Here is a 144,179-nt window from a genome sequence, read left to right as displayed (position 1 = left end):
CACCACCTCCACCTCCTTCCTTGGGTTCATGGCCAGCCAACCAGTGAAGTCTATGTCATCGTTTCCTTCTTCGATCAACGTCTTAGTGGTGATCATCTGATGCTCCAGGTCGCCTCTGACTGGTCGACTTCAGTTGTGACATCATTCTCCAACCAGCGTCGTGGCTCCTCTGCATGGGAGGGACTCGCCTCACTGAAGTTGCTCCTCCAGCCGAGCTACTGTAACTTCGCTTCATTCTCCAACGCTTCAGTATTCAGTACATGTACATAGATAGTTTAATTTCATCTGCCCATACCTTGACTGTTATAGATTATTCTATGGATTATCTCTACAGATTGTGACTTAAATTACCATTCATCTGCTTTAATTCACTGTACCGGTATCGCATCTCCCATAATAATCAAACCTCTCATCCACTTCATTCATTACGCTTCTCTCTCACTTCATTCATTCTTCATCCAAGCCATTTTCTTTCATATTCGCTTTCATTGTGCATATTCCCCATCATTATCATTGTAAATATTTCATATCCCCTGATCCTCTCATCGTATATTATACATTTTCATTCTCAACTATTAACATAAATTTTCTTACTTCACTACATGCCATGCTTCAAAATAATTTCTCTCTCTCCTATTTGCCAACAACTTGAGACTGAAAGTGAGGAGGTTGATCTTAGTAATGTACGAGTAAATACCTTGACTCGTCTCCGTAATGGAAGGTCGTACATATAAACCTATTCATCTACTCATACAACACCGACCATCGAACTCTTTCACTCCACTCTCACTACCACTACTACTATAACTACTACACCTGTTCTAGAAAACCCAGATAATTTTCTTCCAGATAAAATAAATTTAGATACACCACCCTCTCTAAATGACTCTCTAGAAATTCCTTCTGCCCATTCTCCAACCACGTCCTCTAATTTCTCTACTACATCATCACAGCTGCCAACTCTGCCACACCCAACTACCACTACTTTCTGTGCATCTCAACACAGTACTTCAGTTACTCCCACAATTTCCCAGCCTCACGCTCTTCCAACGATGACGAACCCGGCTCCCTTTCCACAGTCCATGTATTTGGACGACGGTAACTGCCCAAAATACACCGTGGAAGATACCTCTGTGTCTATCTATGACTTCCTGAGGAGAAGTCGAAACAGATATTCACAATCAACAAATCATGACTGAACCCCTTAAAGTCTCTTATCTTAATGGGCGGTTACATCAAGGCAAATCACAGATAGGAGTCACAAATCAAGCAGGTTATTTCAACTGCTGTAACACATTTGATGAATTCCGTCAAATTAATTCAGGTCTATTGTACTCATTCCAAAGCCAGGTCTCTCATTGGTACCTCTAATCTCCTTAAACAGAAGCAGGAGGATATGGAAATTCCAATTAACCTGCCACGTGCCAATGCCATTTTAAAACGGTCTGACATTATTCCACGGCCAGTGCCAGTGCCATTTTAAAACAGTTTAAAATGTAAAAATTCACTGTGACTGCATTTTTCAAGATTCGTGGGTAAAAATTGGCAGGCATGTTTGGTTACTGTTCCTCTACCATCCCCCAGGCTGTCAAGGCCATACACTCACTCGCTCCCCCCCTCACGTTCGCTCTGCCTCACAGTGCCTGTGTGCCTCACCCAGTGCTGTAAATAGTGAAACCATTATGTAATTATTTTCACGTAAGTGTAAGTTGTAAATATTTTCTTGTAAGTTTAAGGATTATATAGTGAAGTCAAGTTGTAAATACCTTCTTGTAAGTGCCAGGACTGTGTGTAATGAAGTCAGGTTGTACCTATCATCAAGTAAGTGTAAGATAATGCATTCACAATGAGAAAGACATGCAAATTGTGATAGATGTTGAAGTAATAAGTAATCAGAAAAGTGTACTGAACATTGTTATACCTGCCCAGCATAAATACCTGAGTATACCTTACATAGAAAAAGACTTTCTCTCACCCACGTGGTGAGCATGAGAGAGTGGCCATACCTGTATACGCGTATGCAGGACTCAATAAAACCCATTTCCGAGCTTCGGTAAGCATTTTAATCGTGAAATTCATTGTTTCCACATCAAAATCTATCATTTTAGCCAATAAAAAAAGGTCGAAAAATGGCCAGCATGGAGGTGACCCATAGGGCTAAAAATAGCTGGGACGTGGGGGGTTAAAGATGCAACACTGTTTGAGGCAGCAGCTGCAGCAATAGGTACAAGCTCTGAGGTGCGCCAGTTGTTGCGAGATACTCCATGAGTAACTCGTAGTGATGGAAAGTATATTCTTACACTGGATGATTTTGGAGAGTTACTGGGTTACTTTAGATTTAAGAGCTGTCTGGACAGCAAACAACAAGAAGTAACCCTATGGATAGGTTTTAATTAAGGAGACGAAATCCTGGATATCTCAAAGGCAACAACAGAAAGACTGGGATCAAGAATCACTCATCAGGCAAGTACCCGCAGCTCAATCTCTCACACCATGGACGGAAGTGCGAAAGTCTTTCATACCTCTACCACTTCACTGGATTCCTCACATTCCTGGCCAACTACCAGAGGCAAACCAAACACTATCTGTTCCCACTTGCAGTGCCGATCACCAGCAAGTGGTCATGACCAGTCCAATGTATGATGGGACAAACAATCCTTGATTGTGTGCTGGCACTAAGGTTATGCCAGTCATCAAGAACCAAGCTGTTATCGCAAACAAGGACGGAACCACTCACAAGTGCGACAGTGCACATCTTTGTGATCGTGTCGTCCTATTTGCAAATATCACAAGAACAGTACTACTCATATCACTGATGAGTGTCGTTACCTTGCAAGCTGCCGGTCGGTGGAAGAAGAGCGCCCTTATCAGAAGAATGTAACAACAACAGAATATCAACTCCCAATTCGCCAGGTAGGGCCTATAACTTCTTTAGACACAATTATTATGGGATGGAGCAAAGGGGTCACAACATCATTTTTCATGGACACAGGATCAATGGTAAATTTAATCTCAGAAACTTCTCTAAACAGCATTAGGTAAACAATTAGAAAGGTCGGGATCCTTGAACCACCTGATATTCGCCAGTGTGGCATGGAGAGCTCAGAGTTTAATGTCAAAGGAGGAGTCACTTTAGAGACACAACTTGAAGCCTTAAAACCTTTCACAGCAGAGTTTCATGTAACAAATGATCTCAAATATCCAACAGATATTCTTATTGGTTTACTCACCATGGCTCAACAATCCATTGCCCTATTACCTGCTAATGGTAGTATAGACATCAAAGGTTTTCCATTATCTAGCATGGAGTACCAATGTCCTGTACATTCCCAAATAAACTCAATCATTCAGTCTAACGTGACTCCAACACTACATGAGAGTAAAGAGGTAAATTCACTAACATCTAACAACACACCCTCTAAGCATTCAATAGTGGATCATGACAACCTCTCCAATAGTGACACAATAGCTGACTCAGACACGTCTGATTTAACTATCTCAAATAGTCTGAATGACACTGTACGATGCACAGAGACGAGGTGTGCTGTAACAGAACAGTGCACAGGTTTAGTTTACCAAAGTCTCTGATCGTGTTGTGGGCGTGAAAGAAGGAGTGGCTGTACTAACATCACCAGAGACGTATTGTGTGAATGGTTTAACTTATGAGTCGGCTTTGTGCACCGTCTTGGAGGATAATTTGTGTTATCTCTGCTTGCTGCATGTCACTAATGCTCCACTAAAGCTTTAAAGTGGTATAAAGACTAGGGATTTCCTGGTTTTCCCATCGTCCGTAAAAGTATGCCAGGATATACCATTCTCCATACCTACTAAGGATGATGATGATAGTGAACCATTTGGTGTGCATGCCATCAACTTTAAAAGATCTTCTACGACTCTTTCATCAGACCTAGTCTCACATGTATCTTCTGGGGACTTCCCACAGCATAAGGATCAACTAGTCAATCTTTTGCAGGCTTATTGAGATGTAGTAGCCTTACCTGGAGAACCTATGGGTTGGACAGATCTAGTGCAACATCACATAAAACTAGTGCCAGGAACTCAACCAATTTATATACCAACATATAGATTACCCCACAGTTTGAGAGAAGAAATGGACGAGATAGTACAAAACATGTTAGATCAGAACATTATTGAGCACTCTGTCAGTTCATGGAATAGCCCACATTTCCTAGTTTGTGATGAGCAAATCTATCCCTGAACATTTTGCTAAACTACGACAAGTTTTTGACCACCTTCAGATGGCTGGTCTAAATTTTAAACTCAGTGAATGTGACTTCCTAAGAAAATTTCTTGTAGTTGATGTTGTGGGTATTCGTACTACTGAAGATAACATTACAGCGGTCATCAACTTCCTAGAACCTACCAGTACAGGTGACGGAAGGAGTTTTCTTGGACTGAGTGGTTACTACCAACGATTTATTAAAGGGTATGCACAGATTGCTGCTCCTCTGACTCAGTTACTAAAGAAAAATGCATCTCTCGTGTAGACTAAAGATCAGTCACAATCCTTTGAAGCACTGAAAGTAGCCCTCGTAAATGCCCCAGTCTTGGCCTTTCCTGATTATACAAAACCCTTTCTTCTATGCACAGATGCGTCGGGCACAGGAATTGGTGCAGTATTGATGCAACTAGATTAGGCATCAAGGAAGCATGTAATAGTATATGCTAGTTGCTCCCTCAACCCTGCAGAACATAATTACAGTGTTATGGATTTGGAACCCCTAGCAGTGGTCTAGTCTCTGAAACATTTCAGAGATATAATATATGGTTACCCAGTGCATATCCGGACAGATTATGATGACATTAATCCGTCCATTCGGTACATGCCAGGGAAATTGCTGTGTAAATGTAGTTGCAGACACATTGTAACGCCATATAGGAGCAGCAGTCACATATCAGCGTAACGAAACTACTAGCACCACATGAACCTCCAAGTTCGTTCAAAATTGTCAGCACAAAGATCCTGTATGGTTCAAGGCAATTTATTTCCTAGAATAGGGAAATAATTCGACCTTACCTACTCTGCCAGTGCTAATAGATGAGTTCATGTTAAGTGATGGCATCTTGTACAGGAAAACATAACTTACAGGAAAGGACATACCCAACAGGGAAGTACACAAACTCGTTGTCCCTACTGACCTAATACCTGCAGTACTTCAAATCGTTCATAACACTCCTCGTGCATCTCATCCGGGTAAAGATCGATTTTTGAAACAAACATGTCTCGGATACTATTGGCCAACTATGCATCGAGATATTAACCCCCCCCCCATCCCGACGTTTTGTGGGCCGTGGTACGCCCCAGTCCCGACATTTTTGGACCTTTTTTTTTTTTTGGCTCAAAGATCCGCTTTTGGTGATAAACATCGAAAATTCATAGAGAAATCGCTCTCCTGAGGTTTAAAATACTCGATCCAGGTAGGAGTACCTACTTACCTTACAGGGTTTTCTATCAGGCTGGCTGCAAAGAAAACGAGTTCTATGGGAAGATAACTATTCCACACCACTCATAAACGGTATTTATTTATTTGGTACGAATTTTTATGTAGTACGAGAGTATATTGGTTTTCATTATAAGCATTGTTTCACTCACTAACTTATCATCATTCCTGACCTTTTTTTGCCACATTACCTGATCATCATTTCTGACTGTTTCTTCCTCTAATGTTTGTCCTCCACATTGTCATCAATTGGGGAATCACTCTTGCCCTGAATTTCGTACCATGGCATGACATGGCTTTACTGGCCAGGTCACTGATAACAGGTGAATTGCTGAGAAAAGGGCATGCAGGGGGGGGAGGAGGTCATGCTGGGTAAGGGATTGTCTCTTCCTGGCATCTTGTAGAGGAAGGTGTCCCGTGTATACATGCCAAAAATCACTGGCGAAAATTGAAAATTGTGCAAATTAAATTGAAAATTGTGCAAATTAGGGACCTTGCAATGTTGCCGCGTTAATTTACGTCTCTGGGATATGAGTGCACATTATGTGAGGACGTGGATTCACGTCTCCGGGACGGGGCGGGTTAACGTGCACTGTGACTCTTGTATTTCTTGTAACTGCTACAAAAGATCAAGTGAATCACCAGCACCACTCTTGCAACACCCAGTTCCATCACACCCGTCGGAAACTATCTCTATCGACTTCCCTAAATTACCTCTTACAGAATATGCTACAGAGTAATTATTTGTGGTAGTTGATTACTTCTCATGCTGCTGTGTCCTCGTGGCTCTCTCAGACAAGACCGCGAAGAGTGTTGCACATGCTTTCATAGACAACATCATTTGTCCATTCACTACTCCATCTACAATTATTGCAGATAATGTCACAGAGTTTAACAACAGTCTCGTGGTCAAAATTTGTAAGCAGTACATAATCAACAAATGCAATGTTGTTCCCAACCATCCAGCTTCAAATGGCCTTGTAGAGCACCATAACCGGAAGGTTTGGGAGTGTTTAAGACATCTAGGATCACTGGGATGCACGGATACCCCAAGTTGCAGCCTCTATAAATAGATCTATCAATGCCTCCATTGGCGAATCTCCTTTCTTTGTCTTATATGGATTCGATAAAGACCTCTCCTATTCTATGTTATCCTCAAGGCCTGGTCCCTTCTATAATATGGATGACTACAGTATGGAAAGATAAAATGTCAAATTTCCAGAAAATTCATCTTTACGTACAAGCAAATCTTGCTTCATTTCAGGAGAGCATGTTGCAATCCCAGCATAATTCTACCTCACCTATCAGTATCGAAAGTGGAGATCTAGTATTTGCTCGTTCATTTACGTGCGCCTCTAAATTAGATGACAGATTTACAGGCCCACACCACGTGATACCTCGACAGGGTAACAAGTTTGAAATACAGGAATTGTCAACTAGAGATACCATGTGGGTGCATGCGGACGATCTTAAGTGTGCACCTCGAGGCCTGGTGTTGGAAGAGTCACTTGCACAAACTACTGGTACATCTCCTTCTTCTCCAATTTCTCCATCTGAACCCTCTTCACACACAGGTTCCCCTCCCTCTGCCAATGAATATCGATCAAGTTGTGTTCCACACACCTGCTCATAAACATTCCTATTAATTCGAACTTATTTTATATCGACGGTGGAGTATGTCCCCAGGCGTTGGTTGGCTCAGGAGGCAAGGTAATGGTCATAGAAGATGTAGTCTCTCTGCACTACGATCTTGAGCCCCTGGCCGACGTAGCCATCGCCCTGCCTCACTATGCACGCCAGTTGGACGAGATACTGACTCTGCAATGGACCATTGTGGGGAAACACAACCCAGATAAGTTTTGGTACCCTCTTTATCTACCAATTTCTTGGAAACTGGAATATATCAAAATTAGGTTCTCTCAATTGACACATTTTCCAGCCAGGCACCCGTAGGTCGTTCACGTGTGAAACGTGGTCTCTTTGACCTTGGGGGAAAAATTCTAAGTGCCTTATTTGGAGTTGCAACAACTTGTGACCTCTCTGATTTCAAATCCAACCATGCTCAGTTAGCCGGTTCCCTTGAGTCTCAAAATCAAGTAAAAAGGTTCAACACACTATGCTTCAGAAGAACACAGCACACTTAAATGATGTTATATACACTCAGAAACAACGTCACAGGAATTCTATAAATGCAAATTTCAAAAATTAACATTGTTTCAGAGCTCCATTATGTCAAACTACACATGGACAACCTTCCACTCTCCCTAGACTCTCTTCTCTCACAAGTCACTATCTTAGTTCGTATTCTAGTTGATGCTGTCGGTGGTCGTGTCACTGCAGACAGACTTTGTGCCTATCTCTGATCTTCGTTCTGTATTAGAATGGGATCGCTCTACTTTCGACTTGTCTCCAGTGCTTTCATTCTCCTCTCTAGAATTCTTCTATCTAGTACTTGAGGCCATCTTCCTCGCTAAGGACATTGTCGTTCATATTCCTCTTCGTTCTACTGCAGGATCACACTCGACCTCTTTCAAATTATTCCTTTTCCCTTCTTGTTCAATAACTCCTTATTGAAGGCCTCTGTTCCCTCGGAGTATTTCCTCCTATCCCATGACCGTCTATCCATTGCTTTCACATCTTCCAGTGATCTTGACAAACGCTCTTTCCTTACACCTGCTTCTTGTCTTTGTGTTGCCTACCTTCTGGTTATTTTTTCTAATAGCGCTGCATCTTGCAAGTCTGCCTTGGTTCGGAACCATTCTGTACACTCTGGCTGTTCCTTTATTCCGGTGTATCACACCCATGTGAGCCACATCCAGTACTTCTTCACTTTCCCATTCTCTGTTAGAGTCATGTGTCCAGGAACTTCTGTTCGTTCAGTGCTTGATAATGGTCTCTATAAGGCACCTGACTATTGTGCAGTTAAATTAAAATCTGCCATCTGCTGTGCCGCTCGTTATCATCAGGCAATCACACATATGAAATCTTTCAACCCTTCAACATGTTGGACTTTCTCAACGAGAGTAATTTTTGTAATTGATAAATTTTCCTTGGCCTTCAGCTGTTCATGGGTACATCCAGTCATTGTGTTTCCCCCAGTCGGTATCTCCTTTTATTGGATTCATTCTGACCATTTGTGCAGTGTTAGGAAAATGGAATGCAGACAACATGAAATCTGCATCTCAAAAAAGATAATATAGCCACCACAAGGCGTTGAAGCTGGCCGTACTAAGTATCCTCTCATTTGACTGTTAAAAGTGCTAAAAGAATCATATGACGACTGTGGAAAGTAAAACGACAAATGTGGAAAGTAAAACGACAAGTTGAAAGGTACACTGACTACAGTGAAAAGTTAATGAATTACGGTGATATAATGGAAAAGGATGATAAAAAAAAAAAAAACAGAGAACAAAAGCACAGAACATTATCAAAACAGTAACACAGAAAACAAATAGAAAGCACAATGAACAGTAAATAACGTGAGAATAACACAAGGAACTTTACTCAAAAGTGACTCAATGAAAAAGGAAAAGAAAAGAAAAGTGAGAACATAACTGTATACAATGGACTTCATCCAGACAATCTTTGTGTGCTCCACTGTTAAAATATCACTATTCCATGAATTAATATATTATTACCATATATATATATATATATATATATATATATATATATATATATATATATATATATATATATATATATATATATATATATATATATATTATTCTTCTATTTATATATTACTGGATTATCCACTTGACTGACATGGCCATGTATCGTAAATAATGTCATTCTTTTAATCCTACTACTTACTTGGACCATTGTGCATTATAGTTATTATCATTCCAAGTACTTAGAAACCTAGTTAAACTCACTCCCCTCAAATATTCTTAATAAATAAACACACTGTATAGTAATGACTCATTGTGTCAGGAGACACCACTTTAAATAAACGGGAGAGTATTGTAACCATACTATGTAACCATACCTTGTATCCCTATACTATGTAACCATACATTGATAGTATCTTAAACTGGCAAACTAGAACTAACATTACATAAGTATATAAGTTAACAGTATGTGTATCTATTAGTGAGTGCCTAAGTGACGAAATGTGCATTGCATCAGCTGATTTCATAAACTACACAGCAAGCTTGCCGGCTTTCCCAGCATTGCCCTCGCTGGGGCAATTGTGTGGCTGCTATAGAACTGGTTGGACCTCTGTTTGTCTTTCCTAAATAAATTCCCGTTAATAATACATCAAGACCTCTGGATTACCCCTGACTGGGCATACGAGAGGGGGTGGAACAATTCTTTTTGGCTTTAATGTTGAAGGAGTAGTGGTCAGAGACAAATCTTACTCTTACTGTGCTTTTCATGCTTTCTGACACTCTTAACGAAGTTACCAGGCAAACAGTCTTGTTGCAAATTAACAGACCTCCTGTTATCAGCACTTTCCTTGTACTACTTCTCCTAAATCTCTCTCTCTCTCTCTCTCTCTCTCTCTCTCTCTCTCTCTGCTTGAGTAAGCATCCTCCCTTTGTGTTTTCCCCTCCATGGCTATTACCGTTCCCTTACCCTTGTAATTAGCCACCACTGGCTTCCTTCATTACTCTCAGCCTATAATACCTGCATCCGTAATGAACAGGTGTGACATAAGAGGTTAGGGGACTGGGAACAGGAATTAGAGCACGGGAGAGGTAGGAATGGTACCTGGAGTAAGGTTGTGAAAATGATAACATAATTTACATTGATATATTGTAAGGTGTATAAGTAAAAAGCCAACTATAGAAACTCTATACTCACCCGTTCTCTGTGAACCAGACCCCTAGAAATCTCGGGTAATATTACTGTTTTACTAATTATCCTTTTATTTTTGTTTGCAAGACCTGATCTTTTATGACTCTGAATATGGTCAGTTTATAACCAAACAAAACTGAACAAACCCCCCTCAGTCATTTAGCAGTATATTGTTCGAAATCATCCGTGTGATTCCTGGTATCCCACCTGACATTGTGTATACATAATTTAGTGATAATTAATTCACGCGGTAAGCGCAAACATAAGGTTAAAAATACATCAGAAACAAGAGAAAAAGGAACATATAAATATGATAAATTTAAAGAGTTACGGTATATACGGAGAATGTGTCAATTGACAGAGAATGAGAAAAGACTTTATGACAAAGGAGAAAATCAAAATGAGTGAGGAGTAAAGAAAATGTTAGAGTAAGTTTGAGAGAGAGAGTGTGTGTGTGTGTGTGTGTGTGTGTGTGTGTGTGTGTGTGTGTGTGTGTGTGTGTGTGTGTGTGTGTGTAATCGATATATATCGGTGCAAACATAAGGAAGCATAACTAAAGACAGTGCCGAGCTTAGACATTCCAGTGAGACTAGATAGAAGCTGGGTACGATATTGGAGAGAAAGTTTTTAAAAAAGAAATGCTTAATAAAATGCGAATAATTTACGAGAAGAGCAAATAAACTATAAATCTTTTGCCCACACTGCCCCAAAAAAAAAAAAAAAAAAAAAAAAGAGTGCCGCCGAAATCACACAGTTTCAGCGATATGGAGGCTCTGACACATGCTGTTAATTGAATGCCGTGCAAAATTCCTCACAGCCTCCATTTTGACTGACTGACTAAGCTACAGAAATATAAATAGTGAAAAATAAAAGGGTTAGTTTTAGCAGAGGGAAATAGAGGAAAGCGAGTTTGAGAGAAAATTTGAATTTCCACATCAAAAAGCTTTATGGCTTTGACACATGGAATATTTCTGTGGATGGCAGACGAGACACCTGTTGTAATTTTTTTGTTATATGTGGACAGTGACTGGAATCCATATGTACGAAAAGATGGGAAAGTAAATCGACACACGTAAGCTCTATTAGTTTTTAAAAAAACTGTGACTCATGATTATGAGGCTAAATTGTAAATAATATAATGATTCGGTTATGAAACCAGTTGCTAAAGTTGTTAAAATCTCATTGATTCTTTGTACTTATGAACAGTTTCATATTGTGCAGCTCCAATGCTAATCGTGTTATCTTACTTTATCTTAGAGTTTTCTAGCTATTATACACACACACACACACACACACACACACACACACACACACACACACACACACACTATACTCTAATCTTAATTCTTTCTGCTGAAGGCAGCAGGAATATGAAAAGTTGACACTGACATCTCAAGCAACTGTCCTCACCGTCCTGATAGCCATCAGTACAAACTCACTGTCGATACAGTACACGTCACCTAGCGGGGACATCACTCCTCCATGGATAAACACAACCAGTAGTGATGAAAGTGAAAATGTAACTGCATTTCTCGTTGTCGTAATCACCTTACCAATAACTGGATAGGTATAATCCTTAAATAAAAAGAGAAAACGATTAAAGTAGGAAAAGTAAGCTTCAGATGCAACGGCCATAATGCCATACAGTCATTAAAACCTAAAATTTTCACCCCACCATGAAATATCTTATATACGAACATAAGAATTGGGGATAAGTGCAGTAGGCCAATTGGCCCATATATGGAAATATTATCTAACTGACCATACAACAGTGTGATCAAAAGTTATGAAATACCAACAGGGAGACTCAATACCAGCCAACAAGCCCATATTAGAACGGAAGTTGATAAACAGAAACTGGAAAAAGAGTCTGTACTTTTAGAAGAATATGGTCAATATCGGACCTCAAGAAAAGCCTATCTATTGCCAGACGCCTCAATCCCGTAAGGGGTGGCCACAAACAAATCGCCTCCAAGTCGCCTGGTCCCCCCCCCCATTTCATTATGCCCAATTCCCAGCACACACCCTCCTCTCTCATATACTACTCCACTCCATCCCTACATCTCATCCCTGGCCTCCCCATCCCTCTTCCCCCCAATACCGCACTCAGATACACTATCCACATTAGTCTCTCACCCTCCATCCTCTCAACATAGCCAAACCGCCTCATTGTATTAATTTTCACCTAACTCTTTCTGTTCCATTCGCATCCACACCACAGCTCTCATTCAGTCCTTATTTGTCAGTCTGTCTTTCCATGTAACTCCACATACTCCTCTCAAATAACTCATTTCCACTGCAGTCACTCTTGACTTGTGTCCTTCCAAATAGGTCCAAATTTCACATTCATACATTAAAGCTGGCATCACAGTACTGTCATGCAGCGACTTTTTTACTTCCATACTTACTTCCCTGTTTCTTATCACTGCTCTCAAAGAACTAGCAACCTTTCATCCTTGTACTATCCTTTCAAGCACTTCACCCTGCAAACTTCCATCCTTACTCATCACACTACTCAAGTACTGAAATGCACTCACATTTTCCGTTTCCTCATCATCGACAGTCACTGTACATACAATGACTTCATTTCTCTGAAAGAGCATAATTTACTCTTCCTGCATTCACCTTTAGATTCCTCTTCTTACACAATCTTCCAAACTCGTTCACCAAGCTTGGCAGTTCCCCTTCTTCTTCACTTAACAATACAATATCATCTGCAAACAACAGTACAAGGAGTTTCCAAACACTGCCCTCTCTCATTAGGGCCACTTCAGCATCCACTGCCCAACCTTTTTTCTCTTTTATAACTTTATCGATATATACACTGAACAACCATGGAGACATGACACACCCATGTTTCAATCCAACACTCACATAGAAATATTCACTCAGTTCACTATCCACGCACTTTGCAGTCTTGGCACCCTCATACATACTCTTCAGGGCATTCAACAACTCCCCATTCACTTCACATATTCATAATATTTTTCACATTCCCTATCTATTCACTCTGTCAAATGTTTTCTCTAAATCCATGAAGGCCGCATACAACTTCTTTCCCTCCCCTAGAAACTTCTTCACTAAAGACGTAAAGATGAATATCTTCTTCTTTTTTTATTTATAATAACAGAACAGAGGAAGGAAAAACAAATTAATAAAAAAATAATAATCCATACACCAGATCACTGGTGTCCTCTGCTCGTAAAATATCTGTAACAGTTAGATTTGAACAGCTGTAGGTTGAAGTTTGGAGGGAAATAACTCTGGATGTGAGTTCCAAAGAGAGGCAGTACGGGGAATGAAAGAATTCTGATAGGCAGAAGTTCTGCAATATGGCTGAGTGGCATTCCAGTCATGAGCGCTACCAGATGCCCGTGTAGCACGAGGGAAGGCATGGAGGGGTGGCACCACGGACGCAACTTCATCTGAGCATTTTGCAATAAAAATATCTGTTAAATAATGCGAGGGAGGCAACGTTCCTTCTTGTAGGGGAGGTAGTTTATTTGTAATAGCAGGGTTGTTAATAATTCTAATAGTCTTGTTCTTAATTTTGTCTAGTTGTTTTAATGCAACCTCTCCACATCCTTTCCACAAAGGTGAGCAATATTCAAGCTGAGAGCGCACATGACTTATAAAATACAGCTAACTGCTCGTCAGTGAAGAAGTTACGGACTCTGTACATTAATCCAAGTTTCTTTGAGGCGGTTTTTAGCAAGTAATCTAACATGACAGGTCCAGCTGAGGGCATTGTTATGTGAGACGCTGAGAATTTCAATACTTTTGGAGATGGTAATATTACCAGTACTGAAGGTAATATACGAATCTGGCAATATCTGTCTACTAGTAAATCGTATATATTTAGTTTTACTAGCACTAAATGAGACAAGCTTGTTTTGTCTTCATTTACTGATCGTAGATAGGTCTTGATTTATGGAGATGGCTGTACTGACTTGAGAGGTAGAGATATTAGACTTTGTAACTGGGTGTCTGAGTGTGAATGAACTATGTAGTGTTGCGTCATCTGCATATGAGTGGATGGGATTGTGCGTGACAGATAAGAGATCATTAATATGAACCAGGAACAGGGTGGGGGCCAGAACTGTTCCCTGTGGCACACAGGCGTTAACTGAGTGGAAATTGGAATATATACCATCTACTTTTATTTTCCTGTCACTGAGATATGGGGAGATCAAAGGAACAAAAGACGTTAGTCCAAAACAAGGGAGTTTGGACAGCAGGGAACGATGCCATACTCTATCGAAAGCTTTATAAATATCAAGGGCTACTGCATGAGATTCTCCATGTAGGTCAATTGATTGATGGATGGTATGAGTTAGGAGATTGTGTATGTCAATGGTGGATCTTTCATGGCGAAAACAATATTGTCTATCACTAATTATGTTGTTTGATTCAAAATGTTTAACAATGTGCTTATTAATTAAAGTTTCAAATACCTTACCAAGAGAAGATGTGACTGCTATTGGTCTGTAACCAGAGGCGTCAGAGGAACTTCCTGTCTTCGGAACTGGGTGGATTTAGGCTTCTTTCCATGAAGTTAGGAATGAAGAAGAACGTATGCATAGTCTGAATAATTTAGCTAGGACAGAGCCAGGTTCAGGGGAATACTTTTTCAAAACAATTGGCGGAATTCCATCTGGGCCTGGAGCTTTGTTTTTGGGTAAATTGTCTAGGATAGATTTTTCGTATCTTGTCTGTATTTTAAATGGAACAATTTCGAGAGAGTCAAGTTCTAGTACTGAGACGTTCTGGCCGGCATCCTCTATGGTAGAGTTTCTGGCAAATATACTGGCAAAAATATCTGCTTTCCCACGTGGGTCATTTGTTTTGTTGTCAACTAAAGATTTTAGTGGAGGAATGGATAATGATTTGTTAAAGTTATTATTGAAAGAATTAAGAGTTGACCAGAATATTCTATTGTCATTAGGGTTGTTAAGCAGTTTTGATGCTTGCTTTTGAAGAAAGTTTGATTTAGCTAGATTTATTACAGCTTTTGCATAATTTCTAGCGATTTTAATCAAATACACTGGGTTCTGAAGAAGCATTGGGGGAGCGATAAACTACACAAATATATTTGGTAATATTTTGACAATTTAGTTTATACAATGAGTAATCAAAACTGGATAAAATGAAGTTTATAATTGTGTCAACTGCATATTGGGATTTGATATAACAACAGGTGCCACCCTTGTTACGGAAGTTTGTGAGGAGATGGTAACCTGGAAAACAAAATGGGGATATATCAGTAAAGGGTGAGATTTGTGGTTCTGTGAGGAAAAGGGTCAGAGAGGATATGGATTAAAGGAAAAAATTAACTGAGTTTAAATTTGTGCTAAAGCCGCGTATGTTGGTGGAGAATAAGGCCGCACTTTCACTTCTTCGCTGACGAGCATCATTGGAAATTGCAAGAGTCGCTGCCGGCGCAGTCGCTTGATGGCGACCAGGAGGACCCTGTGCCACCAGCCCTATCCTGCTGGTGGTGGTAATCCGAGGTACCACCTCATCTGATAGTAACATTGCAGCGGCCATTGCTTAAGAGAGTGAATATAAGGTGTGATGTGTTATACGCGTGTAGTGTGGTGTAGACAATTGAAGGTAGAGGTATTATGAGAGCATGCTGACCTACTCTCTGTGTAAATGAATGCACTGAAAATGTTCAGCAAAGGGAGATGGTCAGGATCAAGTCCTGAGGGCTGGTGAAACGGAAGCTCCAGCTCTCCCTATCACCAGCTTGCCATCCACCTTGGGTGTACTGCCCTGTTCAACTGGTGCTACAGTCTACTCACATTGCTGCGGCCATTGCTTGAGAGAGTGAATAGAAGGTGTGATATGTTATCCGTGTGTAGTGTGGTGTAGCTACTCAACCTCTTCCCTCCCTAAAACTCCCCTGTTTCATCCAGCTAGTTCCTCTGTTATTTTCCTAACTCTGTCAGCAAGTATCCAACCACATACTTTTCCTACTACACTCAGAAGAAAAATGCCCCTATGATTACCTCATACTTCTTTTCCCCTTTTTCCTTTGTACAGTGGACTAACTATACCCAACTTCCAGTTCTCCGGGGTTCTACCTTTCTCCCAGGCCAATCTTCACATCTTCCATGTCCATTCTACTACTATCTCTCCCTCATGCTTCATCATTTCGTCACACACTGCATCAGTTCCTGGAACTTTCCCCATTTTGATTTTCTGCATTGCTTCCACTACTTCTGTCCTACTGATCTCTCCCTCTCTTTTCACTTTCCTCCTTCTCCCAGGCATTCCCGAGCCACTTATACTCGGATTATTTTCATTCTCTATGTTTAACAGTTCCATCTGCTCACTTTTTCCCCCTTCTCCACTAGCAATCTACCATTTTATCTCTCATTCCATTTATACATATATATATATATATATATATATATATATATATATATATATATATTCATCATCATCAGCCATTTGAGTATCCACTGCAGGACCAGCCTATTCCAAAAGAAGAGGGGACGATGTATCTCTACCAAGTGGCTTTGGGTGTCTGGTAGAAACTGTATGTAGGGTGTGAAGTGCTTGAAAGTGTAATTGTTGTGTTGGAGTGGCTTTGGATGTGTATGTGTAGTCTGTGAACCAAGTGTAATCAGCCCGCGCAAGCCGACTGGGTGCACGCATACTTTTTTAGTAAGCGACACTGGTTCAACCACAGCACCCCTGATATCCGCCAAGTAGTACGTAGCCAGGAGAACGCTCCCAAAGATTTTTACCCAGGCGGGGCACGAACCCTCGCTCTGTAGAGAGAGAGAGAGAGAAAGAATGTCATGCAGACAAGAATAAAGAGCTGTATATAGAAAAATGAAACACAAAAGTGAAGAACATGCTAGTATAAAACACTCTGCCTAACTATACTCACTTGGAAAAAAGAAAATAATATCCTTCATCGTGCAACTGTATGAATTATGCAGCTATAACAACTTCTGTCCAACTTGAACCATCCTTAACCCTGGAGAACTGAACATTTTTTTTTTTTTTTTTTAACACAGTCACTAAGCATGAGATGAGAGGAGGGAGGAAGAGTTCAGTACGGAGGAAGTACAGTAGTGTAAGCAATGAAGAAGATCAAGATGGGAAAGGCCCCAGGAATTGATGGAGTATGTGGTGAAATGCTGAAGTATGGGGGTGAGATTGTAGTGGAGCGGATATGGTAGTTGCGTAGATTGGCTTGGGCAGAGGAAAGGATTCCGGAGGACTGGAAATCAGGTGTAATTGTTCCTTTATAAAAAGGAAAAGGGGAGAGAGAAGTATGTGGTAACTATAAGGGTACTTGCCTTCCAAGTGTGACTGAAAAAATATATGGTAGAATACTCATTGGTAGGGTTAGGCATATAACAGAGGAGCTAGTTGGAGAAGAACAAGGGGGATTTAGGAAGGGAAAAGGGTGTGTAAATCAGATATTTGTTCTAAGATGTTTAGTGGAGAAGTATCTAGAGAAGGGAAAGAAAATGTATGCTGCCTTCATGGACTTGGAGAAAGCTTATGACAGAATAGATAGGCAAGGTATGTTGAAGGTATTAAGAATATATGGAGTGGAGGGGAAATTGTTCAATCCTGTGAAGAATATGTACGAAGGAGCTAGGGCTACGGTGCGAGTGGATGGTGAGCTGAGCGAGTTCTTTGATCTCAATGTGGGACTGAAACAGGGTTGTGTGATGTCTCCATGGCTGTTTAATATATACATGGATGGAGTTGTAAAGGAGGTGGAAGGCAGGGAAGTGGATGTGGGGGTGGCTCTAATGAATGAGGGTGAGATGTGGAAGATTCCGGTGTTGCTGTTTGCTGATGATACAATATTGTTGAGTGAAGATGAATGGGACTTGCAAGGTTTGGTGAATGAGTTTGGGACAGTGTGTAGGAAGAGGAATCTGAAAGTTAATGTAAACGTGAGAAAGTTTATGGTGTTCAAGAGGAATGGAGTCACAGAGTGCACAGTGAGGTTGGATGGTGAGGATATGGAGAGTGTGAGTGCATTCAAGTACTTGGGTAGTGTGATGAGTAAGGATGGAAGTTTTGGGGATGAAGTGCTTGAAAGGTTACAGCAGGGAAGGAAGGTTGTTGGTTCACTGAAAGCAGTGATGAGAAATAGGGAGGTGAGTATGGAAGTTAAGAAGTCACCGAATGATAATATTGTGATCCCTACCCTGACGTATGGAAGTGAAGCATGGACCTTGCTAGAGGGGAACAAGTCAAGAGTGAGAGCCGTGGAAATGAGTTACTTGAGAGGAGCATGTGGAGTGACATGGAGGGACAGGTTGACGAATGAGGAAGTGAAGGAGCATTGTGGGGTGGATGTGGATGTGGTTGAGAAGATTTAGAAATACACTGAGGTGGTTTGGACATGTGGAGAGAATGGAGAATGAAAGACTGACCAAGAGGGTGTATGTAGTTGAGGTGGAGGGAGGGAGAGGAAGGGGAAGACCGAGGATGAGATGAAGGGCTGGAGTTGAGAGGTGTATGAGGGAGGGGGAAGTGAGCTGGGGGGAGGGTACGCAAATGGTGAGCGACAGAGCGACTTGGAGGCGTTTTGTTTGCGGCCACCCTTTGCGGGATTAGGGAGTCGGGCTATAGATAGATAGATAGATAGATAGACTAAACATGGGTATATTATACCCGAGTTTGGAAAATTTAAAAAAATAGTAAATATGCAAATTTATTAAAGGTATCACTTACACACTAAGTTAAAGGCATTATAATATTACCTAAACCGTTAGTAACTCTGAATTACTAAAAATGAGGTATTTTAGGGAAATTTAGAAAAAACATCCAACACTGTAAAATTGTCACCAATTTTTTGGAAAAGATTCACCACAAAAAATTGCTCCACCAAATTACCTCAAACTTGCCCAAAACCCCTCCAAGCACTTCTGGCATTGCTCCAAGGGGGTTATTAGCACCCAACTCACGGATCTCACTAGTCGGTTATCACTAAACTCAGGTACACTATATCCTAACCCATCACCATGGACAATTCCCGGCCAAGCAGCAGCACGATGTGACCTACCTCCTTGAGCACTCTGGGAACCCTAAGGGTACTGAGAGTCTCAGCACACTGGCTTGGCGGGATCACTGTGTAATGCGAATGACGTTGTAGGCTTCGAGTATATTATGCCCAAGTTTAGTACTCCAGGATTAAATTCGTATTGAAGGGACTCCAGATCCGACTGAAACTGTTGTACCATCACCTAAATATTGGTCTATGTAACGTAGATAAAATACAATATTTCGATTTAATTTTATCATCGAGATTTAAAAAAGAGAGGCCCGAGTTTCCATCGTTAGCAAGAAAAAGATGAAGACATACTTGTGACAAACAGGGTCCAAGCAAATGAAAGAAAATAATGCGTAAACAACAGAAGCCATAGAAAGCAAGGGAAGAATTATGAAGGTGTTGGTGGGGAATATGATATCCTATTAGCTTGAGTGGCGGGGAAGGAGTTGTGAGGAGTGAATTATGAGAGGAAAGAGGATTACAGGCAAGGAGGGAGTGGTTGGGGAGAAGGAATGGGAGGAATGAGAGGAAAAAGTGGGAGATGAGATAGGTAAGAAGAAAGTGAATAGTGAAAAAGGATGAAGGAACAGGGTGAGCTGCAGGGGATAAAACAAGTCATTGGAAAGGAAGAGGAATGAGGGACGAACTAATGGTTTTGTTACGTATAGGAGAGATAGACTAAAAGGCAGATGGGTTGAAAGGAAAAACAAATGGAAAGGCTGAATAGTATAAGTATTAGCGGTAGCAGTAGCAGTATTAGTCGTACTTTAGCAGTAGTAGCATTAATGGTAGTAGTAGCAGTAGTTATCGTTGTTGTTTTCAAACTCAAATTCATTGTGAACCCAGTAGACTGCAGGCTAACGTTGCCCCCTCCTGCCGTTCAGCGTCGTCTCTTAAGGGATACAGAGGGAGCTGATGGGCATTTGCACAACCAGGCAATGGAGTCACCTGCTGTTTCGGTGCCACCACGGGAGGACACCCCTCTGTAGCATCAAGAAAAGCTGAACCATCGAGAGGAAACGTGGGTCCATAAGTGGCCATGCGTTGATGCGCAAAGCCACCTTTTTTTTTTTGTGTTGCTGTGCACCCCTCTTATTATTGATAGGTAAAACAGTAAGAGACTGATTATCATTCAATTTTCATTAACTCATTTGAGCCCAGTGTCCTCAATATAGGACGGAACCGGGTATTCTCAAAAAGTTAATAAAGTAGGGATTCCCCGGGTAGGGACCAATGAGCTTTGCAACTCTGAGCCGATAGGCGGAGGGTGGTACGCTTAGTACCCTCCCAGCACAGTCCCCCGCCCAGGAACTCTGGGAACTAATGGGTTAACATTGTACATAGTAGTAAGGAATCTCTGAACAAATTTTAGAAGAGTATAAACTTAAAATCTGTCCAATAGTTTATGAGTAATTCATTTTTAAAGTTGCAGTACCATACTTAGAGCCATCTCCAATATGATGTCGAGAATTTGAACGTTACCTATCCAGGCTAAGTGGGAAGCATAAATGCGAAAGGAAGAAGCGGAAGCCCAGGAACCAGACAAGTAGGCAAACCTAGGAAATGAGACAGGAGACAGATTAGATGCTCACTGGTAGGAGTGACAGGAGGGACTTCCTGTGAGGAAGGGAAAGAATAGAGATAGGAGTACATACCAGTAGGAAGTAAAGAGAGCAGAAGGCTTATGGCCCATTCAAAGCATATCCGGTAATAATAATAATAATAATAATAATAATAATAATAATAACCAGAACATCGTAAAAGTGTCGGTATAGCCAGTCACTGGATAAGTTACTGATCCTGACCCTGCTGAAGTGAACACATGTGGAGAAAGAATTTTTAAAACGGTTAATCATAGTAGGCCCCCCCCTCCACCCCTTAGCCCGCTTGACACACCCATTAATCTCGACTTTGGATCAGCTGGCGACAACGAAGCAAAAAAAAAATATATATATATATCGAAGTGAAGAAAAAGAAGAAAACAACTGCCATACATCGAGAGTGTTGCAAGTTACTGAAAGTGGCATATAAATCTGTTGAATGCAGGCTTCATGAGATTAAAACAAAAGCACAGGAACCATGAATAGTTGCGATGAAGTCTTATAGATGGTGGGCAACAAGAGAATCTGCAGAAAAGGGAAGGTGAAGGAGTAAAAATATGAGAGGATAGTGGATTATGCAAAGGGTCCTGAGACCTTTTTATCATTGGCATAACTTTTCTGGAGTACCAAGGATCCTTTGTTGGGCGTGGAGTGAAGAAGCTGGGGCTATGAAAGCGTACTGCTCAAGTGAATCATTAATTTTAGTAAGAGCTCAAGTGAAAGATACCCCAAACAGCATCATTAGGTTTAGTAAGAGGTCACGAGAGGGTCCCCCTAAAAGCATCGTTAATATTATAAGTGATTCAAATATGGAGCTAGAATATCTGAGTGTAGGGCAAGACAATCCTCAAGGAACTAGATATAAGCAGAGGCATAAGGGTGAACAGAAGAGAACAGACATAGGTAGCTGGCAGACGGGACACAATTGGGAGTGTCTTGGGACACATTACTGCTGAGAGAAGACAATCACACGACCAAGGACAGCAAAATTCATCTGGTGAGTGTAGCTATGATGGGGAGATTGTGAATGTACATGACATGGGAATTTCATGTGTCTAAGAATCGGCTGAATACGCCTGTTAACTTCTATTTGATATCCAATAATAATTAACGCTAGTCCCCTGATCGTGGGTAAAATTATAGTGGTTATTCTATAGTAAGTAACCATTCAACTAAACATACGATGCTCATAAGTGAATCATTATGGAACAGTAAAACTGTTTGTAATTATATATAACTGAGTTAAACCTCCATGTATTGCGTGACTTGTTTCCATGTGTTGCACCATAAATGTAACTGTCTTATACTAAGTAATAGTAAAGTAGAAAACGTTTATGTATTCTGGAACCTCAGTGTGTGGAACAGCTTGCCTTGTTGACTGGGAAGGAACTGGGACAAAAAGAGATGCACAGTGTCACACAGTCCTAACTTTAATGTTACAGATTCTCTCAGGACTTGTCACCACACTCCCTACTGCTATAGTTCTGACGCTATGGTCGCCCAAAGATGTGATTATTTGATTCTCAGTACCTTTCCCTCACAAAGTGGCATCTGGCAACTGCCATGGGCTAGTTATATTTCCTCTATTGCCCACCAGGAAGAACAGCATTTAGGGTAATCAGCACAAAATAATAATAATAATAATAATAATAATAATAATAATAATAATAATACATAGACGTTGTTAATGTGTATATCTCGCTTTAAGTGAGAGGAAACCACAATATACTAAATTTGAGGCTCTAGTCATACGAAAAAAATATGAAGCACACAGCTTGCCGCTCAGTGTTTCAGGGTTAAAATGCAGAGAAACTCTCATAATGCTTGCTTTACATCCTAAATCAACAATACTGGAGGAGGACGAAATGTCGCACAAAATATAATCCATTGTTGAAAGTAATGTCCAAATCACGAATAAAATCAACTCACGAAAATAAACATCTCAAATTATACTCTTATCCACATTAAAATCGCAATGCGGGATAAAATGAAGGTGGCAAAACAAATCCAGCAGTGCAAAACCATGAACGCTGGGGAAACATTTGAGTATTAAAAGGCAACAAAGAAGACTATCTCCTTTAATTTAGTGAAAAACTGAAATTATTGGGGAACAACTATACTCTTCCCTGAATCTGTCCCTAATTTTCGCCATTTCGCGGCGTACTTTACTTAGTCTAATGGAGGAAAACGACAATACTATGACTCCGCAGTATTTCCATGGTGCTTCCTTCTGACTACCACCATAAATTAATATCCATGTATTTTTACAACTTGGCATTCAAGATGGATATATGACAATTTTAGACCAAGTTAGTGTACTAAGGGCAGTCATTTTAACTGACGATGAAATTTCAACGTCATAGAATCTATAGGTCAGTCTCATGAATGAAGATCGAAAGGATGGTGGCCAAAAGTGAGTGACAATAAATGAGCTAAAGACGTGTATGTTTGTGGGGAAAAAAAAGTGTGGGGGGGAGGAGGAAAGCTTGACAAAGAAGGACGGAGAGATATGCCGAACCTCATTGCCTGATCAGGACTGACAGTTCCTTAGGCAGCGATCCAGCGTCAGCGGGTCGCTTGGGCCTGGGCGCGACTGAAAACGTGCCAGATATCACTGACACTTTTTAATTCTTGTTATTAATCTAAGACACTGACGACAAGCATTTATTATATTTTAACAAGATCAGCTTTCTTTTATTTCTCCAACACTATGAACTAAGTTGGGGGGGCGGGCAAGACATTGGAAACATAAAATAGGAAAGGGGGCGAGTCATCACATCATTAAGTAATTGTACCTATTATGGTAAACTGCAGTCATATATCGTGGTCATTAAAGATGAGTGTGAAACATGTAAATGATTACTAAGGGAGTGTAGGGCACGGCAATGGCGGCAGCTTCACTGGATATTCTAGGCTTTAATCAGTTTTTATATCATTGGACATTTCCACTCCTGAAAGTCTAAACAGCGATTGTATTGAATCAAGCAGTGAATCTAGCTTAGATAAAGAGACTGTCCCCTTCGGATTAGAATATATACCACCAGTTTAGATTCTGAACTATCAGCAGAAATGCCAGAAGCTGAACCAGACCAAACTGCAGTGGACATAGCGACTCTCTGATCAGTTGTTACACGCATTTGCTGGCAGTCAGAAAGATGCTGTACACCAGATGAAAGGCTTAGCTTACTTCACAGTTAGTAAGCACACAGCAGTAGCTGAGTACCCAGGTTAAATTGTCGATCCCCATGCTAGCACATGGATTAGGGAGATAGAGAACAAGACAAATGGACCTACGTGGACTACATTTGTCAGGACTGATATAGCTAAGAAATACTCACTAGATGGTGCTCATGACAGAACTGAAGAATTTATACATGAGGCAGAAGCTGGGAGGATTTTAGGTTTGCTCTCCTAGAACTTTACTCTCTTGAGAAAGTTTTCGAACTTGCTCACTAGGACGTAATCAGGGCGAAAGTATCGTTGATTAGTGATCGTCCACCAGCCAGTATACGGTCACTATTCATCGTGATGAGTACAACGGTCCCGATAAACTCGTAAATGAGGCCATCAGTTGGGCAGAAAAGTGCAATTTCACACTTGTCGAGGATAACGTATCAAAGAAAATAAAACGTGCCGTGATCGCATATGTGAGTGAAGGTAAAGTCTTTGCAATAAAAGGAAAGATAAATAATGGGAAGTTAACCTCTATGGGCATAGGACAGTGAAACAGACATCGTGTTGCAGGTCACAGAGCCCGCACATGCCGTGGCACAAGGCTGATCTCGTGAAGCCAGTATAAAAACTTGTCAGATAAAGAAAGGATAAAAATCAGATGTTTCCATTGTGGTGGATCGGGCCACATTGCAGCTCACTGTTTCTCTAAAGTACACAACCCAGGTCAGGCAACACGATGTGATCACTGTAAGAATACAACTCACCCAACTGAGCAGTGCTTGCCACGAGTGGACACGCACACACACACACAAAGCCTGATGATTAATTGTTGCGACTTTGGGAAATGCAATGGCTCTAGTGGTGGTCATGGGTGCGTGTGCCGAAACTAGGGATGGCCCTATGCTGGGGGTGCATTGGTCACTCAATAATCAGAGAACCTATGAGAATTTGAGTGAGACGAGACCTGAGCTCTGGATGCATGTAGGCAAAATCCTGGTGCCTGCAAGAAGCAATAAACTTGAAGATGCAGGAGTAATTGAACTACCAACAGGTTGGCAGGCCGCAAATATGAAAGTAAGTTAAAAGTAGTCAGAAATTTACCCTGTACAAGATCGGTTGGCAATAGCCAACACCTTCTTTCGGCATAAGATGACCATAGGTATACATGGAGAGTTATGAGGAGGATGGACGGTGAACTTGTTGAACGAAAGACACTGATAGATTACGTGTGTGTGGATGAGCGAATGAGAAGACAAATGTTGGATGCAAGAGTGTGGAGAGGATGGGGGAATGGAATCTCGGACCATCACTTAGTGATGGCCAAGGTAAGGCTGCAAGGAAAATAGGAGAAGAGACGAAGGGGAACACAGGAGGAAACAGCTCCTGTGAAAAGGGTGGAGAAGTTGCAAGATAGTGAGAAAATGGCAGAGTATAGGAGCATAGTGGAAGAAAGATTGGAAAGGTATGAGTTATAGCAGATGGAAGGGGTGGAAGACGTATGCAAGATATTCACGGAAGAAATAGGCGCAGTGTGCAAGGTGGTTTGTGGAGTGAGGAGGAGATGCAGGGGTGTGCAAGGGACAGCATGGTGGAATGATGTGAAACGAGCTGTGGAATAAAAGAAGAAGGCACATAGTGAATGGTTAGCGAGTAGAGGTAGGAGAGAAGATGAGAGAGAGAAGAGAGAGGTATATGTTGGCAGAAGAAGGGAGGTGAAGAGAATGGTGAAGTAGAGTAAAAAGAAAGTGGATGAAGAGTTTGGAAGGAATCTGAGTGTAAAATGGAGGGAGAGTAAGAAATTGTTTTGGAAGGAGGTAAAGAAAGTAAGACAGTGTGAGTGGGGGTAATAGTAGGGGAGTGATAGATGGGAATAACTGATTGTTGGTGGAGAAGAGAGAGAAATTGAGGAGATGGAGGGAGCACTTTGATGATTTGCTTAATGTAGAGAGTGAAAGCAGTGCGAGTATAAGTGGTTAGGGAATGGCTGGGAGAAGTAGAGATGAGAGGAGGGAGAAAGAGATCAGTAGGGAGGAAGTAGTGAAAACAATGAAGAAAATCAAGATGGGAAAAGCCCCAGGAATTAATGAAGTATGTGGTGAAATGCTGAAGTATTGGGGTGAGATTGTTGTGGGTGGATATGGAAGTTGTGTAGATTGAACTGGGAAGGGGAAAGGGTTCCAGAGGACTGGGAATCAGGTATAACTGTTCCTTTATACAAAGGAAAAGGGGGGAGAAGCATGTGGTAACCATAGGGGTATTTGCCTTCTTAGTGTGACAGGAAAAATATATGGTAGAATACTCATTGATAGGGTTAGGCATATAACGAAGGATCTAGTTGGAGAAGAACAAGGGGGATTTAGGAAGGGAAAAAGGTGTGTAGATCAGATATTTGTTCTAAGATGTTTAGTGGAGAAGTATCTAGAGAAGGAAAAGAAAGTGTATGCTGCTTTCATGGACTTGGAGAAAGCATATGACAGAGTAGATAGGCAAGGTATGTGGAAGGTTTTAAGAATACATGGAGTGGAGGGGAAATTGTTGAATGCTATGAAGAGTATGTACGAAGGAGCTAGGGCTGCGGTGCGAGTGGATGGTGAGATGAGTGAGTTATTTGATCTAAATGTGGAACTGAAGGGATGTGTGATGTCTCCATGGCTGTTTAATATATATATATATATATATATATATATATATATATATATATATATATATATATATATATATATATATATATATATAAATATATATATATATATATATATATATATATATATATATATATATATATATATATATATATATATATATATATATATATATATATATATATATATTGTTACGGAACAGAGAAAGATAATGTACACTTTAAGTGAGAATACTAAAAAATCACTGCTGTCCCGTAAAGTTCCAGGTTCAAAACAAAAGAGTTAGGTAAAATTACAAGTTAAAGTTTAATGCTCAAACTAACAACAAAACATTCAGGACTCATAAGGATAATGTAATGGCAAAAACAGGTTAAATATATGGTTAACTGCAATAGCCTCTATTAACACGAAATTACCATGAGTAAATTTATCTAAGTCAGCCCTGATGAAATGAAAAACACTGGGTAATCCTCAGTTAATGCAAGATAAATAATTACAGATACAAACTATTATTACCACTGGCTGACAAAATGAATTCTACACAATTTACAAAAACTTTACAGGCCTAAGAATTAACCTTATGCTATACAGTACAAGAACAAACTGCAATAACACTTATACTCAAATCACACAGCTGCTAGATGGTTGGAGACTTCCTGAGAAATTCACAATAATAATAACTGTACAGGGGAGGACAGAGATGTGAACAAAATGAGGAGCAGATCTAAGTGGCAATGATGCAGAGACTGAGCTCATTATATAGGGGCCAGCAGAGCTTGATACAACTTGTAAGAAGGACGCGCAAATGAAGCCATGGGGACAAAGAGATGAAAATCCCGCACTGAACAACAGAAAGGACGACTTACTCTATTATAACGGTAGAAGGGGGGGACTGAGGCAGAACACGCTCGTGATCAAACATGTAGCATACTGTGCGTTAAAATTACACAAAGGATGATGAAATCATAGGCTATGTAACACCTCCCCACAAAGAAAAAAGAAATTTACAAAGGAAATTTCTTATTACTCTAAAACAATCTGTATATGGCATTACAGAACATGCAAAAGTCTTTCCTAATGTTACAAAACATGAGCTCTCCCTAGCACGTTCAGTCATAGGTACTTGCCAGTATCCCTTTAACAAATCAAACTTACTTATGTACCTAGCCTTTCCGATCTTGTCTATGCAATCTTCCACGCGAGGGAGAGGGTAAGTGTCTGTTTTGGTGATCTGATTAACACGTCTGTAGTCGATGCAAAGCCGCTGTGACCCACCTGGCTTAGGGACTAGAGTGACAGGAGAACTCCACTCGCTCTGACAGGGCTCAATCATCATGTGGTCCAACAGGTAGCCAAGCTCCTTCTCAATGAGAGGAACTTTCACTGGGTTCACACGGTAAGGAGGCATTTTAATTGGCTTTGCGTCTCCAACATCGACATCGTGCATCAACACAGTAGTTCTTCCTGGAGTGGCACGGAACACTTGCGGGTACTCCTGCAGTAATGCCGAAAACTCCTGCCTTTCCTCGGGAGGTAGATGAGAAAGCTTAGTCTGGAGATCATTCATGATATCAGGATTCTTCCCCAAACTATCACTCAGGCTCATGCTGCATGGGAGAGCTTCACTTGCAGACTCGGGTGGAACAGCTACAGTGCAGACTGGATTATTTTCGTCCCGCCTGTGATATAACTTTAGCATGTTGATGTGACATAGTTGCTTGTTCTTTCTACGATCTGGTGTGGCGATGACATAGTTGACATCACTGAGTTTCTTCTCCACGAAATAAGGACCACTAAACTTGGCTTGAAGAGGTTGCCCATGAACTGGTAGCAGAATCAAAACCTGATCTCCTGGCTGAAAGTGGCGTAACCTGGACTTCTTATCATACCAAGTCTTCATCTTCTCCTGAGCAGCTCCTAAATTCTCTCTCGCCAGCTGTAAAGCAGTGGACAGCCGTTCTTTGAACTTCATCACATACTCCAGCAGGTTGACGTCATCTTCCTCCGACAGCCAGCATTCCTTGAGTAACTTAAGGGGTCCTCTTACTTCATGGCCAAACAGTAGTTCAAAAGGTGAGAAGCCCAGTGATTCATTTGGAGATTCTCTTGCAGCAAATACAACGAATGGAAGACCTTTATCCCAGTCTTTCTGATGTTCCAAACAGTATTTCTTGAGCATCGATTTGAGTGTTTGATGATATCTCTCCAACGCTCCTTGGGTCTGGGGATGGGAAGCTGAAGACGTGATCTGGGTGATGCCCAACTCTTTCAGAGACTGCTTGAAAACATTCAACATGAAATTACTTCCCCGGTGTGACTGTACCTCCTTGGGCAGACCAAACTTTGTGAAGAACCCTAGCATTTCCTTAACCACGTTCTTTGCTGAGATATTTCTAAGTGGAATGGCTTCAGGATAACGAGTAGTCATATCAATCAGGGTCAACACATAAGAAAATCCTGAAGAAGTCTTAGGAAGAGGGCCCACAATATCCACCAACACACGGGTGAATGGCGCCTCAAAAGGAGGAATGGGAACTAGAGGTGCAACCTTTTCGGTCTGATTACACTTCCCCACAACTTGACAGGTGTGACAAGACTTACAATACCAGGAAACATCCCTGAAGATACCTGGCCAGTAAAAGTGTTTCAAAATGCGTGCCACAGTCTTCCTCACTCCAAGGTGTCCTGCCAAACTGAAATCATGAGCCACTCTAATGACATCTTGCCTACAAACACGAGGGATGACAACTTGATGTACAACCTCCCATTCACAGTTGGCTGATGCTGTTGGGGGTCTCCACTTCCTCATAAGTACTCCTGACTTTACATAATAACAAGTAGAAGCACCGGCTGACTCTTCCTCACTGCAAGCAGAGTTAGCTAGACCTTTCAACTCAGGGTCAGCAACCTGCAACTCAACCAACTCTTGACGAGACAAATTATCAACACTACGGGGTACTGGCTCATCTGGTGAGTGGTCCAAATTAGCAAGAAAAGTGTCAGCTAGGATAACATCATCATCATCATTATCCTCTAAATCACCAGTAACTTTAGACTTAGCCCTAGTTACAGCACATGCAGGGAACACATCAGGGACATCACAATCCTGGGCCGCAGCCACTGGCTCACTAGACAACTGAGGAGCTGGACACACTTGACTTCCACCAATATCATTTCCAAGTAAGAAAGTTACACCTGACATTGGGAGTGTCTCAACCAACCCAACCATAACGGAACCATTAACAAAACCAGACTCTAAATTCACTCTGCACAGAGGGACAGAGAAGTAATTATTCCCTACACCTTGTAAGATTACAGTTTCATCAGAGGAATTAACATTAGAGCCTAGAACACTGGTCAGCATAAGGGATTGGCAAGCACCTGTGTCACGATATATTTTAACTGATTTCCTGTCATTACTGTCCAGAGGACTGACAAAACCATCAGACAGGAAATTAGCACATGAACTCTTGAGAGTGTCACCCACGTTACTGCTCAAAAGAGGAGCTCCGTCATGAGAATTTAAGTTACCCCTCAAAGCAGGTTCAGTTAACTCAGTTAAAGAATTCTGGGAACTCTCAAGGGTGGACACTAGACCAATTGACTGAATATTTAAAGACTCCTTTTTGTTCACATCACGCTGTCTCCTGAAACATCTCTCCGTAGTATGACCAAGCTTACTACAATAAGTACATTTACTTTTCTGAAATCTAGAGGTGAAGCTGGTATTTACTTCCTGAGAAACATCTCCTTTATTCTCTTTCCTGTTACCTGTACTCTGAGTAGAGGCAACGTACTTACTCTCAGCTTTCCCTTTTTCTTTAGAATATCTCTTGTGAGTGAGAGCATATTCATCAGCTAAAACTGCAGCATCAGACAAATTATCTATTCTTTTCTCATCAAGATATAGGCTTACATCTTTATAAATACACCTCTTGAAGTCCTCCAGCAAAATCATCTGCTTAAATTTACCAAAATCAGAATCCACATTCTTAGAATTTAACCACTGCTCTAACAGATCTTCTTTGATTTTTGCATACTCAACATGGGATTGCTTATCTTGCATGTAAGTTGTCCTAAATTTTACTCTATAGGCTTCAGGAACAAGCTCATAGGCCTTAAGAATCAAGCTCTTAACTACATCATAATTATCAGATTGATCCTGAGGCAAAGATGCATAAGTTACTTGAGCTTTACCGGTGAGAACAGTTTGAAGGAGTACTGGCCAATACTCCTTGGGCCAATTAAAACCTGTAGCTACCCTCTCAAACAACTGAAAATACTTAGTTAAATCAGATTCATTAAAAGGAGGGACAAGTTTAACATTTTTAGCCACATCAAAATCATCAGAGCTAGATGATCCAGTTCCACCTTGTTTCATGCGATACTCATGGTCTGCCTGAATCCTAGCAAGTTCAATTTGTGCCCGAGCCTGTACCTGTGCCTCTTGAATACGAGCATTTGCCTCCTTAACATCAGCCTCCTTAGCACGTGCTTGAAATTCAGCTTCCTTCACACGAGCCTCCTGCAGGGCTAGTTGTAACTTAGCTAATTCAATCTGCGTTTGCTCATTTGGAGGAGTTACATTAAACAAGCTTTCATTAATCATGTCAACAATCTGATCTTTAGAATGATGAGAGCGAACAACAATTCCCAATTGTTGAGCAACGAGCTTAAGTTCATTCTTTGTTCTGTTTTCTATATCACACACTGTTTGCACATTTGACCAAAAATCTTTGGCTTCATCAAGTGTAGTAATAGTAGACATCATGAATAAGTAACAGTCACAAAATATCAAGCAATATCCTTATGATAATATCCTGAATATCCTGATATGAGGTCGCCAAATTTATGTTACGGAACAGAGAAAGATAATGTACACTTTAAGTGAGAATACTAAAAAATCACTGCTGTCCCGTAAAGTTCCAGGTTCAAAACAAAAGAGTTAGGTAAAATTACAAGTTAAAGTTTAATGCTCAAACAAACAACAAAACATTCAAGACTCATAAGGATAATGTAATGGCAAAAACAGGTTAAATATATGGTTAACTGCAATAGCCTCTATTAACACGAAATTAGCATGAGTAAATTTATCTAAGTCAGCCCTGATGAAATGAAAAACACTGGGTAATGCTCAGTTAATGCAAGATAAATAATTACAGATACAAACTATTATTACCACTGGCTGACAAAATGAATTCTACACAATTTACAAAAACTTTCCAGGCCTAAGAATTAACCTTATGCCATACAGTACAAGAACAAAATGCAATAACACTTATACTCAAATCACACAGCTGCTAGATGGTTGGAGAGATCCTGAGAAATTCACAATAATAATAACTGTACAGGGGAGGACAGAGATGTGAACAAAATGAGGAGCAGATCTAAGTGGCAATGATGCAGAGACTGAGCTCATTATATAGGGGCCAGCAGAGCTTGATACAACTTGTAAGAAGGACGCGCAAATGAAGCCATGGGGACAAAGAGATGAAAATCCCGCACTGAACAACAGAAAGGACGACTTACTCTACTATAACGGTAGAAGGGGGGGACTGAGGCAGAACACGCTCGTGATCAAACATGTAGCATACTGTGCGTTAAAATTACACAAAGGATGATGAAATCATAGGCTATGTAACAATATATATATATATATATATATATATATATATATATATATATATATATATATATATATATATATATTGTTACATAGCCTATGATTTCATCATCCTTTGTGTAATTTTAACGCACAGTATGCTATGTAACAATATATATATATATATATATATATATATATATATATTGTTACATAGCCTATGATTTCATCATCCTTTGTGTAATTTTAATGCACAGTATGCTACATGTTTGATCACGAGCGTGTTCTGCCTCAGTCCCCCTTCTACCGTTATAGTAGAGTAAGTCGTCCTTTCTGTTGTTCAGTGCGGGATTTTCATCTCTTTGTCCCCATGGCTTCATTTGCGTCCTTCTTACAAGTTGTATCAAGCTCTGCTGGCCCCTATATAATGAGCTCAGTCTCTGCATCATTGCCACTTAGATCTGCTCCTCATTTTGTTCACATCTCTGTCCTCCCCTGTACAGTTATTATTATTGTGAATTTCTCAGGAAGTCTCCAACCATCTAGCAGCTGTGTGATTTGAGTATAAGTGTTATTGCATTTTGTTCTTGTACTGTATGGCATAAGGTTAATTCTTAGGCCTGGAAAGTTTTTGTAAATTGTGGAGAATTCATTTTGTCAGCCAGTGGTAATAATAGTTTGTATCTGTAATTATTTATCTTGCATTAACTGAGCATTACCCAGTGTTTTTCATTTCATCAGGGCTGACTTAGATAAATTTACTCATGCTAATTTCGTGTTAATAGAGGCTATTGCAGTTTACCATATATTTAACCTGTTTTTGCCATTACATTATCCTTATGAGTCCTGAATGTTTTGTTGTTAGTTTGAGGATATATATATAAATATAAATATATATATATATATATATATATATATATATATATATATATATATATATATATATATATATATATATATATATATATGGATGGGGTTATAAAGGAGGTGCAAGGTAGGGCAGTGGATGTGGGGGTAGCTCTAATGAATGAGGGTGAGATGTGGAAGATTCCGGTGTTGCTGTTTGCTGATGATACAGTATTGTTGAATGAAGATGAAAAGGAGTTGCAAGGTTTGGTGAATGAATTTGGGACTGTGTGTAGGAAGAGGAATCTAAAAGTTAATGTAAACAAGAGTAAAGGTATGGTGTTTGAGAGCAATGAACTCACAGACTGCACTGTGAGGTTGGATGGTGAGGATATGGAGAATGTGAGTGCATTCAAGTACTTGAGTAGTGTGATGAGTAAGGATGGAAGTTTGGGGGATGAAGTGCTTGAACGGGTACAGCAAGGAAGGAAGGTTGTTGGTTCACTAAAAGAGGTGATGAGAAATAGGGAGGTGAGTATGGAAGTTAAGAAGTCACTACATGATAGTAATGTGGCCATTCCCTGACGTATGGAAGCGAAGCATGGACCTTGCTAGAGGGAAACAAGTTAAGAGTGAGAGCAGTGGAAACGAGTCAGCTGAGAGGAGCATGTGGAGTGACCTGGAGGGACAGGTTGACGAATGAAGTGAAGGAACGTTGTGAGGTGGATGTGGAGGTGGTTGAGAAAATTAGGAGAAATACGCTGAGGTTGCTTGGGCATGTGGAGAGAATGGAGAATGGAATACTGACTAAGAGGGTGTATGTAGGTGAAGTGTAGGGAGGGAGAGGGAGGGGGAGACAGAGGATGAGGTGAAAGAATAGAGTTGAGAGGTATATGAGGGAGGGGAGAGTGAGCTGGGGTGAGGGTAGTCAAATGGTGGGTGACAGAGCAACTTGGAGGCGTTTTGTCTGTCGCCACCCTTTGCGGGATTAGGGTGTCGGGTTATAGATAGATAGATAGATAGGTAGGTAGATAGACAATATCAGTGATTCTAGGTTCCATTTTCATTCTTGCCTGGAATGTAAGCATCACGGTCCAGCAAATACAAGGTCTCTCCATGACCCCACTAAAATTTTCCCTGTCTGTGCATGACGTCACGAGAATTTAGAGGGCTGTCTTCGTGTTACATCTGGCCTAGAGTGTTCTCTGTTATCTCTCAACCAGGCGGGACCTCCGATGTTATAATACCCTCACGTTGTGCAGTGAATGGTTGTGGGACAAACAAAGTTGAAGGGAGTGACATTTTATATTACAGATTAAAAAAAAAAAAAGTGTGCACTTTTAAGTAATACAGTATAGTTCATAATGTACACCATTTTACACAACTGCGTTTTCGTTTTCTCACCTGTTTTCTTTTTCTCGCTCCCTTTCTTCATAGCCTCACCCCTCCTCTCACTGCCGGTGACTTCACATAATCTGCACACGGAAAGACCTTGTATTTTCGCTGGACCTTGATACACATTATCCCTGACACGTTGCACATAGAGAATGATTGGGAGAAGACAGAATTACAGGTCGGGGAGGAAGATCTTCCCATCGATAATGCTTCCTCCCTGACCGTAACAGAAACAAGCCTATCAGATAAATCAGAGCACATGATGGGTGAGAGAGTTGTGATAAATCTATTTACGTATGACATCATCCCATTAGAGACTGATATTTTTGGGTGGACACTTCGTTTATTTTCCCCAAATCCTAATAGTACTCTCGCCGCTATGCTATGGCCAGCGATATTGAGCATGGTCCTGAGTGGGACGAGAGGGAAGTCCAGGGTTTATACTGCCTAAAGTAATGCTACTCCAGACTGAATCAGTATATCTGGCAAGCTAGGGTAGACACAGTGGAACCATTTGAGGAGGTAAGGTGGGACGAAAATCAGGACAGTGAGCAAGGCCTAGATAACAGTGTGACACAAGGGGAGGATAGGTTGAGGAGATTAGATGTTATTATAGTTGAGTTGTTTTTATTGTAAAGTCAGGAGAGTGATGCCCTCAAATGCCTTGCACGAAAACATCTTCATGTGTTCTCTTCGTCTGACGAACCACTGACTACTACACCCTATTTCCTTCGTGATGTCTGTGCCACGGACGTGGTCGTGAATCGTCGTCCCAAAAAAATGCCATTTAATTATCATGAAACTCTTAGCCAATAGTTAAATTATTTAAGAGAGCAAAATATCATACATCACTCGAGATCACCATCTGCTTACTCCTATCCCAGTGACCCAGAAGGATGGTGGATTACGGATCTGTCTCGAATTTCGGCACTTGGATAAGCAGATAGTATCAGACCTCTTCCCATTGCCAAATATCACACATATCCTATCCCAGTTAAGACGATATTCAGTAATTTAGATGTAAGGCAGGGATACCATCAGATACCATTAAATGGAGACTCACGACCGTTGACCACATTTTCGCAACCAGGTGGCCATTGGGAGTATAATATCCTCCCTAATGACATGATAGATACCCCTACTGTTTTCCAAAGCATAATCAACGAGATCCTAGTCGGTTTGACCGTATGAATCAGCCATACTTATCTGGATGAAATAATTGTCTTTGGTAAAGATATTGATTCACATGGACAAAATTTCGATGAAGTTTTGTCTAGAATGAGAGGAGCTCGACTTACTCTTAAACAGCAGAAATGTAGTTTTTTCACGGCGGAAGTATTTTACCTTGGATATATAATTTCGGCTCAAGGAATGTGACCCCAGCCGGATCAAGCCATAAGGTAAATAGCGGCCCCCCAGATACTAGAGGAGTTCCAATCTGTTTTATCTATCTATCTACTGCCAGCCGCCTTAATCCCATAAGGGGTGACCACAAACAAATCGCCTCCATGTCTCCATGTCCCCTGCCATTTCACTGTCCTGCTACCAGCTCACACCCCGCTATCTCTTATACCTCTGCACTCCATCCCTCCATCTCATCCTTGGCCTCCCCCCCCTCCACCTCACTCAAATACGCTCTCCTCGTCAGTCTCTCGCTCTCCATCCTTTCCACATGGCCAAACCACCTCATTGTATTTCTCCTAATGCTTCCTATCACGTCCACATCCACACCACAATGCTCCTTCTCTTCCTTATTTGTCACTCTGTCTTTCCATGTGACTCCACATGTTCCTCTCAAATAACTCATTTCCACTGCTCTCACTCTTGACTTGTGTCCCTCCAACAAGGTCCACGCTTCACTTCCATACCTTAGTGTTGGTATCATAATACTGTCATGCTGTAACTATTTCACTTCCATGCTCACTTCTTTGTTTCTTATCGCTGCTTTCAAGGAACCAGCAACCTTTCTTCCCTGTTGTACACTTTCAAGCACTTCACCCTCTAAACTTCCATCCTTACTCATGACACTATCCAGGTACTTAAACGCGCTCACATTTTCCATTTCCTCCTCACCCAACCTCACTGTCCATTCACTGACTTCACTTCTCTTGAAAACCATAACTTCACTCTTTCCTACATTCACCTTTAGATTCTGTTTCTTACACACTCTTCCAAATTCATCCACCAAGCCTTGCAGCTCCCCTTCGTCTTCGCTTAACAACACAGTATAATCTGCAAACAACAGTACAGGGAGTTTTCAAACACTGCCTTCTCTCATTAGGGCCGCTCAAACATCCACTGCTCTACCTTGTATCTCTTTTGTAACCCCATCCATGTGCAGATTGAACAACCATGGAGACATGACATATCCCTGTTTTAAGCCAACCTTCAAATAGAAAAAATAACTCAGTTTACTATCCACACGCACTGCAGCCTTAGCATCCTCATACATACTCTACACGGCATTCAGCAACTTCCCATTTACTCCATATATTCTTAATACTTTCCACAATCCTTGTCTACTCACCCTATCATATGCTTTCTCCAAAACCATGAAGGCCACATGCAACTTCTTTCCCTTCTCCAGAAACTTTTCCACTAAATACCTAAGAATTGATATCTGATCTCCACAACCTCTTCCCTTCCCAAATCCTACCTCTTGTTCAACTAATTCCTCTGTTATTTCCCTAACTGTCAGTATGTATCCTACCATATACTCTTCCTATTACACTAAGAAGACAAATGCCCCTATGATTACCACACACTTATTTTTCCCCTTTTCGTTTGTACAAGGGAATAATTGTACTTGACTTCCAATCATCCGAGACTCTACCTTCCTCCCAGGACAATCTCCACATCTTCCACATTCATTCTACTAATATCTCTCCCCCATGCTTCAGTATTTCACCACACACTCTATTCTAGGATATATTAATTATTACCGAAGGTTCATACATGGCTTCTTTAATACTGCTTTGCTTCCCATAAGACTGACTCTTCGGGGGAAAAAAAAAGATAGAAATCTACACAGAAAAAAAACAAGAATGGATTGAAGAAGCAGTCCAGGCCTTCAGAGTTCTGAAGGCCAGTTAACAGATAATGTACTTCTTACGTTTTCTTCTTTTGATAAGCCGTTCTACTTGACAACAGATACAAGCGGTACAGCAATTGATGGAGCACTGCAGTAAAAAGATGATGACAATGGATTTCTCAGAACCCTAACATATTTTATTTGAGTTTTGAATAAGGCTGAGATGAATTATGCCACTATTGAGCAAGAAGCATTGTGTCTAGTGTACTGTATGCGCTACTAGTCAATCGACCCCTTCTCCTAGGATACAAAGTGATTGTGCAGACGGATCACCGACCCCTCGCATGGTTGCTTTATGTTAGGGAACTGTTTGGAAGAATTGCTAGATGCCAAATCCAGGTTGCAGAATATGATATAGATGTGTCTTATCAATCCAGAGATCAGAATCAAGTAGTTGATGCTTTGTCACGCCTTCCTTGCGAGTCACAGGATGATGATGCAGAGGTTTTATTGGCCTTTGCAAGAATCGTGACCAACCTTGACGTTGTCAGCTGGAACCTTAATGAATTGCAGAAGTAGCAAGATGCGCATCCAAGATGGGGATTGCTGAAATGGTACACTTTCACGGAGAAGTGCCTAAGGCCCCTTAGATGAAAAGTTTTGTCTCCGCCAGAGTGGATTGCTTTCCTGAAAGAAGCAAGAGCTTATGAGGATAATGACTTACTACAGGTGGTTGTGCCTGAACAGTGTGTGCCAGCAGCATTACATTTGGCCCATCACCTGTCACTGTTAAGACATGGTGGGACCAAGGCCACTTTTTTGTGCGCACTAAGAGATTTGGCCATTGGCCAACTGTGGTCAAGGGTATTACCACTCACTGTCCGCACAGCACACAGGAGGAGCTGACAGTCAAACGACCATTCCTTCCAAATTCCTCGTCCACTCTATTCATACTCTCTCTTACTAATCTTTTCACCTCTGTCTTCCTCTCTACATATAAATCTTTCTTCCATCTCTCAACCTCCGTCAGTGTCTCTGCATCCTATCCACTCACTATATGCTTTCTTCTTTTGCACCACAGCTTGTCCCACCGCTTCGTTCCACCATGCTGTTCCTTGCACTTCGTTTTGTTTTCCTTTCACCCCACACACCACCTCACTTGCAGCACAATTTTCTTCTGTGAATATCTTGCACATGCCTTCCACCTCCTCCATCTGCTCCAAATCACATTTACCCAGTCGCTCCTCCACTTCTCTCCTATATTCTGTCTTTTTCCATCCTCTTGCAACCTTTCTACCCTCATTTGTGGACTGATTCGTCCTGTTTTTCTCTCCATCTGTACATCGCATTTTGTACCTTGACTTTCACCAGTACGAAGTGGGTGTCAGAGAGTCCAGCCCCCCAACCACGGTACGCTCATGCATTCATTACATACCTTTACATTCTGTCATCCACACACACATAATCAATCATTGCCTTCCATTTATTCAGATCATCACAAACCCTCCTAATGACTTGCCACGTACTACAGTGGATAATTTTATGCCTAGAGAGGGTATGGACTATCACCAACCCCCTCCCCACACAAATGTCCGCTAGAGCATTGCCATTTTCATCAGCTTCTGTTGGTACACCCAACTCACCAACTACTCCATTCACCTTCATATTCCCTACCTTTTCATTCATATCTCCAATCGAACACACTCTCATTCCTCTCAAACTTTTCCATGCATGCTTCCACATTTGCTGAGAACTCTTCTTTCACTCTGCTCGCACGGTCTTCCATTGGTCCATATGCACACACAGTCACCCACAGTTGCATTCCTACTTTCAATCTTACCCACACAGTCCTTGAACCAAATGATCCATATGATACCACATGTAGGAGAATTTAGTACGTTTCACATGAGTGGTATTCGTATGCACTTGTTGTCTTATATACCCTTTATGGCGTAGGATTAATGTCTCTTATTCCACCTCTCTATCTCTCAATATACCTAGGCTGCTTTCCCCCCAAAAGAGGGGTAACAGAGATGGAAGATACTTTCCCAATTAACTCATCCACACACACACACACACACACACACACACACACACACACATTTTCTCGTACTTAGCCCCAAGGGGTGAGGGGAAAAGGGACCCCCTCCTCTGTATTTGCAGTTCCTACAATGAGGCAGGGATTCCAGTTTTCCATGCAACATTTCACAGAATGCATGCTTGCTGAGATGTGTAGTCGTGAAAGTGTGTGCATGTGTACGTACGTTTCATAGAATCTCTTACAGAACCTGGCAAAAGATGTTTACAGTGTGTGTGTGTGTGTGTGTGTGTGTGTGTGTGTGTGTGTGTGTGTGTGTGTGTGTGTGTGTGTGTGTGTGTGTGTGTGTGTGTGTGTGTGTGTGTGTGTGTGTGTGTGTGTGTGTGTGTGGTAATTATGCTTGTATACTATCTTCTTTGATCTCACCTTACTCTCATACCACAACTGGACCATTTATCCTCATTTGACACAGATAAACAGTATATCAGCTTAACCCTGGAGTACTAAACTTGGATATAATATACCCGACGCCTATGACGTCATTCGCATTACACAGTGATCCCGCCAAGCCAGTGTGCTGGGACCCTCAGTACCCTCAGGGTTCCCCGAGTGCTCAGGGAGGTAGGTCACATCGTGCTGCTGCTTGGCTGGGAATTGTCCATGGTGATGGGTTAGGATATAGTGTGCCGAGTTTAGTGATAACCGACCAGTGACATACTTGGGTATATTATACATGGGTTTGGTGCTAATAACCCCTTTGGAGCAGAGCCAGAAGTGCTTGGAGGGGTTTGGGGAAATTTGGGGTAATTTGGTGGAGCAGTTTTTTTTGTGTGTGTGTGAATTTTTTCCAAAAATTTGGTGACAATTTTACAGTGTTGGATGTTTTTTTCTAAATTTCCCTAAAATACCTCATTATTAGTAATGAAGAGTTACTAACAGTTTAGGTAGTATTATGATGCCTTTAACTTAGTGTGCAAGTGATAAATTTAATAAATCTGCATATTTACTATTTTTTTTTTACTGGGGTATAAATAAACCCTTAGTGTTTTTGTTACAAAAAACAATGCTTATACTCCAAGGTTAATCTAAAAATACTGAGGCAACCTGTGTTTAGAATAACAATGCGGAATGTGTACAGTTACTGTGTCTCAGGAGCTGTTCAGGTTTTCTGTGCTGTTTTTGGGTAGGGCAATGTAAGACATGAATGGAGTTTGATTTGGAAGAATCAGCATGAATACTTGACTGATGATGATGATGATGATGATGATGATGAAGAGAAGGAGGAGGAGGATTTACAATTGGAGGTTATGATGGACGTATCGAAAGACCAAAAAAGATACTAGTCATATTTATCCATTCCTTCTCCTCTTTTTCCCTCCTTGTGGTGCTTCATTTCTGCTGTTTACATGATATCCTTTGCCTTCATTTTCTTTGAATTTCTATTTCACTCACATATTTAGGTATGCAGGCTCTCAGTTCTCCTTCTTAAATCCCAATTAACCTTTTACCGATAGCATATTTCCCAACTCTTCCTCCCCTTTCTGTTTAATATATTTTCTCTTGCTTTTCTTTTCTGTCTAACCCGTCTCTAATGGCATTCTATAGATTTTCCTTTTCACTTCTCTCTCTCTCTCTCTCTATCTATCTATCTATCTCCCCGGTTTCCCTCCTGGTCTCGTGCCTTCCCCCCACCCAGTCCACACCATCTTTCCTCCATTTCCTTCTCCGTGCTTTTCCTCCAAACCTCCAAGTTTCCCCTCATTCACCCTTCACCATTATTCCTTGGTTTCTTCTCCCTATTTTTTAGCTGTCAATCTCTTTCCCAGATCCACCTCCACCGCTACTCCCCCTCGCCCACCACAAAACAGATAGGAACCCTGTGCCAGGCGTTCTCAGTTTATGAATGTGAGTTCTTCGAATTCCGCAAGAAATACTGGCCTAATAATATTCAGTGTGGACATTTAATCCTAAGAAGGAAGACACTGACTTTCATTCCACGGGAATGGTATGAATCACTACAGAAACATCGCACATCATCCCGAAGATAAACCTTTGAGTATAATTGTGATATAAATTTTTCCTGCATAAGGAATAATTCAAAACTGAATTTTTTGCGAAAGTGGATGAATGTGGAATAACTGAAACAAAATGGAGAGGAGAAAGTGTGAGAGAATGGGAGTATGGATGGGGTGTATGTGCAGGAGTAGGTGAGAATGAGAGGGCAAAGGAAGGAGTGTATATAGTTGTGAGTAAAAGATGGAAGAAGAGCATAAGACAGTATGGATCACTTGGGTCAAGGATTGTGTGGGTAAGGCTGAAAGTTGGAATACAAATGTGGGCGATTGTGTGTGTGTATGCGCCAACGCAAGATCGTGCTAGCAGAGTGAGAGAAGAGTTCTGGACAAATGTGGAAGTGTGCATGGAAAAGTTTGGAAGGAATGAGAGTGTTTTTCATCGGTGATATGAATGGTAAAGTAGGGAATGTGAAGGTGGATGGAATAGTTGGTGAGTGGGGTGTGCCTGCTGAGATAGATGAGAATGGCAGTGAGTTAGTGGACATTTGTGCTGGGAGGGGTTGGTGATAGCCAATACCCTCTTCAGGCATAAAATGATCCACAGGTATACATGGCGAGTGATGAGAAGGGTGGGTGGTGAACTGAATGAAAGGAAGGCAATGATTGATTATGTGTGTGTGGATGAAAGGATGCAAAGATGTGTAATGGATGCAAGAGCTTATAGAGGTTGGGGGAAGTGGACTTTCTGACCACTACTTGGTGGTGGCCAGAATTAGGATCCAAGTAAGATGGAGAAATAGAAGAAGGGAAAGGCGAGAGGAAAGAGTAGTTGCAAGGAGAGTGGAAAGGTTACAAGAGGATGAGAAAAAGGCAGAGTATAAGAGAGAAATGGAGGAACGATTGGGCAAATATGAATTTACAGAAGAAATATGTGCAGCATGTGATGTGGTGTGTGGGAGGAAGAGAAGACGGAGGGGGGGTGTAAGGAACAGCGTGATGGACTGAAGAGGTGAGACAGGCTGTGGCACAAAAGAAGAAAGCATACAATGAATGGATGAGAAATAGGGTCGTCGAGAGGCGGAAGAGAGAGTTATATGTAGAAAGAAAGAGAGATGTGAAAAGATTAGTAAGAGAGAGTAAGAAGAGAGTGGATGAGGAATTTGGAAGGAATTTGAATGTAAAGTGGAGGGACTGTAAGAAAATGTTCTGGAAAGAGGTGAAGAGAGTAAGACAGGGTGGAAGTGAGGTTAGCAGGGGAGTGAAAGATAAAAATGGTAGATTACTAGTGGAGAAGGAGAAAAAGTGAGCAGATGGAGAGAATACTTTAAGGAATTGTTGAACATACAGGATGGAAGTAATGCGAGTAAGTGGCTGGGGAATGGCTGGGAGAAGGAGGGAGGTGAGAAGACAGGAAGAAATCAGTAGGATAGAAGTTGTGGTAGCAATGAAGAAAGTTAAATTGGGGAAAGCCCCAGGAATTGATGGAGTGTGTGGTGAAATGCTGAAACATGGGGGAGAGATTGTAGTAGAATGGATGTGGAAGATGTATAGATTGGCCTGGGAGGAAGGTAGAGTCCCGGAGGATTGGAAGTCAGGTATAATTATTCCCTTGTAGAGAGGGAAAGGGGAAAAAGAAGTGTGTGGTAATCATAGGGGCATCTGTCTTCTTAGTATAATAGGAAAAGTGTATGGTAGGATACTTATTGACAGAGTTAGAGAAAGAACAGAGGAATTAGTTGGAGAAGAACAGGGAGGCTTTAGGAAGGGAAGAGGTTGTGTAGATCAGATATTCATTCTCAGATCTTTAGTGGAAAAGTTTCTAGAGAAGGGAAAGAAGTTGTATGCGGCTTTCATGGATTTCGAGAAAGTACATGACAGGGTGGATAGACAAGGATTGTGGAAAGTATTAAAAATATATGGAGTAGATGGGAAGTTGTTGAATGCTGTGAAGAGTATGTATGATAGTGCTAAGGTTGCAGTGCGTGTGGATGATGAACTAACTGAATTTTTCTCTTTGAAGGTTGGGTTGAAACAGGGATGTGTCATGTCTACATGGTTGTTCAATCTGTACATGAATGGGGTAATAAAAGAGGTACAAGGTAGGGTAGTGGATGTTGGAGTGGCCCTGATGAGAGAAGATAGTGTTTGGAAACTCCCTGTACGGTTGTTTGCAGATGATACTGTGTTGTTGAGTGAAGACGAAGGGGAGCTGGAAGGCTTGGTGGATGAGTTTGGAAGAGTGTGTAAGAAACGGAATCTAAAGGTGAATGTAGGGAAGTGTAAAGTGATGGTCTTTGAGAGAGGTGAAGTCAGTGAATGTACAGTGAGGTTGAATGGTGAGGAATTGGAAAATGTGAGTACGTTTAAGTACTTGGGTAGTGTAATGAGTAAGGATGGAGGTTTGGAAGGTAAAGTGCTTGAAAGGGTACAGCAGGGAAGAAAGGTTGCTGATTCTTTGAAAGCAGTGATAAGAAACAGGGAAATGAGCATGGAAGTGAAAAAGTTACTACATGACAGTATTGTGATATCAACTCTAACGTATGGAAGTGAAGCTTGGACGTTGTTGGAAAGACACAAGTCAAGAGTGAGAGCAGTGGAAATGAGTTAAGAGGAGCCTGTGGAGTCACATGGAGAGATAGGCTGACGAATGAGGATATAAAGGAGCGTTGTGGTGTTGATGTGGATATGATAGGAAGCTTTATGAGGAACACACTGAGGTGGTTTGGCCATGTGGAGAGGTTGGAGGGTGAAAGACTGACGATCAGAGTGTATGTGAGTGAGGTGGAGGGGGGAAGAGGGAGGGGGAGGCCGAGGATGAGATGGAGGGTTGAGGTGGAAAGGTATATGAGAAAGGGGTGTGTGAGTTTGGAGCAGGGCTTTGAAATGGCAGGGGACAGGGCTACGTGGAGGCGTTTTGTTTGTGGCCACCCCAAACGGGATTGAGGCGTCTGGCAATAGATAGATAGATATTGACGGAACTTATACTCAAATGCAAAATGTGTTATACAGTTGCGGTTGCAAGAACAACATAATCAGATGGAACAAAATGTGGGGGAAGTTTATTCCTATGGGGTGTTCTTCTGTTCCTGTTTCACAAGATGAAATGTGTTCTTTAAACTCCACCCACCTTTTTCTCGAAGCTTAGTCCTAGCATTCATCCACTGGTCGTCATTTAAACCTATCCAGGTTGCGACATGATTCTGTCCTCGTCCTGCTTCCCTCCCGCATGTAGCCTAATCATTCTCTCCTTTCTTATTCTCATGTCATCTTAGATTTTGTTTACTCTCTCCGTCTACTTATTTTCGATTTCTCATTAATTTGGCTTCTGTACGCTTGTTTTTAATTAGCCACCATTTCCCAAGATTTCCTGATGCTCAAGTCACCTGGGACATTGTCCCAAAACAGCAACTTTGACCAACTTCCCCACCAATTCCTGGTTAATACTGCCACGCCATTGGCCACGATAGGAGGGAGGGATTAGCTAGCGTGGGTAACGAGGGGCGGGTGGTTTAGTTCTTTGTTTATGGGTCCGGGAATCACTTAGGAAATGGCAGGAAGGTGAAGTGGGAAGGCAATAGAGGGTTAGTGGAATGGGTGTGGCAGAAAAAGTAAATTTAGGAAGGAAAATAGACGAAACAGAATGCGAGCAGATAATGTGGGTTAATGATAAAGAAAACAGATGAAAACATGATAAAAGTATCACAAATCTGCATAGTAATGCAAAAAAGGACTAATGAGGAATGGGAGAAAGAGTAAACAGGAGACGGGCAATAGACAGAGGGAAAGTATGAATGGGTTTAAAGATAGGATGGAATACGGCATGAAACTTGAGGACAAATAGTATGGAAAAGAAGGAACAAATACAAAATAGAAATATAGAATAGAAAGAAAATCAGAAAAAAGAAGAGGCAGAGGAGAAAGAATTATGAGAAGAGCAGAAGGGTGCAGCCATTGTAGAGGGAAACTAAAAGATGGGCACTGGGAGGAGGGAGAAAAAAAGAATTATTGATGATGAGAGAGAAGAGGAAAAAGAGAATGAGGGGGAAGGGAGGGAGAGAGAGAGAGAGAGAGAGAGAGAGAGAGAGAGAGAGAGAGAGAGAGAGAGAGAGAGAGAGAGAGAGAGACAGAGACAGACAGACAGACAGACAGAGAAAGAGAGAGTCCATGACGGGAAGACCAAATGAATGATAAGATGGAGGATAACAAAGGATGAGGCTGTAAAGAAGATTGTGATCAGCACAAAAAGGTGACTTAATGAGACGGGAGTAACAAGAGATAAATGAAACGTTATTCAGTTGATGGTAGAGTGATGTTCACTATCGCTTATAATAATACACTCTGATGGGATGCAATGACACTTCAGCTGTAAATGCACCCATTTCAACCATGAATATTTAATTATTGTAATATTTGCTGAAACTGTCATCCATAGAATCTGTATTATAGATATCGGTATGGAAAAACGAGATCCAGAGAGGTGAAGCATTAATTTCATGGTTAGCCTACATATATTATCATCTAAAATGATATTTCGTACATACTGGCAATAAAGAATAATGCATACAAAGGAAACAAGAAGAAGCAGTCAGAATTTGCAACAATCGTGCCCTACAAATCGTCTAATGACCGAATGTTTACCTTTGCCCTATGATTTGACCGTCAACTGATTGTTATCAAAACTAGGTTGCTCCATCCATGACTGACCATTAATATTTTCACCAAGTTTTGTCCAGACTGAACACAAACTGTTAGAGTTATGCGGCCAAGCATTTGAAATTGCTGGTAACCTAACCTTTGTCTGTTTTCAGAATCAATAGTCTAGCCTGAAAAGAGAATACCAAGTTGGCCACTTGTCTGATCTCAGACCCTTCCACTGCTCTCTCAAAATCGGAACAAATATGTTTAAGTCGGTCTTGCCGTGTAATTTTGACTCTTCAGCATTCCATGTACCCTTGAAAACCGATTGATTGTTGTCAACTGATTCCTTTTATCCAAGCTTAACCTTAAACACTTCCACAAATCAATTATGTATCGTATCAAATGGTTTAAGTTACTTTGCCACGCCACCTTCACCATTCACTTGTAGTAGTAGTAGTTGTAGTAGTTGTTCCCTAGGCAATCTGGCCGAACAGCCCCGAGTCCCTAAGGAAGGGTGTGGCCGAGACTGGGCTTTCCCACAGAGCTCTCAAGGAGTGTATGTTGTGTTGTTGGCATAGGTGACTGTGTACAATGCAATCTTCCATAATGTGCTTAATAGTATGGGGTGCTGTGTTACATTTTGGACAGGCATCAGCAATGGAGCCACCCAGCCTCTTCTGGTAATTTAAGAGTGCTGGATGATGCCCATATCTCAGCCTGGCCAGGTGAACCCTGTCCTCAAGAGGGAGATAGAATTCAGAAGGGTGGATATCAGCAGGCTGTGCATTCACCTGTGTGTTGTCTTTAAGTGACTGAATGGAGCAGCGAGTGATATGAGTATGGATATGCTTCTGGAAGCTGGTCTGAGGCGGGGGAGAGATGACAGTATTTGTGTATGATATCATGTGCTTGGTGTTGTTTTGATGTTCCTTGGTATGTGTGGATGTGCTGCCATGTAGTGTAGTGGATGTTGTGGGGTTTGTGGAGGCTGCAGCGTGAATTTGGGTGCCTCGCATGCCTAGGTGATCCTTGACTTTGAGGACTTTGGTTTCTTGATGTATGTGGTCTGTGTGTGTGGTAGCTGTGCAGCCTGTGATTATTTTTAGGGCCTTGTTCTGTATGGTCTGTAGAATGTTGTAGTGTGTTTTAGTGAGATTACGAGACCAAGCAGGGCTTGCATAATTCATCACTGAACGTATATATTGTTTGTATATTGTGGTGATGGTTTCTTTGTCGTGTCCAAATAGTGTATGGGCGAGTGACTAGGCATTGAGTCATGGTGTTATTTTATTTTTAATGTTTGTGATGTGTTGTTTAAATGACACTGATGTATGTTACACCAAGGATTGTGTGTGTGTGTGTGTGTGTGTGTGTGTGTGTGTGTGTGTGTGTGTGTGTGTGTGTGTGTGTGTGTGGTAGGGCCGGGAGTGTTGTTTATGGTGAGGTGTGGGATGTGACTATGTTCTGCTGCCCGGTTTGTGACAAGGGTCACTGTAGATTTGGCTGGGGTTATTTTGAGCCTGTTTGTGATGAACCATTCGTGCAGTGTGTTGAGGTAAGGTTGGAGAATGTTTGCAGCTGTGTTTGCGTTTTGGTGTGTACATGTAAGTGTTATGTCATCTGCATAGGAAGCTATGTGTATCTGGTGTGTAAGGTGTAGGTATGTCGTGCATGTATAGATTAAAGAGTGTAGAGGACAAAACAGATCCTTGGGGGACACCATTTGTGAAGCTTCTGATGTTCAAAGACTGACAGGCAAATGCTACATGTGCACATCTGCCTGCTAAGTAGTTTGCCAGCCATCTCTGAGTGTTACTGTGCATTTTTGTGTTGAATGTTTTGTTTGTGAAGTTGTGGCAGGGGATGGCATCAAAAGTTTTTCTAATGTCTATTGTGACTATGAGTGTTCTGTGTGAGGTCCTAGCTGAATTCATGCCGTCAAAAACTCTCTGTGTAAGGTCTGTAAGAAGAGTGTTTGTGAAGTGTAGTGGCCTAAAGCCATGATGTGATAGGGCTAGAGGTGTGTGAGGTGTAACTAATACCAGTCGTTCAGTGACTTTAGAGAGGGTGCAGAGGAGTGTGATGGGGAGGTGTGAGGAAGGTAACGTGGGGTCTATGTTGGGTTTGTGGATAGTGATGATAATGCCATGTTTCCAGATGTTGGGTATTAAGTTGTGTGAGCAGCTGTAGTTTGATATATTGGTGAGTGCTTGTATGCCTTGTGATCCAAGGTGTTTAAGGTGAATGTTGTTTATGTTGTCTGGTCCACAGGCAGATGAGTGGTTAGGGTTGCTAATGATGTGTTTCGTCTGGTTGTAAGTGCAAGGTGCGAAGTCTGGGTCTGTGGAGAACTGTCTCTTACGTCGGATGATACGTCGGTCGTCACGATGGGGGTGTAGATGGCTGACACGTGTAAAAGGATTGATGAGAGTTTTTGCTTGTTGTTTGTTTGAAGGTATGGTATCTGTTGTTGTGATGGCAGCGAGCGATTGTGGTTTACTGTTGGAGAGTGTGATGCTCTTTAGTGTTTTGTAAAGTTTGCTAGTGTTTGTTTTGTGGTCAAGTGTTTGGAGATAATTATTCCAATTTAGTGTTTGCTGTTCTGATATTTCATTGTTTGAGTGTTGAGTTCTTGTATCTGCTGTACGGTGTCTTGTGTATGGGGTGTTGGGGAGTGTAGTAGTGTGTCCCGTTGACTGATGAGGCCTTGAATTTCTGGTGTGAAGTTGGGGTTGTGTCTCTTTCTGTTGCCTCTAGGGATGTGTCTTGTGTCTGCGTTTTGTATAATTGTATTGAAAGTGTTCACAGCGCTGTTGATGTTTGTGATGGATGAAGTGTTTAATGTTTCGAAATATTGTTCTATTTCAGTTGTGAAGGTAGCCCAGTTGGTTCTCTAATACTTAGTGTATGTGTGTCTGTGGCCAGCTGGGGTGATTCTGATTTTGGTAGTGATGATGACTGGGAGGTGATCAGATCCAAGGATTCTGACCACTCTCCATGATGTTGTGGAGGTGAGGTTTGGGGAGCAAAAGGTGATGTCTGGGGATGATGGGAGGAAGAGGGCTTGGTGTGGGATATGGGTATGTTGGTGGAGATTATCAAGTATGAAAAGATTTTCTGTTTGGGATTGTAGTACCAGCCCTTTGTCTGTGTAAGGGTTGTTGACATGCCAGACCGACGCCTTAGCATTGAAATCACCACCCAGGATGATGTTGGGTATGTTAGTGATGTGGTGTATTTGTGGAGAGTAATTGTCTGATACTGTGGGGGACGACTGGGGGGGGGGAGGGATGTATGTGTTGGCAATTGTTGTATGTAATTTGCTACTAGTGTTATTTTAATTGTTTGTATTTCTGTTGTGGTGTCATGTGGGGGAAGAAGTGACTTTCTATGTGCACTGGTATCTGAAAAGTTGATTTGTGTACCAGGGTGATGAGTCCACCGCCACCGCCGTTGGCCCGGTCTTGTTGAATTAAGATGAAATTAAGAAATGTAGGTGTTTTTTGTGTTCTGTATAGTTTGGTTTCTTGTAAGATGGCAATGTGTATGTTTTGTTTGAAGAATTGTGTGAGTTTTTGTTTAATGGTGTTTATGCCAGCTATGTTTAACTGAAGGATGATTCTGTTGTGTGTGCAATGTGTGTTGGCTGCTGCAACATGGGGGGAGGTGGTGGTGTTGGTGGAGGGGAAGGGGTAGGAGAAGGCTGTGATGGAAGTAAGAGTTGGGGTGGATTAGGATGGGGTGGAATTGGAGGGGTTGGGGGATTGGATGGTGTGGGAAGGATCTGTTGGTTAGGTTGAGGAGGTGTGGACAAAGTAGGAGTAGGGTTGGTGCGGTGGGTAATGGGGGGGAAGGAGCATAAGGAGCACGTCCAGGTATTTGTGCAATGTTTTCTGTACGCAAGTGTTGTGCAGGTGTAATGGGTCCAGTTCTTGCAGGAACTGCACTGAACTGAACCCTTTGTCTGTTGGCTCGACGTGATAGGTTTTGAGCATGTTGGACGTATGTATTTGTTGGTGGAACCTGGACTGCTCTCAGTGTCCCCGGCTAAAAGAAGTCGTTGAGAAATGACCACAGGGGAGTCATTTCTCGGTGTAGAAAAGACGGTGTTGTTGTATGTGTTGTGCTGAGAGATGTGGTACTTGCCTGGGCGACCGAAGCCACTCCCAGGTTCTCGGGCCCCGTGAAGGGGTCCGGGGAGTGTTTGCGGTGGTTCACTTGTTGTTCTAGGCGACTAATAGATGAGTCCCTTTACTTACGCTCATCACTTTCACTGAGTACGGTTAAAATCACACCAGATTCCTTTAGTTATTTCTTTCACACACAGAGAGACATATGGGTAGAAATTTGATGTTGCCCTGATTCCATGACATTTGGATAAATGTTCTCAAAACAGATGTCGTTCTGCCATTGTCTTCAATAACTGCTAAAGTTTAGTCTAAATCGGATCAATATTCTTAAAGTGAACTTTGACCTTTGACACATTGTTCTAAAACACAGTAGTTCAGCAACTTGGCTAACTCTCAGCTGCTCCACATGGTACGGTGAACGTTAAACCAAAACTGTTTTACTTATTTTGTTCACTCATGCACACAAATACACAGCAAACAAATCACTACACCCTCCAGGCTATGTAATAACAAATTAAATCAGCTAGATGGATATAACAAAAACTAAAAGACCAGCTGGCATGGTACACGGAAGTTATGCTCGGAAGAGGAAAAGGACATAGATCGAAAAAGATGGACAAGAAGGGATATAAATTTAAAAATATGGTGATACTATTGGGGGATTAAACAGATAGTATTTGAAAAAGAAGGACTGCAGGGAATTTCACATCAATGTGCCAACAGTAGAATAATGTAGATACGGCAGCAAAATACGTCTTTGAGAGTTACTGTATCATAATAAGAAAACAGTAAGAAGGAAAAATGCACGAAGTGGTAGAAGGAAACTGAAATGAAGCACTAGATATAACAGTTATTAAGTAAATTCGAAAGTAAAAGTTGTTTATTGTGAAATACAAAAATAACACACCAAAGGTAGTATTAAACATAAAGCGACTGCATCTTAATGAAGTGATGAATATGATTGTGGAAAGAGAATTTTAAGAGGCCGTAAATCTTTGAATTGGGATATACTTCAGACAGAGTAGCATAAAAGCATTCCGTAGAATACACCTACACTATCTATTTATCTATATACCTATGCTGCTTCCCCTTTAATGGGGAGTATCCAAGACAGGACGTCACACTCACCAAAATAATCATCCACAAACACATATTTACTCGTATTTTAGCCTCAAAGGGGAGAAGGGACCGCTCCTCACCGCATTACACTGCACGAGGGTCAACTGCACAGTGGAGTCCAGCGACATCCGCAGCAGGGCCCGACACCAATGCTGATTTACCCCTGCCACATCACAAAGAACCCCTCCTCTTCTCCGCACCTGACCCGAACAGCTGATCAGACCTGATACGGAAGAACATCCCGTCGGCACCATGACAACATTAATGTATTCTCATCTTCTCTTCATTCATCCCTATAATATGCAGCCACTCTTCCATGCCACTCGAATCTAACGTTCTCTTCACACTGTCCACCCGTCCTATTCGTGATCTTCTTCTCAGCCTTACACCTCTCTGTTCAACGCGAACAGCCATGTCTTGCATAACTCCAGTTTTCCTTTGTACTTCATCATTTCTCATTCAGTTCATACGTGTCACTCCACACATACTCCTCAGACACCTGATCTCCATTACATTCAATCTCAAGACATTTAAGAACCAGCAATATTGTACAGCACAGAGTTGCCGTACATTAAACAATAAAAAGAATTTTGTCAGAAACAGTGCAGAGTCATTTGCATAATGAAAATCAGTTACTCCACCCTGGAATTCGACGCAAGCCTTTTAAATAACTACATTATAAAACGCTACATACTCGACCCTGTTGGCTTACAGTCTCTATTACCCTTACAACAACTGTTCCACCGTGTTTTGGTACTGAGAGCCTACACTCTTATACTGCTGGTGAGGGTCCAGACTTAAACACCTATGAGCCAATTGTGGTTGTTGACATCACAGTGTGAAACAGTTGGTACCATACAAGGTTCTTAGAAGCTGTAAGTCAGTGTTGTCCAAAGGAACGCGATTTCATCCACCACCGTATTGATCTATTTCTTGCTTGGTATAACGTAACCCACATCCCCCATATTTTTTAATCTGCCTCTGGATATAGGCAACGAAGTCCGATTTATACTCCAGTATTTCATCTCCGCTTCTCCAACACAGGGTTCATCACCAGCAAATGTTGCCCACCACGTAGCTCCTGGCCACTTACTCCTATCATCACTTTTGTGATGAGCTAGGGATATCCTCTGCATATCTGATGTTTCAGTATTAATGAGAATGTTTTTACTGTAATTCGTTGCGGCAATGTAAATGGGTAAGAAACACTGTGATGTTGATTCAGCAAACAAAGTTGTTGTTGTAACATACAGAATCCAACCCGCGACCATGCACTTTACAGCCAACTACACTATCTACTCAAATACACACACACACACACACACACACACACACACACACACACACACACACACACACACACACGCACGCACTGGCAACTTTATATTTTTCTTAACTAAATTAAATGTATAAAATAAGTGGACTCAATGCTGTCGAAACTAGAGGGGCACTCATTGAAGAGCATCTCTCCGGCAAGGGCAACTGATTTGCCAAACCACTCCTCATAATGGGTTAGGATTTCTCATCACTGATTAGGGTTTTTCTAAACGTGTTTTCCAGATCCAGACTCTGTCATACGATCCGGATCGGTCACAAAAGTTAATCGATTGTTCCCTAGGACATGGGATATCTACCCACCGAATTCGATCCAAATCTCTATTTTAATTTTTGAGTAATGCTGCCAATAGACAAACAAACTGACAAACAAACAAACATTGTCGGAGAGAATAACGGCATCAATAAGTAAAGAAACCTTGATTAGAGAGAGAGAGAGAGAGAAAGAGAGAGAGAGAAAGAGAGAGAGAGAGAGAGAGAGAGACTTGGATTAGAAGGACTACCTCGTATCATAAAGTGAGGTTTACAACTTCAGAGATAAGTGTTGCAATTGTTACGGAACAGAGAGATATAATGAACACTTCAAGTGAGAATACTAAAATCACTACTGTCCCGCAAAGTTCCAGGTTGAAAACAAAAGACTTAGGTAAAATTACAGGTTAAAGTTTAACCCCTTAACCGCGGGTATTGTTTTGGTCTGACTGTCCTCTCCCGCGGGGGTTTCAGCCAAATGTAAACAAACCTTTAAACCTTAATAACTCTGCACAGAATAAAGCTAGAGAAAAAAATAAGGTACCATTAGGAAGTACAAACCTTCAGCTTTCCATTGATGTAGGTTTCATGACTTCGTTGACTTTCACAGGACGGGGAGAGCCGTTAGAAGTGAGGGGTGTGAAATAACTATTTTACGCCCCACACACCAGTACCAAATGCCAACCACTCTCTCATAATAGTAATATAAACATATATGAACACTGTACATACGATAAACACCCACTCTGTGTTCACTGAGGTAGGTAAAAGGCACTTCCCTGCGGCTGCGCCCGCTTCTTCACTGTGGCTGCGCTCACTTCTCATGGCGGCACCCGCCACTGACGTTTCCTGCGATCTTTTCATTCTTCCTAACTTCTAATATTATTTTACATATAATATGGGCAATGTACATTATATTTACAATGCACTTATTACTATATTGCGTCACTGGCGCATCACAGAATTACGTAAGTGCCGCAGAATTCCACAAGTGCCGCAGATTCTCTTATTACAATATCACTTATTATACTGGCCAATATTTCCTTTATTTTCTAGGCAAAATATCCCTTATTACTACATTATCCATTATACAATTATTGGCAAAGCACGTCACTGTCGCATCACTATATATCACTGTCACTTTCAGTATTTACTCAGAGAGTTGTACTCGGCAAAGCACGGAGTTACACATAGAGCGACTTGGCATTCAAGGCACTGGTGTGTGCTCATTTTTCTCGTCGTAGGCCTTCGTGTGGTGGTTGAACATACTCTGCAGCGGCCCTGTGACAACCTGCCGCCTGCTTTAGGAGGCAATTTCACAAGCTGGTGCCGGCTCATGTAATTGCGGCACTCAAGACGGTCAGGTTGTGTGTCAGAGTGTCGCCTCGGGATCAATGCCGTCACCTGACCAAATCGTTCAAGTAGCTGCTGAACGACAGTCTTGGAAAACTGTCTCAGTGATGGTTGCCTTATGCCCCCGACTTGTGTCTTGTAAAGAATGAAGGCATTGAGCATGCACATATCGAGCATGTGCAGGCAAGCCTTCCTGTACCATCGGGTGTTTCTCCTGAGACAGTCTATTTCGCCAATCATCATATCAGACTTATCAACGAGTCTCATATTTACATTATAATCAATGACGGCATCAGGCTTCATGATTGGCTCTCCCATCCTGTAGCTGACCTTCCCAGTTCTCTTCATTTCCCCCTTGTGGATGGTGCTGATCATATTGACAACCTTCTTGTCATGCCACCTGATCGCAAGAAGCTTGTCTGACTTCTTCAGGTGAACATCTCCCCTGGATGATGATGATGCTTCGGAAACTAGGCCACTCTTTCCTATAGCTCCGTACAGTGCCAACAGTGCCAATGCCGTGTTCAGCAAGGTATTTGGAGAGTTTCGGTGCTGTGTAATAATTGTCTGTGTACAGCACATGATTACCACCAAAATACCTCTCCATCAGCACTTTTACAACGGAGCCAGAGAAGCCAAGGGGGTCTTTCCTGTTCACATCCATTGTGCTAGCCGAGTAAATGACAAAATCCATTATATACCCCGTCTCACAGTCACACAGCACAAAGAACTTTATCCCAAAGCGGTGGCGTTTGCTGGGGATGTACTGCCTGAATTTGAGACGTCCTCTGAACAATACCAGGGACTCGTCTATGACGACTTTCTGCATAGGCCTGAAAAATCGCATAAATCGATCCCTAATCTTGTTGAGGAAATCCCTCACTTTCCACAAAGGGTCAGTTTGGGACGGGTGTCATTATCAGCGAAGTGCAGGTATCCAAGCAGCTGTCGGAACCGATCCCGTGACATATACTTCCCGAATATGGGGATAGTAGTTATGTCATCCACGAGCCAGTACTCCTCCAACTCATGTCTCTTTATATGGGGCATCAAAAACATGAGTGCAAAACATACAGCTCTCTGATCCCGACAGGCAACCACGACACTTGCTTTGGCGAGCCAATAGGTCCCAGCCCTTGTGCTGCACACTGAGTTGCATACCTATTGGTCTCATCGCTGACATGCTGCACAATTTCATCATCAAGGAAGGCCAGGAAGTAATCAACAAACTCATCACCTGCGTTGCATGGGAAGGCAGGCTGTATTCCAGCATTTGTCATATCAAACGGTGGATTGTGTGGCTGGAAATCTCCACCGTCAGTCCAAACAAATGCATCAACTTGCCCTGTGCGTGGTTCAGTGGCAGGGGCAGGTTGCATTTCACTCGTTTCCCCGTGAGAAGGAGCTGATGTAGAGGCAATGGGTGAGGCAGGAGGTGAGGCAGGAGGCAAGCGGGAGGTGGGTGAGGCAGGAGGCAACGGGGAGGGGGTGAGTGCGGGGGCGGTGAGTGGGGGGTGGCGCGGGTGAGGGAACTGAGCGGGGGGCAGGCGGGGGGTTTCTGACCTGGTGCGTGGTGAAACTTGACCCTTTCTACCCCGCTTATCACCTCGCTTATCGCCTCGCTTATCGCCCAGCTTTGCCCTCCAACTGCCACGCATCCCCTTTGTTCTAGGCCTGCCTGCACGGCCTGCACGGCCTGCCTTCCCTCGCTTTGCAGGCTTTGGTAATTCGTACTCCTCAGATGATGTAGACTGAGGAGAGGGCACGACAGATGATGATGATGATGATGTGAGGGCAATTGGGCTAGGGGAACGGGAAATTGATGGGAAATGCGTACTAGGGCCTGGTGTGGGAGACGTGAGCCTGCGCTTCACTCCCTTCCCACGTGCAATACCAGATTTGCCCATAGGAGCCTTTCCTTTCCCAGAGTAAGGTGGGGGTGGTGGGGGGTAATCAACACGATCACTTTCATCACTGTCACTATCAATGGAAAATGGTTCACCACCAATCACTGCCAAATCATCACTGCTTGCTGTGAGTGTGTCACTTTCACTGCCACAATCAAGAGTAGTACTTACTGTTTTGTCCAGCTCAGTTCTAATTTCAGGAGTGCTCAACCCCTTCTGCCTCGCCGTCGGCAGTTCCTTTACCGGTGTAGAGGTAGAGGGAACACTAGCACTAAACATTGTAGAGGAGGAAGCGAGCGACGATGAGTCGGGACGGAGCGCCATTATCACGCACAGAGCTGGACAGATACTGACTGACGCGGGTCAGGGCAGGGGTGGGGGGGGGCCCCTCGGGGTTGGAGGAGGGAGGTGTGGGATGGCTGGCGTGAAAGAACTCGACAGCTACTCTTGCTTGAGAATATTTGCGCGCCGGGAAAACGCGCGGTGTTCAAAATATTCACGATCATTCCAGAATGCCACCCGCGGTTTGGTCCAGTTTTGTCGCCGTCATTCTGGAATGACACCCGCGGTTAAGGGGTTAATGCTCAAACTAACAACTAAACATTCAGGACTCATAAGGATAATGTAATGGCAAAACAGGTTACATATATGATTAACTGCAATAGCCTCTATTAACACGAATTTAGCAAGAGCAAATTTATCCAAGTCAGCCCTGATGAAATGAGAAAACCGGATAATGCTCAGTTAAAGCAAGATATAATATTATTACAGATACAAAATATTCACACACCGCAACTCAGCCAGGAGACAGGGCGTGTGTGCTGGGCATTTCCCAGGCCCTGTCTTCCCCCTTACCTTTACTCAAGACAACCACCACCAACCGGGCTACAGCAAGGCCCGGTCTCCTCGAATTGAGGAGAGAATCAACAACAACAACAACAACAAAATATTATTAATACTGGTTGACAGTATGGAACCAACATGAATCACAAAAACTTAGGCTATACAGTACAAGAAAAATGGTAATAACACTTATACTCAAATTATACAGCAGCTAGATGGCTGGAGACTTCCTGAGCACTCACAAAAATAATAATGTACTGTACAGGGGAGGACAGAGATGTGAACAGAATGAGGAGTAGATCTAAGTGGCAACTAATGCAGAGACTGAGCTCATTATATAGGGGCCAGCAGAGTTTGATTCAACTTGTAAAAAGGACGCGCAAATGAAGGCATAGGGGACAAAGAGTTGATAATCCTGCTCTGAACAACAGAAAGAACGACTTACTCTACTATAAGGGGAGAAGGGGGGAGTGAGGTAGAACACGCAAGCCTGGTCATTATGGAAGCCACGTGGCGAATCGTGAACAAACATGCAGCATACTATACATTAGGATCATACAAAGAATGATGCAGTCATGAACAAAACTGTATCATAAGTTAGAATTATACAAGGATGATAAAATCATAGGCTATGTAACACCTCCCCACAAAGAAAAAGAAATTTACAAAGGAAATTTCTTATTACTCTAAAACAATCTGTCTAAAGTCTAGATAAGCAATCTGCAATAACATTTTCTTTCCCCTTGACATGTTGTATGTCTAATGAATACTCCTGAAGAAGTAGACTCCATATTGTCAATCTTTGATTTTTATCTTTAAACTTACTAAGGAATTTCAGTGGGTTATGATCGGTATAAATGACTATGGGGTCAAAACCAGAACATAAATAAAATGAAAAATGCTGTAAACCCAAAATTAAGGCCAAAAGCTCGTTCTCAATAGTTGAGTAGTTCTTTTGAGGTGGAGTGAACGTCTTACTGTAATAAGATACAGGGTGTTCAATACCCTGATAATCCTCTTGTAGCAAAACAGCCCCAGCTCATGTATCAATTGCATCAACAGCCATCTTAAAAAGCTTAGCAAAATTTGGAGTAGCGAACACTGGCTGACTTAATAGGATAGCTTTAAGTTTACTGAAAGAGGATTCACAGTTATTGGTCAAGACAAGTTCAACTCCCTTTTTCAGTAGGTCTGTAAGTGGTGATACAAGAATTGAAAAGTTAAGAACAAATCTCCTGTAATAACCTACTATTCCCAAAAATCTTTATAGCTCTTTCCTACTTTTAGGTCTGGGAAGATCACTTATAACCTGAACCTAAACTCCTGGTGGTGCAACGTGTCCATCACCAATTACGTACCCAAGGAGCTGAACTTTAGCTTGACCAAACTCACACTTTGATAAATTAGCTACAAGATTAGCCTGAACCAAACGCTCAAGAAATTTACTGACATGGCATAGGTGATCTTTCCAGTTATCACTGAAGATTAATACATCATCAATATAAACAACACACCCTGCCAAACCCTCTGTTACAACATTCATGAGCTTCTGAAAAGTGGCTGCTGCATTCTTCATACCATATGGCATTACAGAACATGCAAAAGTCTTTCCTAGTGTTACAAAACATGAGATCTCCCTAGCACTTTCAGTCATAGGTACTTTGCCAGTATCCCTTTAACAAATCAAACTTACTTATGTACCTAGCCTTTCCGATCTTGTATATGCAATCTTCCACGTGAGGGAGGGGGTAAGTGTCTGTTTTGGTTATCTGATTAACACGTCTGTAGTCGATGCAAAGCCGCTGTGACCCACCTGGCTTAGGGACTAGAGTGACAGGAGAACTCCACTCGCTCTGACAGGGCTCAATCATCTTGTGGTCCAACAGGTAGCCAAGCTCCTTCTGGATGAGAGGAACTTTCACTGGGTTCACACGGTAAGGAGGCAGTTTAATTGGCTTTGTGTCTCCAACATCGACATCATGCATCAACAAAGTGATACTTCCTGGAGTGTCACGGAACACTTGTGGGTACTCCCGTAGTAATGCTGAAAACTCCTGCTTTTCCTCGGGAGCTAGATGGGAAAGCTTAGTCTGGAGATCATGCATGATATCAGGATTCTTCCCCAGACTATCACTCAGGCTCATACTACATGGGAGAGCTTCACTTCCAGACTCGGATGGAACAGCTACAGTGCAGACTGGGTTATTTTCGTCCCGCCTGTGATATAACTTTAGCATGTTGATGTGACAAAGTTGCTTGTTCTTTCTACGATCTGGTGTGGCGATGACATAGTTGACATCACTGAGTTTCTTCTCCACAAAATAAGGACCACTAAACTTGGCTTGAAGAGGTTGCCCATGCACTGGTAGCAGAATCAAAACCTGGTCTCCTGGCTGAAAGCGGCGTAACCTGGACTTCTTATCATACCAAGTCTTCATCTTCTCCTGAGCAGCTCCTAAATTCTCTCTCGCCAGCTGTAAAGCAGTGGACAGCCGTTCTTTGAACTTCATCACATACTCCAGCAGGTTGACGCCATCTTCCTCCGACAGCCAGCATTCCTTGAGTAGCTTAAGGGGTCCTCTTACTTCATGGCCAAACAGTAGTTCAAAGGGTGAGAAGCCCAGTGATTCATTTGGAGATTCTCTTGTGGCAAATACAACGAATGGAAGACCTTTATCTCAATCTTTCTGATGTTCCAAACAGTATTTTCTGAACATCCATTTGAGTGTTTGATGATATCTCTCCAACGCTCCTTGGGTCTGGGGATGGTAAGCTGAAGACGTGATCTGGGTGATGCCCAACTCTTTCAGAGACTGCTTGAAAACATTGGACATGAAATTACTTCCCCGGTCTGACTGTACCTCCTTGGGCAGACCAAACTTGGTGAAGAACCCTAGCATTTCCTTAACCACGTTCTTTGCTGAGATATTTCTAAGTGGAATGGCTTCAGGATAACGAGTAGCCATATCAATCAGGGTCAACACATAAGAAAATCCTGAAGAAGTCTTAGGAAGAGGGCCCACAATATCCACCAACACACGGGTGAATGGCGCCTGAAAAGGAGGAATGGGAACTAGAGGTGCAACCTTTTCAGTCTGATTACACTTCCCCACAACTTGACAGGTGTGACAAGACTTACAATACAAGGAAACATCTCTGAAGATACCTGGCCAGTAGAAGTGTTTCAAAATGCGTGCCACAGTCTTCCTCACTCCAAGGTGTCCTGCCAAACTGGAATCATGAGCCACTCTAATGATATCCTGCTTACAGACACGGGGGATGACAACTTGATGAACAATCTCCCATTCACAGTCGGCTGATGTTGTTGGGGGTCTCCACTTCCTCATAAGTACTCCTGACTTTATATATTAACAAGTAGAAGCACCAGCTGACTCTTCCTCACTGCAAGCAGAGTTAGCTAGACATTTCAACTCAGGGTCAGCAACCTGCAACTCAACCAACTCTTGACGGAACAAATTATCAACACTACAGGGTACTGCCTCATCTGGTGACTGGTCCAAATTAGCAAGAAAAGTGTCAGCTAGGATAACATTATCATCATCATCATCCTCTAAGTCACCAGTAACTTTAGACTTGGCCCTAGTGACAGCACATGCAGAGAACACATCAGGGACATCACAATCCTGGGTCACAGTCACTGGTTCACTAGACAGCTGAGAAGCTGGACACACTTGACTTCAACCAATATCATTTCCAAGTAAGAAAGTTACACCTGACACTGGGAGTGTCTCAACCAACCCAACTATAACGGAAGTTATTAACAAAACCAGACTCTAAATTCACTCTGCACAGAGGGACAGAGAAGTAATTATTCCCTACACCTTGTAAGATTACAGTTTCATCAGAGGAATTAACATTAGAGCCCAAAACACTGGTCAGCATAAAGGATTGGCAAGCACCTGTATCACGATATATTTTAACTGATTTCCTGTCATTACTGTCCAGAGGACTGACAAAACCATCAGACAGGAAATTAGCAAATGAACTCTTGAGAGTGTCACCCATGTTACTGCTCAGAAGAGGAGCTTCATCATGAGAATTATATTTACCCCTCAAAGGAGGTTCAGTTAACTCGGTTAAAGAATTCTGGGAACTCTCAAGGGTGGACACTAGACGAATTGACTGAATATTTAAAGACTCCCTTTTGTTCACATCACGCTGTCTCCTGAAACATTTCTCCGTAGTATGACCAAGCTTACTACTATAAGTACATTTACTTTTCTGAAATCTAGAGGTGGAGCTGGTATTTACTTCCTGAGAAACATCATCTTTATTCTCTTTCCTGTTACCTGTACTCTGGGTAGAGGCAACGTACTTACTCTCAGCTTTCCTTTTTTCTTTAGAATATCTCTTGATAGTGAGAACATATTCATCAGCTAAAACTGCAGCATCCGACAAATTATCTGTTCTTTTCTCATCAAGATATAGGCTTACATCTCAATTAATACATCTTTTGAAGTCCTCCAGCAAAATCATCTGCTTAAATTTATCAAAATCAGAATTTACATTCTTAGAATTTAACCACTGCTCTAACAGGTCTTCTTTGATTTTTGCATACTCAACATGGGATTGCTTATCTTGCTTATAAGATGTCCTAAATTTTACTCTATAAGCTTCAGGAACAAGCTCATAGGCCTTAAGAATCAAGCTCTTAACTACATCATAATTATCAGATTGATCCTGAGGCAAAGATGCATAAGTTACTTGAGCTTTACCGGTGAGAACACTCTGAAGGAGTATTGGCCAATACTTTTTGGGCCAATTAAAACTTGTAGCTACCCTCTCAAACAACTGAAAATACTTTGTTAAATCAGATTCATTAAAAGGAGGGACAAGTTTAACATTTTTAGCCACATCAAAATCATCAGAGCTAGATGATCCAGTTCCACCTTGTTTCATGCGATACTCATGGTCTGCCTGAATCCTAGCAAGTTCAATTTGTGCCTGAGCCTGTGCCTGTGCCTCCTGAATACGAGCCTGAGACTCAGCCTCCTTAGCACGTGCCTGAAACTCAGCCTCCTTAGCACGAGCCTGAAACTCAGCCTCCTTAGCACGAGCCTACGGCAGGGCTAGCTGAAACTTAGCTATTTCAATCTGCGTTTGCTCATCTTGAGGAGTTACATTAAACAAGCTTTTATTAATCATGCCAACAATTTGATCTTTAGAATGATGAGAGTGAACAGCAATTCCCAATTGTTCAGCAACAAGCTTAAGTTCATTCTTTGTTCTGTTTTCTACATCACACACTGTTTGCACATTTGACAAAAAATCTTTGGCTTCATGAAGAATAGTAATAGTAGACATCATGAATAAATCACAGTCACAAAATATCAAGCAATATCCTTATGATAATATCCTGAATATCCTGATAAGAGGTCACCAAATTAATGTTACGGAACAGAGAGAGATAATGAACACTTCAAGTGAGAATACTAAAATCACTACTGTCCCGCAAAGTTCCAAGTTCAAAACAAAAGACTTGGGTAAAATTACAAGTTAAAGTTTAATGCTCAAACTAACAACTAAACATTCAGGACTCATAAGGATAATGTAATGGCAAAACAGGTTACATATATGATTAACTGCAATGGCCTCTATTAACACGAATTTAGCAAGAGCAAATTTATCTAAGTCAGCCCTGATAAAATGAGAAAACCAGATAATGCTCAGTTAAAGCAAGATATACGAAGGGTGATCAGAAAGTAATGACAGTTTGTGCTATAACATGAAAACCTTGAATGATGGGAGGTAGGGGAGCAAGGAGAGTGCAGAGTTGCCTGTCCTTACGAGTTTGAACTTGTCGCCGTATGCCTGACTTTTCTTGTTTTATTGTTGTGAGTGATTGCTTCACTCTTGTTTTTGCTCTCTGGCCAGAAACATGGATTACTCGAAAGAAGGCTGCAGGTTCTACATTTTTACGAGGTGGAAACTGGGAAAGAAAGCAGCAGAGATTCGAGGGGAATTATTACAAGTTTATCCAGACACTACTCCTTCCCTGGAAACTGTTTCCCGCTGGATTCGTGCTTTCACAGCAGGAAAAACTGAATTGAAAGATGAACAACGCTCTGGACGCCCCCGGACATCCGTGACCGAAGCAACAACTGTCCTTGCACGGTCCATCATTGACGAGAATCCAACTGTAACTCTTAGGTTCTTAGCCTTGGAGCTTGATATCAGTTATGGGAGTGCATATGACATCGTGCATGAACAATTACACCTGAGGAAGAAGTGTTGTCGATGGATACCCCATTTGTTGACTGATGAGCAAAAGGCTGAGCGGGGGAGGATTTGTCATGTCTGGCTTGCTGAATTTGAGCCAAATGGTCCAAAACGGTTCTCAGATGTTGCTACTGGAGATGAGTGTTGGATTTCATTCTTCACAACCCGTGACAAGCAGTCAAACATGGTGTGGTTGGGCGATGAAGACCCTCGACCTCAGATTTTGAAGGAAGGATTTCGCAGCCGGAAGCGCCTTTTCACCATCTTTTTCAATTCTCAAGGACCATTATACGTGGATGTGATGCCTGAAAAGTCCACTATCACAGCCCAATACTACACAGACCAGGTCCTTCCACAAGTCTTGGAAAACAAGGCCAACACCGCACCAACCCGCCGTCGGTCTCGCCTTTTGCTGCACCACGACAATGCTGCACCCCACAAAGCTCGCCTCACTATGCAGTACCTGGGACAACAAGGTATAACTCTGCTCCCCCACCCACCCTACTCCCCTGACCTGGCTCCCTGTGACTTTTGGTTGTTTCCAAAAATTAAATCTGCCATCGCTGGGAAGCAATTTCATCGCATCCAAGACTTGGCACGGACCGTCAATTCAGAACTCCGAAGTATACCGTCTTCAGAGTACCACGCTTGCTTCATGAAGTGGAGAAAGGGAATGGAACGCTGCATAGAGGTTGGAGGGGAGTACTTTGAAGGAATGTGAGTCATAGTTTGATAGTTCTTCATGCTAATAAAAGCTTATGGACTCACTGTCATTTCTTTCTAATCACCCCTCGTAATATTATTACAGATACAAAATATTACTAATAATGGCTGACAGTATGGAACCAACATGAATCACAAAAACTTTACCAGGCTTACGAATTAATGCCTTAGGCTATACAGTACAAGAAAAATGGTAATAACACTTATACTCAAATTATACAGCAGCTAGATGGCTGGAGACTTCCTGAGCACTCACAAAAATAATAATATACTGTACAGGGGAGAACAGAGATGTGAACAGAATGAGGAGTAGATCTAAGTGGCAACTAATGCAGAGACTGACCTCATTATATAGGGGCCGGCAGAGCTTGATTCAACTTGTAAGAAGGACGAGCAAATGAAGGCATAGGGGACAAAGAGTTGACAATCCTGCTCTGAACAACAGAAAGAACGACTTACTCTACTATAAGGGGAGAAGGGGGGAGTGAGGTAGAACACGCAAGCCTGGTCACTATGGAAGCCACGTGGCGAATCGTGAACAAACATGCAGCATACTGTACATTAGGATCATACAAAGGATGATGCAATCATGAACAAAACTGTATCATAAGTTAAAAAAACAGTACAATACATAAGGGATGAAACATGAGGGGTCACGAGAAAGAGAAGCAGAAGATGAAGCGAAGTAGAGGGAAGGAATAGTGGAAGTATGTGACTGGGAAAAAAAAAAAAATCAGTACGATGCAGTTGCTGGTAATCTGGCTCTTGTTCTGGCACAGTGTTCATGGTGGTTGTGGTGACTATGATGGTGGAGAAATATATATATATATATATTTTAGCACAGATATATGTGGTTGAATCCTCTTGTACTTGTTAAGGTTGTTAAATTTATGGTTGGATTAGTAAAGTAAAAAGGTCATCATTGGGAAGATGACATGGAGGGAATGGTGGTAGTAATGGATGTGAAAATGGTTGCAACTGATATATTACATCCAGCTGTATCAAGAGCTGTAGTATTGTTGCTTCTGAACATCAATCATGGCTAAATAAGAATATGATTATGGACATGACCATAAATTTTTTAAAGAATATGTTTGGCATCTCATCTAAGTAATATTGCCTCCTTAAAAAGACAATGAATACATATATAACCTAGAAAGCGGTCAGAGAGCGCATACATCGGCCAATGTCATTGCCATTAAAAAAGGATCCCAATACGGATCCGTGGAGATACTGTGAGGAATACAATGGATCCAGAACCGCCCCAATATTTATTCTATTCTTCCTTGACCCATGGCCCACTCTAACAAAGTGCTGGTTGATGCCTTTTTCCAGATTTCATAAAGATTGGATGAAACAAAATCTCTTTCAAATTCTTTGTCACCACTTCTCTTTCCTCTCTTCTACCACTCCAATCCGCTTTCTCTCATCCACGTCTTCATTCGATCTTTTCACTATCATGAGTATTTTACTCACTTTCGAAAGACTAGTAGCTGGAAAGATTAAGCAGTTGTCATTAATGTCTTTACCATGAATGGAATTATTAACATTAAGTGTTGGCAACAGAGCTTTGAAACAGAAGACTTCGTTCAACAGTTGTATCAAACAAGCAAAAAAGAGACTGATTGCCTCCCCCCCACACACACAAGCACCAACGTCTTTGTTGTTGTTTGATATTTACCCACACTTGGTGGGGCACGGGCAAACTGAGAACCCGTCAGAGAAAAGCATTAAAAAAAAAAAAAAAAAAGACACTCATGCACGTCCTGAGATAATTTCCGAGGAGAGGGGTAGTCCTGCACAATGTGCAAAAGCCTCTGGTAAGATGCATCGCCAACAACCCGAGCTGCATAAAAGAAGTCATCCCCGGTATGAGGAAAGCCTCTGTCAGGACATGCACGAAGCAGTGCTGTGGCCTGACAGTCCGGTAAGTAATGGGATAGAGGGTCAGCGGACCGTGCATAGCAATGGGGGCATGGTTCAGGCTCCAAGCCGGCAACCTGGCGATAGCACAGGAAACGTAGGCGGAGATGCCGAATTCTAACTAGAATAAAGTTACCCCCTGGGGGTAGGGGGGGTTTTCAAGAATACTCCCCCAGTATCCCTGCTTGTCGTAAAAGGCGACTAAAAGGGTTGGCAGAGGGTTAGTGCCCCTCCCCGGAAAACAACTAACTAAAAAAACAAACAATAAGCCTCGGACAAGGACTGACCAAACGATGACGACCAAGGACCGGACAAAGGACATGGTTATCGGAACGTGGAATGTAAGGGGAGCGAATGATGAGGTGAAAGAGAGAGATTGTCCAGGTGCTTGAGGGTGCGAAAGTGGATGTATGTGGAATAACTGAAACAAAATGGGGAGGAGAAAGTGCGAGAGGATGGGAGTATGGATGGGGTATATGTGCAGGAGTAGGTGAGAATGAGAGAGCAAAAGAAGGAGTATGTATAGTTGTGAGTAAAAGATGGAAGAGGAGCATAAGACAGTATGGATCAGTTGGGTCAAGGATTGCGTGGGTAAAGTTGAAAGTTGAAATACAAATGTGGGCGATTGTGTGTGTGTATGCAGCAATGCAAGATCGTGCTAGAAGAGTGAGAGAAGAGTTCTAGACAAATGTAGAAGTGTGCATGGAAAATTTTGGAAGAAATGAGAGAGTGTTTTTGATTGGTGATATGAATGGTAAAGTTGGGAATGTGAAGGTGGATGGAATAGTTCGTGAGTGGGGTGTGCCTGCTGAGATAGATGAGAATGGCAGTGCGTTAGTGGACATTTGTGCTTGGAGAGGGTTGGTGATAGCCAATACCCTCTTCAGGCATAAAATGATCCACAGGTATACATGGCGAGTGATGAGAAGGGTGGGTGGTGAACTGAATGAAAGGAAGGCAATGATTGATTATGTGTGTGTGGATGAAAGAAGTCGAAGATGTGTAATGGATGCAAGAGTTTATAGAGACTGGGGGAAGTGGACTCTCTGACCACTACTTGGTGGTGGCCAGAATTAGAATTCAAGTATAATGGAGGAATAGAAGAAGGGAAAGACGAGAGGAAGGAGTAGTTGCAAGGAGAGTGGAAAGGTTACAAGAGGATGAGAAAAAGGCAGAGTATAAGAGAGAAGTGGAGGAACGATTGGGCAAATATGAATTGGAGCAGATGGGAGATGTGGAAGGTGTGTGAAGGATATTTACAGAAGAAATATGTGCAGCATGTGATGTGCTGTCTGGAAAGAAGAGAAGATGGAGGGGGGTGCAAGGAACAACGTGGTGGACTGAAGAGGTGAAACAGGCTGTGACACAAAAGAAGAAAGCATACAATGAATGGATGAGAAATAGGGGCGTGGAAGAAGATGAGAGGTGGAAGAGAGAGTTATATGTAGAAAGAAAGAGAGAGGTGAAAAGATTAGTAAGAGAAAGTAAGAAGAGAGTGGATGAGGAATTTGGAAGGAGTTTGAGTGTAAAGTGGAGGGACTGTAAGAAAATGTTCTGGAAAGAGGTGAAAAGAGTAAGACAGGGTGGAAGTGAAGTTAGCAGGGGAGTGAAAGATAAAAATGGTAGATTACTAGTGGAGAAGGGAGAAAAAGTGAGCAGATGGAGACAACACTTTAAGGAATTGTTGACCGTAGAGGATGGAAGTAATGCGAGTATAAGTGGCTGGGGAATGGCTGGGAGAAGGAGGGAGGTGAGAAGACAGGAAGAAATCAGTAGGATAGAAGTTGTGGAAACAATGAAGAAAGTTAAATCGGGGAAAGCCCCAGGAATTGATGGAGTGTGTGGTGAAATGCTGAAGCATGGGGGAGAGATAGTAGTAGAATGGATGTGGAAGATGTGCAGATTTGCTTGGGATGAAGGTAGAATCCCGGAGGAATGGAAGTCAGGTATAATTATTCCCTTGTACAAAGGAAAAGGGGAAAAAGAAGTGTGTGATAATCGTAGGGGCATTTGTCTTCTTAGTATAATAGGAAAAGTGTATGGTAGGATACTTATTGACAGAGTTAGAGGAAGAACAGAGAAATTAGTTGGAGAAGAACAGGGAGGCTTTAGGAAGGGAAGAGGTTGTGTAGGTCAGATATTCATTCTTAGATCTTTAGTGGAAAAGTTTCTAGAGAAGGGAAAGAAGTTGTATGAGGCTTTCATGGATTTGGAGAAAGCATATGACAAGGTGGATAGACAAGGATTGTGGAAAGTGTTAAGAATATATGGAGTAGATGGGACGTTGTTGAATGCTGTGAAGAGTATGTACGATAGTGCAAAGGCTGCATTGCGTGTGGATGGTGAACTAAAAGAATTTCTCTCTTTGAAAGTTGGGTTGAAACATGGATGTGACATGTCTCCATGGTTGTTCAATCTGTACATGGATGGGGTAATAAAAGAGGTACAAGGTAGGGTAGTGGATGTTGGAGTGGCCCTGGTGAGAGAGGATAGTGTTTGGAAACTCCTTGTACTGTTGTTTGCAGATGATACTGTGTTGTTGAGTGAAGACGAAGGGGAGCTGCAAGGCTTGGTGGATGAGTTTGGGAGAGTGTGTAAGAAACGGAATCTAAAGGTGAATGTAGAGAAGAGTAAAGTGATGGTCTTTGAGAGAGGTGAAGTCAGTGAATGTACAGCGAGGTTGGATGGTGAGGAATTGGAAAATGAGAGTACGTTTAAGTGCTTTGGTAGTGTGATGAGTAAGGATGGAGATTTGGAGGGTGAAGTGCTTGAAAGGGTACAGCAGGGAAGAAAGGTTGCTGGTTCTTTCAAAGCAGTGATAAGAAACAGGGAAGTGAACATGGCAGTGAAAAGTTACTACATGACAGTATTGTGATACCAACTCTAATGTACGGAAGTGAAGCTTGGACGTTGTTGGAAGGACACAAGTCAAGAGTGAGAGCAGTGGAAATGAGTTATTTAAGAGAAGCCTCTGGAGTCACATGGAGAGACAGGCTGACGAATGAGGATATAAAAGGAGCGTTGTGGTGTTGATGTGGATGTGATAGGAAGCATTATGAGGAACACACTGAGGTGGTTTGGCCATGTGGAGACGATGGAGGGTGAAAGACTGACGAAGAGAGTGTATGTGAGTGAGGTGGAGGGGGGAAGAGGGAGGGGGAGGTCGAGGATGAGATGGAGGGATGGGATGAAAGAGGGGGTGTGTGAGTTGGGAGCAGGGCAGTGAAATGGCGGGGGACCGGGCGACTTGGAGGCGATTTGTTTGTGGCCACCCCAAACGGGATTGAGGCGTCTGGGAATAGATAGATAGATAGAATTAAGTTAGGTAAGCCAGTCGGTATCAGAAGAGGTGAATAAGATGTGGGCGCCACATGCCAGGCAGCCAAGCACGAGCCCTCGGCAATACAAAGTTGATGCTCATCCCTAGTACGTCTATAGATAGTGGCAGACACCTCTGAGAGGACTCTGGTGGCACAAAGGCGGAGCAGAAATATGACAGCAGGGAGGGTGCTAGCCGCACGTGCAGTTGTATCCGCCAGCTCATTCCCCCAAATGCCAACATGTCCAGGGACCCAGTGAAAAGCCGCTGAGCCACCCTGCTGCTATATGAGTGACGAAACAGTATATATAGCCATGAGTAGGAAACGGTGAGAAGCAAGCGAGAGAGACTCCAGACACTGAAGAGCAGAGAGTGAATCAGTGTGAAGAACGACTCACTGATGCCGATGTCTGTAAGCATGACGCAAGGCACCGAGAAGAGCCACCAGCTCCACCTGGAAGGCTGAGACCCCCGTGGAGATGCGCCAGGATTCATTGTATGGTCCAAAAGCAAAAGCAAAAGCAAAAACAGCCCCTGCTGAACCATCGGATGAGACTGAGCCGTCTGTATAGTAGACTGCCGAAGCTGTTGAGTTGATAGAAGAGATGCTACTAAGACTGTCCTGCTGGACGACGGCCAGAATGGAGTGGCAAGGCTTGGGCACTGAGGGATAGACGACAGTGAAAGGGGGAGGCAGTCAGTTGGGGGGAGGCAAGTAACCTGGACAGTCTAGCTCAGAATCACTGCACACCTCTGAAGCCACGCCCAAATCCTATAGTAGAGCCGTGGTGGCACGAGCCCAGCCACGGTGAGTAAGCGGGTCAGGGGGTCGGCCTGCTAAATGCCGCAGTAAAACCAAGACCGGTAGGTGCGGATGGCGATGCACGAGCCGGAGTGTCTCAGCTGTTGCACGCAATTCAATTCTATGAGCCAGTGATGGAAAGCCACTCTCTAGAAGCAGGTTAACCAACCTCGTCCAGCGTGGCGCATGTAACATAATGCGGAGTGCCTCATTTTGAAGCACCTCCAAGGACTGGGAGACATGTGGGGCAAGACCAGTGAGGCATATGGCACTATAATCCACAAGGGAGCGGATAGTGTTGACATAAAAGGTGTGCAAGATGTTATGAGAAGCCCCTAGACTGCGGCAAGATAGACAGCAGAGAGCAGAAGCACGGGTGGCGGCCCGCTCCCACAGGTACCTGACATGCTTTGCGAAAGTGAGGCCAGCATCAAAGTAGACCCCCAGGTAGCGGTGCAGTGTGACCAGTTCGATGCTGCAGCCACCAAGCAAGAGAGGACGGTCTGGAGGGTGGAGACCAAAAGGTAGGCACTTGGTCTTCTCGAGGTTGACCTTCAGCCCGAGTTCTCTACACTTGGCGTGTAGCAGAGAAAGAGAAATGGGTGCCTGGGTGAAACAGTCCCCCCTCGAGAAGACAAGTGCCAAATCATCAGCATACACAAGCAAAGTCACGCCAGGACCATAATCTACCGCTAATAGCCCTTCAACAAGGACATTGAAAAGCAAGGGGCTGAGAACACTCCCCTGGGGCTTGCCGTTGGGATAGTGATAAAACGGTGAGAGCTCCCCTTGAAACCTGACCCCTGCCAACCTGTGCAAAAAGAAGTCCCCCATCCATGAGAGGAGTCTTCCCCTGACTCCCCGGGCCCCAAGTGCTGCCTGGATGGCTAGAGGGCTTGCCAGCATGAAAGCTTTTTCAAGGTTGAGGAAGACTGCCATCCCTCGTCCACCTCAAAGCTCCCCGAGGAAAAAGCGAGGCAGTGGGAAGCACTCCTGCCAGGATGGTACGCAACACCAACGTCAGTCAACCTTTTTCCTTTTTAATTTTCCGTGCTTCTGTTTACTTTCGTGACCTGAAACATTGAGGACAACAGTAAGGAAAGTGTAATGATCTGTTTAATTAATGTTTGGCGTTGTTTTGTCCGTCTCTTTCTATCCCTATCTGCCCGTCTGTAATATGATGTACTGAGAGAAATATATAAAAAATAATGGAGAAAAAACACACAAACATCAACACAAATCATCATAACACACTACTACATAACTCACCATCACAAAGCATTATCAACACAACACACCACCATCATAATATGCCACTACCGGAAAACACCAACACTTTACTGGCACATATCATAACTACTACAACACACTGACAACACAATACTCGTACACCACCACCACCACAGCACACCGTCACGTCAGACTACCACTACAACAGACCGTCACCACAACATATCATCAAAGAACATCACCACAAAATATCACAACACACCACCACAACAAATCTCCACCACAACACACCACCTCCACAGTATACCCTTACCACCACAACCACAGCATAGATGTACGCTAAAAATGCATACTGGTAGATGGGTACGAGCAGAAAATATCGGGAAGTTGAAAGAGCATGAAAACCTACAACAGGATTTGGGAGGATAGTGAAAAGAGAGAAATGAAAAGACTGATATAAACAGAGAGAGAGAGAGAGAGAGAGAGAGTACTTAACACTAAAGATGTACCAGTATCGCATCAAGTTCCTCACATTTGATTAAAAGTCATTTCTTTGACTTCAGCCAACTGGTCGAAAATAGATTATTACAAATACTCTCTCTCTCTCTCTCTCTCTCTGAAATATCTATACGGCAGACCCAGGTATAGTTTATGGCAGCAGTGTAACCCAGAGCAACCAATATGGGAAGGCATTATGTCCCATGAATACACACACACACACACACACACACACACACACACACAAATACTGTTTATATGTGGCTGTGGCATATTTCTTATCTCTGACACTTGCGCTTTGTTTTAGCTAAGTCAGTCAATGCATGAAATATTTCTCTGTGAACACTCGCTGTGACTCTGTTGTATTGGCACACACCACACTCCTTCACGAACACCCACAGCATGTTTGACGTATATTTCACACAATTCCATACGCATTTTCACTATCAGAATCACAATAATTCCATCCCTAAACACCTCTAATTCTTCTTTCCTGACTATAAAAACTGTATGTGATGCCTGCTCCATTCCACACTATGGTTCCATAATTTCACCAAGCCAGCCACAATATCTTTCACACAAAATACAGTTTAGGCATTGGCTTCATTATATACATATTTGTAATGATGCCATAGGGCCTTGGGGAGGGTGAGAGGTGAAACCCCGCAACAGTGAAAACACATATCGGCTCTAAGCCTAACACTTGATAATGGACACAATTCCTTTTCGTGACATATATCTATGTTCCATCAACAATATCACATACAAATATGCTCACAAATATTGCATTATCACACTGAGTCCATAGGGGCTTTGGCTTGGGGAGGATGGGGAGAATTAGTAGGAGTTTAAAGGGACAGTACACCCAACGTAACCTCACAGCCTGGCTGATTGGAAGAGACTGAGGTTTATCGCTACGTGCTGGGCCCCATGAGGCAGCTCAGTGTTGCCAATGTCTTACCATTGGAAAGCACTGTACTCATTACGGTGCGTCAAAATTTGATGCGATTTCGCCAGAAACTTAATTTTTGGCTAATTTTTTTGTGCTTAGGAGTGCGATTCGAGTGACTGATCATCTCTAAAACAATCCACATGGAACGTGAATCGCGTGACTGACACTGAGAGGGTGTGTCAGATCTTTTTACATTCCATTCTGTGATAAGTTTCTTTGAGCACTATAAAGTCGTCTGGCATTGGCCCTAACAAATTACAGCAATTTGATTCGCTACCAGAGGATTATTTAATCTCCTCTTCTATTGAATAGCCTTTATTCTTTCGACCAGAGCATCATGAGAGTCCTTGTCTGTTGGAATGCGTAAAGTTGTCTTTTTTCTTCATGCTTTTCCATTTTTTTGCTCAAGCCAAAGCAAGAGACGTGCTTGTTTTATCATTATCGATAAACCTCATTTTATATTTTGCCATATTAATCTGAGCATCTTGGTTTGTAGAAAGAACCTGACTCAGTAAGTGTAACATGAATTTTGTCTCAGATGAGTTCACAGGTTTGTCAAAGATGGATTTCTTGCCATGACCAAAGAAATTGCTGGTTGTGTCTGTGACACTGTAGTTAAGCAGAGGAACTATAACTTCAGAAGTACCATGAGAACATAGTCTGTTGGAGTCACTAAGAGTCTGTTTGCTTTTAAGTGTCAAAATGCTGTCAAAATTATGAGCAACACAGGCTGCCAACACTATTACATCTGTATCTTCTGAATCTATAATCACAGGCACTGTGATCCCCTCTCTGCGCAAATCTGCATACATAAAGAAGAAGATAGTATCTGCTTCATTTTGTTATCACTCATACTGAGGAACTTTATTTCCACTTCCAAGATTCTAAAAGTTTGCTTCTACAGAGAATAACACCTCTGTGTTTCAACTTTGTCCGTTGTGACTAAATTCATTCCTCAAGAATGTTTGCAGCCTCTTTAGTTGGACTTGCTCCATAAAAGCTCAGTGAATGTAGCTGGTGTTGAAAACTTATCATTGGGTTTTATGAACACATTTCCTGTTCCTGCTTCACTGAATCTCTTGTTATTGAGTCTCACTGAATCTCTTGTTATTGAGTCTTCAACGGTACTGCCAAAGTCGTATGGGTCATTCACCATTATAATTTTGCTTGCCTGCGAATGCCTTCTGTGGATAAGTACAAACAACTTTCTTTCATAATCAGCCTAGGAAAATGCTGATCCATCTAGTTTCAATCTATCTTCAAGGTAGGTAAAGAGAGTTGCCACATCAGATCCATATCATTGAGCATTATGTACTTCCCTGTAAATGGTTCAACATTTATCAGAGTCAGCTTCTCCATCAATTTACACTTCTGAGCTTTTCTCATTGTACCACCGATGTTAAAAATAGGAAGACATTCATCAGTGAACCTGTGTTCCATGATATCACATAGCCTTAAGTTTGAGTTGTCTGTTTCTGCAAACAATATCATTGCAGTCATGGCACGATTCTCCATTGCCTCTGATTTATTAACTTTACTACTGCTAGAATTGTTGTTTGATGGTGAATTGCTAAAGCTCTTTCTGTTGTTTCTGGACAGCACTGCAAAAGATTATTTCTCATCACTAAACATTCTTTCACTGCAGGAGCTGGACAGTTTTTCTCCATCTTTAAAGGCATTTTCAAAATCCTGTATCAGTTCCTCAAAAGTGTGTATACACCCAATTGTAGACATTGGAGCTTGGACTATCTAGGTCAGATGGATCACACTCAGACTCTGTTATGCATGCATCTAGATCTCTGACCGCCTGTCCATCTAACTTGAAACGACATGGTACATTTTCAGTATGCACTTACTGAGATTTGTTCATGTTTGCCAGATCACGAGGGAGAGAACATACTCTGTTTGGAGAGAGTTGCTGTTTCGTGTATCAGTTAAGAGCCTTTCCTCATTTCTCAGTATCTTTGCCTGACCTGCCTCCAGTTTAGATCATTTATTCCTAGTTATTTCAGTCCACTTGTCCAGGGGTATGCAGAAGCAAGGTTTACCTGACAAAGATTGAGCAAATAGTTCTTATGTACTATACCTTCTCATCAGACAGATTGGCAATTTCCAACCAGCACTCAACAACCCATCCTGCACAAATTGATTTGTCATAAATTTGCAACAGTGTATCATCAATCTGGTGGAAGTCTCGATTTCATCCTGATTTCTGGCCTTAATGGCATGAAAAATCTTCATCAGACTCTCTGTCATTTGAATGAAGCTAAGCCAGTACTTGGCCATGGGTCTGCTTGATAATTGAATTTGCTGTGTTTGGTTTGAAATGAATACTTCTATATCATGGCATGACTCAGGTTCGTCATAAGCTTCCTGACGATGTTGAGGTGATGTGGATGAATCGTACAGCAATATCAGTAATGACAGTATGATCAGAGAGAGCATCACCATGCTGAAAAGCTTTACGCCCATAGTCTTAAACTAAGGACAGGGGTTACTCTTTCCGCACCCTGCTCGAAGTGGAAGCTCACACCTTAAACGTAAGTGGTAATCTTGAAAGGGTGGGAGTGCAACTCTTTGTGTGCGTAGGCTGGGTAAACAGTTGTTAGCCCTGATTAATGCTATGAAATAAAATATAAAAATACAAGAGAACATATAGTTTCTTAGGAGGGTATACAATATAATCTCTTAATTTCTGCATTTCTTAACTCTTTTATTATTAAAGATTGGCATTTGTTCTTGAACACTCTGTATAAGAGTATGCATACAGGTTTTGGAGAACCTGTACCGTAGGAATAATTTGGTGTCATACATAACTTCAAAGGGGTTCATGCGGTCAGTAATAACCCTACGAATATGCTTTGACTGAACATACCGATTTTGACTATATTTCTGCTCGAAATGCTTGTTTTTGCCATTTTCCCCAGTCACAACCCCAAATCCCACCTGTCCCCGAGACTCTCGAGGGGAGGACTTAATTTGAAAACCAGTCACGAGCACCGAAAACTAAGTCCAAATTCGTTCAAATCACACCAAAATACACCAGAAAAATATACTGCCAAGCCAAAACCAAATAATGCAGAGTTATAAAAGTTTACAGAACGAAAACACAAGACTTTGTAATTCATACAAATTGGCTGTGCAGGATTCGGCTGTTTAGGTAGAACTCGGCCATTCTTTGCTGTAGGAATCAATTCATGAACTAATCAAACAAATAAAAGTATCATGCACCATATCTGATAAACAGCTTCGTAGAAATATTGAATAATAAAATGGAAGTGGATACAATATCTCATCTTTGTTTTTGTCTCGTCGTAAATTAAACACTGGCAAATCTATCAGCTTCTTTAACACATTGGTGCCCAGCGACCAATATAATGGACAGAACTGGGCATTTCCAAAATTTAGTAAAGAAGGGAACCCCGGGTAGGGACTTATGAGCTTCACGACTATGAGCCGATAGGCGGAGGGCAGTACGCTTAGTACCCGTCCAGCAAAATCCCTCTCACAGGAACTCTGGCCACGAATGGGTTAACCATCTCTGGAGAAGCGGTGAAGTCCTTTAAAGATAAAAATAGATTTTTTTTTCTTTACACAATGTCCTTATCAATAACTTAAAATTCCCATCACACACACCATACGGTCCTTGAAATTCAACATAGTTTTCCATATACAAGGCTACTATTATACGAAGAAGGGGCAGGGGAAGGTGGGCTATGAGACTTCCCGCGAATTCCAGTACTACATTGCGGTAATCCTCTCCCGTCCGTCGGGGAACGCTCTCCCATTCTTGGATTAAGATTACCAAAAGATATGGATAGGGCAAGATAAACGTCTGTCCATTGTTTGAGACTACAGCCCTTCGTGATAATGCAGCATAACAAGGTTTCATACATCAGCCTGAGACATTTAATGTTTCTTCTGTAGTGTATTCCACGTATGCCTGATCGACTGATCCTTCTGCATTAACACTTGCTGCAACTAGTACATCAGATAGTCCTGAACCCCCAAAGCGCTTGTACATAACATTAAAGAAAGAACAGTGCATATGGAAAGGTCCTAGAATGGGGAGCATAACCATGAAATCTTCAGGGTGTTCATAATGTAACTGAACAATAAGGGCATAGACTGGCTGATCCCCAACCATCTGAATGAAAGGCATGTTCTTCACTCTTGCAGCTGCAGCAGTTCTAAGAAAGTTTCATGAATTACAGATTTATTTGGTGAACTTGGCAGTGTCAAGAAATAGTATGATTTACTTTTGTCTATGGTCCTTGCGCAGTTGCTTGGAAGCCAGCGAAGTAATTGGATAAATGGCCATCCATATTTCATACTGCACCTCGATGTATAGATATCTGATCTGTCATCATTAATGCATTATTTTAGGTGAAAACTTGATTCTGTGACCTGAAAGACCTAATATCAGATACAAAGATCATGATTTTAGGACAATTTGGCCTGAGATATGGAAAATATATGATTTTTTTTTTTTTTTTCAGGAATATTGGATTCCGCCTCCACTGGTACAGAAATATTTCAAGAATATTCAGTAATAATACTGTAGTTTTTTGCGGCCAGAACTGATTTCAGTGACCTCAGAAATCTATATTTTGACATCAAGATCATCAGTTTAGGGCAGTTAGAACCCAAAATACAGAAAGAAATTAGATAACTGGTGGTCATATTGGATTTTGACCCCTGGTGGAGTTTCCCTGCACTTTTGCGAGGTGTCTCCCTGCCAGTTTATTTGTTTTATTTTACATGGTTTATCATAATCCACCTTCAAAAACTGGCTGTGAACTTTGGTCATGGACACTGTTGGAGGGTCCTCTGTTATTCCTCCCTGCTCCATCATGCTGCGCTACTTCTCTTCCCTATATCCGCTGCTCTTCTCCTTTCTTTCTCTACACATTCCAATTGTCTTCTTCCATTCCCTTCTTCTAGCTTCATATCTCCTCTTTTCTTTATTTCCCCTCATACGCTAGCTTCCTTCTCATTTATATTCATCTACCCTCTTCTTGCTCTCTTCTCTTCTTCCTACCCCTCTTTCCTACTCGTTCTTCTTCCCTTCTCACCCTTTTCTCCATTCTTCCCCTGCCTTCTTCCTCTTGTCTCCATTTTCTTTTATTTTTACTCTCCCGTCTCTTCTCATCCAGTTCCCCTTTTTCCCTCCTCCTTTTATCCCTCCAACCTTTTCCCTTCCATATTTCTCTCACGTCTAGATCTTCATTTTCCTCTCCTCTTGTCACTTCGCCCTTTCTCATCTCTTACATCCACACTTTTCATTGATCTCTCTCTCTCTCTCTCTCTCTCTCTCTCTCTCTCTCTCTCTCTCTCTTTCCTAAATATCTAAAATCTTCTCAGGATTGTATCATTGTCCTTTTCCACACTGCACCTCATTTCCATCCACATTACGCTCCATCTCTCTTCACTTTCTTCAAGTCTTTCAGACTTCGCTCCATTTTCCTCGCATTTTTCGCACTCTTATTTCACATCTTTCCTCAGTCCTCTCATACCCTCCTCACCTCCCAGCCAGTCCTCTTGGCGACAGTAGGTAATAAACAACGTCAACATCCACTGGTCGTGACGCTGATGCCTGCCCCCTTACACACACACACACACACACACACACACACACACACACACACACACACACCACTTTAATCCTCGATCATACTGTATGAACATGTCAGGTCTGGATACGCGAAGCCTCATGTAACTGAGTGGGCAAAGGCGCTGTATCTTCCTATGTTAAATGAATATGCAGTATGACTTCAGTCCTCGTTACAGGTCACATTCAAACCCCATTTACGCTCAAGTATCTCCGTTCCATTGTTAGCGCCTCATGTAAACTCCGTGTCGGCTCGAAGTCACTTAGTCAATCACAGCCCAGCTTTATATTAACTTTAAAGAGGATTCTATCCAGCTTCATAACGCGAATGCATGTAGCTAAGCTGATCATCATAAACAAACACGGCTGTCATTTTAAGAGAAAGGAGTCTTCGGTATATTCAGTTAATCGATACACAGTTCTGTGAAGATACAGCGGCTTGTGAGATGAAATAAAGGATGAACACATCATGAAAATTATTAATACTTGCATAAACCATGCATGTATATGTAAGGCTAATATCTTTCATGGCCCGATTCCGACATATATGAAACTCTTAGGCACATTTACGAGTATATTACCGAGCCAACGATTAGTGTACATCTTTTAGTAACCTCATCACTTTGGTGACATTATATTTCCGCCTCACGACGATTTTATTCAGCCGAAGGAAGATTTTCTGAGCCTAAAGTGTTATGTAAACCCATCATTAACCTGTTGAGTTTGAGAGAATTGCATAAGATTGAAAGAATTTCTCTGTAGGTAATAAGACTAAGACATCATTGATTTCATGGAATTAAGAGGTAAGCTAATGTATGAATTACACGGACAAAATAAAATCTTGAAATAAATATCTCCCCATTCACAGAAAAATGATTTAGGTGGATCTTGGCATCATCTTAAGTTCATTGATGGTGAACTAAGAGAAGCTTCCCTAGTCTCTGTCCACAAGTATTCAGCAGGTATATGTGGAGTAACTAGGCACCTATTAAGTTCACTGATCATGAACTTTCAAAAGCTTTCCTAGACTTTGTCCATAAATACTGGTATACCTGTACATAGAAGATCTTGGTACCATCTAAGTTTATTGGTGAAGAAGTAGTTTTACTAGAGTGGTCATTGATATCAGTGTAGCATGGATATGCCAGGCACCACCTAAATTCAACATAAGTATTTGAGAATCCCATATAAGTTTTCTCGAGAAATCTAAAAGATATACAGAAAGTGTGAGTGTCTCTGTTTACTGAATTCTTTTTACCACATGGTTACACACATATTAAAATGCAAAGCCTTGGAGTACAGTAAAGTCTGATGGATTAACAAAACATTAAAGAAAAGTAGAACAATGGAAAGTGTACCATTAGATCAAAAAAGAAAGTTGAGAAATAATACTAAACACTGAAAAAAAAAAATTAACATCCTAAAATGCCATTGGATTGAAGGATGTAAAAGGAACTATGAAAATAATATAATGTATGATTAGGAAACCATTTACTACGCTGGGTGGTAACCATAAAACCGAGGTTTCTGACAGGGTTAAGGGTCCCCCAGATTCTCCTACCCAAAATCACTAAATCATGGCAGTCGTTTCAGAGAGCCTCGCAGGGCCCAATACCTGCCCAGGGCCCCAACCAAATGGGCAGACTCACGCAGCCATGTGGAATGTGAGAGGTGTGAATGAGGAGAACAAGAGAGTGGAAGTGGTGAATGTGTTCAAGAGTGAGAGATATGCTGTGATGGCATTGTGTGAAACGAAGATGAAAGGATGAGAAGTGGAGAAGTGGGAGGGTGTGAAATGTGTAAGATCGGGAATGAATGGGACAGGAAGATGTAAGGAAGGAGTTGTTTTGTTGATGAATGAGGCGTGGCAGAGTGGAATGAGAGACTACAAATGTATCAGCTCGAGGTGTATGTACGTCAAGTTCAAGTCTGAGAAAGTGAAAGTGGCAGTGATTGTAGCGTATGCACGGTGTAAGGACAGGAGTGAGAGAGAGAAAGACAGGTTTTGGGATGAGCTGGGTGAAGTAGTGGGAAAACTGCCCAGGAGCTACAAGGTGATCATAATGGGGGATATGAATGGAAGTGTAGGCACTGGTCCTGAGGATGTCATAATGGGTTGTTATGGAGTACCGGGAGAAAATGATAATGGGAATCGACTAAAGGATATGTGTCAGGAGAGGAGGTTGTGCATTTGTAATTCTTATTTCAAACACAAAGATGCACATAAATATACATGGTATAGAGGAAACGGGGATCATGTTGAAAGAAGCCTGATAGATTACATGCTCATAGAGAGGTCGATGATGGGAATGGTTGCTGATACGAGGGCTGTGAGAGGACGATGTGGAGGTCTGTCAGATCATATGATCATGGTATGCAAGATCCAACTGAGAGGAGTGAGGTGGATCAAGAAAGAGAGGAGCAGTCAGGGAGAAAGACTGAAAATTGAGAAGCCGAGGATCAAAGAAATGGCTGATGACTACAGGACCAAAGTAAAGACGAGTTAGAATCAGGAGGTAAATGATAATTTGGGAAGAAAAATGAATGCAAACTACTCTGAAAATAGGAAGCTTTCTGGAAAGAGGTGTGGAAATGTAGAAGTGAAAGCGGAAAGAAATGTGATGGTGTGAAGGATGCAGGTGATAGGTTACTAACCCATGGAGATGAAGTAAGGACCAGATGGAAAGAATATTTTGAAAGCCTGATGACCGGGAATAGAGAGAGCAGAGCGGCTGTAAACATGATTGGTTTTGGGGGTGTGCAGAGAAGGAATGCAGTGACAGGAGACGTGACACTAGCACAGGTAAAGAGCGCTGTGAAACGGCTGAAAAGCAGCTGGGGTTGATGAGGTGTATGCAGAGATGCTTAAGTGTAGTGGAGAGAGTGGAATGAAGTGCATGTTGGAGATATGTAAGAAGGCATGGATGAGTGAAACTGTGCCTGCAGAGTGGAAAAAGGCTGTGATTGTACCCCTGTGCAAAGTAAAGATGAGTGAAGTGAGTGCAAGAATTATCGTGGCATAAGTTTACTGAGTGTGGTAGGGAAGGTATATGTGAGAATTATTATAAAGAAAGTAAGAGAGATGTCAGAAGTCCTAATGAGTGATGAACAGGGTGGCTTTAGGAGTGGCAGAGGATGTGTGGATCAAGTATACGCAGTGAGACAGATAGCAGAGAAGGCTTGTGAGAAGGACCATAAGGTGTTTATGGCATTCATGGATCTGGAAAAAGCATACGACAAAGTGGACAGAGAGGGATTGTGGAAAATTTTGCTCATGTATGGTGTAGATGATAAGCTGCTAGGTGCTGTGAAGAGTTTATATGATGGTAACGAAGCATGTGTAAGGATTAATGGGCATCTAAGTGAATGGTTCACGATCCGTGTGGGCGTGCGAGAAGGTTGTGTGATGTCCCCATGGTTGTTCAATATATATATGGATGGGGTGATGAGAGAAGTAAAAACACGAGTAATGGAGAGAGAGATGGCGTTGGTAATGAATAGTGATAGATGGAATACCTCAAATTTGTTGTATGCTGATGATGCAGTACTGCTTGCAAGTACCAGACAAGAACTTGGTAGACTAGTGCAGAGTTTTGCTGATGTATGTGAGCGTCGTGCCTTGAGAGTAAAAGTAGAGAAGAGTAAAGTGATGGTTATTGAGAGAGAAGGTGACTCCCAGTGTGATGTCACAGTGAATGGAGAGAGACTGGAATTGGTGAGAGAGTTCAAGTACTTAGGTACAGTGATAGAAAAGAGAGGAAAATGTGCAAAAGAAGTTGAAAGTAGAGTGACACAAGGAAGAAAAGTAACTGGTGCAATGAAGGCCTTGATAAGAAACAGAGGCTTGAGTGTTGCAGCTGCACGAGGCTTACATGAGGGAGTGTTGGTGCCAACTTTAACATATGATTGTGAGACTATGGTGTGACATGAAAATGAAAGGTCAAGAGTAAAAGCAATGGAGATGGAACTGCTGAGGAATGTATGTGGAGTACAAAGGGAGGATAGGATACGAAATAATGTGATTCGTGAAAGGTGTGGAGTGAGGAAGTCGGTGGACACCAGAATCGAAGAGAGTTGCCTGAGATGGTATTGTCATTTGGAAAGAATGGATAGCAATAGAGTGGTGAAAAAGGTATACCTGAGCGAATTTGAAGGAGGGAGGAGGCGAAGTAGGCCAAAGAGAAGGTGGAGAGATATGATGGATGAGTGTGTGAGGAAGAGAGGTTTGGAAGTCGGTGAGGCTAGGGAGCTGACAAGAGATCGAGCTGGCTGGATGAATGTTGTGAAGAGAAGTGCATGATCAGGGATTTTGGCACTCCTTGCGAGCATGGCAGCGTCTGGATTGACTCAATCGGATACGTTTGTGTAAAGCTGGTGAATGTTTTTGGCGTATCCGGTAGACCCAGGATTCCGGGGGCTTGAATGATGAGTGAATGGAAGTGTGGCCTATTTGATTTGGACAAGTTTGTGCTGTCTGGACGTTGCTACTGCTCACCCTACCCTTGGGTGGGAAACGAGGTCCAGATGATGATGATGATGATAATGATTAGGAAAAATTTACTGAACTTACGAATTCCTCCGTTGGTAATTAGGAGAGTAACCTAAAAACAAATATATAAAAAGTGCCAATAGAAACAATTACTGCCTGCAGTATATTTACCCCAGGTCATATGATTCAGACTCAAGGCTGGTATATCCATTAGTAGCACCTTTTAGAATTACAGTACTGATCATTAAATGGTGGCTGTACAGATATCATAGCATCGTACCTCCTCAAACAGGTTCGAACGAAAGCATATTAAGACAAAACTTCACAGCGCAAAAGTCCCTATTAGGTTATGTGAGGAAAGGTTTGGTTATATCAGATTGTGCGAGGCTAGGTTAGGGAACATTAACTTAGGTTCAGGGTAGGATAATATACGGTACGGTACAGTAGAGTAGATTAGGTAGTTATGAAGGAAGGGTTAATGGACTTTTGTCCCAGGACAATTATATCATAGGGACTCTAGTTCTACACTCGTCAGTATACACTTTGTGAGAGTCTGCTACTGGTGTCTGATAACAGCTGCAAAGAAATTTCTTTGCAGTTGTTTGTGCGGTACTGTTTAAACGTCATATGGCTTAAATAGGGCCGAAGAGAGACTCCTCTATTGCGCACGTAAATAAACATAGAGCACATCCGACCCTGCTTTAAGTTACAGTCACAACTTACGGGTTAATATGGTGACGCTCATGTTTTGAGCATGGCTTGTAAGAAATAGCATCATTGTTACCATGAGGTATGTACAACATGGGGAGAAACTTGAATGCAAATCCCTTTGAGTACCCTGCTCCAGACCATCAGGTGGGTGGGAGTATAAAATGAGGCAACCTCTAATTGTGAGACTTTGTGGACATTTTGAACTTAGTTATAGATGGTATCTGCTTTATACGGCCATGAAAAAGTCGTATGACCATGTGACGCTGGTTTACTCAACTTTCATCCAAATTTTTAGTTAATTTCCTTTGGCAGCATTAAAAAATATATAGTATTCGACACAATTTACATAAAGAAACTTGGTTCAGAAATTAATATTGATTCTATGAGCGACTTATGTATAACCAGTTTCATCTTATAATATCTGATACCTCTGTCTCTGTACACAAAGCATTCAAAGATGAGCTTTGGCGCGAGTCACAAGCCATTCTTCCACTTCTGACTTCCCTGACTCTCTTCCTTTCTTTTCCGGGCGTTCATGCTCGCTTCCTATGCATCAACCCTGCGCACCCATTCCACTTCGATATTCCTTCCCCCTCTCCCGCCTATTAAATCCATTCCACTCTCCTTCCCATTTTTCTTTTACATCCCCTTTGACGTATATTCGTCCTGCCAGGAACCACTTCCCCCTCATCCAGTCCATGGCCTGACTCAATCTGTGTCTGACTCTCCCCACTACTGTTCCTGGACCTGACTAATCCTCTCGCTGGTTGAGAGAGAGAGAGAGAGAGAGATCAGTAAGTACTTAGTGGAGAGGACGGAAAAAGGGGACACGTTAGAAAAAAAAGTGAAGAGAAAAATTAGAACAGAAAAAAGAAGAAACTGGGATGGGGAGGCAGAAAACAGAGACAGTAGAGACTAGCGGCAGGAGACAAAGGGGTAGAAGAAAAGAGAATGACAATAATTTCCTGTTTGCTCTAGTACCATAATTAAAGTCTCTTTCAGCGAATTGAGCGGGGAAAGCAGGAGAAATGGGTGGATGGAAGGAAAGAAAGCCGAGACAGAGATGAAAGAGCAACTGAATAAATGAAGGACGGGATAACAAGTTATGATAAAGAAGGAAAAATAGAAAAAAAAAAAACGTTATACTGTAAGTGAATGTTGGGAAAGCTAAGAATTACGTTACTCACATCTAGAAAAAAGATAAGAAAGAAACGCAACGAGCAGCTGCAAGATAAGACTACATTTAACTACGTCATTACGATAAATCCTTCATAAGCACATCCTTTTACACACAGGGAGTATGCGTTATTATTTTCTTGAAAGTGAAAACGAGAGAAACGTATTTAACGAAAGGGGTTAGAAACAACTTCCATTTCCCATTTCACCCCCAACTCAGTACAATCGCAGAAAGAAAGTCTATCTATCTATCTATTGCCAGACACCTCAATCCCTTTCGGGGTGGCCACAAACAAATCGCCTCCACGTCGCCCTGTCCCCCGCCATTTCACTGCCCCTCTCCCAACTCAAACCCCCCTCTCTCATATACCTCTCCACCCCATCCCTCCATCTCATCTTTGGCCTCACCCTCCCTCTTCCCCCCTCCACCTCACTCACATACTCTCTCTTTGTCAGTCTTTCACCCTCCATCCTCTCCACATGGCCAAACCACCTCAGTGTATTCCTCTTAACGCTTCCTATCACATCCACATCCACACCACAACGCTCCTTTATATCCTCATTTGTCAGCCTGTCTTTCCATGTGACTCCACAGGCTCCTCTTAAATAAGTCATTTCCACTGCTCTCACTCTTGACTTGTGTCCTTCCAGCAACGTCCAAGCTTCACTTCCTTACGTTAGAGTTGGTATCACAATACTGTCGTGTAGTAACTTTTTCACTTCCATGCTCACTTCCCTGCTTCTTATCACTGCTTTCAAGGAACCAGCAACCTTTCTTCCCTGCTGTACCCTTTCAAGCACTTCACCCTCCAAACTCCATCCTTACTCATCACACTACCCAAGTACTTAAACGTACTCACATTTTCCATTTCCTCATCATCCAACCTCGCTGTACATTCACTGACTTCACCTCTCTCAAAGACCATCACTTTACTCTTCCCTACATTCACCTTTAGATTCCGTTTCTTACACACTCTCCCAAACTCATCCACCAAGCCTTGCAGCTCTCACTCAACAACACAGTATCATAGGCAAACAACAGTACAGGGAGTTTCCAAACACTACCCTCTCTCACCAGGGCCACTCCAATATCCACTACCCTACCTTGTACCTCTTTTATTACCCCATTCATGTACAGATTGAACAACCATGGAGACATGACACATCCCTGTTTCAACCCAACCTTCAAAGAGAAAAATTCACTCAGTTCATCATCCACACGCACTGCAGCCTTAGCACCATCATACATACTCTTCACAGCATTCAACAACTTCCCATCTACTCCATATATTCTTAATACTTTCCACAATCCTTGTCTATCCACCCTGTCATATGCTTTCTCCAAATCCATGAAAGCCTCATACAACTTCTTTCCCTTCTCCAGAAACTTTTCCACTAAATATCTAAGAATGAATATCTGATCTACACAACCTCTTCCCTTCCTAAAGCCTCCCTGTTCTTCTCCAACTAATTCCTCTGTTCTTTCTCTAACTCTGTCAATAAGTATCCTACCATACACTTTTCCTATTATACTAAGAAGACAGATGCCCCTATGATTACCACACACTTCTTTTTCCCCTTTTCCTTTGTACAAGGGAATAAATATACCTGACTTCCAATCCTCCGGGACTCTACCTTCATCCCAGGCCAATCTGCACATCTTCCACATCCATTCTACTACTATCTCTTCCCCATACTTCAGCATTTCACCACACACTCCATCAATTCCTGGGGCTTTTCCTAATTTAACTTTCTTCATTGCTTCCACAAATTCTATCCTACTGATCTCTTCCTGTCTTCTCACCTCCCTCCTCCTCCCAGCCATTCCCCAGCCACTTATACTCACATTACTTCCATCCTGTATGTTCAACAATTCCTTAAAGTGTTCTCTCCATCTGCTCACTTCTTCTCCCTTCTCCACTAGTAATCTACCATTTTTATCTTTTACTCCCCTGCTAACTTCACTTCCAACTTGTCTTACTCACTTCACCTATTTCCAGAACATTTTCTTACAGTCCCTCTACTTTACACTCATTCCTCATTCACTCTCTTACTCTCTCTTACTAATCTTTTCACCTCTTCCTTTCTACATATAACTCTCTCTTTCACCTCTCAACTTCTTCCACGCCCCTGTTTCTCATCCATTCATTGTATCCTTTCTTCTTTTGTGCCACAGCCTGTCTCACCTCTTCATTCCACCACCCTGTTCCTTGCACCCTCCTCCGTCTTCTCTTCATCCCACACATCACATCACATCCTGCACATATTTCTTCTGTAAATATCCTGCACACACCTTCCACGTCCCCCATCTACTCCAATTCATATTTGCCCAATCGTTCCTCCACTTCTCTCTTATACTCTGCCTTTTTCTCATCCTCTTGTAACCTTTCCACTCTCCTTACAAATACTTCTTCTTCCCGTCCTTCCATTCTTCTATTTCCCATCCTAATTGGACCTTAATTCTGTCCACCACCAAGTAGTGGTCAGAAAGTCCACTCCCCCAGCCTCTATAAGCTCTTACGTCCATTACACATCTTCGCATCCTTTCATCCACACACACATAATCAATCATTGCCTTCCTTTCATTCAGTTCACCACCCACCCTTCTCATCACTCGCCATGTATACCTGTGGATCATTTTGTGCCTGAAGAGGGTATTGGCTATCACCAACCCCCTCCCAGCACAAATGTCCACTAACGCACTGCCATTCTCATCTATCTCAGCAGGCACACCCCACTCACCAACTATTCCATCCACCTTCACATTCCCTACTTTACCATTCATATCACTGATCAAAAACTCTCTCTCATTCCTTCCAAACTTTTCCATACACACTTCCACATTTGTCCAGAACTCTTCTCTCACTCTGCTTGCACGATCTTGCGTTGGCGCATACACACACACAATCGCCCACATTTGTATTCCAACTTTCAATCTTACCCACAGAGTCCTTGACCCAACTGATCCATACTCTCTTATGCTCTTCTTCCATCTTTTACTCACAACTATACATACTCCTTCTTTTGCCCTCTCATTCTCACCTAATCCTGCACATATACCCCATCCATACTACCATTCTCTCACACTCTAACCCTCCATTTCGTTTCAGTTATTCCGCATACATCCACTTTCGCACCCTCAAGCACCTGGACAATCTTTCTCTCTTTCACCACATCATTCGCTCCCCTTACATTCCAAGTTCCAATTACCATGTCCTTTGTCCGGTCCTTGGTCGTCATCTTTTGGTCAGTCCTTGTCGGAGGCTTATTGTTTATCTTTTTAGTTAGTTGTTTTCCGGGGAGGGGCATTAACCTTCCGCTAACCCTTTTAGTCACCTTTTACGACAAGCAGGGCTACTGGGAGAGTATTCTTGAAAATCCCCCCTATCCCCAGGGGGTCTTTTGGAAGTAAAAGCACTATAAATAATGATAAATTATTAACATATTAACGCGGCTGACAGAAGCTGTTTGTAATCCCTTCAGTGTGAAAGAATTCAGACTACAAACACTGGCAGACTTCATGTTAGGCTAACCAGTGATACCCATAAACAACAGCAAACAAACCATAAGCAAGAAAAGTAAGCTACATAGAAAGTTTGTGCCCCCACACCCTCAGGAAACACTGTAGTGGGCTTTTTTAAATCCTGAAATACAGATATGTTAGTGGGATTAACACAGGGATGTGTAGGAAATATAGCACTGAGAAGTACTGTAACAAGCAGATATAATGCTATCCACCAATGAAATAACAGAATCCAGGAATACAGATAATCACAAGTGCTTTTTATCAAGAAAGATGTGATGCTGGTGATGGACGCCTTCCAGTGATGACTCCAGTTTAGCCTGTGGGCCTGATGCTCGGCTTCCTACTCGTATTTTCCTTCCTTTAATCTCTCTCTCTCTCTCTCTCTCTCTCTCTCTCTCTCTCTCTCTCTCTCTCTCGTGTTCGTTAATCAGCATAACCTTATTACAGATAATCAGCACGTGTATCGTAATAATAAATCATCCCTTACAATTTTCTTGTTTATTCGTATAAACATATATACAATAACTGGGGCGCAAAACTATTGTCGGATGACATCTTATTAGATTTCCAGAATGCGTTTGATGAGGTCCCCCATCTGAATTTAATGGAATTGCGGCCTCTAACAAATTATTTTCATGGACTGGTGATTGGTTAATGAAATGCAAGTAGCATGTAGTGATAAATGACAAATCGTCAGGCTGGCTAGAAGTAACAAGCAGAGTTCCTCAGGGGTCATTTCGAGAACCGGTTCTTTTAACAATGTCTATCAGTGATCTACAAAATGACATAGTTTCAAAGGTAGCGAAATTTGCAGATGAGACGATTATGGAAGGGAAAGTAATTATGAAAGCAGATTGTGAATCTATACAAAGCGACCTGGAGTAGTTAATAAACTGGAGTGAAAAATGGCAGATGACGTTTAATATAAATTAATGCAAAGTAATGCACTTTGGTGACAAAACCATTCAGTATGAATATCGCATGCTCACCACCCAACTGACGGAAGTATCGGACGAGGATTTAGGATTTATTACCAGTAACTACCTCAAAAACTCCAATGTATCCAAGGTGCAGCAGCCAGTAACAGGGCAAAACAAAATGCTCAGCTTTATCACCAGGAACTTTGATCATAAAACACCCAATGTAATCTCTAAGCATTATACGCCATTATTTACACCAAGTGTAGGATACTGTTTGCAGCAATGGTCCTCGAATCTTAATATGGACGAAGACATACTCGAGAGCATGCAACACAGAGTCACAAAAAAATTCCCACAGTTGTTAAATTTACCCTTCTAAAAGCGGATAAAGAAACTAAACATATCTCTTAAAAGAGAAAAAATACAATTACGCAGGGGAGATGTATTACAAAATATTTATGTGGTGCATGCTTGAGAGGTGTCTTGAATCCCCTGTGCCTCTTTTTCTTTCTGCCTCTGCTTCTCTCCTTTCCCCTTTCTTCCTCCCTTTTCCTCTCTCCATTCCCCTTCCTTCCTCCCTCTTCCTCTTTCCCTTCACCTTCCTTCCTCCTTCTTTCTCTCCCTTTTCCCATCCCTTCCTCTCCCCTTTCCCCTTCCTTCCTCCCTCTTCCTCTCCCCTTTCCCCTTCCTTCCTCCCTCTTCCTCTCTCTTCTCCCCTTCCTTCCTCCCTCTTCCTCTATAACAAAGAATCAGAGTGATTAAAATAAATATGATGCTCTTTGTCGAAAAGCAAAAAAATTAATATAGCAGAGCAAGAAAAATTTTAAAACTTACATTGCATGTATTTGTAAATCCAGCCCGAAAGAATTTTTCAGCTATATCAGAAACAAGAAGGTAATATCAATAACAATTGGTCCACTAGTCACAGATAATGGACAGTATACCAGAGATGAAACAGAGATGGCTAAAATTCTCAACACTTTCTTTGCATCCGTATTTACAGTCAAAAATAGAGTCCATTCCCACAGCTTTTCCTGTTAACTTAGAAGAGGGTAGCATAAATAGTGACATTAGGCCTACTGTCAGCAAGAATGCGTACGACTTGCCATCGGTAAACATAAAGTGCGTAAAACACCAGGGCCAGATAGAATATCTCCGCGCATTTTAAAAGAACCACTGGATGTAATATCAGAGCCATTAGCCAAGCTATTCAAGAAATTACTAAGAAACAGGAAGATGCCTCATGAATGGAAACTAGCAAATGTAACCCCGATATTTAAAAAAGGCAGCAAATTGCAAATAGGAAATTGCCGACTAATAAGTTTAACTTCAGTAGTGTGCAAGTTGTTGGAAATTATTCCCAGAGATAAATTTGTTAAGCACTTCGAAATAAATAAGCTAATCAAAGATTCACGACATGGTTTTCGAAACAATCGCCCTTGCCTCACAAGTCTCTTGGATTTCTTCTATGATATGTTCAATATATATATGATGAAATCAGATCTGTCGACACTGTATACCTCGATTTTCAAAAAGGATTTGATAAACTTCCCCATAAAAGATAACTTCAGAAAATGAATGCACATGGATTCAGAGGGAATGTGCTCGGGTGCTTGACAATTGGCTAACAGAATGACAAAGGGTCGTAATAAATGGTAAAGAATCAGACTGGCAAGATGTAACTAGTGGTGTGCCACAGGGTGCAGTACTTGGTCCTATTCTGTTTGTAATATATATAAATGATATAGATGAGGGTTTAATTTGTAAAATAACCAAATTTGCTGATGATACTAAAGCTTGTAACAGAGCAGACACATTTCTACAGAGGCAGGCAATACGGAGTGACCTCGATCGACTTTTTAATTGGCCCAGTCACATCAATTGGTGCAATCTGAGTTTTATGACAAAATGCCTAATTGCATCAATTGAGCGCGGCCTGTAAAAAAATGCGAACAGCTTCCCCTGTCCCGATTATGACGTATATGGCTTCAGGCCAATGAGAACTCACCCCTGAGGTGGCGTTAAGGGGGATCGGACCAACCTGGGTGGTGGGGGGACACCCCCCTCTGGGTTGCCTCCGTGCCACCCTCTACTCCACTTCCTCACTCTCTCCCTGTCCCCCATCACCCTCCCACCCTTCCACGCACCTGCATCTCTCCTCCCACCGCCACCTGTGTCTCTTCCCACCCACTCTCTCCCTTCTTCCCACTCTGCTAGCCTTGTGTCCCCCCCAAACCCTACCCCATCCCTCCCTCCTTGTCCCTCGCTACTCACTCACCCCCTACAGACCCCCGAGAGGTATCAGGCTGCCAAGATGTTACAGAACACACTGAAGTGCTTTTTTTTCATGCAAAAAGTTGGATATCATTCCAACCCCAGTACCTATAGGCCTATTCCCCACAGTCTACTTTATCTCCCAACAGCCCAGTAATTTCCCCACACCTACATACACCTGTTTTCAAGGCTGGTGTGACAAAACACTTTGAAATCACCTGTTTCAATAAGAAAAATACGTAGTTATCAAAAAATTCACGTTTTAGATTCTTCTCAAGGGGTAACTGTTATAAACTTTTTTTATCTTTGATGCACTATTGTGTGGTAACCATTAGGCCTATGGGGGTGCGGATTGCATTGTCAGGTGTATAAATTCTTCCTCTTTAGCCAGAACACAATGAATTTACCCTTGGTGAAAGTCGCCAAAACACCCCTCATTTGCGGCTGGCAGAGGTACCCAGCCTGAAATAACTGCAGTCTTAACCCGCCGCGTCCCACTGACGTATATATACATCTGAATGTTTTGTTGTTGTGACTCCCGTTGATGTATACAAACACGCTGCAATAACAAGGTCTGTCATTTGCACATTTTTCAAATTTCGTGTGTGATTTTTGGTATGTATACACGGGACACCTTCCTCTACCCGAAGCCAGATGGGGACAATGCCTTACCCCATGTAACCTCACCCCCCCCACACGCCATTGTCTCACCAGCTCACCTGTTACCAATGACCTGATCAGTAAAGACATGTCATGCCACGGTACAAAATTCAAGGCCAGAGTGATTCCCCAATCGATGACAATGTGGAGGACAAAGTTTACATAACATTAGAGGAAGAAACAGTCAGAAATGATAATCAGGTAATGTCGCCAATAAAGGTACGGTATGTTGATGTGTTTGGTGAGTGAAACAACTCTTATATTGCCTATATCACTGTGTGAAAACCAATATACTCTTGTACTACATATAAATTTGTACCAAATAAATTAATAAATACCCATTATGAGTGGTTTGGAATAGTTACCCCTCCCATAGAACACGTTTTCTCTGGAGCCAGGCCCCATAGAAAACACAGCCAGGTAAGGGTATTGTTACCTATATCGGCATTCTAAAGTTCAGGTGAGCAATTTCTCTATGAATTTTCGATGTTTCTCATAAAAAGCGGAGGTTTTAGCCAAAAAAAAATAAATAAATAAATAAATAAAATCTGCGGGGATTGGGGGAGGTTATTGGTATCTAGCTTGAGGAACAAACCATACGAGGAACGTTTAGAAGCCCTGAATCTCTTCACTCTAACTAAACACAGATTACGAGGAGATTTAATTCAAGTATGTAAACGATGAATACTTCACAGTTGATCACTCGAATTATACTACAGGCAATGGGCACAAAATATTTAGGAAACTATTTCAGTCACATGAAGCTAAGCACTTCTTCTTTAACAGAGTTGTAAATATATGGAACAAATTACCCTCCACTGTAATAAATTGTGATACAGTACTAACATTTAAAGGTTGCTTGAATAGGTATCTGTCGTTTAACCCCCAGCTTAACCCCTACACCGCTGGCATGTTTACCAATGTTTTGCGTGTCCCGCGGGGTTATTCGGGCTCCGACAGACTCTCAAAAAATATTTGCCAAAAATCAGTTATTAGTCCTAGAATATTAAAATTACATATGCTTATGGCACATACCTTCAGCTTTCTCCTGGAATGTTTTTTGAGCCTTCGTCTGTTACCGTAGGACTTGTGGAGACCTCTGAAGTTGGGTAACGAAGTCTCCACTTTACACTTCCCGACAACCAGTAATATGATTAGCACAGCCAGATGTTAACACTATAAACACTACTCTATGATTTTTGGGATCCATACTCCAAAAAAAAAAACACTGAAAGCAATGGAAATTACGAGTGCATCTGACCGTCGCACTTGCGCTAGTTTGCTCTTGGTACTCTGTCATTTATTATTCATAAAACCCCTCACACTTTATATTTCTATTACTTTATCACACTTATATATATCTGGAGTCTTTCTCCATAAGTTTCCTTCAGTAGTATTAGTTTATTGTCACTGAAGTCATTCAATTTTTCATTCAGTAAAATATGTAGAGAGCCACGGATTCACTTTCACTGTTATAACATAAAGTATTTGTACTCATATTCTTATATTACTAATTACTTACATTACTATTTACATTTTCTATTGTATTTTCAATATTTACTCTTCTATTTTACTTACACTATGTTATTCACTGTCACTTTCAGTAAGATAAAACTATAATACACTGTTCAATCATATGTACTGAACATCCATTGCTTTCACTTGCTATTTACACATTATTTACACATTATTCTCCTCTCCCACTTGCACTGTTAGAACTGCCTCTGGCTGAGGTAATCAAAGAAGCAGGTAACACAGAGGGGAACCTGGCACTCAGCGCACTGCCAAGAGGTGCGTTTGTGCTCAGGTGTGCGGCGGGTGGTATGTGCACACACCTGACACCTGCAGATCACAGCCTTCCTTTTCCCTGTGGCAGGCATTAGCTCCAGTCTGTGCCGATCCATATACACCCTCTGCTCAAGTCGGTCGGGAAGTGTTACTGGATGGCGCCTTGGAGTTGCTGCTGTCACCCTACCATATCTTTCCAGCAGCTGCTGGACACAAGTCCTGGCGAACAACCTCAGGGAGAAGGACTTGGGTGGCTTGACCTTCATCTTGTACAGGATGAAGGCGTTCAGCATCGTCATATCTATGAGATGCAGAAAAACTTTCCTGTACCACCTAGTATTCTTCCTGAGGCAGTCGATCTCACCAATCATCATGTCGGACTTGTCCACCAGCCGCATGTTGATATTGTAGTCCAACACAGCATCAGGTTTCATCACAGGTTCGCCTGTCCTACAGTCGACCTTCCCACTGTCTGTCATCTCCCCCTTGTGTACGGTGGTGAGCATGTGCACGACCCTCTTGTCATGCCACCGTATTGCCAGCATCTTCTCAGACTTGCATAGGTGCACGTCTCCTCGCTGCGAGGTTCCTGCCACTGTGAATTTAAGGAAGTGGGCACGATTACTTTTGACAGTGCCGCAGGAGCCAATGCTGTGCTCTGAAAGGTATTTGGCAAGTTTCGGAGCTGTATAGTAGTTGTCTGTATACAGCACATGATTCCCGCCAAAATACTTTTCAAGGAGCACTTTCACTACACAGCCTGAGAAGCCAAGGGGATGTGTTTTATCCAGATCGACAGTGCTGGCTGAATAAATGACGAAGTCAAGGATGTACCCCGTCTTACAGTCGCACAGTACAAAGAACTTAATTCCAAAGCGATGGCGTTTGCTTGGAATGTACTGAACAAACCGAAGACGTCCTCTGAACAAAACCAAGGATTCATCAATGACAACCATCTGAAAGGGGTGGAAGAATGACATAAACTTATCCTTCATTCTGCTCAGAATCTCCTGGATCTTCCAGAGTGGGTTGGTTTGGGAAGGTACATCGTTGTCGGCAAAGTGCAGGTTTCCCATGATGTTCCAGAAGCGATCTCTGGCCATGTACTTATTGAAGGTGGGTGAGGGTAGTAAGGGGTCCATGGACCAGTATTCTTCCAACTCATGCTTCTTGGAGTGTGGCATGAGAAGCATGAGGGCAAAGAACACATACAGCTCCTGCACTCCCAGCATGGACCACTGTTGCATCTTGGCTGCACCTGTACCACTTGCAGCACATTGTGATTCATACCTGTTGGTCTCATCACATATGTGTTGCATGACTTCGTCATCTAGGAAGGCCAAAAGGTAATCCACACACTCAGCATTATCGTCAATAGTGAAGGCAGGCTGAACTCCTGAGGAGCTCTCATCAAACACTAAATATTCAGGCACAAAATCGGACCCTTCCGTCCACGCGAAGGAGTCCAGGATTCCCTGTCGTGGCGGTGTAGGGTGGGTGGTGGTGATGGGTGGCTGTGAGGAAGATTTACCCCGTTCAAGGTCACTCGCACTGACCCTGGGTTGCCATACAGCACTAGCAGCCCTTACCTTACTACCAACTCTACTTTTACAAGTCCGGGATTTACCTCTTCCTCTACGGCCTGCCTTCACTGTTGATGCTGGTGGTGACTCCGACGACGAAGACTCTGGAGATAACTCAGCAGATGATGAGGAAGAATTGAGTGAAGTGGGGCTTAGGGAACGGGGAGGTGAATCAACTCGGGACTCATGGTGGGCTGGGTCATGCGGGGGCATTGTTCTGGGGCTAACACGCCGCCTTGCTGCACTAACGGCTTCTTTCCCTTGGAGCTAGGGATAACTTCCGACACTGAAGCACTCGTACTAGCACTTTCTGGCACGATTACCTCACCCTGTTCATCACACGATTCACCCGAATCGTCAAAATCACTATCCATCATCACCATGGACAATTCTGCTAGTTCATGTGCCACTGCAGAGTCACTAAGTCCTTTCCTGCTGCCCTCACGACTTTTTATGGGGGTAGAGGCCACGGGGCCCTTTGCAATGGGCGCAGAAGCAGCAGAAATGGCGGGGCGCGAGTGCGACATGGTTTGACCACAGCGGAGGACAAGGAACTAAATGCCACAGCTTATCTGAGAAGGCAAGGGTTGACAATGACACTGAGGCTGACTGCTGCTAACTTACATGATAATTTTTTATTGGTAGAAAATCTCGGCAATACATAAAGAAATAGGTAGTTCCAGGTGAATGTAAATGTCACTTAGGCTTCTCCCTTCCTTTCTGATATATATTTTTATTACAGACATCGATTACAAGGCATAATTCAAAGGGGAAATTACCGTGGTAATGTAGCGAATGAATGCAAGTGAGGTGTTGTCAGGTGATAATTAGCCAATTCCTGGTGTATAACACTATCACTTACCTTATTTTTTTTTGGTATATATTATTTTGTATAAGTATAGGGCATAGGGCTTATTTCAATGGATGAAATCTGTGGAAAAATCCAGGGGAAATTTGCTTAGCACAGCACGGCGTGGGAGGTGAGAGGACAGGGTAATGGAGGGCAGGTAGGAAGGGGAGTCAGGAAGGGGGTAAAATCGCTAAAATGTCAACAATGGATGGGAGTACAGATGAGATTTGGAGTGCTGACTAGTGTTGGACATTGGCAGTACTGATAGATGATACAAGCCACCACTTGAGAGCCCGGGATAATTCAAAATAACATAGAATCACAAAAGTGATGCCCCGCGGTATGATCCATTGTGGCTGAGCGTCACAAAAATGATGCCTCACGGTTAAGAGGTTAATATGTTTACTCCAGAATAAAACACTCATGTATATATAAACTTTTTTTTTTTCTCAGAGCCAGGATCAATTTATTAAATGCAAATATAGTATAAGCACAGACTAGGATATGCACAGATAGCCCTGAATTAATGGTCACAACTCTTGGTTCTGACTCATGATGGTTTGTGGATCACTGAGGGCCCCTGTAAGTGAAGCGACCACCATCAGGATTTTTTAAATGTTCCAGGGGTCACTGCTTCAGGATGAAACTTGTGTACTTGTCCTGTATGAAAAAGTTCCTTGTCTCAGTGGAGTGAACAGAGCTGGGGCCTGACTGACTGCTGCCTACATTAAAAGCACCAGGCAAGGCTGCCACACCATCCCTGAACATCCAAGCTGTGCACTGTGCAATTTCCACACTGTGTCTACAGATGCCTTGTTAACTCAACGTACCCACACATGTCATGCCATAGTTATTTATTATTTGATTATTCATTCTACTTTACTACTTTCTCTTTCAGGTTATTCAAACTGGTATCTTATCTTTAAAGTATTATAGAATGTAACTTTTCCACTCAGTCTTTCCTCAAATATTTCCATGTCAGTTTTTCCATGCTGCATTGTGATTTTTCTCACTTTTTCTTGCCAGTTTTAACTGGAGGGTTTGGAGGTTGGAGGAGCCTTCTTGATGTATTATCCTTATCCTTCAGCATGTAGAATCAGATCTTGTAGTCATAGTCTACTCCGTAACAAGCAGCCTTGAAAGGACCATAAGGTCTGTTGCTGTTTGCCTTCCTTTGTACTACTTTGTACTCCTTTCTCCTTCCTCCCTCTCCTCTTCACATCATCAGCTCACTTCATTGAAGATTCTCCCTGTCACCTACACAAAAATATATCTTGTCAAATTACTTGATCTAATACTTTCTTCTTTACTATCCAGAAAAAAAAATGTGTGACCGTCGTCGTGTGTTGGTTTTGGTGGTGGTGTGGGGGTTGCTGCTGGGTGGGGCGGCAGCAGGTCGGGGTTGGGGTTGCCAGGGAGGGGAAGGCAAAGATCTCGGCCCGACCTGCCTTGAGTGCCTCCAGGAAGAGGTGCAGCAACAGGAGGTGCCGGTGGAGGCCCTCTAGCAGCAAAACAACCAGCTTATGGCTTCCAACCACGCCTTCTGGCGAGAGGCCAAGGAGCGACGGGTGTTAGTGGTGGATGAAGCCCTACCTCAGGTTCTCCTCTTGCAGAAGGTCAAGGAGAACGATCACCTCACCCGCCACCTCGACTCCATGTGACAGTAGATATAAGACAAGGCCCTCCATGTGGACGCACTGAGCAGTGAGCTGGCGACGCTTAGGGACACCCATGCCGACCACCTCAAGTGTCACCATGATGAAAAGAGGAGGAGAGAGGAGGTGAAGGGGCTCCATGTGGAGGCCATCAAGGCTCGTGAAGAATGGCAACTTCGCCACCTTGAAGTGGATGCTGAAAGGGAGGCCAATCAGGCAAGTGTTGAAGACCTTATCAAAGAGGGCTCTTGTCAACAACATGATGCTGAAAAGCAAGGGAACAGGCGGAGTCCCTCCTATAGGAGGCTGTGAGAGCCCAGGAGGAGTGGGAGATGTGCCATGGTAAGGTTTTGGAGGACCTCAGCAACCACAAGGAGAGGGGTCGAAATGGAATCCCTTCTGAGAGACACCCCAGGCATCCTCCACTCCAAGGATCGTCAAATAGAGACGCTGCAGCAGCAGGCTCAGGGCCACAATGAGGTGCTGCAGCAGGCCCAAGCATCTCTTGCTGAGAAGGAGGTGGCCCATGTGGATCTGGTGCGAGTTGTGGAGCAAGATCAGGATGATCGGGAACAGCAGCTGGCCAAATTACAGTCAGATCACGAAGAGGTCATAGCCACACCCAGGCGTGCCCTCGGCCAGCAAGATGAAGCAAGCCACCATCATAAAAAGCCATCAAAACTCATCTTGGTACAATCACACAGCAAAAAGGTCATATTGGCAGTCTTGCGTCCAAAAACCAAGATTTGCGCAGAGCCAAGAGAGACCTTCACAGTTCCAATGCTCACCCTCCACCATGACCTGGTTCTGTTGCTTGTCAAAAATGATGATGGGTAAAAAAAAAAAAAAAAGAATTGTCTCTGAATGAATAAGAAAATCACAGACTTACCCCACAGAAGTTTAAACACATGTGACAAGCCCCACAAAAGATTGAGCACATCTGACATCCCCCACAAGAGGTTAAACACATGTGTTACATTCTTACAAGAGGTTAAATATATGTGTTAAAGCCTTACAAGAGGTTAAATACGTGTGTTAAACCCATGCAAGAGGTTAAACACATATATTAACAAACCCCGTCTTGGAGACGTGAATTCACGTCCTCACATGATGTGCACTCATATCCCGGAGAAGTAAATTAATGCGGCAACATTGCAAGGTCCCTAATTTGCACAATATTCAATTTTCGCGAGTGATTTCGCGAGTGATTTTTGGCACATATACACGGGACACCTTCCTCTATTCCTCTACAAGATGCCAAATCAGGGACAATGCCTTACACCGCATAACCTCTACCCCCCTCCTGCACGCCATTGTCTCGGCAATTCGCCTGTTACCAGTGACCTGGCCAATCAAGACATTCAGGGCCAGAGTGATTCCCCAATCGATGATAAAGTGGAGGACAAAGTGTACATAGCATTAGAGGAAGAAACAGTCAGAAATGATGATCAGGTAATGTGGGAAAAAAAGGACAGGAATGGTGATGAGTTAGTGAGTGAAACAATGCTTATAATGCCTATATTACTGTTTGAAAATCAATATACTCTTGTACTACATATAAATTCGTACCAAGTAAATAAATAAATACTGTTTATGAGTGGATAAAATAGTTACCCTCCCATAGAACTCGTTTTCTTTGGTGCCAGCCTGTTAGAAAACCCAGTCAGGTAAGGAGGTACTCGTACCTGGATCGAGTATTTTAAACCTCAGGTGAGCGATTTCTCTATGAATTTTCGATGTTCTCACCAAAAGCGAATGTTTGAGCCTAAAAAAAAAAAGGTTCAAAAATGTCGGAACTGGGGCGTACAACTGCCCAGAAAACGTCGGGATGGGGCGGGTTAAACCCTTACAAGAGGTTAAATACATTTGTTAAATCTTTACAAGAGGTTAGATAAATTTATTAAACCCTTGCAAGAAATTAAATACATGTATTAAACCCTTGCAAGAAGTTAAAAACATGTGTTAAACCCTTGCAAGAGGTTAAACGCATGTTAAACCCTTGAAAGAGGTTAAACAAGTGTTAAACCCTTGCAAGAGGTTAAATACATGTGTTAAGCCCTTACAAGAGATGAAATACATGTGTTAAACCCTTACCAAACAGATGTTAACCCCACACCGTGGAGGTAGTAAAACATGCGTGTTAGCCTCACAAGGTACTATCTGGTTAATAACATGTCTGTACCCAACTTAAAGCTCTTTATTTTGTTCACTTGAAGTTACTTCTTGACCAATGATGTTATGCATATTAGCAGATTACCACAGATACTTGGTATGTTTTAAATGTTACCTCAGAAATATGTAAAGAATAAGACCCTACAGCATGTGACACGTAGCCTGGTGCTGGAGTAGCACGTGTTCATGTGGTGGCACCGATATAACTGGTTGGTTTGGCACGCATTCACATGGTGGCACCAATATAACTGGTTGGTTTGGCACGCCTTCACATGGTGGCACCGATATAACTGGTTGGTTTGGCACGCCTTCACGTGGTGGCGCCAATATAACTGGTTGGTTTCACTGCTGGTTATTTAAACATCCCTCAGCTCTTTCCCTCTTCCCTGAAAGGAAGATGGTGGACTGAAGGAGTATGGCAGCTTCACCCTGAAGTCCATCGGGTTGACATTTCAGATAAAGTTGGGTTTGTGCTACTGTTGCTACTACACCTGGCCCACCTCCTCTCCACCAAGTTGCCAGCAAGAGCTAACTTGCTGCTAAACTCTGCCAACGAGCGTGTTACTTTGGATGCAATATCCAAGTGCCTCACCAATATCTTAGCTTAGGTGGATTAGGATGGCTTAGCTTACAACTGAGGTGGAGTTTTGGTCTGTTAGGTACTGGGGCTTTGAAGGTTGGCTTGGGTGGCAATCTTAGCTGGTTAAAAGCATGGAGAGTTTGGGGGTGATGCACCGAGTTAGGAAAGGTTAGGAGAGATGAGGTTCGGTTGGTTGGGTTAGGGTAGCTTTGGTTGGCTGGGTTGGGTAGGTTTGGTTGGTTGGGTTAGGGTAGGTTTGGTTGGTTGGGTTAGGGTAGGTTTGGTTGGTTGGGTTAGGGTAGGTTTGGTTGGTTGGGTTAGGGTAGGTTTGGTTGGTTGGGTTAGGGTAGGTTTGGTTGGTTGGGTTAGGGTAGGTTTGGTTGGGTGGGTTAGGGTAGGTTTGGTTGGGTGGGTTAAGGTAGGTTTGGTTAGATGGCCAGGTTTCCTACAACTTTGACAGGGTTATTGATTTGTTTACTGATATACCTGTGTACACGTGATTATGATACAGTGTGGCGTGCAGTGGTCGAGATGGTCTCATTTTTGTGTCATATCCACGTCTTGAAGAAAAAATATGAATAATATGAATGAATAGACGGGGAAGTAAACTTTTGATGGATTTCTCTTCATCAGAGCAAAATAAAATACGTGAGAGAGTGGCAGGGAAGGATGAGAGGGGAATGTTTGTGCAGTATGAGTGGCTGAAAAATAAGTACGTGATGAGGACGACAGGGGAAATGAGTGGGTGATGATGAAAGGGGAACTGAGTCGCGGGGAAAAAATTAGAGGGAAATGAGTGGGTGAATGAGTGTGTGTGGAGCAAATATTCTATGGAGGTGTTTGTTTTTTCTCTTGGGAATGGTTAGGTTTGTATAGTCGGCCAAATAAGTCGTGTCATCGTTCTGAACCCCGCAAATATTCGAAGAGATAAGTCGAAGCAAAAGGGATAGTTTCACAAGTCTGGCAACTGTGTCAGACCAGACTGTGATGGGGGGGAGTTGTTTGGGGGTGGAGGTGGGGTAATGAAGTATTTGTGTGCTGTAGTTGTTGCTGGCAGTGTAGTCTAGCATTACACCTCTGAGAAAAGATGCTAAATGTGATATTACACCTGATATCATACCTGCAAATAATTAAATGTATCGTCAACCTGAATAATGCCTCGATCGTGTAGTCAGTCAAACACACCCTCTCTGCCGGGTATCAACTAGCCATATAACATCGGAATAAAGGACAGAAAGCTGTGTTTTTACTGTATGTTTACCTTCTGGACATGGCAGGATATATTGTATATATACCATGTGTGGTGTGGCAGAGGCATGCGGTACCTTTACAGAAATAACGAGAAAAGCATTCCACAGGTGATTAGTGTTTTGGTAAAGGGGTAAAGGAAACCCATAGATATAAATAAGTCTAGATGCCGCAGGACACTATTTTAGACGCTCCTGCCAGACCGCCATCTTGCAACGATCGGGGCAGACGATGTCATGTTCCTGACGATGGTCCAAGTTGACCACCATTTACCTAGCAATGCCGCAACACTGTGCTGCTTTTGGGTGTAGAAAACGTCGGAATATGTCTATAGTAACACCGATAGCATGAGCGGCTCAATTCTCTGATTATGTAAACGTCCCTCAGCTGCTTCCCAATCCCCCGAAAGGAGGATGGTGGGTTCCAGAAGAAAAATTTAAACCTGCAGTCCACCGAGTTCACTTTTCAGATGAACAAGGAACCACAACCATTACCACCACAACAACAGCCACCACCATAACAACCACCACCACAACAACCTTCACCATCACAACAACCACCACCACAACAACCTTCACCATCACAACAACCACTACCACCATCACCACAACCACTACCCCATGAAGCACCACCATCACAAGAATAATCACCACCACAACAACCACCACCACAACAACAACCACCACCACCACCACCACCACCACCACCATCACAACAACCACCACCATAGCACCAACCACCACCATAGCACCAACCACCACCACAACCACCTCCACCACAACAACAACAACAACTGCAACAACCGACAACACAACAGCCACCACCACCATAACAACCACCGCCACAACAGTCACCACAACCACAACAACAAACATCACCACCACAACCACAACAACAACCACCACTACCACCACAACAACACCACCATCACTACCACCACCACCACCACCACAACAACAACAACAACAATCAACACCACCACTGCCACCACCACCACTGCCACCACAACAACAACAACCACAACCACCACCACCACAACAACAACAAACACCATCACCACCACCACAACAACAACAAACACCACCACCACCACAACAACAACAACAAACACCACCACAACAACAACAACCACCACCACCACAACAACAACAACAACAACCAACACCACCACCACCACCACAACAACAACAACAACAACAATAACCACAACAACAACAACAACCACCACCACCACCACAATAACAACAACAACAACCACCACAACAATAACAGCAACCACCACCACCACAACAACAGCAACCACCACCACCACAACAACAACCACCACCACCATTACAACAACAACAACAACCATAATAACAACAACAACAACCACCATAATAACAACAACAACCACCACCATTACAACAACAACAACCACCACCACCATTACAACAACAACAACCACCACCACCATTACAACAACAACAGGAACCACCACCACCACCACAACAACAACAGCAACCACTACCACCACAACAACAGCAACCACCACCATAACAACAACAACCACAACAACAACAACCACCACCACCATTACAACAACAACCACCACCATAACAACCACCACCACCACCATAATAAAAACCACCACAACAACAACAACAACCACCACCACCACCACCACCATCACAACAACCACCACCACCACATCCACCACCACAACCACCACCACCACATCCACCACCAAAACCACCACTACCACCACCACAACCACCACAACAGCAACAACCACAACCACGACAACAACATTTACCACGACAACAACAACCACCACCATCACAACAACCACCATCACAACAACAACCACCACCATCACTGCAACCACCATCACGTCAACCACTACCATCACAATAACCACCACAACAGCCACCATTATAACCATCATCACAACAACAACAGCCACCACAATAACAACCACCACCACCACCACAACAACAACAACCACCACAACAATCACCATCAACACAACATCCACCACTACCAACAAAATAACCGTCACTACCACCACAACAACAAAAACCACCACCACCACCACCACCACCATCACGCCAAAAACCACCATCATCACCACCACCACAACAACACCAAAAACCACCATCACTATCAGCACCACAACAACAAAAACTACCATCACCACCACCACCACAACAGCAACAACCGCTACCACCACAACAAAAATCACCATCACTACCACCACAACAAAACCACCATCACCACCACCACAAAAAAAAAAAATCACCATCACCACCACCACAACAAAAACCATCATCACCACTACCACAGCAATAACCACCATCACCACTACCACAAGAATAACGACCGTCACCACCTCCTCCACAACAACATTCATTTTCATAGTCTGACTTCACTCTAAAACAAGCCCCACTATTACATGCTTGACCGCTCCAAGATGACGACCTCACAGACGCACCGCTGCTGTACTGAAGAATGGGCGATGCGGCATCTAGTCTTACTTATATCTATGGGGAAACCTAGCCACAGGTGTTACGCATGGTGATGAAACCAAGACATACACCCACCAACATATAGTCATAACTTCAGTGTCATTAGGTTATTATACTGGACGACGGGAAATAGAGGGGAGATTCTAGTTATCATTAATAAACGTTGTTTTATATCATCATAATCGTGACGTTACATTAAATTCCAAACACTCGTTATGAAACGTATTCCACCGTTACTCCGTCCTCTGTAGTATTCTAAATATCAAAGATGAATTAAACATGACAACCCATGTATATGAAACTGCATTATATTCTGATTATACGTAAATTCATGATGATGGATATGTAAATATTTAGTGACATAAGTGATAAAAGTTGACTATAACCCTATTACCCAGTATGTTATTCCCAACAATTTCCACCCGACAGTAATACATGGCACCCCAAACCACTCACCCCCACCACCGTCTGCTCTGACACAGTTGCCAGACTTGTGAATCTATCCATGTTGCTTCGACTTATCTGTTCGAATATTTACGGGGTTCGGAACGTTGACACGACTTTTTTGGCTGACTGTACCAGGCGGCCTTCACAGAGAGAGAGAGAGAGAGAGAGAAGTGCTAACATAACCGTTAATAGCTTGGCAATAAAGTAAAGATCTTGGTGTGTACAGCCGTCATTCACCACTTTTTTCGTTTTACGTCCATCTAATGTTCCATTTCCTCCCCTCTTGCATTCACTCTCATTCACTCAATTCATCCTCGGCTCTCTTTCTTTTCCTGCTCTCCACATTCTTATTCATCACATTAATTTTTGTTCCATCCTTTGTTTCACATATTTAAACATTCATGTATTCCTTTTTTTCATTTATATTATTATTATTATTATTATTATTATTATTAGTTATTATTATTATTATTAGTAGTAGTAGTAGTAATAGTACTAGTAGTAGTAGTAATAGTACTAGTAGTAGTAGTAATAGTCCAGTAGTAACAGCAGCAGTAGCAGTAGTATATATGAAAACGGGAGAGCTGAATGAAACATTTTAAATGTGTCAGCTCGAGGTGTATGCATGTATTATCAAGCACAAAAGTTCCATCCCTAGCTATACGAAGCACACTATAATCCGAATCCTGTAAGATTCAGTCATTGAAGCAGGCAGAAAAGTTGCCTTGATGCGCCAACAAATGTCGTTGTAGCATGTATGGGGAGAGGCGTGGAGGTGTACGGGGAGGAGCGAGTGAATAGACTGAGGTTGTATGTGGGGTTCGGTTTTGACTGTGATGTTAGTTGTAGTATAAAACCAGTCTTGTCCTAATGGTGATTAGCAGCGGAAGCGGAAATTATAACCACTACCCTAACTACCAAATCAGTCACTTCTATCACCACCAACATCACCACAGTCCTCACCACTAACACCACAGTATTCAGCACTACTACTTCTTTTACCACCACCTCCATGACTACTACTCATAACCACCCCCACACTAGTTCTGTCACCACTACCTCCACTAATACCACCATCATCACGACCATCTCCATCGTATGCATTACTAACCTACTGCATATCCAGGCATCCAGAACGACCACTAGCTCTCTATTCACTACTACGACTACCGCCACTACAAATTGTACCACCACGATCCTCACTACCACTATCATCCCCATCATCATGACCATCACCTCCACCTGAAGCAATCCGAATACCTTACCCTCAGCACAACAGCCACCGCCACCATCAGCATCATCAGCACCCTCAGTATCACTTCTACACTTTCTGCCACCACCATCACAACTCACACCACCATTACTCCTACCGCCAATACACCATTACCCTCAACACATCTACCACCGATACCTTCATCCCCATCATCACCAATACCGCCACCACCACAACCCTCGTCACCAGCAACATCACCATCACCACCATAGCTACTACCCTCTCAACACCGCCACCACCACCACCATCGCCGCTGCGTTCTCACCACCACCACCATTATTCTCAGCACCAACACCACACTCACTTCCACTAACAACAACACTACCTTGACCACTATTATCATTACCACCACCACTCACATCACCATCTCAACACTTTGCCACCAGCACCACCAACTCTCCTACCCTTACCATCAACACAATTTCCTTCACAACCAACGCCACCACCACTCCCCTTACCACCACAACCACCATCATTACTCTAACCATCACAGCCACAACCATTCCTTCTCCACCATAACCACCAACATAAACCACAACTACCACCATTACCCTCACCATCACAGCCAATACCAATACCCTACTCACCACAACTACAACCATTACCCTCACTACCACAACAACCACCATGACCCTCATCTCCACAACCACCACCATCATCCTCACCACCACAACCACCACAACCACAACTATAACTCTCACCACCACAACCACCACCATTACACCATTACTCTCAGCATCACAACCTTCACCATCTCAGTCCCCACCATTACCTCCACCAAAGCAATCTTACCCACGACTTCCCCTACCACACCACCACTATTGTCACCAAAATCACTGTACTGCGGATTATATACTCACTGTTTCACATAATTTCACTATGCGCTCAGTAGCATATTGCTCTTCCCAGTAATACTCCATATTCCTTCATATCAGTCACATTCTTTACTTTACATTATTTCCATGGACTGCGTTGGTCTAACCCATTTGTCTTATGTATTTATAATAAACCCATTCCAAAACTACATTTATTATCTTGTGGCCTATAAGGGCTGAACATAGCTAATTACTGGTACGGATCAAAAATAGTTCCCTGTTATTTGCCGAAAAGACACATCTTCATGCGGTGTTAACGGTTTAACGGTTAGACATGAAATATATTGTATTAATCGCAAACCATCATTTTGTTAGCATGACAAACATTTGCTGAGGCACTTCTGAATCGTCAGTGCGAACAATGTAATTGGCAAACTTCATGATCCTTCTCTCTCTCACCGTTTGTGTTAATGATTTAGTCATATTGTATCAGATTTGTTGACCCTTGAAATATTCCTGAAGTATGTACGCATGGAAAGCATCGGCACAATGTGTAGATCACATAAAAATGTAATGTATTTAGATATGCAGTAAATATATTTAGTAATGAGAAGAAACCAGGAATTAATCATTACCTGCGGAATAGGAAAGCATAAGCAGACATAAATGCCTACATTTGTAAATTTTTCATGCATTCAGTTGACTCTATACATTAGGGAAGTGAGGGAGGCATGATGCTCTGTATGGGTTAACAATGTTTTTCCCATTGCCTTTGGCTGATGGTGAACCAAAAGGATATTTTCCCATAATTTGGGTATCAATTGTTGGCATTCATATCGCAACACAGTTTGATAATTCATTCACTGCAGACTCCTCCAAGATTTTCCTCCAATATCAGGTTGCCAGTAGGCTATAACTGTGCTTTTCATCCTATAATTTCAAGTGTTTTATTTTGATGTAAAATAATATGCGCTTCAGTGAGTTTTCCTTAACCATAGCTTGAAAATCTAAATGAACACTCCAAATCTTCAGTCCATCTGTGATTTTGGTGTAGTCTCCAATAAAGAAAACTAAACCAGTATATATAATGAAAATAATTTTTGCTCTAAATGAAATATTAATGTTCTATGGGCATTTAGTTCTCACGCAATTTTCACTGAATTATAACGACAAGAAATTTCACATCCCTAGTCCTTCCCTACCTCTATAAGGTATGGTGTGGAATTAGGATCAGGCACGTGATTTTTTGTTTTCTATATTTATACTCAGACCTAAATCCTTACCCTCCCATGCGCTTATTCTCTACTCCACGCGCTCCAGCATGCTCACTCCCTCATATTTCCAGTCCTCTCACATCTCTCTTCCTACTGCACGCACTTCGCCGTACTCACTTGTATTCACCCATTTCCTTACACTCTCTCTCTCTCTCTCTCTCTCTTTCTCTCTTGAACTAGAATTATTGATTACTGACAAAATTCATTGATACACTCAGTGTGCCCATTGTAAATCATTATTAAACCATTTAGTTGTTTACCAAGTCAGTTCATTTCTCTTCTCATCGTTCTTGCCTACATTTATCAAACATTCGTTTACCAACTTAACCATGTTTTCGGCCTGCCTCGCTTACACCAGGAAGCACACACACAAGAATCGTTCTACAAACCCACTCATATCCAGTCACTTTGTGACCATACAGTCGGTAATCATTCACAACCAACTCTTTGAGCATAATGCTTCCTTCTTCATATTATACACGCTCTGCAAGGAGTCGAAGTTCAAAAAGGCTGAGGGGAGAATGGGAGCACGCAGGGAATCTGTTTGCCAGATTTTCGAAATCTTTTTAAGCTATCACATCAGTGGTTTTCAGAATTTTTCCTAATTATTTTTTTCAAGAAAGAAGATATATATATAAATATATATATATATATATATATATATATATATATATATATATATATATATATATATATATATATATATATATATAGAGAGAGAGAGAGAGAGAGAGAGAGAGGATAGATAAATATAGATAGATACATAGACATATATAGATAGAGTTATATAGATATAGATATAGATATAGATATGGACATAGATATAAATAGATATGTGTGTGTGTGTGTGTGTGTGTGTGTGCATACAGTATATATATATATATATATATATATATATATATATATATATATATATATATATATATATATATATATATTTTGCCAGACGCCTTAATCCCGTACGGGGTGGCCACAAAAAAATCGCCTCCATGTCGCCCTGTCCCCCGCCATTTCACTGCCCTGCTCTCAACTCAAACACCCCTCTCTCATATACCTCTCCACCCCATCCCACCATCTCATCCTCGGTCTCCCCTTCCCACTCCCCCCCTCTACCTCACTCACATACACTCTCCTCGTCAGTCTCTCACCCTCCATCGTCTCCACATGGCCAAACCACATCAGTGTGTTCCTCCTAACGCTTCCTATCACATCCACATCCACACCACAATGCTCCTTTATATCCTCATTTTGTCAGCCATGTGACTCCACAGGCTCCTCTTAAATAACTCATTTCCACTGCTCTCACTCTTGATTTGTGTCCTTCCAACAACGTCCAAGCTTCACTTCCATACGTTAGAGTTTGTATCATAGTACTGTCATGTAGTAACTTTTTCACTTCCATGCTCACTTCCCTGTTTCTTATCACTGCTTTCAACGAACCAGCAACCTTTCTTCCTTGTTGCACCCTCTCAAGCACTTCACCCTCCAAACTTCCATCCTTACTCATCACACTACCCAAGTACTTAAACGTACTCACATTTTCCATTTCCTCACCATCCAACCTCCATGTTCATTCACTGACTTCACCTCTCTCAAAGACCATCACTTTACTCTTCCCTACATTCACCTTTAGATTCCGTTTCTTACACACTCTCCCAAATTCATCCACCAAGCCTTGCAGCTCCCGTTCGTCTTCACTCAACAACACAGTATCATCTGCAAACAACAGTACAGGGAGTTTCCAAACACTACCCTCTCTCACCAAGGCCACTCCAACATCCACTGCCCTACTTTGTACGTCTTTTATTACCCCATCCATGTACAGATTGAACAACCATGGAGACATGACATCCCTGTTTCAACCCAACTTTCAAAGAGAAAAATCACTCACTTCACCATCCTCACGCCTTAGCACATTCATACATACTCTTAACAGGATTCAACAACTTCCCATCTGCTCCATATATTCTTCATGCTTTCCACAATCCTTGTTTATCCACCCTGTCATATGCTTTCTCCATATCCATGAAAGCCGTATACAACTTCTTTCCCTTCTCTAGAAACTTTTCCACTAAAAATGTAGGAATTAATATCTGATCTACACAGCCTCTTCCCTTCCTAAAGCCTCCCTGTTCTTCTCCAACTAATTCCTCTGTTCTTTCCCTAACTCTGTCAATAAGTATCCTATCATACACTTTTCCTATTACACTAAGAAGACAAATGCCCCTATGATTACCACACACTTCTTTTTCCCCTTTTCCTTTGTACAAGGGAATAATTATACCTGACTTCCAATCCTCCAGGACTCTACCTTCCTCCCAAGCAAATCTGCACATCATCCACATCCATTCTACTACTATCTCTCCCCCATGCTTCAGCATTTCACCACACACTCCATCAATTCCTGGGGCTTTCTCCAATTTGACTTTCTTCATTGCTTCCACAACTTCTATCCTACTGATTTCTTCCTGTCTTCTCTCCACCCTTCTTCTCCCAGCCATTCCCCAGCCACTTATACTCGTATTACTCCCATTCTCTATGTTCAGCAATTCCTTAAAGTGGTCTCTCCATCTGCTCACTTTTTGTCCCTTCTACACCAGTACTCTACCATTTTTATTTTTCACTCTCCTGCTAACTTCACTGCCACCCTGTCTTACTCTCTTCACCTCTTTCCAGAAAATTTTCTTACAGTCCCTCCACTTTACACTCAAATTCCTTCCAAATTCCTCATCCACTCTCCTCTTACTCTCTGTTACTAATCTTTTCAGCTTCCCATTCCTTTCTACATATAACTCTCTCTTCCGCCTCTCAACTTCTTCCACGCCCCTATTTCTCATCCATTCATTGTATGCTTTCTTCTTTTGTGCCACAGCCTGTCTCACCTCTTCCACCACGCTGTTCCTTGCACCCCCCTCCGTCTTCTCTTCACCCCACACACCACATCACATGCTGCACATATTTCTTCTGTGAATATCCTGCACACACCTTCCACGTCAACCATCTGCTCCAATTCATATTTACCCAATCGTTTCTCCACTTCTCTCTTATATTCTGCCTTTTTCTCATCCTCTTGTAACCTTTCCACTCTCCTTGCAACTACTCCTTCTTCCCGTCCTTCCCTTCTTCTATTTCTCCATCTTATTTGGATCTTGATTCTGGCCAACACCAAGTAGTGGTCAGAAAGTCCACTCCCCCAACCTCTATAAGCTCTTGCATCCATTACACATCTTCGCATCCTTTTATCCACACACACATAATCAATCATTTCCTTCCTTTCATTCATTTCACCACCCACCCTTCTCATTACTCGCCATGTATACCTGTGGATCATTATGTGCTTGAAGAGGGTATTGGCTATCACCAATCCCCTCCTGGCACAAATGTCCATTAATGCACTGCCATTCTCATGTATCTCAGCAGGCAACCCCACTCACCAACTACTCCATCCACCTCCACATTCCCTACTTTACCATTCGTTTCACCAATCAAAACACTCTCTCCTTCCTTCCAAACTTTTCCATGCTCACTTCCACATTTGTCCAGAACTCTTCTCTCACTGTGCTCGCACGATCTTGCGTTGGTGCATACACGCACACAATCACCCATATTTGTATTCCAACTTTCAATCTTACCCACATAATCCTTGACCCAACTGATCCATACTCTCTTATATTCTTCTTCCATCTTTTACTCACAGCAATACACACTCCTTCTTTTGCCCTCTCATTCTCACCTACTCCTGCACATATACCCCATCCATACTCCCATTCTTTCACACTCTCTCCTCTCCATTTAGTTTCAGTTACTCCACATATATCACTTTCGCACTCTCAAGTACCTGGACAATCTCTCCCTCTTTCACCTCATCATTTGCACCCCTTACATTCCATGATGCGATCCGTGCCATGTCCATTGTCCAGTCCTTGGTTGTCATCTTTTGGTCAATCCTTGTCCGTGGCTTCTTGTTCGTCTTTTTAGTTAGCTGTTTTCCGGGGAGGGGCACTAACCTTCCGCCAACACTTTTTGTCGCTTCGTACGACAAGCAGGGATACTGGGGGAGTATTCTTGAAACCTCCCTACCCCCAGGGGGTAGTATCATTTGAAAACTTGTAATGCTAAAGCTTTATCATCGGCTTTATCATAAGTTATGTCATTACATACTAAACACAGCAAATGTGATTTCAGGATTACATCTTTATATACAAGTTTCTCAAAGTATTAGGATAACGTACTTAAGAATCAAATAATTATCAGTTGAAAATACCCACCTGTCTTCATTCATCTGTCTTTGCAAGGGAATATCGGCTCATTGCCCAGGACAGTCCTGCAGCGGCTACTGCTTGCCTGCAGCTGACGGGTCTGCACGTCCAGACAGGGGTTACTCGACAACAAACAGTCCACCTACTTCAACTAGCTTAAAACGCTAAGTACAGATCCCATGACTTTAAGACTTTTCTCTTCAGTGAGGGTAATCCGGAACATTCTCCGACTTTATATTTGCATTACCCTAACCCGTATACGCACCCCACATACATTTTTGGAGCTGTCCAGTATTTATGACAATCAGAGTATGATTTTTCATTGCCATCCATCCCATGTACAAGACTGGCACATATATTTAAATACGGAATCATTCATGCTGATACAATCATCCTATATTCCCACTTTATTTTCCTAAATTTTACTACATCTGTCACAGTATCGCTCTTACTTTGCTGGTGGCACTCTTATTACTTGCTTTAATTTATCCACCATATTTTCTGCCATTGCACCAGTTTATGAAAAACTTCCACTACTTAGTTTCCTCATTCGCTAGTGGATTACACAGTCACCGTATCTCTCAACACTAATCACTTTAGGCCCGTGGCTACGGTGAGTGTACTGAAATAACCATACATGCATGAAGATCTCATCCCCCCAAAATATAGTCATTAATATAATAAAACAGAAATGTAAACATTTTAATACACGCCAAAATATAGTCATTAATATAATAAAACATAAATTTAAACATTTTAATACACGCCAAAATATAGTCATTAATATAATAAAACAGAAATTTAAACATATTAATACACGCCAAAATATAGTCATTAATATAATAAAACAGAAATGTAAACATTTTAATACACCCCTACCCACTGAAAAATGAAAGGCCTACAATAATCGTTCTTGCTGTCTTCATGACTTTCAGTAAATTTCTTGTAGTAGTACTTGTTGTTGTAGCTGCAGTATATGTATTAGCGCACCTAATATATAAGTGAATTGTTTCAGATGCCTAAATCTCGTTGAAGGTTTTGTTCACGAGGCCCTGTAGAATGGAATTATTTTGAACAGTTAATATTGTCTTCATTGTTTTGGTTTAAACTCTCTTCCTGCTTAGTCGAAGTATTCATAAATGGACATATCATCACCGACAGTGTTTTAACGATGCAAATTATAAAATAAAAGTTTCCACGCACAACCGAGATTTAGCTGCTGCATTTTACCTTGAGTGATTGCACTTTCCTGCTAATGTTACCTTGAATCTAAAGCTTCAGTTATGTTTTAAATTATTGAAATAATAATCGACTGGAATTTGTCAGTCCTATAGCTTTATGAACTTGCCCATCCAAATTTGCTCCATCAGAACTCCTTGCACAGGCGCTTGCACAGGAGTGAGAGGGAAACCACTTTAGAATGACCAAATATTCGACAGCACTGAGCCTTTGCAAACGAACATAATGTTACTACTGGTAGTTTACAGTTCTTCAATATCGCACCCTTTCAGTCGTTCAGCTTTCCTACCCGCGGTGGTGAGTGATGGGGTAGAAACTGAAAAAGTTATGGTAGTGGTTGCGATGATGATGGTGGTAGTGGTAGAGTTGTGGTGTTGATGGTGCTAATGGTGGTGGTGTTGGTGGCGGAGCTGTGGTGATGGTGGTGGTGATGATGGTGGAAGCTGTGGTGGTGGGAGTGGTGTTTGTGAAGGTGGTGATGGTGGAAGCTGTTATGGTGGGAGTGGTGTTTGTGAGGTTGGAGGTGGTGGTGGTGATGACGGAGATAGTGGTGGTGGTGATGGTGGTTGAGGTGGTGAGCATGGTGTTGATGATGGTGGTTGTCCTTGTGTTGGTGGTAGGTCTGTGGTGCTGATGGTGGTGGCAGGTCTGTGGTGGTGGTGGTTATGATGATACAGCTGTAGTAACAGAGTTGCTGGTTGAGTTTTGATGGTGGTAGTGGTGCTGTGGTGGTAGAGCTGTGCTGGTGGAAGAGATGTAGTGATGTGGTGGTGATCATAGAACTGTGGTGGTGGTGGTAGTATAGCTGTGAAAGTTGCAGTGGTAGTGGTGGTGGTGATAGAGCTGTGGTAGTGATGATGCTGATGGTGGTGGTAGAGCTGTGGTGTCAATGGCAGTGGTGGTGCTACAGATCTGTTAGTGTTGATGATGGTAACAACTTCCGCAGTGATAGTGTTGGTGGTTGTGATGGTACTTTGATAGTGGTGCAGTCACTGGTAATAGAACCGTGGTAGAGGTAGTTGTGGTGAGAGTGCTATGGTAGTGAAGATGGTTAGAGCTATGGTAGTGGTGGTAGTAGGGTTATGGTAGTGGTGGTGGTAGTGCTGTGAGGGTAGTGTTGGTGGCGGTGATGGAGATGATTATAGTGTTGGTGGTGTTTTCAGTGTTGGTGTTGGCATAAATGATAGGACTGTGGCAGTGTTGGTGATGGTGTATGGGCTATAATAGTAGTTGTGGTGGTGGTTGTAGTGGTAAACCTATTGTATTATAGTCGCGGCACGCGAGACTGAAGGTGTCATTATCGTTCCCTGGCAATCTACCCGTCAACAGTGTGTCCGATTATGTGTAAAATATGATACACTTGTGATTCGTGTATACAGTAATATCCTCGTGTATAATAATATTCGTGTATAATATATTCGTGTATAATAATATGATTCGTGTATAATATGATACGAAATCGAACACACTAGTGACTGTTAGGTTGCCAGGATACAACAATGACATCTCCGACGGACGCCACGACTATAATGGTGTGGTACTTGTGGTGGTGAGGATACTGTTGATAGTGTAGATAGTGGTTGTGTGGTATTGACTGTGGTGCTAGTAAGAGTAGTTTTGTTGTTGCTGGTGGTGGAGGTGGTGATGGCATTGGTAACAGTGATGGTGGTGACGACTTCTATATGCATGGTGGTTAGAACTGTAATGGTGGTGGGTGGAGGAGGTGACGGTGCTGATGGTGAGGACTGTGGTAATGATAACGACGAAGGTAGTGATTTTGGTTGATTGAGCGAGTTTCGTGGCATGATTTTTTTTCTTTTAATTCACTTCTCTTTGGTCTCATCAAGATGCAAAGTCTCGGGCTTAGGTTATTCGATCTCAACATTTAGAGCAGGGATGACCAGTCAGTTGTGACATTATATGTTGCATTACATGAGCAATAATTCACATTCATCTCTTGAATGTACACATATACATACACAAGTCAAGAGTGAGAGCAGTGGAAATGAGTTATTTAAGAGGAGCCTGTGGAGTCACATGGAGAGACAGGTTGACGAATGAGGATATAAAGGAGCGTTGTAGTGTTGATGTGGATGTGATAGGAAGCGTTATGAGGAACACACTGAGGTGGTTTGGCCATGTGGTGAGGATGGAGGGTGAAAGACTGACGAAGAGAGTGCATGTGAGTGAGGTGGAGGGGGGAAGAGGGAGGGGGAGGCAGAGGATGAGATGGAGGGATGGGGTGGAGAGGTATATGAGAGAGGGGGATGTGAGTTGGGAGCAGGGCAGTGAAATGGTGGGGGACAGGGCGACTTGGAGGCGATTTGTTTGTGGCCACCCCAAACGGGATTGAGGCGTCTGGCGATAGATAGATAGATAGATAGATAGACTACATCCAGAGAGTGCTCAACCCTTTAGATCAATAGGGATCCATTTGGTTATATGGTTACCACCCAGGTTAATAACGGCTTCTTTGGGGTACAGAAAACAGCTGACTTGTCACGCAGTGTAATCACCTGAAAGTAGCACTATATCGAGTGAATGGATGGTGGACGTCACTACTTAGCACAAAAAATTTTCACAGGAGAATCCCCCCCCCCCTCCCATCACAAACCGCATTGTAGCCACTACTACTGTCTAAATGTTTCTGTCTTCGAGATTACATTTTATCCTTGTCTTTATACATTGTTCAGATATTACTGTTGACATATTTCACACATTTATGACCCAGTCTATAACGCTCATATTTCATGAAGACATGTAGGAAAATATGAACTGCCAACAGATTGGAGGTACAGAGTGTGTGTGTGTGTGTGTGTGTGTGTGTGTGTGTGTGTGTGTGTGTGTGTGTGTGTGTGTGTGTGTGTGACAATGAGCCACCTCTTCCTGTCACTAGTAACTAACTACCATATCACCAACGGCATCACTTTTCAGTAATTAATCGCAGTTTATAACTCTTATCCGGACTCTTTTACAGGTTACTGTTAATAATATTTCAAGATATGTAATAATGTAACCACATAATCATAACCGTTACATTATCGGTTAATGATTTTATATCCCTCCCACAAACAACCTCATTGTTATTACACCCCACTCTTCCCCCGCCACACCCTTCCTCAATACAGGCAGCACATTCTGTAGAGAGAGTTGCGACAACTGTGTCCACTCCCGCCCAGGTCACGTGACCCAAAGGCACCATGCCGCCTTCTAGTGGTGTGGACAGCAGGGGCGGGCAGCATATTCCCGATGTCTATTGCTATTCTGAGGCGTGTTGATGCGCCAACAAATGTCGTTGTAGCATGTATGGGGAGAGGCGTGGAGGTGTACGGGGAGGAGCGAGTGAATAGACTGAGGTTGTATGTGGGGTTCGGTTTTGACTGTGATGTTAGTTGTAGTATAAAACCAGTCTTGTCCTAATGGTGATTAGCAGCGGAAGCGGAAATTATAACCACTACCCTAACTACCAAATCAGTCACTTCTATCACCACCAACATCACCACAGTCCTCACCACTAACACCACAGTATTCAGCACTACTACTTCTTTTACCACCACCTCCATGACTACTACTCATAACCACCCCCACACTAGTTCTGTCACCACTACCTCCACTAATACCACCATCATCACGACCATCTCCATCGTATGCATTACTAACCTACTGCATATCCAGGCATCCAGAACGACCACTAGCTCTCTATTCACTACTACGACTACCGCCACTACAAATTGTACCACCACGATCCTCACTACCACTATCATCCCCATCATCATGACCATCACCTCCACCTGAAGCAATCCGAATACCTTACCCTCAGCACAACAGCCGCCGCCACCATCAGCATCATCAGCACCCTCAGTATCACTTCTACACTTTCTGCCACCACCATCACAACTCTCACCACCATTACTCCTACCGCCAATACACCATTACCCTCAACACATCTACCACCGATACCTTCATCCCCATCATCACCAATACCGCCACCACCACAACCCTCGTCACCAGCAACATCACCATCACCACCATAGCTACTACCCTCTCAACACCGCCACCACCACCACCATCGCCGCTGCGTTCTCACCACCACCACCATTATTCTCAGCACCAACACCACACTCACTTCCACTAACAACAACACTACCTTGACCACTATTATCATTACCACCACCACTCACATCACCATCTCAACACTTTGCCACCAGCACCACCAACTCTCCTACCCTTACCATCAACACAATTTCCTTCACAACCAACGCCACCACCACTCCCCTTACCACCACAGCCACCATCATTACTCTAACCATCACAGCCACAACCATTCCTTCTCCACCATAACCACCAACATAAACCACAACTACCACCATTACCCTCACCATCACAGCCAATACCAATACCCTACTCACCACAACTACAACCATTACCCTCACTACCACAACAACCACCATGACCCTCATCTCCACAACCACCACCATCATCCTCACCACCACAACCACCACAACCACAACTATAACTCTCACCACCACAACCACCACCATTACACCATTACTCTCAGCATCACAACCTTCACCATCTCAGCCCCCACCATTACCTCCACCAAAGCAATCTTACCCACGACTTCCCCTACCACACCACCACTATTGTCACCAAAATCACTGTACTGCGGATTATATACTCACTGTTTCACATAATTTCACTATGCGCTCAGTAGCATATTGCTCTTCCCAGTAATACTCCATATTCCTTCATATCAGTCACATTCTTTACTTTACATTATTTCCATGGACTGCGTTGGTCTAACCCATTTGTCTTATGTATTTATAATAAACCCATTCCAAAACTACATTTATTATCTTGTGGCCTATAAGGGCTGAACATAGCTAATTACTGGTACGGATCAAAAATAGTTCCCTGTTATTTGCCGAAAAGACACATCTTCATGCGGTGTTAACGGTTTAACGGTTAGACATGAAATATATTGTATTAATCGCAAACCATCATTTTGTTAGCATGACAAACATTTGCTGAGGCACTTCTGAATCGTCAGTGCGAACAATGTAATTGGCAAACTTCATGATCCTTCTCTCTCTCACCGTTTGTGTTAATGATTTAGTCATATTGTATCAGATTTGTTGACCCTTGAAATATTCCTGAAGTATGTACGCATGGAAAGCATCGGCACAATGTGTAGATCACATAAAAATGTAATGTATTTAGATATGCAGTAAATATATTTAGTAATGAGAAGAAACCAGGAATTAATCATTACCTGCGGAATAGGAAAGCATAAGCAGACATAAATGCCTACATTTGTAAATTTTTCATGCATTCAGTTGACTCTATACATTAGGGAAGTGAGGGAGGCATGATGCTCTGTATGGGTTAACAATGTTTTTCCCATTGCCTTTGGCTGATGGTGAACCAAAAGGATATTTTCCCATAATTTGGGTATCAATTGTTGGCATTCATATCGCAACACAGTTTGATAATTCATTCACTGCAGACTCCTCCAAGATTTTCCTCCAATATCAGGTTGCCAGTAGGCTTTAACTGTGCTTTTCATCCTATAATTTCAAGTGTTTTATTTTGATGTAAAATAATATGCGCTTCAGTGAGTTTTCTTAACCATAGCTTGAAAATCTAAATGAACACTCCAAATCTTCAGTCCATCTGTGATTTTGGTGTAGTCTCCAATAAAGAAAACTAAACCAGTATATATAATGAAAATAATTTTTGCTCTAAATGAAATATTAATGTTCTATGGGCATTTAGTTCTCACGCAATTTTCACTGAATTATAACGACAAGAAATTTCACATCCCTAGTCCTTCCCTACCTCTATAAGGTATGGTGTGGAATTAGGATCAGGCACGTGATTTTTTGTTTTCTATATTTATACTCAGACCTAAATCCTTACCCTCCCATGCGCTTATTCTCTACTCCACGCGCTCCAGCATGCTCACTCCCTCATATTTCCAGTCCTCTCACATCTCTCTTCCTACTGCACGCACTTCGCCGTACTCACTTGTATTCACCCATTTCCTTACACTCTCTCTCTCTCTCTCTCTCTCTCTCTCTCTCTCTCTCTTTCTCTCTTGAACTAGAATTATTGATTACTGACAAAATTCATTGATACACTCAGTGTGCCCATTGTAAATCATTATTAAACCATTTAGTTGTTTACCAAGTCAGTTCATTTCTCTTCTCATCGTTCTTGCCTACATTTATCAAACATTCGTTTACCAACTTAACCATGTTTTCGGCCTGCCTCGCTTACACCAGGAAGCACACACACAAGAATCGTTCTACAAACCCACTCATATCCAGTCACTTTGTGACCATACAGTCGGTAATCATTCACAACCAACTCTTTGAGCATAATGCTTCCTTCTTCATATTATACACGCTCTGCAAGGAGTCGAAGTTCAAAAAGGCTGAGGGGAGAATGGGAGCACGCAGGGAATCTGTTTGCCAGATTTTCGAAATCTTTTTAAGCTATCACATCAGTGGTTTTCAGAATTTTTCCTAATTATTTTTTTCAAGAAAGAAGATATATATATATATATATATATATATATATATATAGAGAGAGAGAGAGAGAGAGAGAGAGAGAGAGAGAGAGAGAGAGAGAGAGAGGATAGATAAATATAGATAGATACATAGACATATATAGATAGAGTTATATAGATATAGATATAGATATGGACATAGATATACATAGATATACGTGTGTGTGTGTGTGTGTGTGTGTGTGTGTGCATACAGTATATATATATATATATATATATATATATATATATATATATATATATATATATTTTGCCAGACGCCTTAATCCCGTACGGGGTGGCCACAAAAAAATCGCCTCCATGTCGCCCTGTCCCCCGCCATTTCACTGCCCTGCTCTCAACTCAAACACCCCTCTCTCATATACCTCTCCACCCCATCCCACCATCTCATCCTCGGTCTCCCCTTCCCACTCCCCCCCTCTACCTCACTCACATACACTCTCCTCGTCAGTCTCTCACCCACCATCGTCTCCACATGGCCAAACCACATCAGTGTGTTCCTCCTAACGCTTCCTATCACATCCACATCCATACCACAATGCTCCTTTATATCCTCATTTTGTCAGCCATGTGACTCCACAGGCTCCTCTTAAATAACTCATTTCCACTGCTCTCACTCTTGATTTGTGTCCTTCCAACAACGTCCAAGCTTCACTTCCATACGTTAGAGTTTGTATCATAGTACTGTCATGTAGTAACTTTTTCACTTCCATGCTCACTTCCCTGTTTCTTATCACTGCTTTCAACGAACCAGCAACCTTTCTTCCTTGTTGCACCCTCTCAAGCACTTCACCCTCCAAACTTCCATCCTTACTCATCACACTACCCAAGTACTTAAACGTACTCACATTTTCCATTTCCTCACCATCCAACCTCCATGTTCATTCACTGACTTCACCTCTCTCAAAGACCATCACTTTACTCTTCCCTACATTCACCTTTAGATTCCGTTTCTTACACACTCTCCCAAATTCATCCACCAAGCCTTGCAGCTCCCGTTCGTCTTCACTCAACAACACAGTATCATCTGCAAACAACAGTACAGGGAGTTTCCAAACACTACCCTCTCTCACCAAGGCCACTCCAACATCCACTGCCCTACTTTGTACGTCTTTTATTACCCCATCCATGTACAGATTGAACAACCATGGAGACATGACATCCCTGTTTCAACCCAACTTTCAAAGAGAAAAATCACTCACTTCACCATCCTCACGCCTTAGCACATTCATACATACTCTTAACAGGATTCAACAACTTCCCATCTACTCCATATATTCTTCATGCTTTCCACAATCCTTGTTTATCCACCCTGTCATATGCTTTCTCCATATCCATGAAAGCCGTATACAACTTCTTTCCCTTCTCTAGAAACTTTTCCACTAAAAATGTAGGAATTAATATCTGATCTACACAGCCTCTTCCCTTCCTAAAGCCTCCCTGTTCTTCTCCAACTAATTCCTCTGTTCTTTCCCTAACTCTGTCAATAAGTATCCTATCATACACTTTTCCTATTACACTAAGAAGACAAATGCCCCTATGATTACCACACACTTCTTTTTCCCCTTTTCCTTTGTACAAGGGAATAATTATACCTGACTTCCAATCCTCCAGGACTCTACCTTCCTCCCAAGCAAATCTGCACATCATCCACATCCATTCTACTACTATCTCTCCCCCATGCTTCAGCATTTCACCACACACTCCATCAATTCCTGGGGCTTTCTCCAATTTGACTTTCTTCATTGCTTCCACAACTTCTATCCTACTGATTTCTTCCTGTCTTCTCTCCACCCTTCTTCTCCCAGCCATTCCCCAGCCACTTATACTCGTATTACTCCCATTCTCTATGTTCAGCAATTCCTTAAAGTGGTCTCTCCATCTGCTCACTTTTTGTCCCTTCTACACCAGTACTCTACCATTTTTATTTTTCACTCTCCTGCTAACTTCACTGCCACCCTGTCTTACTCTCTTCACCTCTTTCCAGAAAATTTTCTTACAGTCCCTCCACTTTACACTCAAATTCCTTCCAAATTCCTCATCCACTCTCCTCTTACTCTCTGTTACTAATCTTTTCAGCTTCCCATTCCTTTCTACATATAACTCTCTCTTCCGCCTCTCAACTTCTTCCACGCCCCTATTTCTCATCCATTCATTGTATGCTTTCTTCTTTTGTGCCACAGCCTGTCTCACCTCTTCCACCACGCTGTTCCTTGCACCCCCCTCCGTCTTCTCTTCACCCCACACACCACATCACATGCTGCACATATTTCTTCTGTGAATATCCTGCACACACCTTCCACGTCAACCATCTGCTCCAATTCATATTTACCCAATCGTTTCTCCACTTCTCTCTTATATTCTGCCTTTTTCTCATCCTCTTGTAACCTTTCCACTCTCCTTGCAACTACTCCTTCTTCCCGTCCTTCCCTTCTTCTATTTCTCCATCTTATTTGGATCTTGATTCTGGCCAACACCAAGTAGTGGTCAGAAAGTCCACTCCCCCAACCTCTATAAGCTCTTGCATCCATTACACATCTTCGCATCCTTTTATCCACACACACATAATCAATCATTTCCTTCCTTTCATTCATTTCACCACCCACCCTTCTCATTACTCGCCATGTATACCTGTGGATCATTATGTGCTTGAAGAGGGATTGGCTATCACCAATCCCCTCCCGGCACAAATGTCCATTAATGCACTGCCATTCTCATGTATCTCAGCAGGCAACCCCACTCACCAACTACTCCATCCACCTCCACATTCCCTACTTTACCATTCGTTTCACCAATCAAAACACTCTCTCCTTCCTTCCAAACTTTTCCATGCTCACTTCCACATTTGTCCAGAACTCTTCTCTCACTGTGCTCGCACGATCTTGCGTTGGTGCATACACGCACACAATCACCCATATTTGTATTCCAACTTTCAATCTTACCCACATAATCCTTGACCCAACTGATCCATACTCTCTTATATTCTTCTTCCATCTTTTACTCACAGCAATACACACTCCTTCTTTTGCCCTCTCATTCTCACCTACTCCTGCACATATACCCCATCCATACTCCCATTCTTTCACACTCTCTCCTCTCCATTTAGTTTCAGTTACTCCACATATATCACTTTCGCACTCTCAAGTACCTGGACAATCTCTCCCTCTTTCACCTCATCATTTGCACCCCTTACATTCCATGATGCGATCCGTGCCATGTCCATTGTCCAGTCCTTGGTTGTCATCTTTTGGTCAATCCTTGTCCGTGGCTTCTTGTTCGTCTTTATAGTTAGCTGTTTTCCGGGGAGGGGCACTAACCTTCCGCCAACACTTTTTGTCGCTTCGTACGACAAGCAGGGATACTGGGGGAGTATTCTTGAAACCTCCCTACCCCCAGGGGGTAGTATCATTTGAAAACTTGTAATGCTAAAGCTTTATCATCGGCTTTATCATAAGTTATGTCATTACATACTAAACACAGCAAATGTGATTTCAGGATTACATCTTTATATACAAGTTTCTCAAAGTATTAGGATAACGTACTTAAGAATCAAATAATTATCAGTTGAAAATACCCACCTGTCTTCATTCATCTGTCTTTGCAAGGGAATATCGGCTCATTGCCCAGGACAGTCCTGCAGCGGCTACTGCTTGCCTGCAGCTGACGGGTCTGCACGTCCAGACAGGGGTTACTCGACAACAAACAGTCCACCTACTTCAACTAGCTTAAAACGCTAAGTACAGATCCCATGACTTTAAGACTTTTCTCTTCAGTGAGGGTAATCCGGAACATTCTCCGACTTTATATTTGCATTACCCTAACCCGTATACGCACCCCACATACATTTTTGGAGCTGTCCAGTATTTATGACAATCAGAGTATGATTTTTCATTGCCATCCATCCCATGTACAAGACTGGCACATATATTTAAATACGGAATCATTCATGCTGATACAATCATCCTATATTCCCACTTTATTTTCCTAAATTTTACTACATCTGTCACAGTATCGCTCTTATTTTGCTGGTGGCACTCTTATTACTTGCTTTAATTTATCCACCATATTTTCTGCCATTGCACCAGTTTATGAAAAACTTCCACTACTTAGTTTCCTCATTCGCTAGTGGATTACACAGTCACCGTATCTCTCAACACTAATCACTTTAGGCCCGTGGCTACGGTGAGTGTACTGAAATAACCATACATGCATGAAGATCTCATCCCCCCAAAATATAGTCATTAATATAATAAAACAGAAATGTAAACATTTTAATACACGCCAAAATATAGTCATTAATATAATAAAACATAAATTTAAACATTTTAATACACGCCAAAATATAGTCATTAATATAATAAAACAGAAATTTAAACATATTAATACACGCCAAAATATAGTCATTAATATAATAAAACAGAAATGTAAACATTTTAATACACCCCTACCCACTGAAAAATGAAAGGCCTACAATAATCGTTCTTGCTGTCTTCATGACTTTCAGTAAATTTCTTGTAGTAGTACTTGTTGTTGTAGCTGCAGTATATGTATTAGCGCACCTAATATATAAGTGAATTGTTTCAGATGCCTAAATCTCGTTGAAGGTTTTGTTCACGAGGCCCTGTAGAATGGAATTATTTTGAACAGTTAATATTGTCTTCATTGTTTTGGTTTAAACTCTCTTCCTGCTTAGTCGAAGTATTCATAAATGGACATATCATCACCGACAGTGTTTTAACGATGCAAATTATAAAATAAAAGTTTCCACGCACAACCGAGATTTAGCTGCTGCATTTTACCTTGAGTGATTGCACTTTCCTGCTAATGTTACCTTGAATCTAAAGCTTCAGGTATGTTTTAAATTATTGAAATAATAATCGACTGGAATTTGTCAGTCCTATAGCTTTATGAACTTGCCCATCCAAATTTGCTCCATCAGAACTCCTTGCACAGGCGCTTGCACAGGAGTGAGAGGGAAACCACTTTAGAATGACCAAATATTCGACAGCACTGAGCCTTTGCAAACGAACATAATGTTACTACTGGTAGTTTACAGTTCTTCAATATCGCACCCTTTCAGTCGTTCAGCTTTCCTACCCGCGGTGGTGAGTGATGGGGTAGAAACTGAAAAAGTTATGGTAGTGGTTGCGATGATGATGGTGGTAGTGGTAGAGTTGTGGTGTTGATGGTGCTAATGGTGGTGGTGTTGGTGGCGGAGCTGTGGTGATGGTGGTGGTGATGATGGTGGAAGCTGTGGTGGTGGGAGTGGTGTTTGTGAAGGTGGTGATGGTGGAAGCTGTTATGGTGGGAGTGGTGTTTGTGAGGTTGGAGGTGGTGGTGGTGATGACGGAGATAGTGGTGGTGGTGATGGTGGTTGAGGTGGTGAGCATGGTGTTGATGATGGTGGTTGTCCTTGTGTTGGTGGTAGGTCTGTGGTGCTGATGGTGGTGGCAGGTCTGTGGTGGTGGTGGTTATGATGATACAGCTGTAGTAACAGAGTTGCTGGTTGAGTTTTGATGGTGGTAGTGGTGCTGTGGTGGTAGAGCTGTGCTGGTGGAAGAGATGTAGTGATGTGGTGGTGATCATAGAACTGTGGTGGTGGTGGTAGTATAGCTGTGAAAGTTGCAGTGGTAGTGGTGGTGGTGATAGAGCTGTGGTAGTGATGATGCTGATGGTGGTGGTAGAGCTGTGGTGTCAATGGCAGTGGTGGTGCTACAGATCTGTTAGTGTTGATGATGGTAACAACTTCCGCAGTGATAGTGTTGGTGGTTGTGATGGTACTTTGATAGTGGTGCAGTCACTGGTAATAGAACCGTGGTAGAGGTAGTTGTGGTGAGAGTGCTATGGTAGTGAAGATGGTTAGAGCTATGGTAGTGGTGGTAGTAGGGTTATGGTAGTGGTGGTGGTAGTGCTGTGAGGGTAGTGTTGGTGGCGGTGATGGAGATGATTATAGTGTTGGTGGTGTTTTCAGTGTTGGTGTTGGCATAAATGATAGGACTGTGGCAGTGTTGGTGATGGTGTATGGGCTATAATAGTAGTTGTGGTGGTGGTTGTAGTGGTAAACCTATTGTATTATAGTCGCGGCACGCGAGACTGAAGGTGTCATTATCGTTCCCTGGCAATCTACCCGTCAACAGTGTGTCCGATTATGTGTAAAATATGATACACTTGTGATTCGTGTATACAGTAATATCCTCGTGTATAATAATATTCGTGTATAATATATTCGTGTATAATAATATGATTCGTGTATAATATGATACGAAATCGAACACACTGGTGACTGTTAGGTTGCCAGGATACAACAATGACATCTCCGACGGACGCCACGACTATAATGGTGTGGTACTTGTGGTGGTGAGGATACTGTTGATAGTGTAGATAGTGGTTGTGTGGTATTGACTGTGGTGCTAGTAAGAGTAGTTTTGTTGTTGCTGGTGGTGGAGGTGGTGATGGCATTGGTAACAGTGATGGTGGTGACGACTTTTATATGCATGGTGGTTAGAACTGTAATGGTGGTGGGTGGAGGAGGTGACGGTGCTGATGGTGAGGACTGTGGTAATGATAACGACGAAGGTAGTGATTTTGGTTGATTGAGCGAGTTTCGTGGCATGATTTTTTTTCTTTTAATTCACTTCTCTTTGGTCTCATCAAGATGCAAAGTCTCGGGCTTAGGTTATTCGATCTCAACATTTAGAGCAGGGATGACCAGTCAGTTGTGACATTATATGTTGCATTACATGAGCAATAATTCACATTCATCTCTTGAATGTACACATATACATACACAAGTCAAGAGTGAGAGCAGTGGAAATGAGTTATTTAAGAGGAGCCTGTGGAGTCACATGGAGAGACAGGTTGACGAATGAGGATATAAAGGAGCGTTGTAGTGTTGATGTGGATGTGATAGGAAGCATTATGAGGAACACACTGAGGTGGTTTGGCCATGTGGTGAGGATGGAGGGTGAAAGACTGACGAAGAGAGTGCATGTGAGTGAGGTGGAGGGGGGAAGAGGGAGGGGGAGGCAGAGGATGAGATGGAGGGATGGGGTGGAGAGGTATATGAGAGAGGGGGATGTGAGTTGGGAGCAGGGCAGTGAAATGGTGGGGGACAGGGCGACTTGGAGGCGATTTGTTTGTGGCCACCCCAAACGGGATTGAGGCGTCTGGCGATAGATAGATAGATAGATAGATAGACTACATCCAGAGAGTGCTCAACCCTTTAGATCAATAGGGATCCATTTGGTTATATGGTTACCACCCAGGTTAATAACGGCTTCTTTGGGGTACAGAAAACAGCTGACTTGTCACGCAGTGTAATCACCTGAAAGTAGCACTATATCGAGTGAATGGATGGTGGACGTCACTACTTAGCACAAAAATTTTTCACAGGAGAATCCCCCCCCCCCAACACAAACCGCATTGTAGCCACTACTACTGTCTAATTGTTTCTGTCTTCGAGATTACATTTTATCCTTGTCTTTATACATTGTTCAGATATTACTGTTGACATATTTCACACATTTATGACCCAGTCTATAACGCTCATATTTCATGAAGACATGTAGGAAAATATGAACTGCCAACAGATTGGAGGTACAGAGTGTGTGTGTGTGTGTGTGTGTGTGTGTGTGTGTGTGTGTGTGTGTGTGTGTGACAATGAGCCACCTCTTCCTGTCACCAGTAACTAACTACCATATCACCAACGGCATCACTTTTCAGTAATTAATCGCAGTTTATAACTCTTATCCGGACTCTTTTACAGGTTACTGTTAATAATATTTCAAGATATGTAATAATGTAACCACATAATCATAACCGTTACATTATCGGTTAATGATTTTATATCCCTCCCACAAACAACCTCATTGTTATTACACCCCACTCTTCCCCTGCCACACCCTTCCTCAATACAGGCAGCACATTCTGTAGAGAGAGTTGCGACAACTGTGTCCACTCCCGCCCAGGTCACGTGACCCAAAGGCACCATGCCGCCTTCTAGTGGTGTGGACAGCAGGGGCGGGCAGCATATTCCCGATGTCTATTGCTATTCTGAGGCGTGTTTTTGTCGTCCAAGCTGAAGCTTTGGATCCGAAGCTGGTATTGGGGCGCTTGGTTTCTGTCCGCAAAAACAGTCCAGGATATGTAGAAACGAAAAATTACGTGCCAATCGCCAAGTAAACAGAGCGGTTCGCCGAAGAAGATCTTTTGACGAATATGCAACTTACCAGTAGCTGTTATTTGTGCTGAATTGGCTCTATATGTCGTTAATATTAGCCACCTGCACCCTAAATTTATGTACATAATGCTAATTTCATTACATAATCATTTAAGTGTCTTTGCTGGCCAATCTCACTCTCCCCAAGCTACACCAAGACTGCTTCCTACCACGCTTGGGTGAGATACGAAGACGGTCTTGGTTTCGATGACAGACGCTTGGGCCGGCTTCGTATCACTTTGGCCGACAAAAATGGGGCAGCTTGGTTTCACCGAAGATGGCTTCGAATCCGATCCCTCAACTTGGACGACAAAAACGCCGTGGGTGACGCTCGGGATGTAGCTCACAAACTAACTATATAATTCTCTTTTAACTCTTCTCATTGTATTTCCCACAAAAAGGACCAAGACTCTATCCTAACCTAACCTAACCTTAACTGGGTAAGGTGCTGAATAGTAGCAGACTTCAGGAATATGCGGGGGATCAAGTTGACTGTCCAACATGTGTTTTTTTAATTTTAACTGTGAATAACTGGATTCCTTTATTAAATATGCCTCGCTGTGTTGCCTGGGAATGCATTACCCGATCTGGACAAGGAAAGGAGATGCAAAGATCTCTCAGAAATTCTCAAAGAAAGGAATTGGAAATAAAAGGGTGGGAGACAGTATGCTGCCAAGTAACCAGTTTTCTCAGTTCTCTATATAGCAGGCGCTGCAAACATGCTACATGCCGCGACATCTGTTGGTGCATCAGAACAATTTTTCTGCCTACTTCGATGACTGAACATCACGGGACTCGAATTCATAATGTACGTCACATAGGGAAAAAACTTTTGTGCTCGATAATACAGTAAGTCAAGGTCCAGTTTGCTAGGGTGAAAGTGACGGTGATAGTTGTTTATACACCTTGGGCTGATAAGAGTGAGAAAGAAAAGAAAAAAATTAGGTACCAGTTGAATACAGTGACAGGACAGATGCCCAAGAGTTACATAGCGTTTGGGGAGTCATGAATGAGAGATTTGGCACGGGTCATGTGAGAGATGTAATGGGTCGTTATGAAGTACTGGAGAAGAGTGATAACGGACGACGACGGAAAAGCATGTGTTAGGAAAGGAACCGATACTTTGCTAATTCAGTTTTGACGCACAGACATATACAAATATACTGTACATGGTACAGACACACTTCAGAGAACGATGAAGCAAGTGTGATTGATTATTTGATGGTAGACAGAGAAATGACTGGGAATGTTGGTGATAAAAAGGCAGTGAGACGATAATGCAAACGTTTATTTAATTATATGAAAGTAGTGTGCAAGGACAATCTGCGAGGAACATGGAGAATAAAGTGAGAAATAAGATATTAAAGTGAAAGATTGAATGTAACTTGGAGAAGCTGAAAATAGAGCAGTAATGAGTGAATACCCTGTTAAGCTAATAGAGGAGCTTGAGCCAATGGACTGGGAGGCGGAGGGTCTGGAAATTACAGACCACCTTCCACCCATACTCTGGAATGTTCATGGAGCGCTAATAAAGACTGTTTGGTTTGGATTGCTAAGGTAGTATATGATTTTGCAAGGGTGGTAACAAGTAAGAACGGTACAGCTGGGAGGGATACAGAGACTGAAAGGACAGTAGAGGAAAGAAAAAGAAGTGACTAGTATAAATACGTGAGAGTAGAAGAAATGACTGAAGAATGGAATCTACTGAGAGTAGTAAAGAGGAACATGAAATAGCTAAATAATTATCTTAGAACACAAACGCAAGTTAAATATTCTGAAACAGGATGTTTTCCTAGAAGAAGTCGCGAAAACTTAGAATAAGGGTAAGTGTGAGAGATGAAAATTAAACAATACTAAAAAAAAAAAAAAAAAAAAAAGTAAGCAAAACAAGAACCAAATGGAAATAATATTTGGAAAACTGATGAATGGGGATGGTGGGAGTAGAGCATCAGTGAGTAGGATTTGGTATAGTGATGGACAGAAAAAAGAATTTTGTGCCGGAAAACGTGGCATTGGCAGAGGTGAAAATTGTTGTGAAATGGTAGTAGATCAGGTGCTGACGAGGCTCATCCGGAGACGATTAAGAGTATTACTGAGGCGGGAATGAAGTGTTCGTTGGAAATATGTATGAAAGCTTGGGTGATTAGAACTTTACCAGCAGAGTGGTTGAAGATTGTGATTGCACCCTTGTAAAAAATAAATACAACTAAAGATAAAATAAGTGACCAGCATGAGTGCAAAAATCATCGTGGTATAAGTCTTCTGAGTGTCGTCAGAAAAGTATCTGGAAGAATGAGCATTGGGAAAGCAAGGAATAAATCAGATGGCTTAGTGACAAACAGGGGGGCTTTAAGAGGGGTAGGGAATATGTGGATAAACCATTTGAATGGTACTGATACTGCAGGAAGCATCTAAAAAGTTTTTTTTTGTGTGTGTATATTTCCCCCTGGGGAAGGGGGGATAGAATACTTCCCCAGTATTCCCTGCTTGTCGTAAGAGGCGACTAAAAGAGACACTTTTATCTACATTCTTTTTGCTCTCTTTCTTTCCCTTGTACTTTGTCTGTCCAAACCCTCTGCATTTTACTTTCATTCAGTTAATTTCCTCTCTCCACTGTCTGGTTCCTGCGAGTCACTGGCATTGGCTCCAGGGTAAAAAAATTTTACTACCTAAGAAATCTTGATGAACTCTGGTGACGAAACAGTGGCCCTCAGTTCCGTGCAGTCCTTAAGTGGGCAGGGGGTGCTAAGAATCCCACGGTGTAGAAATAAGTTCATAAATCCAAAAAGAACCTTAAGAATAGGAAACTGGAATGTTCGAACTCTCAATCAGGCTGGTAAAATGGAAGAACTTATTTCAGTGTTCAAGGAATACAAGATGGATATTTGTGCTCTTACAGAAACGAGGTTGCTTGGAGTTGATAAAATGAATTTGGAAGATGGTATTACTATGTTGGTTTCTGGTAGGAGTGATGGAAATCATTACCAAGGAGTAGGCTTACTGCTGAGTAGAGATGCTTGCAAGGCACTATGTGAGTTTGAACCAATTAATGAGCGCTTGCTTTATGCTCGCTTAAAATCTGACCATGGTAATATCAGTATGGTTGTAGGGTACGCTCCGACAAATGAGGCTGCTGATGAAATGAAGGATGACTTTTATGAGAAGCTGCAGGATGTAGTGAATAGAGTGGCAAGACATGATGTGTTAGTTTGCATTGGTGATTTTAATGCGATTGTTGGCAGTAGTAGGGATGGCTTTGAAGATTGTATGGGTAAGGAGGGTGTTGGTATAAGAAACGAAAATGGGGTGCGACTTGCAAGCTTTTGTTTGGCAAATGACCTTATCATTGGTGGAACTATCTTTGAGCACAGAAAAATACATAAGACTACTTGGATTTCACCATGTGGTAAATATTGTAACCAGATTGACCACATTGCAATTAGCAGAAGGCATAGAAGTTATTTGCAAGATGTTTGCGTAAGGAGGGGGGCAGACATAGGTAGTGATCATCAACTTGTTGTGTCAAAGATTAAAATAAAACTTAAGAGAAACGTTAATGGTAATTGTACAGGAGGTAATAATTATGATTTTGATGAGCTGAGAAGTGATGAGAGCACGAGGGAAAAGTTTCGGTGCGAATGTAGAAACAGGTTTCTAGTCCTGCAGACTTTGATGGAATCTGAAGACAATGATATTAATCAAATGTGGAGAGAGGTAAAAGAGGTTTTGCATGAGAGTGCTAAGGTTACTATTAAGAAAAAGGGAAAAGCGAGAAGGAAAAAGTGGATGTCAGATGAAACATGGAATGTAATTCAGAAAAGGAAAGAGGCTAAGTTAAGAAGTGAAGAACAACATGTTGATGGCCAGGTAGTTGAAGTACTTAGAGCAAAGTACTGGAGTTTACAGTCTGAAGTAAAAAGACTCGTTAGACGTGATAAGAGGAGACTATATGATGAAAAGGCGACAGAGACAGAAATTAAATTAAGTAAAAATGACGGTCAGAGCACAAGAGTAGCGTATCAGGCCATAAAGGAGTTAACTGGGACTGAAAGGAGAAGGAAGGAAATACCTGTACGAGATAGAAATGGTAATTTGATGACTAAAGATTTGGATATAAAAGGAAGATGGAAAGAGCACTTTGAATCTGTTCTAAATAGACCAATCCCAGCTGAAGAGGACATTTTGCCAGCCGAGAGAGATTTGCAGATAGAAACAGGGGATATAACTTTGGAAGAGGTAGCAAAATCTATAAAGGAGTTAAAGAATTTTAAGGCCCCAGGTGAGGATGGAATATTCCCTGAAATGCTTAAGGTGGAAAATGACGATTTGATGAATGCGCTTTTGAAACTTTTTAATGTGGCTTGGGATAATGGTGGAATTCCAGAAGAGTGGAAAAATGGAGTGATTATAAAAATACCAAAAAAGGGAGATTTAAGTGTGTGTGGCAATTGGAGGGGGATAACTTTGACACCTGTAGTTGCAAAAGTCTTTTCCAAAATCTTGTTGAACAGAATAGAGCCAGTAATTGATAAAATTTTAAGAGAAGAACAAGCGGGATTTAGAAAGGGTCGAGGTTGTAATGATCAGATTTTTATTGTAAGGCATCTAATGCAACAAGCTAATGAGATGAAAATGCCACTTAACATGTGTTTTGTGGATTTTGAAAAGGCGTTTGATAGTGTTTCACATGGAGCTATGTTGAAAATTATGAGATTCTATGGTATACCAGAAAAGTTTGTAAATATTATTAGAAGCCTGCATGAAGGTACTTTTTGTAAGGTAACGGTGGGTGGTTCTTTGAGTGATCTATTTCAAGTTAGGTCAGGAGTGATTCAAGGAGGAGTTCTTTCGCCATTGTTGTTTGTTTTGGTTATGGATTATGTTATGAAAAATGTTGTAAGGAGAACAGGTGCAGGAATTAACTGGACAGAAAATAAGAAGCTGATGGATTTGGACTATGCTGATGATATTGACCTGATTTGCGGAAGTATTTACGAGATGCAGAGGGTGCTCGATTGTCTGGTGGAGGAAGGAGAAAAAGTGGGATTGGTAATAAATTGTGGAAAGACTGAAATTATTAATATGAACGTGGAGAACCAAATCGATTGTGTAATTGGGAATAATGTGGTGAAGAACGTAGAAAACTTTAAATATCTGGGTACGATTGTATCATCTAATGGATCATTAAACAATGAAATTGAGGAGAGGATTAGACAGGCTTGGCGAGCTGTTGGAATGTTGAAATCTGTTTGGAATAATAATATGCTTTCGGTACATACTAAAGTGAAAATTTACAAGTCCATGGTTAGACCAATTTTAATTTACGGGCATGAGTCATGGTACAGTACAATTGCAACAGATCAGAAAGTATTAGGATTTGATAATAAAATACTGAGAAGGATTCTTGGGGTAAATTGGCAAGACAGAGTTACAAATGAAAGAGTAAGGGATATTACGAGAGTGGAACCAGTTAATGAATATGTGAGACTGTCTCGCTGGAAGTGGCTGGGGCACATATACAGAAAAGAAGGTTGTTTAATACAGGATGTGCCAGAGTGGATTGCTAGAGGAAGAAGAGGTAGAGGTAGGCCGAGGGAAACCTGGTTGAGGACAATGAAAAAAGAAGCAGGAGAGGAGTGTTGGTGGGACCTGAAGGAGATGGCAAGAGACAAATATTGGTGGAGAGAGTTCATTGAGGCCCTATGCATCCCGTGGGGTGCCACAGGAAATGATTGATTTGATTGATTGATTGTGTATATGGCATTTATTGTTCGACAAAAAGCATACGACAAGGGTAAAACAAATTACAAGATATTATGAGCCTGTGTTGTATGGAAGGAAAAATACTGAGAGTGAAGCTAGTATAAGAATAGGTGGCAGTATATGCCAGTAGATATTTTATCTTATTTTGCTTCATTTATGTAGTTTCTCCTTCCCGGTGTTTTTTGCTTCATTGGTCTGTCTTCCTTCTACTTATTTATCGTCTCTCTCTCTCTCTCTCCGTAGTTTTGTAAGTGTCAAGTTAATCAAGTACACATGAGGTGGTAACAATGACAGTTTTGACAGATGAGAAATGAGAGAGAGAGAGAGAGAGAGAGAGAGAGAGAGAGAGAGAGAGAGAGAGAGAGAGAGAGAGAGAGAGAGAGAGAGAGAGAGAGAGAGAGAGAAACTTGAACCAACAGCAATTCATGTCCAACTGTTACTGATTTTTTTTTTGTGTGTGTGTGAATGGCAGACACATGTAATATAGAATATGAAATTTGTAAATTTGTTTTTCCTTCCTCTATTCACCTTCTGTTGAAATGATACGCTCGATAGATATAGATATAAATATAGATATAGATTGATAGATATAGATATAAAAAATGGAGCAGGCTGTAAAGCTTATGCTCAGAGTCAGAAACATTCCCAAACACTCAATTCTTCTAACAAGTTTCCTACACTGGGGGGTGAATGTCTCTACGCTAGACTGCCGAGGTTATTCATACGTCGACGTTTCACCTTCAAAGTGTTATCATGACATTACTGGGAGTAAGGATAATACACATATATATAAGCAAACATGATGATACTGAGAATTACATATGAGTATACAATGAATATAGAATTACAAGATAGTAATAAGTATTTTCATCCGTGAAATAATCTTAGTTCTGAACACATACCATAGTTACAAATACATACGACTTGGAAAAATGAATATACAAGTGACTGTACACCCATGCACCAAAGTTTCTGTAATGCAGCTTCTTTTAAATGAACTCTAAAATGCATCAATGGGTGGTAAGCTATGACCTTCAAGCCTGTCAGTCTCAGAAAGATATTCATATGGAAATACTTGCTTCCCAGAAATAAGCACTTCTTTTAAGGATTCACCCATTTCTCCATGTATTTCCTTAGTCAGTTTGAGAGAATTTCCAGACTGAATGTGTACCTTAGCCAAATCAGCAAGACTCCCACTCATAAAGCCATAACTAACGATTAATCTCAGCTTGCCAATATCAATATTTAACCCGCTACATGCCAGTGCCGTTTTAAAATGGTTAAAAATAGAAAAATCACTGTGACCTCATTTTTCAAGATTCGTGGGTAAAAATTGGCAGGCATGTATGGTAACCATTCCTCTACCATCCCCCAGGCTGTCAAGGCCATACCCTCACTCGCTTCTCTCCTCACGCTCGCTCTGCCTCACTGTGCCTGTGTGCCTCACCACGTGCTGTACAGTCATAAGAAAAACTATCGTTACCCCCAGTTATGTTTGATACAAAACGAACATTAGCTGGGCTATGTAGGCGGATCCTTGCTGTTCACCCCTCCCCTATCTAGTGTTCCCATATCACAATCCCATTACAAGAGTTGGAAGAATGAGCAAGAATGAACCATATAGCGAGGAAATATGTAGGACATGTTTGCGTTACCCTAAGCGCCCAGCCGGGGATTAAGAACAAAACTCAGCACATTTGTTATTTCCCTACTATTCAACACTTATTATCTATAGAATACAACAAATATATTAATCTGAAGTGTATGAAATCTATAAGCATCGACTGTTTTTTTTTTTATGATAGTATGGCAGGGGTGCACGAATTCATTTGTTTGCTTTAGATGGGTGGTTAAATGCTTCAGATGGATGCATCAGTCAGTGGCATCCATGCGTCAACATCTAAAGGCTGTTTTGGAAGCAGGGGGTGGGTATACAAAATATTAAAGCAATGAGACTGTCCACATATTATTTTCCTTCTGCTCAACATTTATTATATGTAGAAAGCAATACATATCATTATCACACTGAAATTTACTAACTTGGCTTGTATCGGCTGAATTACTATCATACGTCTGGCATGGGTGCACATACTCATTGCCCATCTGGATGTGTGTTGCCGATTCTACACCATTCTGTTATATTTTAATTTAATTAATTCGGTGCCGGATAATAAAACGTATTGTCTCTATGCACAGAGGCCAAATGATCGAATTAGCTTTTATTACCTCTAGCACAAATTCTAATATTTGTGTCTCATAACCGACATTGACGGATTTGCATTACGAACTTTCCTGTCCCATCGTTCCCCAACACTTCGTCGTTGTGTTATTGTGCGTAGCTCTGAAGGGTAACGACAGTTTTTCTTATGACTACATAGTGAAAGCATTTTGTAAATATTTTCATGTAAGTGTAAGTTGTAAATATTTTCTTGTAAGTGTAAGGACTATATAGTAAAGTCAAGTTGTAAATACCTTCTTGTAAGTGCCAGGACTGTACTTTTTTTTTTAATAACAGATCGGAGGAAGGAAACACAAATGAAGTAAAAAAAATAATCCATACACCAGATTACTGGTGTCCTCTGTTCATAAAATATCTGTAACAGTTAGACTTGAACAGCTGTGGGTTGAAATTTGGAGGGAAACAACTCTGGGGAAGCGAGTTCCAGAGAGATGCAGTTCGGGGAATGAAAGAATTCTGATAGGCAGAAGTTCTGCAGTATGGCTGGGTGACATTCCAGTCATGAGCGTTACCAGATGCCCGTGTAGCACAAGGGAAGGCATGGACAGGTGGCATCATGGACGCAACTTTGTCTTAGCATTTGCCTAAAAAGTATCTGTAAAATAATGCAAGGGAGGCAACATTCCTTCTTACTTGCAGGGGAGGTAGTTTATTTGTAATGGCAGGGTTGTTAATAATTCTAACAGCTTTGTTCTGAATTTTGTCTAGTTGTTTTAATGCAACCTCTCCGCATCTATTCCACAAGGATGAGCAATATTCAAGCTGAGAGCGCCCATGACTCTTATAAATTATAGCTAACTGCTCATCAGCGAAGAAATTACGGACTCTGTACAATAATCCAAGTTTCTTTGAGGCAGTTTTGGCAAGTGATCTAAAATGAGAGGTCCAGCTGAGGGCATTGTTGAGTGAGATGCCAAGAATTTCAATACTTTTGGAGATGGGAATATTAGTAGCACTGAAGGTAATGTACGAATCTGGCAATATCTGTTTATTAGTAAAATGTATATATTTAGTTTTACTAGCATTAAAAGAGACAAGGTTATTTTGTCCCCATTCACTGATCGTAGACAGGTCTTGATTTATGGAGATGGCTGTAGTGAGTTGAGAGGTAGAGATATTAGACTTTGTAAATGGGTGTCTGAGTGTGAATGAACTACGTAGTGTTGAGTCATCTGCATATGAGTGGATGGGATTGTGGGTGACAGATAAGAGATCATTAATATGAACCAGGAATAGGGTTGGTGCCCGAACTGACCCCTGCGGCATGCCGGCGTTGAGTGGAAATTGGAATATACATTGTCTACTTTTACTCTTATTTTCCTGTCACTAATATATGAAGAAATCAAAGGAACAAAAGACATTAGTCCATAGCAAGGGAGTTTGGAGAGCAGGGAATGGTGCCATATTCTGTCGAAAGCTTTAGAAATATCAAGAGCTACTGCATGAGTTTCTCCATGTAGATCAATTGATTGATGGATGGTATGAGTTAGGAGATTTAGTATGCCAATGGTGGATCTTTCGTGGAGGAAACCATATTGTCCATCACTAATTAAATGGTTGAATTCAAGATGTTTAACAATGTGCTTATTAATTAAAGTTTCAATTACCTTACCAAGAGAAGATGTGACAGCTATTGGTCTGTAATCAGAGGGGTCAGACTTTCTTCGGAATTGGGTGGATATTGACTTCTTTCCATGAATTTGGGAATAAAGAAGTACATATGCATAGTCTGAATAATTTAGCTAGGACAGAGGCAAGTTCAGGGGAACACTTTTTCAAAACAATTGGCTGAATTCCATCTGGGTCTGGAGCTTTGTTGATAGGTAAACTGTCTAGGATGGATTTTACGTATCTTGTCTGTATTTTAAGTGGGGCAATTTCGGGAAAGTCAAGTTCAAGTACTAGGACATTCTTGCTGGTATCGTCTACGGTAGAGTTTCTGGCAAATGTACTGGCAAAAATATCCACTTTCTCATGTGGGTCATTTGTAATGTTGCCATCTGAAGATTTTACTGGAGGAATGGAAGATGACTTGTTAAAGTTATTATTGAAAGAAATAAGAGTTGACCAGAATTTTCTATTTTCATTAGGGTTGTTAAGTAGTTCTGATGCTTAATTTTGAAGAAAGTTTGATTTAGCTAGAGTTAATACAGCTCTTGCATGATTTCTAGCGATTTTAAATTGAAAGAGTGATTCAGATGTACATAATGAAGTCAGGTCGTACTGTAACTATCTTCAGATAAGTGTAAGATAATGCATTCACAGTGAGAAAGACACGCAAACTGTGATAGATGTTGAAGTAATAAGTACTCAGAAAAGTATACTGAACATTGCAATACCATTCCAACATAAATACCTGAGTATACCTTACATAGAAAACGGCTTTCTCTCACCTACGTGGTGAGCGTGAGAGAGCAGCTATACCTGTGTATGAGTATCCAGGACTCAATAAAACCCATTTCCGAGCTTCGGTGAACATTTTAATTGTGAAATGCATTGTTTTCACATCAAAATCTATAATTTTAGCCAAAAAAAAGGTCGAAAAATGGCCGGCATGGAGGCGACCCATAGGGCTAAAAATAGCTGGCATGTGGCAGATTCAAAACTTAGGCACTTGATTGCAAAGCAGGTTAATGAGGAGGCCTCGGTTCATTTCCATAATGATTAACCCTAAATCATAAGACATATTGTGAGCAATGGTAATTAGTCTATTAGAGTTATCTTTTATTTGCATATTACATTTCTTACATAGAGCCCCTACATAATTGTTAAATTGCTTACAGTGGAGATGATGTTTGTGTTTGTCACTAACATTAACAAATGCTAACTCACATAACCTATACATCATTTGCCTTTGAAAGTTTTCCTCATCCTCGTCTGTCAAATGGATGGGAAATTTGGGGCGACTTTGTAACTGCTCATAAGAAAGGGTTACTGTATCTATGAAATGTGTGGCTGCATCGGGTCGAACATATGTATATGAATCTACTAAATTATCATCTCTATCAACAGTGATATAGGCATACGCAACAGCGTGATGTGTACTGACAATAAGATCCTTAACATCCCCATCATAGAAGCACACAAAATAATGGGACCAAGTTTTCCACCAACTTTTAAATTTAATGGTGGAATCTGGCTCAGGAATTACATCTTTCTGTCGGGAGAAGCAAAACTGTGAATATGAAACCTTCTCCTCCATCCCATTAAATTCCGAAAAGCACACTTCACAGAAGGAGAAACTCAAAGGTTGATGTTCCTGTAGAAAAGCCCGAAGAAATTTCCTTAAATCTTTTATCAGATAACATTGTTTGTTGTCTAATAAAATTAAATTTACTTTGACCTTATACTTCTTGCCCCCTATTCCGACTATAGCCATTTCTTTGGGATGTTTATCGTTCAAGCTATAGATATTAATACTTGATTGATTTTGAGTTTCTAACTGATCAAGGGAGTACCAAGAAATCTCTTTCACTTGAGGAAACTTTATCAAAGCACTAAATTTTTCCGATGAATCCACGCGACACTGCATATCCCTCCTTTTATTATGGATAGAAAATGTCTTATGAGCAGCCAAGCACTGTCTTCTGCAAGCATCTTTACTCCTGTTATAGGTCGAGGATTAAATATCTGACTGCATCCTCTTACTCTTGTGGGGAATTCTACATACGTACCTATAGGCTGAGGAACAACATTTTTTATGATATTGATTTCTATGTATTTGGTGTGGTCTAATATAAAGTCACTCCCCTCGGTGACTGAAAGAACATTTTCTGTGTTATTTGATATGTACTGTTTCAACTCTTCCAGTGTTTCTCCTATAGTATTGAGAGTAATGAAAACTCATGGATTGTGAATGTTGTGAGTTCTGGTTTTATCTTTCTCCTCTAAAACAGGTTCCCGTCTTAATACAACCACCAGCACTAAGTATATACCAACAGATGTGCTTGCATCTGCCTCATTACATTTTGAATATGGCGACTGAAAAATGTATCAAAATCTGTTAAGAACAATACAGGGTCCTGAGTGTAATCTCCTAGTGGGCCAAATCTGACCACATGTAAGAGGACATCAAAAAATTATCTAGAGCTTACTGTAAGGGGTAGAGATGATGAAGGTGTGTGTCCATCACCCCTACTTGTAGAGGGCGTAGACAAATCCTCACAGCTTGTAGAGGCTGTGGCCACATCCTCCCTGCTTGTAGAGGCTGTGACCACATCCTTCCTACCTGTAGTGCCAGTAGACCCATCATTATCTCTGCTAGCTGATGTGTTTCCAGGGAGATGGGGTCGTCTTAACTGCTTTGAAGCTCCACCCACTCCAGCCGTGAACAGCGGTGTTTTTTCCTTAAGGTTTCTTCCTGATAATGTGGAACCATTAACAATAGGGTATTCACTCCTCAGTGTTTATGATTACTCACCTTGTAAACAGGACTGTCTGTGATATCGGTGGAAATAAATTTTGATGAGTCGCTCACAACCTGGACATTTCACACAGGTGTGAGCGGTTTTGATGTTATTCTTGTTGCCACACTTGTCGCATGGGGTCTCAAGCCACACCGTGATGAAATGGAACCCCCCAGAGTTTATCGGTGGCTTTATAAATCCTGAGAGCCTCAGGTGCCAACTGTAAGCCCCATAGTCCTATCGAGATGTGGTCAGATTTATTACTGATGCACACACTCTCACGAAGGGAGATTACTGTGCTTGGTCTTAGCCATTTAATTTGTTTAATTATTATTTCCAATCATGATAATATTAGTGGCCGTTATTTCTAGCTATATAGTGGTTGTGACTGTGGTAATAGGAAGAACAAGAACAAGAAAATTATGGACAAAATAATGAAAGAGAGAGAGAGAGAGAGAGAGAGAGAGAGTAGTTATTTTTCCAATCGTGGTAATAATAGTGTCGCTAAATTTTAGCTGAAGGGTGATTTTTGACTGTAGAAACAGAGAATAAGAGAAAAAAGAAGGTGAAAAGAGAGGGGGGTGAGAAGTGTTTTCTTGGTAATCAACCACGGTCAGTATGGGAGTGCCTGAGATTTCCCTGTTATGGTTTATTTTTGCCAGGTGAAAGCTAGCGGGCCTATGAAAATTGGCCAAGGTCTGATAACCTGGAATCGTCGTGGGAGGGGTTGAGATTACCGACAGGGTTGGGTCACAGAGAGAGAGAAAAAAAAAAACAGACAGAGGAGAGAGAGAGAGAGAGAGAGAGAGAGAGAGAGAGATTATTTTTCCAGTCCTGATAAATAATAGTGCTGTAAAATTTTAGCTGAATAGTGATTTTGGCTGTAGTAATAGAGAAAATACGAAAAAAATAAAATGAAGAGAAAAGAGAGGGAACTGAGACGTGTTTTCTTGATATTTATCATCCACGGTCATCATGGGAGTGCCCGAGATTTCCCTGTTATGGTTAATTTTTGCCAGGTGAAGGCATCGAGGGAGGGGCTGAGGTTACTGATATGAATGGGTCGGAGAAAAACAGACAGACAGACAGTAATTATTTTTCTAATTGTCGTAATAATAGTGCCATTAAATTCTAGCTGTAACATTTGGACACACTGTGTGACCCATACAAGATACCCATGATATTTTGCTATGTGCAGACCCACTGTACCTGAGTGATGCACAGTGCCTTATACGTCCAGGTTTAGGATGTATGCAATAGCAAAACATTATTAATAAATGTCTTCAAATGTTTCACTTTGTTTATATTTGTCTTTTATATGAAAAGACGTTTCTTAAATCAGGTAATAGTGGTGGTGGTGTTAATTGTAGTTATGGTAACTGTAGAGTGAATGTAACTGTAGAGAATAAGAAGAAATTAGATAGAAAACAGAATGGAGAGAGAGAGAGAGAGAGTCTTTCACTAGCTGAAAGTTACTCGGCTATGAGTGTTGGTCAAGGCCACTCACTTTCGTGACCCTTGCCTCGGTCAGTTTCCCACCAGCCACAGAAGGAGGTGGACGTCTGTGCTCTCGTGATTAAAACATCTTCAGCCTGCGTAGATTTGGACAGGGGGTATGTGACCTAATAATCAGGGGGATGGGGGAATTGCTTGCAGGCATGCACATTTGTACAGACAATACTGGGGTATGTTCAGCACTACCCATAGGTGGGAGGAGGAGGGGGGGGGGTTGCTTGAGGGCATGTCCAGTACTGCGCATGGGTGGGTGGGGGGGACGCTCAGTACAACCCTGCAAAGGATTAAGCATGTGTAGTCCTGACAGGGTTGTACTACTGATGGCAGATATCAAGTTAGCTTGGATGTTGATAGCAGGTGTTTGTTCTCTGATAAAAACTGCTTCCAGTCTCTGCAATTTCTGGAGATTATTGCAGCTAGCGGTTATCTTAGTTCTTTTCACGATGGTTTCACGCTGGATTTAGGATCCATGTTCTCGTAAGTGGTGGTTCTTGATCCATTCTTGTTGTAGATGGCACGTGAGGCGACGACTTAGCGTCCTAGCTCTGTAGCCTATGTACTTCACGTTACGGGTTGCACAGTCCCCAGTGTTACTGTTTTTTTTGTTTTTTTTGTAAATTACATTGACGCGTGCTTACAAATCTGTCTTCATATTCATATTATTCTTCATTATCAAGGTGGATGTTCTGGGACTGTTGTAGTAAATTATGAGTCTTAATTTACTTGCACTGTTGGCAGGCTTGCAGTTGCTGTGTAGTGTGTCGTGGACGACTTTCTCATCTTTTTATAAGCATTTGAGTAAGGTTTCCTGCAGTACATAGTGATATCTTCTGATTTAGGTACATTTTCAGTCTTTCTTATTATGTTTTGAGTAGTGACTTTATATATATATCACTTTCAATATCTGTATTTGAGTACTTGTTGTTAGCTCGTACTATGCCCTCGTGATCAATAATATATGCATACGAGAAAACCTGCTCCCTGCCATTACGAGGAGAGAGAGAGAGAGAGAGAGAGAGAGAGAAGATATAGATATAGATATATAGATACTGATGTATATATATATATTATGTAAGGTAGAAGGAACCAGAGGCCAGGAGCCTGCAAATTGTTCCCTCCAAGTAAAAACAAAAACAAGATAAAAGAGAGCCCAATTCAAGATCCATACATTTCGAGATGCCTGGACGCACTGTGTTTGAAAGACTGGAGGTCATAGGCAGTAGGAAATACAGACAGAGGAAGAGTTCCAGATTTGACATGTTGCGTATATGAACGACTCTTAGTAACGGTAAACTCTTGCATTAGAGAGATGGACAAAAAAGAGATGAGAGTTTGTTGCTAGGCGAGTGGTACGTACCCTTCAGAGTGGTGGGGGGATGCAAACAGACAGTTCAGAGAAGCAGTGATCATTGAAGTAGCGATAGAAAAGAGATAAAGATGCAACAGTGCGGCGAAGGGCCAGAGGTTGAAGGGAGCCAGTAAGAGGAGGAGAGTTAATGATAT

Source organism: Coenobita brevimanus, chromosome 72 (genome assembly GCF_032717465.1).
Source record: "Coenobita brevimanus isolate Jiangsu-jjx chromosome 72, ASM3271746v2, whole genome shotgun sequence".
Lineage (NCBI taxonomy): Eukaryota > Metazoa > Arthropoda > Malacostraca > Decapoda > Coenobitidae > Coenobita > Coenobita brevimanus.
Note: the sequence above shows the minus strand (reverse complement) of the source record.